The 144,179-nt window shown below is 45.3% G+C and overlaps 1 protein-coding gene across 1 annotated transcript; it reads right to left on the reverse strand.

Moving 5' to 3' along the window:
• Positions 1-38,385: 38,385 nt before the first annotated feature.
• MGAT3 (mannosyl (beta-1,4-)-glycoprotein beta-1,4-N-acetylglucosaminyltransferase) lies at positions 38,386-100,982 on the reverse strand. The gene is given in 3 exon segments (XM_029590186.1): positions 38,386-43,242; positions 43,244-43,510; positions 100,707-100,982. Coding segments are annotated over 3 exon segments (1,551 nt in total). The 5' UTR covers positions 100,751-100,982; the 3' UTR covers positions 38,386-42,002.
• Between the last annotated feature and the right edge of the window lie 43,197 nt (positions 100,983-144,179).

Consider the following 144,179-nt stretch of genomic DNA (forward strand, 5'->3'; position numbering starts at 1 on the left):
TTTGCTATGGTTTCCAGAGCATGTGTGTGAGCGAGAGTGAGTGAGCCAGTGAGCATGTGAGTGAAAGAACAAGCATGCCAGTGAGCATATGTGTGAGCAAGAGAACTATTTAAACCAGTGAGCATGTGTATTAGCATGAGTGAGCCAGAGTTTGTGAGCCAGTCAGCATGTGTGTGAGAGAGTTTGTGTAAGAATGAACATGCATGTTAGTATATGTGTATAAAATATATGAGAGAGAGGAGAAAGTTTGTGCATACCTCCTATCCCTGACTAATGCATGACAATCTCAGGTTGACTGGAGTCTAAACTTCCCAGGTATGGAGAACAGGGGATTTATTTTTTAGCCTTAGTTTTAATTATTTGGTGTTCTTTGATGAGTCTGCTGTTTTGAAATATTTTATTGATGTTTGGAAAATAAAAAAAAGGTATGTTTCCCGTCGATAGCAGGGCTGAATTAGCCATGCTGTCCTGGGATCTGTCAATCAGGTCCGGGAGGCGGAGCTTGATAAGCAGAGGTTAGTTTTTTGTTCCCTCTGCGGTTGTGCGTGTGTTCCCGCGCAGGAAGTAACAGATTTTCCTCAATCTGTTTCTTCCACTCTTGGGATCTCACGCAGAGCTATCTTTCTCCTCATGTCCAAATCAGGGTTTAAGTGGTGCCGCTGTGGCAAGGTGATGTCGGTCACGGACGGCCATGACCGATGTTACCGCTGCCTCGACGGCAACAACGATGTGGAAAACTGCAAATTTTGCGCCAGAATGTCGCCCAGGGCTAAAAAACAGCGAGCCTACCAACTGAAGGAGCTGTTGAGTACATCAGACCCATCAGAGGCCCATTCTTCACCAGGCCCAGTGAAGAAACCTCCACATTCAGTCACGAGGGCGGCCTCATGGGATACCTCTCGGCCAAGAGAAACAGGACATACTCAGGTACGGGGAAAGCAGGGCTCTGACTTACCCGACCGGAGTCAGTCGACTAGTCACTCGACTCCCAGCTGTGAGTCGACACGGGACAAATCGCCGCACCACAAGGCGCCAAGAAAGCATAGCCATGACAAAGCGAGTGCATCTGCGCGCAAGACCATGATGGCACCGTCAGACAGTAATAATGCAGCACCGGAACCTTCCACGCGCCACACGGCGCCGCACCCATCGGCACGCAAGACGGCACTGCACCCATCGGCGCGGAAGACGGCGCCGGAACCTTCGGCGATCATGGCAGCACCAGAACCATCGGCGCGCAAGACGGCGCCGGATCCGTCGACGCACAAGACACCGCCGGACCCATCAACGCGCAAATTGGTGCTGGACTCAGCGGCGCACAAGACGGCTTTGAAATTTTTATCGGCCAGTACTACGGCGCGCCGCAACCATCATCGGGGCACGTACGGATGATGGTCACAGTCAGGACAGGACGCAGACCAGAATTATATTCCTTATCCGGAAAATCTGTGCATGTTCCTCCAGTAACTAGCCTCACATCCACGGAGGAACACAAGAGACATCACAAGCGTAAACACCACTCCAGATCACACTCTACTTCCAGTGACTCTAGACACAGGACGTCGGATACCTCGACCAAGAGATCAAGACACACACACATACTCAAGCCGATTTCACAAAACGAGACCCTAAACATAAACGTAAGCACCAGATGCCTAGTCAGGTGATACCATCATGGCACAAGTCTATAGACGTTAGTCAGTCTACTTCTAGATCCTCATTGGCGTCGCATCATAAGACGAAACTCCAACAATCACCAATCTGCCTCACCTCATTGCAGGCATCCCCATCATCTACGAGCGCCTCGGAGGCACAGGACGACATATCCCGACCACTCGAGAAACTGGAGCCACAAAAGATGAGTAAACCTACCATGCCTCAGGCAACAAAAGATGCCTTTTGGCAGTAATCTCAGTCATTGGCTGGCTTTTACGAAACACTGGAAGCTTCGTTTACGTTAGGCAAATCAACTCCAGATTCAGTCTTCGAACCTACTACTACACCTCCGAGAGACTCAAAAGGTGAACCACCTTCCTCCCCGAGGGAGATAACCCCATGTCACTCACAGACACATCCGGACTCTCAGGAAGATTCTCACTCCCCTTCCAGATCACCATCCTCATCAACTGGTTTTCCATCGGACACACCGGAGGTGCCACAAGAACCATATTCCCCACCGGAGGACCTATCATATCCCAGATTTCTAGAGAAGATGGGCAATATCCTGCAATTGCAGATTCAAAAGGAACCTGACCCCAGGTCTGAAACCCTAGGACTGTTAAAAATCTTCGATGTTCCCGGGGAACCCACCACACTTCCTCCACATGATTTACTTCATCGACTGCTTCTAAAGTCTTGGGAAACACCCCAGTCATTACAAGCGGTTTCCAGGAAATCAGACATTAAATTCCGTATCAAGAAAGATGCACTATACGCACTCCCACAACTCCCGCACGATTCGGTGGTAGTGGAATCGGCGATGCAGCGGTTTAAGAAACCTAAGCTTCATGCAACCTACCCGCCAAACAAAGACTACAAATACCTGGATGAAGTGGGACGAAAAATTTACCAAAATGCAACACTAACCACAAGGATTATGCATCATCAGTTCTATATGGTGCAATACATGTATGAGTGCATCCAGGCAACAAAAATTTGTTGTTTGCTTCTATATTGTTAATATGTATTGTTATTATGTTCTCAGCTATCTGTCTCATTCTACCCTTTTTTCCAGCTTCCTATGCTTCCAAGTTTTAGCTTCCTTGTTGATTGTAACTTTGCTCCTTCTGTTAAATGAATATGGATTATTTATTATTCATTGTTAAAGTTCCTCCCTGTTTTATGTAAACCGATTTGATATGGTCATTACCATGAAGGTCGGTATAGAAAAATGTTAAATAAAAGGATTGCTCTCAACAACAGGAGATCAACCACCTCAGATCCTACATGACATGGAGAAATGCACCAGACATCTCCTTCGATCTGTATATGAGGGCATGGAGACCTCTTCCAGGGCATCAGCGACAGCCATAGCAGCACGTAGGACAGCGTGGCCACCCTCTAGTTCCATAAGGGAAGACGTCCACGACAAACTGGCCAATCTTCCATGCACAGGGGAGAACCTTTTTGGCACAAAGCTACAGGAAACAGTGGGTAAACTAAAAGATGAGGCGATAGCTGTGCAGTCCTTGCAATCACAACTGACTTATCAGTCATCCAAGCGATTCTATCCATATACTCGTAAATCATCGTATGGATGCAGACCTTATAGGTCGTATCAAGGGTACCGCCCTCAATCATATCCTACATATCAGAGACCGCAAACTCACCAACAGTCATAGGTACCTCGTAGAGGGAAACCGCGTCAGCAAGGTCAACAGCAAACTTCTGCGCCTAAGGCGACACAGTCTTTTTGAATTTAAAGCCACCATCACACCCCTCACTGCCGCCGGGGAGAATTCAATCATGCCTTCAGGTTTGGGAACAAATAACATCCGACCAGTGGGTATTGAATATTGTGAGTCAGGGGTGCCGTCTTCAATTTCGGACAAAACCAAAATTACCCCATTTGTCCACCACACGGAGTGTGAGGAATCAACCACAACTCGAACACGAGATCTCCAACTTATGCAAGGAGAAGGCCATCGCGCTCCTATCCCAGAATAGTCGAAACAAGGGTTTTTACTCCCCTTATTTCCTGATTCCCAAAAAGTCGGGGGGCCTATGACCCATTTTAGATCTTCGGGAACTGAACAAATTCCTGATCAAGGAAAAATTCAAGATGGTATCCTTGAAATCGATTCTGCCACTACTGCAAACCAACGACTGGATGTGTTCAATCGACCTGAAGGATGCATATACTCACATTCCAATCAACCCCTCCTCTTGGCGGTACCTATGCTTTCACTACAAGCACCAACATTACCAATACAGGGTACTCCCCTTTGGATTATCAGCTGCACCCAGAGTATTCACCAAGTGCATGGTAGTGGTGGTGGCTCATCTCAGACAACAGGGGATGACAATCTTCCCTTACCTAGACGATTGGCTAATTGTAGCCCCGACTCGGGAGCTGCTCCTGCATCAGCTCCACCAGATCCTTCAATGTCTACAGCAGTTGGGGTTAGTAGTCAATTTCCAAAAATCTCACCTACAACCAACACAACTACAATTCATAGGCGCCTATCTGAATACCAGACAATCCAGAGCCTATCTCCCAGTGGACAGACAAATACAATTGAAACAACTCCTACAGCGCTTGCAGGCAAAACAGACAACCTCCGCACGACAAGTGCTAGTGGTTTTGGGTCATATGGCAGTGGCCAATTTCCTGGTTCCAAATACCAAGTTACACATGAGACGCCTACAGTGGGGACTGAAGCGACAATGGAAGCAACACGTACAACCACTCACACAACCAATCGTTCTTACAACAGAAATGAAAAAGGACCACACTAACGAAGGGAGCATTGTTCCGTCCGCCCATCCACAATTCAGTCCTAACTACTGACGCATCACGGTTGGGGAGCACATCTACAGGTTTACGAGACACAGGGTCTCTGGACCTTGGCGGAACAGAATCTACAAATCAACTTGCTGGAACTCCGAGCAATCCGCAACGCTCTACAGGCCTTTCAAAAATTTCTGCAGGGCCGCAGAGTCATGATATACACACACAATCAAGTAGCAATGTTCTACATCAACAAACAAGGGGGATCGGGTTCTTGGCCCCTTTGCAAGGAAACATTAATCATCTTCCAACATGCACACCAGCATTGCATACACCTACAATGCACTTACCTACCGGGCATCGCAAATACAAGAGCGGACAAGTTAAGTCGCATCTTCCATCCCCACGAATGGTCCCTCAGTCCAGAAGTAGCACTCAGTGTCTTCAACAGATGGGGGATGCCATCAATCGATCTATTTGCGACGGAACTCAACAAACAAGTTCCAAGTTTCTGTTCCATAAGACCCAGCAAGATCCGAATGGCGCAGGATGCGTTCCTAATTCCGTGGTCGACGGGTCTTCTATATGCCTTTCCTCCCATACCTTTGATCACCAGGACAATTCAGAAATGCATAACGGACAGAGCTCAAATGATTCTTATTGCCCCGGCCTGGCCTCGACAACCATGGTACAGTTACCTTCACTTATCCAGCGACACACCAATCCGTCTTCCGAATCGACCAGATCTTCTACTCAGGAACACGGAACTCTTCTACACCCGTTGCACTCATCCCTCCACTTGACAGCGTGGAGGTTGACCAGCTGTTATTAATGGAACAAAACATATCTTAGCACGCACAACTCATACTATTGGAGTCTAGGAAACCCTCCACTAGGAAGAATTACAGTTACAAGTGGCAACGTTATTCTACTTGGTGCACATCCAATCACATATCACCACTGGATTGTCCACCTGAACAATTAATAGATTATCTACATACGCTATATGAAGAGAGATTAGCCACGTCTTCCATTCGTGTTCACCTCAGTGCCATTGCAGCCTACCATAGACCGTACAATGATGTCGCAATATCTGCTCATCCAATCCTCTCTCGTTTCATCAAAGGACTATTGCACCTTAGACCTCCCTTGGAATATCAACTCAGTCTTGGAACGACTGATGCTTCCCCCCTTTGAACCGATGGAGTCAGCACACATAAAATATCTGACATGGAAAGTGGTATTTCTAGTAGTAGTCACTTCGGCAAGACGAGTCAGTGAATTACAAGCACTGGTACACTATGAACCGTACTTACAGTTTTTTCATCAAAAGGTAGTGCTTAGGACGCATCCATCTTTCTTACCAAAGGTAATCTCTCAATTCCATCTTAACCAAAATATCGAACTACCGATATTTTTTCCAAAACACATGCCAATGAGCGTGAAAGACTACTTCACACCCTCGACTGTAAAAGGGCGTTAACATACTACAGAAATAGAACGAACTCCCCATCACGACCTTCTCAACTATTTGTTTCATTTGACCCTAAGGCACCGGGTCTACCAGTAACGAAACATACCATATCGAGCTAGATAGTCCAATGCTTCCAATTCTGCTACGACAAACAAGACTTACTTCTTTCGCAAAAACCCAAAGCTCATCAGGTTCGTGCCCTAACGACTTCGTGGGCGCACCTTAGGAATATACAACCAATAGACATCTGTAAGGCAGCTACATGGACATCTCTCCATACCTTCATGTCACATTACTGCCTTGACCAGCAAGCAACTACGGATACAAAGATAGGACAAGCAATCCTACAATCTGTACCATCTCATCCCAAGTGATTGCCACAATCTCTTATATCACGTTCCATTAACACGATAGATCCAAACGTGATCGGGAGCTTGCGACTCCCAGGACAGCATGGCTAATTCAGCCCTGCTATCGACGGGAAAAAACAAGCTTGCTTACCGTAAACGTTTCCGTAGATAGCAGGATGAATTAGCCATGCTGACCCACCCTCCTCCCTGGCAATCACAATCTTACACTCCTACCATCTACTGCTTAATCACAGACTGAGGAGAATCTGTTACTTCCTGCGCGGGAACACACGCGCAGCCGCAGAGGGAACAAAAAACTAACCTCTGCTTATCAAGCTCCACCTCCCGGACCTGATTGACAGATCCCAGGACAGCATGGCTAATTCATCTTGCTATCTACGGAAACAACGTTTACGGTAAGCAAACTTGTTTTTTTTAATCATTGGATGTTCTATTCATCAGCTGCTTTGTAATATTTATTCTTTTTATGAGTATGGTTTTACGATTATGATTGATGGTTTATATATCTTGATTTTATTTTTTTGATGTTTAATGAGGAATGGTGATGTTTTTGTTTTCCCATTGTTGCACTGCATATGGAGTCTGTCTTGTTACGTTTCAAATTCAGTTTTTTTCTGCATGGTTCTAGTTATAATTTATTATCACTTTATTCTGTATTTGGTGAGGATCTGTGTGTTCTGCACACCTGGCTTAGGTGAGGTATTCTGTTAGCATGAGTTTCTGTGTAGGGATCTATATAACAGCTTGGCTTGTTCTGTTTTCCTAATATCAGATGTATTGGTGTTTTAGGGCCTTGTGTAATATTTGCAGTGTTGCCGGGTTGTTACTATTTGAGTGCTGGCAGTTAATGCTGTTTTTGTAACGGAGATTTACTATATTGTAGTTCAGTTTACTTAAAGTCTTCTGAAGGCCGACATGCTTTACAATAATAGCAGTGCATGTAACTAATATACATGTTGTAAGTGATATTTTTACCTTAAAACACTGAATGTTCTTTTTCATGTAAAATTTATTACTATAAATGCATATTTTTAAATTATTTTTGGAAAGGGTGGGGCTAAGGTTGTGTGCAAGGATGTAAGGTTCACCTATGACACCTAATACCCTTGCACCAGCCCTGGCTCCACAAGGAAAAGCAGAATTCCACCTGGAGCTGTGCTACTTTGGGTTAGTGGCTCTCCCCAGTCTCGGCCAGAGCTTAATTTTCTCTTTTTATAAGCCTAGGGAATAGTACGTATCACTTCTGGTGTTGGTAGGCAGAGCACAGCCTGGGAACCATAAAAGCAGAGACTGTGTAGTCTGCAGTCAATGGGAACGCAGTAGAGTGGTGGGAGGGGTGCGGAGAAGTGGAGGGAAGCTACAGGCACAGGAAGGAAGGGGGTAAGCCAGGAGGAAGTGCCTCTGCAGTGTTGGGGAGGCTTCTGTATGAGGTGACTGTATTGAGCTCTGAGAGAAGCAGTGGTCTGTGGAACCAGTGAGTCTCCTAGAGAATGGGATTGGGAAAGGGAGGGGGCTGCTACAGAATGAGGAAGGGCTGGAAGCAAGCAAGAACTTTACACCATGATGCAACAGTGCTGGACTGGGGGCGCTCACTGTGTGAGTAAATAAGCAGCAACACAACAGTAGCATGTCAGAGAGCATATTTGTGTGTTTGTGGCAGAGAGATTGAGAGAGACACACAGCCTTACACACTTTGTCTGTGAGAGAGAGTGTGTGTGTGTGCGTGCGCGCGTGGGGGGTATCTTTCTCTCAGACAAAGACACACACACTCTGTGTGTGAGAGTATGTGTCTTTGTGTCAGTGTGTATGTGCTAATAAAATTTCTGCAATGGAGAAATTACTTACCTGATAATTTCGTTTTCCTTAGTGTAGACAGATGGACTCAGGACTAATGGGTATAGTGTACTCCTGATAGCAGTTGGAGATGGATCGGATTTCAATCTGACGTCAGCCCCTAGTACATATCCCCTGCAGGAAGTGTAGCTGTTCAGTATTCTCCTCGAAAAGCAATTGTGGATATATGCGTGGCTGAATAACTTGTATAACTTGATTAACTTTATAACTTGGTTAACTTGATTAACTTGAACTGGTTAAATTGGCTATAGCTGGAGACTGCCAGTGCCTCAATCAGGAAACATCGACACCTGGTAGGATAGGTGTCCTAATTGGAGGGAAAGCTTGGCTTACCCGTGAATATCTCGCTCTCGGTAATGTCGCCCGAGGATTCCATGAATGACGGCAGCCGTGGGTGGGATGCTGAGTCCATCTGTCTACACTAAGGAAAACGAAATTATCAGATAAGTAATTTATCCATTTCCTAGCATGTAGCAGATGGACTCAGGACCAATGGGATGTATAAAAGCTACTCCCGAACCAAGTGGGAGGCTGCCCGAGGCCCACTTAGTACTGCCCTTGCAAATGCTGTGTCTTCGCGCCTGAACATCCAGGCGGTAGAACCTGGAGAAGGTGTGGATGGAGGACCATGTCGCCGCTCGACATATCTCATCATCAAGAAAATGAAGCCCTCATCGCACCCAATAGACCAAATCCCGACCAAACTCCTTCTTACAATTCCTAGCATCATTGCCAAACCTTTGGCCGACATCATAAACTGTTCACTCACAAACGGAACAGTCCCAGACGCTTTGAAAACAGCCTCGCTGAAACCTTTACTAAAAAAACCCAACCTGGACCCATCTAATCCCACAAATTTTCGCCCTATCGCTAACCTACCTTTCATAGCCAAACTAATGGAAAAACTGGTCAACACTAGACTCACAGACTACCTCGAATCCCACGACATCCTATATCCATCGCAATTCGGTTTCAGGAAACGCAGAAATACAGAAACTCTCCTACTCTCATTAACTGACAACATCCTGTTGGGTCTCGACAAAGGTCAATCATACCTTCTAGCTCTGCTAGACATCTCGACAGCGTTCGACACAGTGAACCACACAATCCTCATCAACCGTCTGATGGAAATAGGTATCTCAGGTGCTCCACTCCTCTGGTTAAAATCCTTTCTAAGCGACAGATACTACAAAGTGAAAATAACCAACAAAGAGTCTCACCCTGTAGCTGCCAAACAAGGAGTTCCCCAGGGTTCCTCGCTTTCGCCGACCCTATTCAACATATATCTTCTCCCCCTATGCCAACTCCTCGATAACCTCAACCTCACATACTTCATCTATGCGGACAACGTGCAGATCCTAATCCCCATCAAGGAACCCGTCTCCGACACTCTAAACTACTGGAATAGCTGCCTCCACGCCAGCAACCTCCTTCTCACAAATCTCTGCCTCGTTCTCAATACCTCCAAAACCGAACTGCTAGTCATTTCCCCTAATGATAATAACATGCTAGCCATCAATAGTAACACACCCCTAGTAAATCAAGTGAGAGACCTTGGAGCCTTCCTAGACTCCAGAATGAACTTTAAAAAATTCATCAACACCACCACCAAAGAAGGCTTTTACAAACTACAGGTATTAAAACAGCTAAGACCTCTCCTTCACTTTCACGACTACCGTTCGGTCCTTCAAGCCATACTATTCTCAAAGATTGACTATTGTAATGCGCTGTTACTTGGTCTCCCGGCCTCTTCTACCAAACCTCTTCAAATGCTGCAAAACGCTGCAGCCAGGATCCTCACAAACTCCCGCCGCATGGACCACATCACCCCAATTCTAAAAATACTTCACTGGCTACCCATTCGCTACAGAATTCTCTTCAAGACACGTACTATTATCCACAAAACCTTATTTCAAGAATCCTCGCTCCAACTCACCATACCCCTCAAACCACACTCCTCGGCAAGACCCACCAGATCTGCATATAGAGATTCCCTCCAGGTTCCCCCCAAAAAATCCGTTCTTCACAACTCTATTGAAAAACGATCACTATCAATTGCGGGTCTGCATCACTGGAACTCCCTCCCGCCAGATCTCCGCCAGGAACATTGCCATTTCACGTTCAGAAAAAAATTAAAAACTTGGCTGTTCGCCCAAGCATACCCCTGAAAAAGCCTCAGGGTCACCCACACAGTCGCATACCCCACGGGTGCGTCCATTTCCGCAACTCATAGGAACTGTTTCTCGACTAATTGCACTATCTTATAACTTGTTTAATTCATATACACTATGTAAATTTTGTACATAATTCTTACATTGTAAGCACCCTCTCCTGCTTATGCCCTTCTCTCCAGTTAGAATTTGTCTTAACCTTTCTTTTCTCTAACAGCCTAGTTCCACTTTCCCTGTTATAATGTAACTTTTTGCTTTCTCTGTTAACTGGTTTCTCCCTAGTTTATTGTAAACCGGTACGATAAGACCTGGTCTTGAGCATCAGTATATTAAAAGAATTTAAATTACCTGCTATTAAGTTCACTTAGAAAATAGCCACTGTCATTAGCAATGGTAACATGGAATAGACTTAGTTTTTGGGTACTTGCCAGGTTCTTATGGCCTGGATTGGCCACTGTTGGAAACAGGATGCTCGGCTTGATGGACCCTTGGTCTGACCCAGTATGGCATTTTCTTATATTCTTAAGAGGACAGTAGTGGAAGCTTCACTGACCAGATTACTCGCCTTACAGGCTATAACACCGGTGCCCTAACAACAAATAAATACTGGACACTATTCCATCTATTTTATCATTCCCAAGAAAGAAGGGACATTCTGGCCCATCCTGGACCTCAAGTTGGTCAACCGCCACCTGAAGATTCCTCGCTTCCGCATGGAAACCCTACGCCCGTCATAAGGGTCATAAGGGCGATACAACCGGGGGAATTCCTTACATCCCTGGATGTGTCGGAAGCCTACCTGCACATTCTGGTCCATCAAGAGCATCAGCGTTTTCTACGCTTCACGATCCTGGACCATCACTACCATTCGGATTAGCCACAGCACCCTGGACGTTCACCAAAATCATGGTGGTAGTAGCAGCAACACTGAGGAAGGAAGGAATCCTCATACACTCCTATCTGGATGATTGGCTGATCAGGGCGAAATCCCCAGAGGAGAGTCACCAGGTGACCAACAGAGTCAAAACTCTTCTGCAGAGCCTCAGGTGGGTGGTCAACACAAACAAGAGCTGTTTGCAGCCCTCCCAATCCCTAGAATACCTGGGAGTTCGGTTCGACACCAAACAAGACAGGGTCATCCTGACACCGACAAGGAGATCAAAACTGATGACTCAGCTGCGAACCCTGTTGAGCGAGCTTTGGCCCACAGCATGGGACTACCTCCAAGTCCTCGGCTTCATGGCATCCACACTGGAAGTAGTGCCATGGGCAAGAGCTCACAGCGCTCTCTACTTTCATGATGGAGCCCGCTGTCCCAGAAGTATACCGTTCGTCTTCAGCTCCCGGACAGAGTTCGGACCCAACTACGATGGTGGCTACAAGAAGGCCATCTGAACCAGGGAGTGAGGCTGTCCTCACCGACTTGGATCCTACTCACCACGGACGCCAGCCTACGGGGATGGGGAGCACACTGTCAGGAGCTAACTGCCCAGGGGCAATGGAACAAAGAAGAGTCAGGATGGAACATCAATCGTCTAGAAGCACGGGCAGTCAGACTAGCCTGCCTACGGTTCGGTCACAGACTCCGAGACAAATCAGTCAAAGTTATGTCGAACAATGCCACAACAGTGGCCTACATCAACCGTCAGGGAGGAACCAGAAGCCAACAGGTGACCCTGGAAATAGACCCCCTAATGACATGGGCGGAAGCGAACCTTTGAGAGATCTCGGCCGTCCACATCGCAGGGAAAGACAACGTCGCTGCGGATTACCTCAGCAGAGAAAGTATAGACCCAGGAGAATGGAGACTGTCAACCACAGCATTCCAATTGATAGTAGGCCGTTGGGGAAACCAACCATGGACCTTTTGGCAAACTGGTCCAACATCCACGTGCCCAGCTTCTTCAGCCGCAGATGGGAACCTCAGTCCCAGGGAATTGATGCCCTGGTACAGAACTGGCCACAGGAAACTCTATTATACGCCTTCCTACCGTGGCCCCTATTGGGCGCAATCATCCACAAGATAGCACACCACAAGGGACCAGTACTTCTGATGGCCCCAGACTGGCCAAGAAGGCCATGGTATGCAGACATGCGAAGGCTACTGACAGGGAGTCCTCTTCCGCTACCGCCACACAGGGATCTGCTCCAACAAGGGCCGATCCTCCACGAGGACTCAGCTCCATTCTATCTTATGGCCTAGCCATTGAGATGACTCACCTGAGGAAGAGCGGATACTCGGGGGCAGTAATTGACACCCAGCTCCGAGCACGCAAGTTCTCCACATCCCTAACATACAGTCCAAAAAAAAATAGTCCAACATCAGATCCTTGATCACCTATACCCCCCTCAAGAACCAACCACGCCAGATCTGAACAACACACCTGTTTAAGACTCCTTCTCTGATTCATCAGTCTTCTTTAAACCATGCATAACTCGGACTTTTTGCACATCAACAAGGTCTATGTACCCACATATCACATTCTAGGCTACCCCTTTAATTATTCAAGATATTTATTCACGTTTTAAACATTCCCTATATTTATCCATGTCCTGTTGACGAGTTATTATTATTATTGTATATGTAATATCTAATTTATATTATTTATATTTATGTTATATGTTATATGCTACTCATATGTTAAGAAACGCTGTTTAATGTAACGCCCTATTGCGACAGTTTTGTTCTATGTAAACCGACCTGATTCGATACCTGTATTGAGAACGTCGGTATATAAAAATCCGAAATAAATAAATAAATAAATAAATACATAAGGATTTGGAGAGTATTCGAAGCCTGGTGTGAGGACTGCGACATCATCCCACGCTTAGTCAAAATTCCCGCGATTTTGGAATTCCTACAGAATGGTCTACTGAAGGGATTGTCTCTCAACTCCATCAAGGTACAGGTGGCCGCATTGTCATGCTACAGAACCAAGAGTGAGGACGGTAGCCTAGCCTCTCACCCGGATGTCTCCCGCTTCCTGAAGGGAGTCAAGCAGATCCGACCACCCCTAAAGTGGCCAGTGCCTCTATGGAACCTCAACCCGGTCCTAGACTTCTTAGCAGGAGCCTCCTTCAGACCTCTCCGCGGCCTGGCCTTCTGACTATCAACATTGAAAACAGTGTTCCTTGTGGCAGTCTGTTCGGCCCGTCGTATCTCCGAGCTACAAGCACTGTCCTGCCGGGAACCGTTCTTCAGACTCACCCCAGGAACCATCCAGTAACGCACGGTCATGTCCTTCCCATCGCCAGATGAGCATAAGGATTTGGAAGAATCTCGCCGCCTGCGCCACCTCAACGTCGGCAATATAGAACATGTGATTTCTTTTAAACCTACTTTTTGTGGTAAATGGTTACTGTTGGGGTTATTTTCTTGGGTGAGTGGTTTATCCACTGGTTCTAAAAGTTTGCTCAAATTGCAGTGCTTTTGGCTAAATACCGTGTTTTGTTATTTTGGCCGAAAGATTCTGCATCTCTCTTATTTATGGGGTATCAGTACATGCCTGACTGGATGCACTCAGAACGTTTAAATGTACTTTATACCTCCAGAAAAGTGGCTAAAGATTACCTTCAAGCCTGGGATCTTTTCTTTTTTCTTTTACAACCTCAACTGCAAGATAAATTGAGAAAGTTGCATTATTCTGTATTTTGCAAAGTTTAATGTTTTGGGGTCTATGCTTAGTTCTTTTTGTGACTGTGTGATTGTGGGCATGAATGGTCATTTTTGTGTTTGCTTTGTGTGGTTACCACAGTAACTTTGCATGTTCATGTAAAACTAATATATTATGGCTGGAAATATTTTTGTTGCATATTAATATTGTGTTTAAATCTTATGCTTATTTAGAGACAATACAGTATCTTGTGGTTATGTTCTACACACAGCATCATTTTAAATAAAGAATTAAAAAAAAAGAAAAGCTGGTTTTTCTTCATCTCTCCACTTTCCTGGAAAAAGCACTAATCCTCCACCCTGAGCAATCTGGTTTTCATAGAGGCTTCAGCATGGAATCAGCCTTAACTGCACTAATTGTTGCAGTCTCTACCGCTTCCCTCCTCTTAGGGCTCAAACCTGCCTACCTCCGCCTTAGGAATCACCGCACTCCACCCGCTCTGGACCCCGGGGGCTTCTCACACTCCACGCGGCGGCCGCCATTACGTGCCTGTTTCTCGTCAGTCTCGCGCGTGCTCGAGGACGCCCGTCTTGAGCGCTCAACTCCCGGAAGCCCGGCCCCGCCCGTGCTGCTGACGTCACGCCCAAGCCCCAATATAACCGGCGCTCAAACTCTCTCTCATCGCCTTGCAACGAGGTTCACAACTCCATAGTTGTTCTTAGTTGCGTTCCTGGTGATTTCCTCGTTTCCTGCTTTTGACTCCGGTTTGCCTCTGACTCCGCTTCAGCCTGCTCCCTGCCTCCGACTCCGGTTTGCCTCGGACTCCGCTTCTGCCTGCTGCCTGCCTCCGACTCCGGTTTGCCTCTGACTCTGCTTCAGCCTGCAGCCAGCCTCTGACCCCGACCTGCTTCCGCTTCAGCCTGCAGCCTGCTTCAGCCTCCGGTTTGCTACCGACTCCACTTCAGCCTACAGCTTGCTTCAGCTTCCGGTTTGCTACAGACTCCACTGCCGCCCGCTGCCCTGCCTTCAGCCGGCCCTCGGCCCTGTACAGCCAGTCCCCTGCTTCCCGGGTACCTTGGACTTCCTTTCCCCCTGTTTGCTCTGGTCCCAGTCTAAGCCTATCTCAGTCCCTGGACTTTTTGCCTGTATCTCCAAGTCCCGAGGTCCCAGTGCCCTACGGGCTCCTCCCGGGGGGCTCCTGGTTCCCGGGTGAACACCTCCTGCCTGTGGCTCCGCCCCCCGGCCTACCCTGTCACCCTAGGTAGGCCGGCCCAAGGGTCCACTATCTCGCCAGCAGTGTCCAACTGCAACACTAATGACAGAAATTAATCTAAACCTGGATAAAGGGAAAGCTGCTCTCATTGATTTTCTTGACATAAGCACAGCTTTCGACACAATAGATCATAAACTACTCTTAAAACGCCTTTCTGACATTGGTATACACAACTCTTCTCTAAACTGGTTCAAATCATTTCTTGAGAACAGAAGCTCCCAAGTAAACTGGAATACTACAGCTTCACAACCCCCACCATTTGTTTGTGGGGCTCTGCAGGGCTCATTCAATTCTTTCACCCACACTCTTTCATCTCTTTCGTTCCCCTTTGGCCATGTTAATTCAAAGCCTTGGCTTTAGTAGCTTCTTGTATGCCGACGACATTTACATTGTTGCTTGCCTTGACTTAAATTCCACTGATTCTCTGGGAAAATTCAATAACTGTCTCACAAAGGCTGCAAACTGGCTTACCTCCTCCAACTTTAAAGTTAACCTTGATAATCTGAAGCAATGTGGTTTATCAAAAAAACAAGTCTAGCAGACTTCCATTCCCAATGATGGCTGGCTCCCCAGTTCAATTGAAGGACATTGTTACCACCTTGGAAGTAGAGTTGGATGTTCACTTAAATCTTTCCTCATACATTTCCAGTCTTCTACAACGCTCATATTATTTCCCAAGACTTAATTGGTGTCTTAGACCTTTTCTAGATACAAATGACCTCAAAACCCTGACTCACTCCCTGATTCTTAGTCATCTTGACTACTGTAACACTTTGTACCATGACCTTCCCTCCTATCAAATCAGGAGACACTATTGCCAAATTAATCTAAAGAGCAAATAAATTTGATCATATTACACCTCTCTTATAAGACCTACACTAGTGGTTACCCATCTCAAACAGTATCTAATTCAAAATTGGATGTCTTACCTTCAAGGCTTTCTACTGGGGTATTCCATCATATCTTGCCAGTCTTCTAAAGCCTTATCAAGCAGATAAGGCTTTAGAAGAAAATCAGATAGGAAAGGTTTGTTTCCTGAGTGTTTTTCCAATCTGGCCTCTAGCCTTTGAAACTCATTCCCCTTTTTTCTACACATTGAAAAGGCTCTCGAGACTTTCCTGTTTTCATAAGTGTATGGTAATTAATCTCACCCTTAGCTATTATTTGTCAGCTATAATATTCTTTTATTTTAAGCTATATTTATTATTTCCAATTTGCTTTATGGTTTAACAGCTTTACTTTTTATTTTATACATCTATGTGTGCATTATTTTACTTGTATGCTTACTGCATCTTTTATTATACTTTGGCTTGAGAAAGGCTTGGGAACCAGCTTGGGAATCAGTGTCCTGAATGTGGCTAGGAATCCAAAAGTCAAAACACATAGGTAGGGTCTCTCAAACACATCTGGCCATGCTGCCTCCAACTAGAGCTATAAGACTGTCTTCCTTGCACTGTGCACTTTAAAAACGCTACACTGTGTGCATTTTACTTGCTCATTGCTTCTGTGAATTGCTGGTGTTCTCAGAGGCCTGCCTCCCCATGATGGTGATGTCAGAAGATTGCGACAATCAGTTAATTAAAAAGGCCACAGCAAAGGGCCTGCCCCTTCATTTTTGGATAATGTATTAGATAAATATCCTTTTTTTTTTTTTTGGTTCTTTCTGGCTGGAATTGTTTTTTGTTTTCCTACAGCTGTTCAAGAGGCTATTAGCTCTATCCTGGTGATTTGGCTTATGGGTAGATATGCTCAGTTCCCTCACCTAAGCCATAACCAGGTAAGGGTTAGCCATTCACCTTTATCTAACCTGATATCTTGTGAAGCTGTAGCTATGAGTGCTACTATTGTTTCCCTCTCAGATTTTTATATTAATGATTGTTCTGTTACAGCTAAGGCAGACGTAATTTTCGCTATGTTAGTCAAGTTGTTAGTGGCAGAGTCTTGGTGCTCTGCTGATGACATGTTATTGACCCAACTTTGCCCACCTGGATATATTTATTATTATCATCATGCCAGAATTGGCCGAAGGGGAGGTGGGATTGCCTTGATTTATTGTGCTAGTTTCCCTGTAAAATGCACTCTGCATAAGATGGGCCCAGATAGCGAAAGTTTAGTAGTGGGTTTGAGCAGTTGGGCTATTGGGTTCGTTTTTCAGTCCCCAGGGCAAGAAGGAATCCTGCTAAAGGGAGTTATTGATTTTTATTTCCTCTGCATTTATACTATCTGTGATTATTGTTGGTTGGGGAATTTAATGTGCTTCAGCCGGGCAAGTTAGGGAATTTTGGGGTTATATTTCTTCTGTTGGGTTTTCACAATTAATCGATCGTCTTACACATTGTGCAAGCCATATTCTTGGTTTACTGTTATTGCCTGCAGATTTAGCTTTTCAGAATTTTATATTTGATTTAACGATTGACATGGTTTTATGGTCTGATAACTTTTTAATGAGTTTTAAGTTTTCTGTGGATAAAATGCGTTCCTGTCCCCCTTCCATGGAGGCTGAGGCATTCTCAAGGTGAAACTGATGTGTTAAAATTTAGTGAAGAATGGGATGTCATTAAAGATAAGCTAGTAGCTCTTCAATGATGCTAGCCAACTCCCTATCTTCTGTTATAAATAAGATTGCCCCTTTTAAGACTCTGGCCCTTCCTTTAGTAAGGTCGGGTGTCCCTTGGTTAAATGCATCATTGGTAGGGAAAAAGAGAGCCATGTGGCAGGCTGAAAAGAAAGGGCAAAATCTACCAAATTTGTTTCTGTTAGATTGCTGTATAAATCAGAATTAGCGTAGCAAGAAATTGTATCATACTTCACATCTGAAGGCATCTCTCAATCACCCATTTTATTTATTTTTATTTAACAATTTTATATACCGACCTTCATAGTAGATTACCATATCGGATCGGTTTACAGTTTAACAAAGGGAAAAAACTAGAGTAACAAATTCACGTAAACGAAAGATAACCAAAGCAGGAATAAGTCAAAGTTACAATCAACAGGGGGCGAGAACTTGGAAGCTTGCAACAAGCTGGAAAGAAGAAAAGGCCAGTAAAGTAATTTTACCGTAGAGTGTACAAGTTACAAACTTAAGAACGGTGCTTTAATCTGAAGTTATTTAATCTGAAGTTATTTGCACGTTTTGAGATTGACTGAGACCGCAAGTCCACTGGGGATCCAGGAACAGGTTGATGATGATCTCTCTGCCCAATATTGTAGTTCTTAATTAGCTAAGATTTGTGAAACTATTGCTGTCACTTGCAGTAGTATCAACTGTGTTAATCTGGATTCTGGATCAGAATGAATTGGGGTTGTTTTCCCCCTGTTGCTTCAAATGAGATTGAGGCAGCTATGGTAAAACTAAAATCTTTTTTTTTTTATTTTGCACTCTTGACACATGCCCATGGTGGGTGCTGCATGACTTAGGTGATAAGCTTTCTGGGTGTTATTACAATTTTGGTGAATCTTTTTCTGTCAGGTGTGGCTCTTGAGCAGTTTTAAAAAGGAGATTGTTCGATTTATTTAAAAAAAAAATGCTAGACTTCTTATTAATGAATCATCCAGCTTTAGACTGATCTCAGTTCTTTCTTCTCTTGGTAAGATTCTAGAAAACGTTGTGCTGACTCAACCGGCGAGTTTTTTTCAAGATAACCACATTTTGAATATCCACCAGTGTAATTTTCATGGAAGTCACAGCATGGAGACGTAGCTGGTTTCCACTGCAAATTTTATTTTATGAGAGTTGGATCAGGGACGCTCCATTATTGTAGAGTTGCCTGATGTTTCATCAGCTTTTGCTGATGGAGAGGTTGCAGAGGTTGGCTGAAATAGGGATTGATGGCATGGTTGGGCATTGGCTTGCTTCTTTTTTGAATGGGTGGTACCAGCAAATGCAGGTGGGTCAGTGATCCTCTGCTTGGGTTCCCATAATTTCAGGTGTACCTTAAGGTTCGTCCCTGTTGGCTTTTTAATATTCATTTACACACCCTTGTGACAGATTCTTCTGGGAATCTTTTTTTAAAGTGTATGTGATTATCTACAGCTGCTGTTTCCTGTTGCTATGACTGAAGATGATACCTGTGTAAAAAATTCTAGTATTTTACACATTGTGAATCCAATGGGTGAGGGAGAATGGCCTCTTGCTGAACATTGCTAAAGCTGAAGTCTTACAGATTTCTCGGTCTCCTCCTACTGATCCTCCTTCCCACCCATCTCTGAATCTCTCAGGATTTAGAAGTTCGAATTGATTCAACTTTTACCTTTCAAGCACAACTGAAAGCAATAGCTAAGGCTGGATTTTTTAAGTTTAGGTAACCGCAGTGCCTCCAGTATATTTTGGACAAATGTGACTTTAGGTCTGTTTATTCAGGCCTTTGTTCTTACTACTTTCACTTACCACAGAAGACTGTTCTCTGCTGTGTGAGATTAAGCACAGCTGGAAGGCAGCAAATCTTCAACTAGCCTGCTGCCCCCTCAAATTTTTGCTCAGGCCTAGTGTGCCTATTGGCAAATCCAGGTCTGCATTGAGGTCCATATTCAGAAGCATTTAGAGCAGTGGTTCCCAACCCTGTCCTGGGCACCCCCAGCCAGTCGGGGGGATATCCTGAAAACCCGACTGGCTGGAGGGGGGTCCCTCCAGGACAGGATTGGGAACCACTGACTTAGACAGATAACTCGGAAGTTACCTGGCTAAATAAATATTTGAGCACTTAGCTATCTATATTTTAGCTGGCTAATGTTAGCCAGCTAAGTTAGGGGGTGTTCTGGGGGCATAACTTGGAGGAGCAGAGTTAGCTGGCTAATTCTGGTCCAGCGAAAGAGCTGTCCTAAAGTTAGCCATATTCAATAGTGCAGCTGCACTACTGAATATATCTCCAGAGTTAGCCAGGTAAGTTTATGCGGCTAACTTTGCTGTCCAGTGACTGAATATGGACCTCAGTGGACCTGGAGAAATGTGGTGCTTTGGTTTTCCATAACTGTCAATTTAGTACATTGCAAGGACAATAAATTTACTAGAACATTCTGAAAAATCAAAAGCTTTTTGGCTGGTGTTTCTCCCCTGCCACCTCCCTCCTTCACTCATTTGTGTAAGATGAGCCCTGTGTGTGAGGGAAGTTGCAGCATTGCAACAGGAAGGGAAGGTGGGCAGAGTAGAGAGGCCTTGTGACCTTACCTGCTGAAGTCTGTGCCTCTTACTCTGTTTTAATCATTTTGGCCTCTTATGTGAGAGAAATAGTTTCAGGGCACCTAGAGGCAAGTGCAACATGTTGCACGTCCCCTTGGCTACCAACACATAAAAAGCACTCAGTGTGCAAAAGGGTTGCAAAGTTGCTAAAATTACTTTTTAATAATTTGTATTACTATGGGCCACTTGAAAGCACGTTGAAGGTCCTTCCCCTTGAAAAGAAAATGTTAAGAGGCAAGGGAGGGACTCATAACAAGGTGCCACCCCCTTTAAGCTCCTACTCTGCATGTAACCCACAAGTAGGACTCGGTGAGAAGCACCACCTCCTAGAGCACAGGTAACTGCAGACTGCAACCCATCATCCGAGGATGAATCTTCTCTTCCAGCAGGGCGGTCTGAGAGGGGGGAGGAGGGTGGTAAAAGGGAGAAGCATGCACAACTCTCGGTAGTGAGACACGCTGGATGAAATCTGTGCAGTGGTGTTGGAGACAAAAGACAGACAACCCTTCTTAGCACTAGGAAATTTGGGGGCGAGGGGGCCCTTCTCTTGGAATGTACAGCAATTGTTTCTCCTTCTCTCTGTTTCCCACTGATTCCTGGAGGTACTGATCTATTGCTTACATGCACAGGTTTTGTTCCTGGAAATGTCTGATCTGTTGGACAATTAAATCCTTTATTCCTTGAGGCTGTTGTGGCTGTGTAAGCCCTTTAGTTTCCGCGTACTTCTTGGTAAAATAGTGAGGAATTTCACCTCCCTGGGAAGCATGGAAGGCTGGGGCCTCCACTGTGTTCTCTCTCCCTGCAGCGTCGGGGGTAAGAAGGAGCAGGGGGGAGGATAGTGGTGGAGGCCTGCGGGGGAGTTTTAGCAATTCCTCCAAACCCCCCCCCCCCCCCAAGTCACCTGTGCACCTTCACTGAAAACAAGCTTGAAAAAAAGGCCGATACTTTGGACTGGATAGGGCCCGTTAGATCATCACTGATGTCTAATCTCAGGGTGCAGCTGTTTTGTTAATGGCTTATTCCAGGGCAAGCTGAGGTTTCTTGCTCATTGCGGCAGCTGTCTGTGTGCCTTTGTTGTGCCAGGAGATGAAGGGTCAGCACCGTGGAGCCTCATACCATCGTCTGCTCACACCACATAGCCCTATTGCCAGAAGCCCCCGGGAGTCTAGTGCAGGCAGGATGCGGGTCACAGCTTACACATCATCTAACATTGTGAAACAGCTCATTTTCACATCTGGCTTTTCAAACAGCAAATCTGAGGTTTGGTCACTTAAGGGTGAGAAGATTGGTCTGGTATAGCATCGCACTGCCAAAACCTAAACCTGTGGCCAGGGACCTGATTTTATCCTGCCCTTCCCACTTTTGAAAACCCAGGTTGGGTTGGGCTCAAGGTCTTTTCCTTCCTCAATTGCCAGTTATCTCCCCCCCATCCTCTGCTCTACCATCTCCTCTCTCCCACACCAGCAGGAGAGCAGCACTTCATACCTGTGCCTGCCAGGCTAGCTTCAGGCTCCCAGGTTCAGCCATGCGGTGCCTCATCGTCTCATGGAGGCCAATATTCAGCGCTGAGCGACTCGGCTAGTTAACCAGATAAACATGCTCACCTATCTTAAAGTTAGCCGCATATGTTTATGTGGCTAACTTTAGGACAGCCCTACAGCACGACCAGAGTTAGCCGCATAAGTTAAGTGGCTAACTCTGACTTGTTGTTCGGCTACGATTTAGCTGCATATGGCTTTTAATAGTGCCGGTTAGGCATTTAGATGGATACATTTTCAATTATCTAATTGGCTTTTGAATATCGACCTCATGGGACTTACCAGAAGTGTGGAGGAGACTGAAAGCAACCAGCAGAGGTACCTGCATGTATGAAGGGTCACTCCCCACCCTCCTCCTCCTAGCTATGGCAGAGGGAAGAGCAAATCGGGTATCGGGAGAGAAGGGTAAATGAGGTCCAGCAATTGAGGGGTAGCCACTGGCACCCCAAAGTGTGGATATGTGGGGGAAGGAGGAGAGAAAAGTGTGCCAGCGTCATGTCAGAGAAAACAGGACGAGAAGATCTCAGACCTGCAAACTTTTGAGTTGTGGTTGCCCTGAGAGATTGCTGTGAACTATAATGTGTATCATAGAAACAGAAATGTGACAGCCTATTTAGTCTGCCCATCCATACCAACTGCTCAGCTTTATAATCCCAACCACTTCCTCAGAGATCCCCTGTGCTTCTCCCATGCTTGCTGGAAGTCAGATATTGTCCTCATCTCCACCACGTCCACAAGGTGGCTGGCTGTTCCATGCATCTACCACCCTCTCTGTAAAGAAATATTTCTTTAGATTACTCCTGGAATTACCCCCTTTAACCTCATCTCATGAACTTTCTCTGTTCCACGCTGCCCTTGCTCATTCTCACTATTTCTCTCCGCTACCACCACTTTTCCTCCTTCCTTGACCCAGATTTCTCTAGAAATCACAGCCCTGTGCCCCCTTACTCTACCCTCGCCTGAGTCCCTAGTCCTGGAATCACAGGGGCGGTTTCTCCCCACAATGCTGCCTGCAGTGTGCATACTCCAGGCTCACTCTTCCCTTCCCTGCAGGCTTACCAGAGCTGTAAACAGAGAGGCCTGCAGCGTTTTAGTGGCTCCCCCCAGACCCTGCAACAGATGCAAATTTCCTGAATCTCCAAGCACAGAACTATAAACAAAATCGCATCCCTGCTCATGGCACCTGCACTCATCAGATTTTTTAAAGTATGCACAGAAATTAAGTATGCAAAAATAAGGTGACATAAATCTTACCAACTGACAGCATCAAAACTGAGGGAAGGGGCTGTATTCACTAAAGGCTGATAAGGTAAAGCAGCTGGCTTTAATTTGTGTTGCAGCTAAGGAAATTGAGCTGCCTGTAATATTTAATGCTGAAAGCCTGTGTGTGTGTGCTGATATATCTATTTCTACATACACATATGTAGGTGCTGATATGACTCGAGTTAGTTTCTCTAAGCATGATTAAAAAAAAACACCACATGCCTATTTACATTTTTTCTCTATTACAATCAGACTTTTTTTCTTTTTATGACATATAAAATATTGTGGAGTGGAGAAGTCATCAAGTGGTTAAAGCAGTGGGCTGAGAACCAAGGATGCCAGGGTTCAAATCCTGCTTCTCCCAGTGACCTTGGGCAAATCACTTTACCTTCCATTGCCTCAGGTACAATTTAGGATTGTAAGCCCTCCGGGAAAGGGACTTACCTTCTGCCTGAACTGTGACTCACCTTGAGCTCACGTTCGGAACGGCAGAGTATTTAAATCCAAATCCATGTTGTAACCCAAATGATATAACAAACTGCTGATGTGCCTGGTTTCTCTCTAATTTCTTTTAATCCAGCTACCATACCATAAGGGACTATATGAATTTTTGTAGGACCACTACTCGTAGGGTCAAGGTATTTTACCAGACTCTCTTTACGGTTTCAGGTCCATTTTACTTTATATATATTTTTGTGAATTTTTAGTGATTTTTGCTTAGTAATTTTTCAGTATATTTTTCTTATTCACACTGATGAAAGCTCCCAATAGTTACATTTAAGATGAAAGTCAATGTACTAACAATGTAATGAACACAGTCACTTTTTCAATCCTATGAACATAATTTTAGCAGTGATACTCATCTGCGCAGCCCAACACGATCGCGTTTTGGACCCCCTACTCTCAAGGTCCTGCTTCAGGGGAAAAGATTTCCATGTTTGTTCCGTGACATTTCCAGGGCAATCATCACAAATGTATTTTTTCAAAAGCTGTCTTCATCCAAGAATGTAGGTGCGAGTCCCACTTGAACTCGCTTCTCTTTGAACCACAGCCCATCACTAGATGCCTTTTCAAGAGCTGAAAACGGAAGTTCCTCCCTCCAGGATCTACCCCGATAAATTGAAGCCAGTCTTCATTCAAGTCGGGTTAATCCCTAACTTCCTTCATCTTAAGTTTCTCAGTATAAGTTCTCCATCAAGTCGGGTCGATACATATTGCCTTCTTATTGGGTTCCTATCACATCGTTCTTTAACGCAAATGCGGAAGTGATGTCAGCTGTCAGATGAACGACCTCTGTCTTCAAACAGGTCGTATTTCTGTGACTACCTCCAAGGTTTCTAGTCCTCTATCACGTCCTCTTTGCGCAAACCCGGAAATAGTGTCCACACTCACTGATAAACAAACCTCTGTCTTCAATCAGGTCGTATTGCCTTGACTACCTTTAAAGGTTCCGGTCCTCCATCACGTCGCTCCTTGATTTTAAAAACGAAAAATAGTATTCCATCGCATCGGACTTTGCCGCTGTAAATGTATGTGATGTATAACAGATATACTGACCCCCCATGTAATCCACCCACTCATATATGAATGCCAAAAAACCTTATGTTGACTTTAAAAATGCAGGATTTACCCCGGTTCTCTAAGTACTTACACCGCCGTCATCATTACAGATTTTTTTTTTAAATTTTTTCTACCACACAAATCCCGGCCATCTTACTAGATAATCCCCCAGATGTATATAAACTGGAGGGATATATACCCAAATGATTACAGTATGTCAGGCTAAGTTTAAAGTAAAGAGAGCACACCATATATATTTTAAACAAACATCATAAAAAGTCTGAGGTTTTATTAAACTTCATAATCATTTCTTTCACCACTGAAAATAAAAGATCATAGAGGCTCTTTATTCTGTACAAAAATTAAGTTGGGTCCAAAATATATAACCCAATTTAGTGAATAGCAGCTGAATAATTACTCCCCAACTGCATACCAATTAGCATGTCTTCCTCTCATTGAAACTAAATTCTTCTCATGCCTTAAAATATGAGGGATTCTTTTGCATGAAAAGTGGCTTTTTTGTGAGCCTGATGACAAGATTTTGGCATCTTAACTCACTTCTGCATGCCTCAAAAAATGCTCATATCCTTTCAGGAATAGATGCCCCTCTGCATGGCAGCACACATTAAAGAGAATCCCAATATGCAGATTACATAGGAGTTCAGGGCTGCTATGTGTACAATCCCTGCCTCCCACCACACTATGTCTTACTCCACTACAGTAGCCAAGTTAAGTTGTCATCTCATCCAGGTCAACCTAAAGAGGCTGATCCAGTCTTTTTTTTTTTTTGTCACATTTCATGCATGGAGTTATAGGTCTGGTTGCTCCAAGAAAAATAAGACTACATCTCCCTACATGCAATGGGGCAAAAACAGGACTCTGCCTGTTCAGAATGACCTGGGTGAGGTGGCAACTCTAAAGCTAACACAGGAGAGGCAGAGCATGAAAAGTTTGTGGACAAGACCAGGCTCGAAGCTTAACACATTACATGGCCAGACCCTGGTAATTGGTTTTGTTTATTTTTCTTCTGTAGTTCATAATTCTCTCTTTGCACCACTTACAAATCATCCTGCCAGTAATGGATCTTACATCTTCAGAGAGGATTTTCACAGCTGCAGGACAAAGCGAGGGCACAACATAAGGAAGATGAGAAAGGTTGCTGGACAGGCGATGAGCAAAGCCTTTTTCATGTTCTTTATTTTATGTATTTTTAGTAGGGTTGTTGATTGGTTTTTTTTTATGTCTGATGTGAATCACTATGGGTGCAACTGCAGCTGAAGGAAATGGGGTATAAAAAATGTAACAACATTTATAAAGGGAGTCATCATCTACTCTGTATGTCAGGGTAACTTTCATCATACAGATAATAGAAGGACCAGGGGGCATTTTATGAAGTTAGCAAGTAGCACATTTAAGACTAATCAGAGAAAATTCTTTTTCACTCAATGCACAATAAAACTCTGGAATTTGTTGACAGAGGATGTGGTTAGTGTAGCTGGGTTTAAAAAAGGTTTGGATAAGTTCTTGGAGGAGAAGTCCATTAACTGCTATTAATCAAGTTTACTTAGGTAATAACCACTGCTATTAATTGCATCAGTAGCATGGGATCTTCTTGGTGTTTGGGTAATTGCCAGGTTCTTGTGGCCTGGCTTTGGCCTCTGTTGGAAACAGGATGCTGGGCTTGATGGACCCTTGCTCTGACCCAGCAGGGCAATTTCTTATGTTCTTACGCACATAGCTGTGGTGTCTTTGAAAATACCAAAAACAGTTTTGCTGAAAAATATTGTTTCACAAAAAAAGCTTTTTACACATTCTAACAGTTGTAAAAAAAACAAACAAACCAAAAAAACAAGAGATTCCTGCTTGTGTCATGGCTGTTAAGACTGTGAAAACATGGCTGATACGGGCAGCAGCGATGCTGCTAGCAAGACTGCAGCGGTTCGTAGGCACAAAGTCCGGGGGCTCGCCCACTCCTCAGACCCTGGCAAAGAGAGAGGCGATGTGGGCTGAAGGCTCCCTCGCCTAAGACCCAACAGGCAGCCGTAGTCAGCCTGGGCACCCTCTCCTCCCCAAAAGGACCCCGGAGTCCTACATGGGCCCAAGGACCCCTTGCAGGATTTTTCACGTGGCAGCCTTTTAGTATGGAAAAGTGGCCCTGCGGTAGGAAGTGGAAGGATTTACTGGGACTTCAAATCAGCCCCACAGTGCACTCTGCTCACACTGACGGAGGGAATCAAAATACGAAACAACGCATTTCTTTTCTTAAAGTCTTTTTAATACTATGCTTTTCTTAATTATTAATTTTCATCTTCTTTTTATAACATCCCTTTAAGGGTGAAATAAAATACAATCATTTACAAAGAAAATGATTTCATAATTTACATTTCATGATTATCAATTAAAAAAAACCACAAAATCTTTACTTTTTAAGTTACTTTTTTTTTTTTTTTTTTTTTTAAAGGGAGGAAGAGTTGCTCCCATCTTTATATTCGGAAGAAGGATCTAAACTTTGGAGAGATGCCTGTCTAATGTAAGAGGGTTTTTAAATTTGGTTTGTAATTTACATCACTAAGTATTCTGAGCATTGTAGTCCTATTTTTCCCCACTTTGACCAACTTAAGATTGAGCCAAAGAGGATGTTGTACATGAGCTCTTGCCAGCTCACCAGCTGTCAAATACCACTCTACCCCCATCTACTGCAAAGGAGGGAAAGAATAAGACATCCTAAAATGGGCTGCGAGCCAAACATCAAAATGAGTTGGACACCAGTGGTGGACCCCTAGTTCGTGCACAGACCCCACCGCACCCATTTAAAGGTTTGACAAATACTGATTTACCTACATGTCCGTACTGCTATTCTGGGGCATGGAGTCTTACTACCCCCCCCCCCCCCCCGAGTAGGACTACAAATCCCAGAATGCATCTGATTTAGAGATTTAAAAAAAAAAAAAAGAAAAACTATGACTAGCCCAAAAATCACATGGTGGATTGGCACCAGTGTAACCCCTGTTCCTCCTTTATTTGTATCTCTTTTATTAAATTAAGAAAACCAACAAGAACTTTTGCCGAAAACTGCACTCTCTCAGCAAATACAGGTATTGCATTTCAGCGAGCCCTCTCTCGCTGTCCCGTCTCTTTAGCACTTGAGATCTCCGTTCCAGGAGGGTTCACATCAGGTGCCAGGCCTTCCCCACCAGCCCTCCCTGTCTGAGAGCGGTCCCACCACTCCTCTGCACCCTCCACCAAGCCACAGCACCCCAGCTCTGACAAAACAGCATTGCCAGCAGCCTCTTGACTCCCCCTTTGGTGCTTTGCCCGAGGCTGAGATCCAGTCATCCCACCACTCCAGAGCCAACAGATCCCAAGAGTACAAAGCTTCTTTCACAGGCCTGAAGTTACCCCCCAGGTACAGCCAGGGAGGAAGACGAAAACCTGCTTTCACCGCGCTTTCTTCAGACAGCCCATGAGGCAGGGTGGATATGACTGCAGAAAGGTCACAGTGCTTTCTGCCACCCTCCATGTCAGGAAACAAGAGGACATTCACCCAGAGCTGAAATCTAAACAACTGAGCTCATTCCAGGTTTTTTTATATCTGGTCTCAGACTGAAAGAGTCCAGATGCTTGCCCACCGCTGCCCTTAGAACATGAGACAGCACCGTGCAAGGGGACCAAAACGGCCCAAGAAGAGGAACGTGAGGGGCTAAAAATAATGAGCATGCGTTCCAAAATGCAGCAGGACCTAAGGAAAGCGAAAATAATGCTCAACTACAAACAACAAAAAACAAATGTGTTCTTACTGGCCTTCCATGACCTGAAACAGAGCTGGCGCTGCTCCGATTTCCCCATGCCTGGTCTTTGAATCTCAGTGCATTGTGGTAGTTGTAGTCTTACCTATGACAATGCTACAGGTAACCAAAATGCAGCAGGACAGGGTTAAAACTGGGTCACTTAAGACACTGCAAACTCTGCACCCCTTTGGGGGATGTACATTACACTGTACACATATGTTTTCAAACCAAAATATCTATCAACTGGAACTTTAGTTGACTGGCCCGGCAACTGCAGTGCGGTAGTGAAATAGCAGGGGAAGGGAGAAATTAGGACATCAGAGGCGGCAGCTGCCACCTCTCCTGTTGCTTTTGCTGAAGGCTCCCCTCTGACAGGTATGATGGCAGCTGGCAGGGCTGATATCAGATGCTTCTGCATAACAAGCATGAAACAAAAAAAATATATATATATCTTTGTGCAGAAACACACACAAATCCAAAACAAAATAAACAGAATCCAGGCCAAGCAGATGACAGCGCTGGGCCCTGCCCACGTAGGGGGACCATTCCCGGCACAGGTCGGCCGCTCCTCAGGCAAGTGAGGGGATGCTGCAGCAGCACTCGGTTAAGGGGGATGGGCGGAGGCCCAGTCATAGTACTTTCAGAACAGTGACACCTAGTGGCTGGATTTAGGGTTCATGATTTCAGGTAAGGGGGGAGGGGTAGCCCTGGTGCATGAACCCTGGCTGAGGCAATGACCGATCTAACCTAAGTTGGGAGAGGATGTACAACAGGAGAAAATAATCCCCCGGTTAGTTGCAAATGAAGACTCCTGCCAACGGATTCCAACCCTGGTTCAAATTTCAGCTGCTGGCACAAAGGAGCAGGAGGACCTAGCTGTGCCCTCCCCTCCCTGCACCCCCCCCCCCCCCAAAAAAAAAATCCAATGAAATAATCAATAGAATGAAAAACCTAAACTAAAGAGTGTGGCTGGTTGACTGTTTTCTGTAATTTTACAATACCCAATTATGCTCCTTTATCTACTCCCAGTGCGACCCAGTAACTTGCACTTTCCCCTTCTCAGCGTTCCCTATCAGGGCCAGGATGGACAGCAATGCAGGGATGAGGAGAAGGGCATAGCAAGACGTTTTGAAGAGGCAGCCATCCCTGACATAATCTATCAAGGCCTTTTATTTGGCACAGCAGGAACATGGTTTATCTGCTAAGCCCTGACCCTTCCCCCCTCCCTCGCTGATAGAACAGGGAAAAAAAAAAAAATCCTGCCACAGTCTCCCATCCCAATGCTCACAAACAAAACCAAGATGGCTGCCCCTCCTCTGCCTGAAAGAACATGGAAGGGTTGTGTAAAGAGAGACAGAGATGGGCAAGGCTGCTTTGGTTTTACTGCTTAGAATTAAAATGAAATTCAGTGGAATCATAAAACCCTGCACAAACAACAACAAAAAAACCAGACCTGAAATCAACAAAATGGCCACAAGGTGTCACAAGTGCTACAGGGCAGAAAAACACTCATCAGCAGAGCCCAGGCTCTCAGGCAGTATTCATCCGTTCTCCAGCTGCAGGGCACCGCCACCAGTGGCACAGGGGAAAGATACTGAAATCCAAACCTAGCACCTCCACCCCAATCCCCTCTCCTAGCCCTGGAAGCCATACTTCAGATGTTACTGGTCCTTTGATTACAGAGGTTAGAACCTCTTTCAGTTCTGTCACCGTATTTAATGGAGCAAGATCCTGGGAACCAGTGCTGGCACAGCTCAAGTCTTGCCCTCAAGGAAACCTTAAACCCAATTATCCTGCACTACAACACTGTCATCAATGCTCAAGGTTGCTCCAAGTAACAATTCCTCCAGACCTGACCGACAACTGCCATATAACATTAAGTGGTGCTGCTTCTGAAAGGGCCAGTGGCTAGTGCTGTCTGGATTCCTCTGGGGAGGGTACATCCGTGGATGGTTCTGGACCTGGGCGTGTCTACAGTCACTGGGAAGCCTGCGGATTTTAAAGCCACGCTGCCGAGCAGGAGGCCATGTGTGCTGCTGCAGAGAACTGCTGTTACAGGCTACAAGCGGCAGGAGGCACAGGTGGAAAATAAAGTCATGAATGATGCCGTATCTTAAGTTGGATGATCAGCTGGCTCCATAATTTTATTTTTCGTAGGGGGTTGATGCAGTCCTGTTTTTCTAAGGGATGTCAGGTAACTGCATGCCTTTGGTGGAATAAAACCAGGACTGGAGTTCCTGGTCTTTGGGAAAAATAAATAAAAACAGGGCCATTGTCAGCCCAAGCTCTGTTTTGAGCCTCCCTCTTCCTGGACAGGACGCACAGCTCCTGCACAAGGTTCAGCCAGTACAGCAGGTGCGTGACGTTAAGGTGCCAAGGGAAGAGGCTTTTATGGTTTTTGGTTTTAAGTGGTTCCAAGGTTCAGACAGGGTTGCCAAAAAGCTCCATATTGTCAGGGGACAGAATAAGCTTGGCCTGGTTTTGCCCCATTGTATGTAAAACGTTTAGTTCCAATTTCTCTAAAGAATAATAATAATAATAATGCAGGCCTACAAGACCATGGCTAGAAAGGACAGAGTAAAACCCAGCACTGGCTCAGCCTTTCCCTTTCGGCAGAGAGCTTGTTGGCAACCCTAGGTTGAAGGTGCCACATTCAATTATCTTTTCTAACTTTAAACTACAACTCCATGCGGCTGTAAAAGTCTGCACAAAAGGACCCCTTCTCCTTGCCTCCAGCTGAGCATCACGCAGGTAATTTGGCTTTCTTTTGAGATTCAAATCACCGTTACTTAAAGTTTTAATAGGTTTTTGCCAATGCCCAGCCGATTTCAGTGCTTTTAAAGAACAGCAGTGAATGGATACCCCGGCCCTGCATCTCACATACCCACCCTGTAAGCTGGGCTCCAGGAACTGTGCATTAGTTTGCAAACGAAAAAGGCAACAAAATATGCTGGGTTGTTTCATTTCGCTTGCAAATCAAATGAGCACCAAAAAAAAAAAAAAAAAAAACACCAGCCAAAATTCAGATATTTTTGTTTCGAGAAATAGCATGCACTACTACTTCCAGAAAGAAACAAAACGGAGAAAAAAAAAAAAGATTGTTAAGAAAGTCGCCCAACAAACTTCAGCCAGAACTCCCCCAAAACCAAAGGTTTCGGCCTGCACACCCCTTCCCTTAGCCAGTGCCGGATGCCTGGAGACATCTCTGCCAACGGGCTGGCACAAATGCCAGCTCTGTGCAAACAGCCGTCTGATCTGCCTCTCCTCCCAGCTGCACTGGGACCAGCAGATCCAAGAGGTGACATGGGAAGCAGATCTAGTATTGGGGGCGCTCAGCCAGCCCCCCCAGCATGGGTGCCTGTGGCTCTAATTGGAAACAAATTCCTCCGGCTCAGACAAGATGGCAGAGCGAGAAAAAGCTTGTGTGCGTGTGAGAGACACAAAATGTGAACAAAATAAAAGGGGGTTTTTTTAGGGGGCTTTCACCCCCCCCCCCTCCCCCAGAAACTGCTCTACATCCCCCCCCTCTGCTGCTCACTTCTTTTCCCACCAAGCGGAAACCTGTAGCTATTACCTGTAGCTACCATGCGCTGTGTGGTACAGACTTACAAAGGGGGCTGGACCCTGCACCGAGGGAGCGACGAGAAAAGGAACGGGCGAGGGGGTGCAAGCCATGCAGAGCAAACGATATGTTAATACCATCTCTTCTCTAAAGCCTTTTTCAGAGGTTTTGAGCAGTGCCCAGGAAAAGGCACCTCCCTCTGTCCTACCCGTTTTCCCAAGGCCAGGGTGGGCACGCGCAGGGCTCTGCCACCACTGAAAGAGCCTTTTGTTCCAGCAGGTGCTCATCGCCTGCCACTCCTCCCTCGGCTCTCCTTTCCTGCTCAGTGTTCAGTTTCCGTTTGCAGGCTCTCTCCTCCTTTACTCAAAGGCATTTGACTTTTAATTCTCTTAACGCAGAGCAGTTGAGTTCTGAGCAGCGGGGCCTATCACTCGGGTTTAACTGTACCGGAAGCAGCTCGGGCGGTAGCTGAACACGCGTATGGTAAATGCTAAAACTTCAGTCCCTGAACAAATGTCTCAAGTCAAAAAGGCAGAGCCCAGTCCATGTAGCCTAATCATATTTGGATTGCAATCTATAACAACATTTTATCCTTCTATTAAAATTGGGGTAAAAATAAAGCTCCCAACAGACAGGCTATTTCTTCCGTTTTTATGGCTAGCCCAATGGCCTATGTTACACTTCTGGCTTGCACTCCTGCCCTTAAGGCTTGATGGGAGTGCGTGTCGGGCTCAAGACAAATGAATCCTAGCATCTGGGTCTCATCAGAGACTCATCAAGGGGCACAGGGAAAGCATGCTCACAGAAGAGGTTACTGATAGAAACCGAGCACTCATAAGAATCCCCCTAATATAAAGGGAGGTAAATCCCACTTCTGGGTCCAGCTGGCACCAGAACATCAAGTGATTTTCCCCAACGGCACCAGATTCCAGTGATCATCAGAAATGCTCATCAGGGGCTTTTTTTTTTTTTTCTAAATCAAAGCATTAAACCTACTTCACTTTCCACCCTGATGTGGATCATTTTTCAGCACCTTGGAGGCATGGAAGGTTTTTCTATTGGTCTGTAAGCCTTCCTCTTCCTTACAGCTAGGCCAATGTAATAAGATGTACGTGCAACATGTGTGCAAAACTTCAACATGCCTTCTTTACCACATGGTAAAAAAAAAAACCCCAAGCACACACACAAACCTTCTCTTGGTGCAGTAAGTGTGCTGATGCAAAAATGTGTACAGTGCAGACAAAACATGATTTGTGCACATAAACACTGAAAGGACACACTAGACGGACAGAAAGGTTAAAGTGCTCCTCTTTGGGGCGGACACGCATTAGCAGAGTTGTCACTGCTGTGCAGAAAGCATTCTATGTGCAATGGAACAAAGGTTCGGAAGCGCCGCGGTTCTGGGAACAGCGTTGGGCCTTCCTCAGGACTGCTGTGCAACCCCAGTTATTGGTGGCTTTGTAGCCTGGGTGATTTCCTGCTTCCACTGACCGAGTAGGGACCAGTCCAAATGGGCCCAGCCCTTTACTGGTCAGGATATTTCACCCCCGCCGCGGGCTGTGTTCCCTGCTAGTTAATTGATTGGTGACATTTGCTTTATTCCATGGTTGCTCCACGGTGCTGCCGGTCTCCAGCAGCCCTGGAGCGCTGTACCAAATTTTTGGATTCTGCGATTCCTGACTTTGTTCTTAACTCGGACTGTTCACCATAAAAATGTACAGTGAAGAATAAAAATAACCTTATTCAGCATCTATCTTTGGGGCAGGCATATGCCAGCAGTGAGCCTCGGGGATCTCTTTCCCGGGTGCCAGTCAATGTTTTAGCCAAGGCATCCCTGACACAGGCACTTGAGTAGCACAACTGTTACCATCGTGCAGCACTCACTTCTTGCTTCTCTGGTTTGCTGCATGTGGCCTCCCGCTGTCCTGCCACGGTCATGCAACTCTTGCCTGGCCAACAGTTCAGCTGGCACCTGTTCTTCCAGGTCTTTCACAAATTCGGGGAAGCATGAGGTAACAATAATGGACAGTAGTGCATACAGTAAGTGCTGCATAATGGTTATAGCTATGTTATTATAAGTCACAAAGAGCTTATGTAACAAAAGATGGTCGCACGTACAATACTGTGGCTCTGAAACGGGGATCCTGGAGCAAAGGGTCTCTAAGTTTAGAAATGAAACTCCTGGGCCAAGGTAGAGTAAAGTTAGCTCATATTGCAGGGGAGCTGTTAAGTCTCTAGGGCTGTGCCAGCATGATCCTGGACTTGGGCATGCCAGGTATAGTGCTTCACTCTGGACCCAGCAGACCCGAGTCCAGGATCCCCAGACCCGGGAACGGGACCACACTGGCACAGCACCATAGCCTAAAACTAGCCCCAGGAATGTGAGCTAATTTTCTGCCACCTCAGACCAGGAATTACATTTCCAGTATTAAAAAAAAAAAAAAAAAAAGAAGCAAAACTTGGGAAAGGCTTTTATATTAATCCTGCCCTGGGGATTAATAGCTAATGCCTTAATTAAAAGTGGATTTGCATGCAAGTGCTCTTAAGGCGTACGCATTTTTATATGCATATTCATTATGTGCAAAATTCGTTAAATGCAAAGTCAAGTTTGGACTGAAAAACATGCACACAGCATAGCATACCTTATTACATCGGCCTGAGTGAGATAACACTATCACAGGCAGGGGGGGAGGGGGGGTGTCACAGGACACCAATTACCCGATGGGTCCATGCTAACTACTGCGTCAAAAAATACAAGAACAAACGAACCAGCTGCCATTCCAGGCTGGTGGAAGGTGACCTGTTCAGGCTCTGAAATATACAGTGTCCGAAGCTTCCTTTTATATAACCAGAGCCTGACTGATTCAGAGAATATCATGGTATTGAAACCACTGACCTAGTGCCCTCTCTAGCTCAAGACGCATTGGGCTTCCAGTACAGCAGGGGAGGATCGGGCAGATCATTAACATCTAACCTAATAATCCCAAACGTGATTAAAGCACTGGGGAGTGAGGAAATCACCATCGCTGGAGGAGTTTGGCAGCAGATCAGACAAGCATCTGCCTGGGAGGATTTGGCTCTGAAAAAGTGTCACTGGCTTCTGAGAAATCAACGAATACAATTTAAAATCACTTTGCTGGTACACAAGATGTCAAGAATTGACTCTCTCCTATGGATTAACCGACAGTACATATTTATAATCCCACATGTGCTCTGCGATTACAACAGAGAGGTCTCCTTGAGGTGCCACCTATGCGCTCTGACCTTTTGGTGGATGTACGAGAGAGAGGACCTGTTCGGTGGCTGGCTCCTTTTTCGAGCAGTCTCTGTCAGTGAAATTGCAACTTGTGGAATTCACAAAGATTTTTAAGGAGCTTTAAAAAAAGACTTATTCCAGTAAGATTTTATTGTCTGATTTTGGTTGTGGTTCACAGAGCTTAGCAAGTTTTAATATGGAATTTGTTTGCCTTACAGAACGTGGAAGATGTACTAGGGCAAATTGACAAACTAAAGAGTAGCAAATCACCTGGACCAGATGGTATACATTCAAAAGTGCTAAAGATCTGAAAAATGAAACTGCGGACCTGTAAACTATCAATAACATAGTCTATGGTACCTGAAGACTGGAGGGTTGCCAATGTAATGCCAATTTTTAAAAAGGGATCAAGGGATGAACCACGAAAACTACAGACCAGTGAGTCTGACTTCTGTACCAGGCAAAATGGTAGAAACTACCATAGAACAAAACTGCTGAGCCTACAGATAGTCATAGTTTAATGAGACAAAGCCAACATGGATTTAGCTAAAGGGAAAACTTGCCTCCAATTTTGCTACATTTTTTGAGGGTGTCAATAAACATGTGGATAAAGGTGAGACATGATATAGTGTATCTGGATTTCCAGAAAGCATTGACAAAGTCCCTCATGAGAGACTTGTTAGGAAATTAAAACGTCATGGGATACAGGGCAATATTCTGTTGTGGATTGCCAACTGGTTAAAAGATAGAAAACAGAGAGTAGGGCTAAATGGTAAATTTTTCCAATGGAGAAAAATGAATAGTGGAGTGCCCCAGGGATCTGTTCTGGAACCACTGCTTTTTAATATAGTTATAAATGACCTGGAAATGGGAACAAGTGAGGTGATCAAATTTTCCGATAACACAAAATCACAGTTGCTAAATCGCAAGAGGATTATGAGAAATTGCAAGAGGACCTTGCAAAACTGGGAGACTGGACATGCAAATGGAAAATTCAATTTAAAGTGGACAAGTGCAGTGATGCACTTAGGGAAGAGCAACCCAAATTATAGCTGCACAATGCAAGGTTATACATTAGGAATCACCATTCAGGAAAAGGATCTAGGCATCTTCGTTGATAATACATTGAAATCTTCTGCTCAGTGTGCAGCAGCAGCCAAGAAAGCAAATAAAATACCAGAGATTGTAAGGAAAGGAATGAAGAAAAAAATTGAGAATATCATAATGCCTCTCTATCACTATTCTTAAGAACATGCCATACTGGGTCAGTCCAAGGGTCCATCAAGCCCAGCATCCTGTTTCCAACAGAGGCCAAACCAGGCCATAAGAACCTGGCAATTACCCAAACACTAAATCTGTCCCATGTTACTGTTGCTAGTAATAGCAGTGGCTATTTTCTAAGACAACTTGATTAATAGCAGGTAATGGACTTCTCCTCCAAGAACTTATCCAATCCTTTTTTAAATCTAGCTACACTAACTGCACTAACCACATCCTCTGGCAACAAATTCCACAGTTTAATTGTGCAATTTAATTGTGCGTCGAGTGAAAAAGAACTTTCTCCGATTAGTTTTAAATGTGCGCCATGCTAACTTCATGGAGTGCCCCCTAGTCTTTCTACTATCCGAAAGAGTAACCGATTCACATCTACCCGTTCTAGACCTCTCATGATTTTAAACACCGCTATCATATCCCCCCTCAGCTGTCTCTTCTCCAAGCTGAACAGCCCTACCCTCTTCAGCCTTTCCTCATAGGGGAGCTGTTCCATCCCCTTTATCATTTTGGTCGCCCTTCTCTGTACCATCTCCATCGCAATTATATCTTTTTTGAGATGCAGCGACCAGAACTGTACACAATATTCAAGGTACGGTCTCACCATGGAGCGATACAGAGGCATTATGACATTTTTCGTTTTATTCACCATTTTCTTCCTAATAATTCCCAACATTCTGTTTGCTTCTTTGACTGCCGCAGCACACTGAACCAACGATTTCAATGTGTTATCCACTATGACACCTAGATCTCTTTCTTGGGTTGTAGCTCCAAACTTGGAACCTAACACTGCGTAACTATAGCATGGGTTATTTTTCCCTATATGCATCACCTTGCACTTATCCACATTAAATTTCATCTGCCATTTGGATGCCTAATTTTCCAATGTCACAAGGTCATCCTGCAATTTATCACAATCTGCTTGTGATTTAACGACTCTGAATAATTTTGTATCATCTGTAAATTTGATTACCTTACTTGTCGTATTTCTTTCCAGATCATTTATAAATATATTGAAAAGCACCGGTCCAAGTACAGATCCCTGAGGCACTCCACTGCCCACACCCTTCCACTGAGAAAATTGTCCATTTAATCCTACTCTCTGTTTCCTGCCTTTTAGCCAGTTTGTAATCCATGAAAGGACATTGCCACCTATCCCATGACTTTTTACTTTTCCTAGAAGCCTCTCCTGAGGGACTTTGATAAACGCCTTCTGAAAATCCAAATACACTATATCTACCGGTTCACCTTTAACTACATGTTTATTAACCTCTTCAAAATGTAAAGCAGATTTGTGAGGCAATTAAAATGATGCAAAATATATAACTCTAACTGGCTTACAAAGCAAACCTATATAATTAAAAGCAAACAGATCAAACTTTCTTACAAAATAAAACACTCATTAAGAACATGCCATACTAGGTCCTGCCAGGTATTTGTGACCTGGATTGGCCACTGTTGGAAACAGGATGCTGGTCTTGATGGACCCTTAGTCTGACCCAGTATGGTATGTTCTTATGTTCTTAATGAGTGTTTTATTTTGTAAGAAAGCTTGATCTGTTGGCTTTTAATTATATATGGTTGCTTCATAAGCCAGTTAGAGCTCATATTTTGCATCATTTAAATGTCCAAGCAGGTACAGGGGAGCCTGCCTGGCGGCAGGAGGGGTAGCCTTGATTAACTCTTGACGAGACTCCCAAATGCTCTAGTTCTAGGAAGAAGAAGAAAAGAATAATCAAAATCTTTTTCTCTTCCATGCCTTTAAGGCTTATTTCATGAAGCAAACAAATTTAAGTCATAAAATCTTTTTTTTTTTTTTTTTTAAATCCTAATAGAAGGATAGGCATGAGAGAAAAATAAGGCTGCAACGTAGCCACACCCTCATTATCTGAACCTTTCCACTATTTTTTCATGTGATAAATATCACAACAGTCCCAGCAGTTAGAAATACTCCCTCTCTCTCAAAACCGTGTCTAAGTTCAGGCGGAAAGGAGCATCAGTCAGCAATCAGGCAAAGAGATGCAACAGCCAAGCTGGATGCTGGCGCTGTCGTCAGGTTTTGTGCCTGAACTTGCACAAAGATTTGAGAGAAAAAGTGTTTTTCAACAGCGCTGCTGGGACGCTTTTGAAACTTCTCACATAAAAGAATGGTTCATCTGGCTTGTGACGGGGGACAAAGGCTTAATGGGTGCGGAGTCAATTTCTCAGAGGTTATGTTTCTTTTGGGTTTTTCCTTCAATGAAGATTAATGATCAATAAAATGTTTTATTTTTTTGTGAAGTGAATGGGTTGTTTGGAAATTTAGTGTATTTGGGGACCTTCGTTTTTAGTTTTTAATTTTTTTTTGGGGGGGGGGGGGGAATTTAACAGTGTTTATTACAAACCCCCAGCCCCCACCCCCAAATTATATTTACTCAGAAAAATGAAGGGTAATTTGTTTCCCACAAATTTGTCCCGTTTTTGTCTTTGTTGAAACAAACACTGTTAAATTACCAGGCAAAATAAAATCAAAAGCTGGAAACAAGCTCCCTAAATAGATTTAATAGTCTTCACCCATTTTTTTTTTATTCCATGATGCAGACGAGGAGGGATACTCCAGTGTTCCTTGGAAAAGACACGATGGCCGCTGAAGGTGATGATTATAATGATTTCCCTCACTCGCTCTAGTCCTCCATCGCTCACCAGGCGCTTTCCCGGTACCAACACACACATGCGCAAATGAAGAATCTCATCTGTCCCCCATCTTTTTTTTGTACAAAGTCATTCCCTGTCTTCGACGTGGAAAAGATGGGGGCAAGAGTCTGGGGGCATGATTTGTGTTTTGGGGTTGTGGTTTTATTTTTAAATAAAGTGCAGCGTGCTACTTGCTAGCTCTCTGCAGAAAGATATGGGGGGGGGGGGGGGGGAATAAAAATAAAAATCTCGGCTCTTGTGTACCACTATCTGAAATGCCACCCGACTCCCCGGCCACAAATGTGAAGAGACACCAAAGCCCATCCCCCATCCCGGCATTCCAAGCCATGCGCAGGCCCATCCAGGCTCCCTCTCAGTCTCTTTCCTAGTGCCCGTGGGATCAGAGATGAGCTGCCTTACTGTTTTATTTTTATTCTCTTTTTCAGCTGGTGGTTTGAGAAGGGCAAGTGAGATTTCACTCTCTCTCTCTGTCATCCCTTTCCTCCCTGGGAGGAAACAAGTTGACCAAAAACAGCTTCCCTGCCCTACCCTCACGCAGAAGCGACCCAGGAAAGGGGAGAAAGGGGGGGATAGAGGTGGGCTGAGGCCAAAGCGGCCAGATCCATGGTCTAAATCGCTGGCGAATGCGCTACAGTGTAAGACTAGCAAGGGGGCCTACGGTTCGCTTCCTTCGAGGGGAGACTGATCTGCTGTGCGTTGTCCCGTTAACGTTTGTTTTCTCTCCTGATCGCGGTCCCCGGCTTGTCCCATCTCCTCAGCACTCCTTGGCCCTCTGTGCTGGGTCACTGGCCAGAAAGGTCAGCGAGCCTCCCCCGACCCTGCCACACCTCAGCGCCCAAACGAGAACCCCAGCCTTGAGCACAGTAAAGATGGAGGCGGCAGCGCCAGCCACATGGGAAAGCTCAGGAACAAACAAGGAGATTGGGGTGGGGGGGGGGGAGGGCTTAGTCAAGGTCATGGATGAGGTCCTCAGCTAACGGGAAGGACAAGATGGCAACTGCAGCCCAGCAACCTGGCCGTACAGGTGATGTGCCGTGAAACCTAAGCCACCCTTCTACCCCAGTAAGAGGGTAACCATTTGCTGCAGTTCAGTTCCTTCCCTTCTCCGTTACCCAGGCCCACAACGTACAAAAAACTGTTACACCAGCAGGGCAAGGGGCACACAGTACACCATATACCACCCCCCCCCCCCCCCAATACAGGGCACCAAAATCAATCTGCCTTATCAGCACCCACCCGAGTGGTACCTTTGGGTGGTTTGTCTGTAACAAAATGAGAGACCATAGAACCACAGCTCTGTCATTCTACAGAACAAAGGTTGCTGGGGTCAAAGGAAGGCCAGCTCCTTTTTTTGCTTCTCGTTGTTGTTTTGGAGCGAGAGTTATCACATGGCACAGAAGAGAGTTTCCCTATGATTATTACAGAACTATTGGCTTGGCACCCATCGGGCACCGCTCCTCTCTCGCGCCCCCCCCCCCCCCCCGGCCCGCGGAGAAAGGCCTTCTCGCAGATCCGGCCCAAGAATTTACAGCAGCCATCTCATAAAGCAAGGCTCCCGGGGGGGCAAGCTGAGCCTTACCTGCAGCCTGGCAGGGTTTACAAATCCAGTCAGTCAGAGGAACGCTAGAGCGCGGCCACTCTCCGCTGGCGGCGGTCTGCCCAGCTGGCACGGACCGGGCAAGTATTGGACATCTGCAAGCAATCAGAACCTGTGCTGGGGGGGGGGGGGTCCTATCAGCGCTATGCAAGAGGAAAATACTGGCTTCAAAAACACGCCGTCAAAAAGCCATTCGCTTCCAGTCTTACGCAAACGGCTGCATCTAGAGATCAGTAGATACTGGTACTGGTGATGCGTATGGGTCCGTGTAAATCCCACCACCTTCAGCAGGGCATAGGATGGGCGGCAGCAGCAGCACAATCTTCCCAGATCCTTGGGCATTTCACAGTTCACTCGCACATCCCGGTGCCCTGTGTCTCCGGCAGCGGCAGCGGCAGGGCTTCTCTACCCACGCCCGCCACCAGCCGCCACCTCGGACTGGCTGTGGGGGCTTTGCTTTATGCTGTGTGGGTTACTCAAGACCTTCACCAAGTAAAATGCACAGATGCTCGTTCAGCAGCGGGAGGGGGGAGGGGGATATATGGATTGCCCAGGCATAGGGCCCATCACTTCCCAACAAATCACTTCACCTCCCACGTTGCTGGAACGAGCAAAGGGTAAAAATAAAATAAAATGACTGATGGAAGGGTGAGGGAGGGGACATCCAGAGGTTGCATGGACACAGTTCTGATTTTCTTATTCACAACTCTCCTCAAGGTGCATTCTCTCTCTCTCTCCCCCTCTCTCTACAGGAAAGTGGTTTTACGATTGGAGGAGATCTAGGTCCTTTGAGAGTCCATTCCCCTGCCGAGTGCAAGGTTCCAGTTTCTTGTCATATTTTCTTAACACTTAGAACAAGCATTTGTGCCCTGCCATTCACCTCATTAAAGTGACTGAGAAAGGTGTTGGTCCTCCCCCCAACCCCACCCCCCAACTCCCTTCATACCAAAATGTGCCTCTTCGGGAGAATGGGGGTAACTGATGCCTTGTTCCTGTGCCTTCTCTCTCTGCTGTCCTGTTCCATTTGGTCAGATTAACCCCACCCACAACAAAACCCTCCAAGACACACACCACCTTCTTTCATCGTCATCCCCCTCCCTCCTTCTTAGTATAGGGGTTCTCCAGGAGATAGCGAAACCTCTGGTTGTACTTCAGCAGATATTTGGGGGCGTACATGTGCTCCTTGGGGTTGGCAGGTGGATACTGCTGAGTATTCCCATCAAACCAGCCCCCTGTCCGGATAAGTTCACGAATGTAGTTCAGGTCCCGCTTGTCCTCGTAATCGCCCCAGCGCGGGAAGTCTCCGTTCTGGGCAGAGACGAGTTTGAAGTAGATACCTTCGGGCGTGAAGCACCAGGAGCAGTGCCAGCCCGCAAAGTGCAAGGGGCTCCCCAGCGACCACTGCACCAGGATGTGCCCGGTGTGGTTCTCGTACTGGCGGAAGTTGGGCATGGTGTAGTACTCGCGGCGCCGCAGGCGGATGCCGTCCATGCCATACACCATCCGCAGCATGCCCACCGTGCAGCCCGACACCACCTCCAGGGTCCCTGGCTGCTTCCAGAAGAAGCCATAGAGCGACTTGCGCATGTGGAAGGCAAATGGCTCCGTCCAGCCATCGTACAGCTTCAGGAATAGGATGCCGTCCCGTGCCGGGATCTCATCGGCGTCGTTGATGATGAAGATGTCGTCTTCGCGCAGGTTGAGCAGGCGGCCCATGCCATCCCGGGTGAGGAAGGTGCGGAGGTAGTCATCGGCGATCCAGCCATCCTGCCGGCCTCCCTCAGGGAAGTGGTCCAGGAAAACATAGACAATCTTGTGACGGATGTAGTCATAGGAGCCATTGTGTAGCATCTCGCGCAATTTCAGGGGCCGCGGGTCACCATAGGCCGTGAAGTTGGATTCACAAATGACAAAGACGTCCACTACGCTGCCCAGCTCATGGAAGCGGACATCCAGCAGGTCAAACTCGTGGTTGATATTGATGGCATTGATGATGCGGCGTGGCACCTCCCGTGGCACCAGCCGGTCCTTTGTGGGCAGGTTGGAATACTGAACCACGGTGGGCACACCACAGCTGGGCCCGTGCCAGCCAGGAAGGCACACGCATTCCACCCACTTCCTCCTCTTTGGTGCCCCCATGTGCAAGGGTTTCCTGCCCAGATGGCGCCCAGAGGCATGCTCCTGCCTCTCTTCGGCATAGCCCGTTGGCACTTTCTCAAGCATCTTGGTGCCTTGCTTGAAACACATCCCGCCAGCTTTGGTTTGGACAAAATATTCAGCACTGTCCTCCTTAAGGAAGAAATCCACCTTGTGCAGTTCGGTGGATCTGCTGGGGGGGCAGCGGCTGTAGGAGCGGGGAGTGTGAATAAAGGGGTGTACGGAGGACCTCGGGTGCCGGCTCTGGAATAGCACTGAGCTGTGGCGTCACCGGTGCAGTGTCCCAGAAGAAGCTGGCCATCAGGTTGGGGCTCAGTGCGGCTAGCTCGCGGGGAAACGTGACATAGGAGAGGGCCTTGAGGAAGTGCAGGAAGGAGATGAGACAGAGGCCCGCCATACACAGCACCAAAAACAGCTTATGCCGTCGCATCTTCATCCTAGACAAAAAGAAAAATAAAGAATTAGATTTCCAGTCCATTTTACTTTATTTAAATTCAACCATTCCCCTCCCCATTAACAAATGCCTCTGTGCGCTACTGCGATTAGTTCAATCTAGACTTTACTCCTTTGTGGGTGAACCCCTAAAGGTTCAGGTCATGTGAGTCAGGTAACCCAGGGCCCAGCGTTGCCACCTCTCTCAAGTCAAGCCGAAAAGGCTAACCCAGGCCTGGGTTTGTGGCAGTGCCAGCGTGGTGTTGTAGTCCTGATTTCCTTCAGGAAAAAAGGTGGACTACATTTCCATGCATGCCAGGGGGCAAAAACCTTTCCTAGATCAGTCTATTTGGGGTGACTTGGGGATGACATGGCTTTTCAAAAAAAAAAATTAGTTCACTCATTCCCCTCCTCTCCCATCTCTGAACCGCTCTGGGATTTGTAGTTCTGCTTGTCCTAGTAAGCAGGCAGAGGTACAAAAACCAGGATGTTGGTGGGATGGGATGAGACCCCCTCCCCCATCTTCTAGGCTCTGCCCCCTTTGCCAGTATCTGCTGCTCCCTGACACCTCAGGATGGGAGGCCGTGGCTTAATTTTCTGCACTCCAACGAGGTTCTACTGCTTGCGCCCTGAGAGACTGGGCCCGGAGAAAGAGCGGTGGAGGGACCCAGCATGTGTAGGAGGGAAAGGCCTGGGTAAGCAGAATCTTTGGTGAAAGAAGGCAGGGGGCAAGGGCAAGCCCCCCCCCCCACCCATGAAAGTAACATTTCTGGCACTTTAGGCTGCTGACTCACGTTGACACCAGTCATTAAATATGCCCTCAAAAGAAATTAATTACTGCTGCGTGTGGAACGGGCCAGTCTGTGCTGTCATATAGGGCACTTCTGGTAAGTACTTTTGATTTACTATATTTTAAAGTTATCATTAGCTAATAATTTTATTGCCTGGTACTGAGAGTCAGCTTTTGGGGTGTGCAACTGCACCAGGTGCCATGCTAAAATGGGGCATTGCTACCTCCCTGTCCCCTGCACCCTTCATAATGATGTTCCAAAATGAAAGCAACACAACTAAACAAAAGAAACCGTGGTACAACGAAAAGCTAATAGGCCGATACAGTACATGTAACCCCGCGTTTGGACGCGCGCTGTCGACGCGCTAGCTTTACCTCTTATTCAGTAAGGGGTAATAGCACGTCGAAAACGTGCGTCCAACCCCCCCCCCCCCCCCCGAAACTAATAGCACCCCGCAACATGGCCCTATTAGTCATTCCCGCGCGATTCAGAAAGTAAAATGTGGAGCCAAGCCGCACATTTTACTTTCAGAAATTAGCGCCTACCCAAAAAGTAAGCAATAATTTCTGCCGGCACCGGGAAAGTGCACAGAAAAGCAGAAAAAAATGCTTTTCTGGGCACCCTCAGACTTAATATCATGGTGATATTAAGTCGGGGGTCCCAAAAGATAAAAATAATTAAAAAAAAAAATGTAAAATTGGCTCGTGGGTTGAAAACCGGACGCTCAATTTTGCCGGCGTCCAATTTCCGAACCCGTGGCTGTCAGCAGGTTTGAGAACAGACGCCAGCAAAATTGAGCGTCGGCTGTCAAACTCGCTGACAGCCACCACTCCTGTCAAAAAAAAGAGGCGTTAGGGACGCGCTAGTGTCCCTAACGCCTCTTTTTACCGAGGGCCCTAATTTGAATAATTTTTTTTTCTGAATCGCGCGCACAGGAGAGAGTGGCCTGTGCGCGCTGGGAAAGCAGGCGCTGGGAGAGCGGGTGCTCGCCCGCTCTCCCACGATTTTTACTGTATCGGCCTGTAAGACATGCCAAACAGACCCTGAGGAAATCTGAAAAGCAATGGAGGAAATGCTCGAGAAAAATACAAATCCCTGTTAACAAAATACTGTGAACTAATCAATAAAGCAAAAAAAGAATATTACACAAAACAGATTCATGGTGTAATATTTAAATTCTAAATACTCTTTGAAACAGTGAAAACCTAATCAATGATCCATCTTAAATAACTACAGCTTTACAAAGAACTCATGCAATGAATATGCTAAATTGTTGTTAAACAAAATCAATACACTTAAATCACAATTCTCCACCTGCCTACCAACAAAACAACTGGATGAAAAATTTGATCAAGTGAAATGGAACTCGTTCAACCCAGTATCTAAACTTGAAATAAACCAAATCACCACTAAAATGAAACCCGTGATCCACCCACTGGACCCTATCTCGGCAAGTACCCTAAAAAAAGTAAACTGTGTAACAACCCCGATATTCACAACCATAATAAACCGTTCGCTAACAGAAGGATTGGTCCCTGACAGGGCAAAACAAGCTGGGATTAAACCAATTCTAAAAAATAAAACCAGCAGAAATCGATGCTTGGGACAGTTATCGACCAATATCCAACCTGCCACTCATCGTGAAAGCCCTAGAAAAAAAACAGTGTTATCTCAAGTAAAGAACCACCTAGAAGACAACACTCAACGCACAATTAAGCTCTGGAATTTGTTGCCAGAGGATGTGGTTTGTGCAATTGGTGTAGCTGGGTTCAAAAAAGGTTTGGATAAGTTCTTGGAGGAGAAGTCCATTACCTGCTATTAATCAAGTTGACTTAGAAAATAGCCACTGCTATTACTAGCAACAGTAACATGGGATAGACTTAGTTTTTGGGTACTTGCCAGGTACTTGTGACTTGGATTGGCCACTGTTGGAAACAGGATGCTGGGCTTGATGGACCCTTGGTCTGACCCAGTATGGCATGTTCTTATGTTACAATATACTATACCCAAACCAATTTGGATTCGGGGGAGGGAAAATCGCTCAACAAAAACCCTACTAATTTCTTTTAACTGATCTTGTTCTACAAGCCTTTGACAACAATGAATCATATATCCTAGTACTAATAGATTTAACAGCAGCATTCGACAAAGTTGACCATACCCAACTATGCCACCAACTGAGAGAAATTGGAAATGTCAACAAATGGTTTTCTTCCTTCCTAAAACATAGGACATCCCAAGTCAAACTAGGTAATCAAATTTCAGACACCTTCCCAATCAATACAGGCGTCCCCCAAGGCTCAGCACTCTCGGCCACTCTATTCAACATCTACCTGCTGCTATATGCGCACTACTAGCAAATCTAGGAATCAACGTCTTCCTATATGCAGACAGCATACAATTCTACATCCCTTTCAACAAAACATTTGAAAAAACTGCAGTGGTCCCTGTCAACATATATGAAAGCCACACAACAAAAACTTTATCGACTGGAACTAAACCCCCCCAAAAAAAACGGAAATTGTTTGGCCAAGGAGAGATAACATGATAGTCAAACCACAACCCTAAACCTAGGAATAATCAATATTACGCCATCAGATGAAGTATGAGACCTAAGAATTCAGATTCACTAAGAAAAAGCATATAAGTAAATTAATCAAAACTGGATACTCCAAGTTGAGAATACTACATCAACTAAAACCTGTTAACAATACAAGATGTCCACACTGTAGTACAAACTTATATTTTCAAACTTAGACTACTGCAGCTCACTTTTACTAGGCCTCCCCTCAAGTCTACTAAAACCACTACAGTTACTTCAAAAATCATCCGCATGATGTACGTATGTCGGACAAGGAAATCCGAACACATCACTCCCTCACTGATTGCTATGCACTGGCTTCCTGTACAATCCAGAATTCATTATAAAGTGTTATGCCTAATCTCCAATATCATCAACAATATTGATCTATGCTTAGTAGGATACCTCAACCCTACACACCAAAGAGAGACCTAAGATCACAAAACAAAGAACTTCTAATGGTACCCTCCACTCGGAACACACACCTAACGCACATAACAGACCAAATGTTTTCAATAGCAGACCCCAAGCTGTGGAACTCACTTCCAGAGCCACAACAGCAGATAACAGAAAGAAAATTTCAAGTGGGAACTGAAAACATGGCTCTTCAGAAGGGCTTACGATTTAACATAAAAGCCAATATGCTAATAATTGCAACGACCGTACCAGAGATAGTGACAGACAAGCAAGCAATATATAATGAATATATAAAGAGTATTGCTAGTAGAATTAGAATTTGTATTTATTGTTGTGTTGACCTACAAAAGCATGATTATTAGCTAAATTATATAGGAGTTTCTTTGATATCCTATAATATGTATGACTATGAACTAGAACAGCGGTTCTCAACCAGTGCGTCGCGACACACCAGTGTGTTGCCAAGAACACGCAGGTGTGTCGTCACACTTCCCGGTCCCCCGCTGACCCAGCTGCTCCCCCCCCCTACCCAAGTGAAATAGGACCTCCATCTGGGCTTAAAATGCTGATAGCCCGGGCGGAACGTGGCAGGACAGCTGGAGTCAGCGGCACCGGCATGCTCTCTTCTTCCTGCACCCCAGAAAAGGTAGTGGTGAGCAGCAGGTGCGTGCGTGGGAAGAAGAGACCATGCTAGTGCGGGTAGCATTGGTCCAAAGAAAAGAAGAGAGGTGCAGCCTGAAGGATGAGCAGCGCAGCTCGGAGTAAAATGAGGAACAACTTCAACCTTTGCGGCCGATGTGACTCCTTTCTCCGCGAGGGCTGAAAATGAAGAAGGTGCTGCTGCCTTTAGGATTGGGAGGATGCTGCTGCCACTAGTTCGGGGGAGGGGGGGAGAGTGAGTGAATGAGAAAGCATGTGTGTTTGAGATCCTGTGTGTGTGTGAGAGAGCATGTATGTGAATGATTGAGAGCCTGTATATGTTAAAGAGAGTATGTGTGTGATTGTCAGCTGGTTTAGGTGAGGGAGCATGTGAGTATGTGATTGAGAGCCTGTGTGTAAATGAGAGAAAGAGAGAGCATGTGTGTCTGTGTGTGACTGAGAGCTGGTTTAAGTGAGGGAGCATGTATGTGATTGAGAGCCTGTATGTAAATGAAAGAGAGCATATGTTTGTAAGCATGTGAATGAGAGAAAAAGACAGCATGTATGTGTGTAAGCATGAAAAGACAGACAGCATGTGTGTGAATGTGTAATTAAGAGCCTATATAAGTGAGAGAGAAAAAGCATGTACATATGTGAATGATTGAGAGCCAGTGTGAGAGAAAGAGGAGAAAGCAGGAATTTTGAATTAGCAGGAAGAGGGATAGTTTGCTTGCAAACTATCCCTTGCAAAACAATCTCAGGGCACCTGGATATCAAACTTTCCCAGGTATGCAGAGCAAAACATTTTTTGTATCCTTATTATTTTTCATTACTGGGTCTTTGTGTCTGCTATTTTGAAATATTTTATTGGTATGTAGAAGTTTTTTATATGGGTTTTTAATTATTGGATATTCCATTCATCAGCTGTTTTGAAATTTTTTTTTTTTTAATTTTTTATTTATCAGATTTTCAAATTATATAACAAGCATACACTTGCTTAGAAATATTCAGTACAGAAAAGCAATTGTAACGAGGTATATATAAGTTCTATTCCATCTCAATACTGTACTAATACAGAAATAAAAGAAACATGGGGGAGAGGCCTGAAATTAAGAGCGTTCTATTACCATAAGAAAAAAAAAAGAATAGGAAACAATGGTAGCGAAAGGAGATACAGCACATATTACTCAATACCAAGCCTATATGGGACACTTCAGGTGTGAGAGTCTAGAAATACCCTTAGTTGAGGAGGATCAAAACACACAAAATTCTGATCTTGAAATCTAATACAGCACTTACAAGGGTAGCGCAATTGAAACCACTGTACTGCTTCTGGGTGCATATTAAGGAAACGTTTCCTCCTAGTTGGGGTACTTTTCGTAAGATCTGGATAACACCAGACCTTCTGCCCAAAAAATTGAGTTTGCCTAATATGAAAAATGTCTAAATATATTATTTTCTGTCCATCAGAAATGGGAAGGATACTAAAAGAGGTCTCCTTCTCATCACTGTAATCTCCTGCGACGTCTCCAGTAATTCTGTAACATCTAGAGGTAATGCAGATTCCTCTACAGCTTCACTATTTTCCTCTGCTTGCGGTAGATCTTTACACTTTGGTTGCAACTGGTTTGGCAGCACCTGGGATTTTAAATATCTGAGATACATACATTCTGAAAAGTTCCTTTGGGGAAATTGTTCTCATCACAGGAAAATTCAAAAACCTCAGATTGTGCGCCCTTCCATCTTCTTAGTGTTGGGTACTTGCCAGGTTCTTGCGGCCTGGATTGGCCACTGTTGGAAACAGGATGCTAGGCTTGATGGACCCTTGGTCTGACCCAGCATGGCAAGTTCTTATGTTCTAAGTTATTATTCTCAAGCCTTTTATTATAGATCATTTCTCCTTGCAACAAATTAGTTTGCACTTTTTCAACTTCTATCATTCGAGCTTCCAATGCCTCAATTTTAACATTCTATCGGGGAAATCCCATTAACATTTGATAGGACTTGATTTTTAACTTCCAGAGTCACTTTGTGAGAGCAATAATAGAAGTTTCCAAGGATTTTAACGCTGCCAAATTGTAGTTAAGGATATCTCTGACGGAGTTTGTAAGAGAACTCCTAAACCAGGCATTTCTTGACTATCACCACCTCCTCCCGTTATAGTGTCTGTCCCATTCACAATGCCTGGAGATCCCAAAGAGTCTATCAGGCACAGTCCCCCCTCCTTTTTTCTCCCGATGGGACTGTACCTGGATGTCGGCTTCACTCACAGTTAACTCCTGAAATGCCTCGGCTTCACTTCCCCGGATATCTTCCGGAGGGACCGAGGTCACCAGCTGCTCCTCGGCTCCTTCTCGGCGTGGAGGGACAGGCCTGCTTGGAAAACCGGGGCTCAGCGAAACATCAAGGGTCAGAGGTGATGGTGCATGCCCCGCAACCGTCTCCTCCCCGACCAGCGAAAAAGCTCCCGATACAAGGCTGGATGGTCTGTAACAGAGAGGAGCTAATCCCTGCTCCCCTCACTCTCGCCTCTCTTTTAGTGTGTGGCATTTTCCATCTGAAAATTGGTAAGTAGGAAATCTGTACGGGAGCCTTCCGATAACGTGTCTCCTCAGGTGGTCATCTTGAAAGGCTCTCTCCCTCGTTTCAAAATAATCTGTTCTTTTTGTTAGTATGGATTTTCTGTTATTGATTTTATATTTCTTGATTTGTTTTATAAGGACTGGTGATGTTTCTCTTTTTCCTTTGTTGCACTGCATACAGAGACTCTGGCTTGTTGTGGTTTCCAATTCAGTTTTTGTCTGCATGCTTCTAGTTATGCGTTTTGGTCTCTTTATTCTTTGTTAGGTGAGGGTCAGCACGTGATTCAGGTGAGGTTTTCTGCTGGTGTGTATTTTCTGTGTAGGGCTCTATAGCAGCCTGACTTGTTCCATTTTCCTAATAGGAGGTGTATTGGTGTCTTAAGGCCTGGTGTAATGTTTCAGTGTTGCCTTTTCTTAGGTAAGGTGGTTACTGTTAAGTGCTGGAAATCGGTGCTGTTTTGGTGTGGGATGTTTACTATTTATGCAATTTCTGTTCAGACAGAATACGTAACTTTTCCTTGTGTCATTCTTAACAATAAAAATAATACTGGACCTTTATTTTTTATTTTCGCTGTGAATTGTAATGAGCAGTGTGTCACACATGTGAGCGTGGTCTGTCAGGTATGTCACGATGGGAAAAAGGTTGAGAACCACTGGTCTAGAATATGTAATTGCTGTGATGTTGAATTAGTAGATGAATGTTGACACAAAGTATATGATCAGAGACCATGAATACTGTTACTATAAACTGTTATGATCTTCTTTTGGAACAACGGTATCTAAAACAGCTAAATAAAATAAAAAAAATAAAATAAAGACTCAAGAACACTGTGCAGGAGGAAGGAGGCTTCTGTCTGTGGTGGAAGAGGAAGTATCAGCCTGCAGGGAGGAAACAAGAAAACGAGGGGTAAGCTGTTGGGTAAGTGTGGTGAAACAGGGGTTTTGCATGCTCTGTGGTTTGTTGTTCTGCCTCATGATTGTTTTCTCCGGAGCGCTCATTCCTTCCCTCTGTGCCGGCCTGCAGGTGCTGTTTGACCTCCGCACTGCAGTTCAGAAGCTTTGGATGCAGACTGACTGAGAAGGCTTGAACAGCATGCACAACCCGGCATTTCTGAGGAAGCTGTAAGATTTACATCCTGAAGTGCCCCGGCCAACAATCTATTACCAGTCAGAAGGCCATTGGTGATAGAGTTATTGTTAGGACTGTGTGCACTGATCGGCCCTGCAGACAGAGAACTAGTCCTGAAGGTTCTGGAACTCTCCAGTCTGGGCTGGGAGTGCAGAGGGAGCAGATCTCTCTGCTGAGGCCCTGGTCACCTCCTTTTCCCTGACCTCCCCAGGCACTCGGTAAGTAGTGGAAAGCGTTGATTAGTGATCCCGGTATTGTGTGTATTTGGTTTGCGAGTGCATTTTATAAGAACTGTGGGACCCTTGGGTTATGTGGGGTCCCAGTGTCTCTAGAATCCACCAGGGGATAGCCTGGGGGTGGGGAACTTGCCAAGAGGCAAGTAGGTTACCAGATGCAGGCGGACCTGGGTAGTGCTTGGCAGAATCCTCTAAGTGCCCACAGGATTAACCCTGAAGTGGGTTTAGGGATAGCGCTGAGTTGCTACCCAACAGCAAGAAAGTGGGGAGAGAGAGACAAGGATGCTAGGGAGAGAGGGGGGGGGGATGCTGGGCACCATGGGTTAAGGGATACTGATGCTTGGCAGCGGGAAGGGTAGTTCAGGGGGGGGGGGGGGGGGAGAGATGTGCCTTAGCCACTGCTGATGGAGGGAGTGCTGTGCCAGAACCTCTTTCAGGGGGGAGGGAGCTATAAATTTCAGTTTTTGCACAGAGTATCGGTTAGCCTAGACCCAGTCCCTGCTGGAACTGTATCAGGCTCAGAACAAAATGGAGATTCACCAAGTTCTGTGAAAATTCCAGAACGTTCTCAAGTGTAGAATGTTCCATAACAATAGGGTGGTTTCACAAAAAAAAGAAATTAAGTCATCTTTTGAACTTTGAAACATTTTCAGAAAACACCATTGTTTTGGGTTGGGTTTTTTTCCCTAGGGCTGTCCTACAGAAATAAATCTGTAAATTGGGGGTATAAAAAGATTTAGCTACAAGCAAAGTAACCACACTAGCCTGCCTTGTTGCCTTGTCCTCTACATCCATGGGAAACCCTCATCTCCTCAGTGCGCACTGGATGCATTACATCCTCCAGAGACAGGCTCTGGAGAGGAGCGGCTAGTACCACCAGTTGAGCTCTTTGCCTCATGAGAGGAAAGGGGAAAAAAAAGTAGCTGGGAGAAATCTACTAAATTCTTTATACCAAAGTGGGCTAAAAAACCCAATGAAACTTAATGAAAGCTGTTTGTTTGTTTTGCTGAATCTCCCTAAAATACCAGATAGGAAATGGGGAGGGCAGGAGGGAGTGGGCGGAGAAGAGAGGTAGTCATTTATTTATTTATTTAAGAATTTTTTATATACCGGGGCACGTTAAAAACATCACCCCGGTTCACATTGTAACGTAACGTAGCAACAGGCTTTACAATAATTTAGAATAGATAAGCATAGATAACCATTATTTACCTTTACTATAGATTAGAATAGATAAACATTATGACAACTGTTCAACTTGGGATAGGTGGTTTATCAGGTGTTATGTGATAAACTAATAAGGAGAGTAGAAGAGAAAAGGTGATTGGAATATGGGCGGGTAAGGGGAGGTAATTCTTAGGAGGGTAGAAGAAAAATAGGTTCTTTATTCACAAAGTGACAGGTAAGAGGGCGGATATGGAGGGGTAGGAGGAGGATGGGGCTGTTGAAATGGGAAGAGGAGGAGGGGGGGTCATGGTTGTTAAGTTCAGTAGAGGCGTGTCAGTCGGGAGGGGCGTGAGGGTCGGGTATGTAGATTTGGGCGTGGTTGGTTAGTCAGGGTACGCTAGTTTGAAGAGCCAGGTTTTCAGATTCTGTTTGAATTTTTTATGGCAGGGTTCCTGGCGTAGATGGGGTGGCATTTTGTTCCAGTGGGACGTGCCTGCTATAATGAATGATCTTTCTCTGATCGTGGCATGTTTGATGGCTTTGGGGGAGGGTGTCAGGAGTTTGGCTTGGTGCTGTTTTCTAGTTGGTCTGGTTGTGTTGTGGATGTGGAGATGTTCAGGGAACCAGTGCATGTTATGGTTGTGAATGGCTTTGTGTATGAGGGTGAGGGATTTATAGATTATCCTGGAGTTTACTGGGAGCCAGTGTAGGGATTGAAGAACTGGGGTGATGTGTTCGTGACGGTGAGTATTTGTGAGAATGCGGGCGGCAGCATTCTGTAGGAGCTGTAACGGTTGAAGGGTATTTTTTGGGAGGCCTAGTAGGATAGCGTTGCAGTAGTCCAGTTTGGATAGGATCATGGCCTGCAGTACTGTTCGGAAGTCAGAAGTGTGTAAGAGTGGTTTGATTCTCTTCAAGGTGTGGAGTTTGAAGAATCCGCTCTTTATGGTGTTAGAAATGAATTTTTTGAGGTTAAAGTGGTTGTCTATCCATATGCCTAGACTGCGGACGAATTGGGTGGGGGGGGGGGGGCAGCCTGGTGGCGAGGGGGAAGAAAGGCTGAGTGTGGGAATGCTGGGGGGAGAGAGGATGAGTAGTTCGGTTTTGTTGGTGTTGAGTGCCAGAAAGTTGTCAGTGAGTAATTTGTTTATGTCAGACAAAGCAGATTTCCAAGTCTTCATTGCGTTAGTGATAGAGTCTGTTATAGGTATGAGTATCTGTACGTCGTCTGCATATATGAAGTGCTGGATGCCCAGTTTGGAGAGCAGTATGCAGAGGGGTATGAGGTATATATATATATTTTGATACACATCTCCCGGCATTATGGTATTTATGGATTATTTTTGCATTCATCTTACAAACACAAAGCAAAAAGTGTCTATCCAGATGAACCTTCGAGTCCTTTCTATGGAGTTTGATATTTATCATGGTAACATTTTTCATGTCATTACATTTTAACAATTCAAATACAATCTAATTGGATAATAAAGCATGCTAACTGGACAAATACACTTACAACTAAAAATAATGAGGAAATATCTGCATAAACCATCTACATTTTTGTGACTGAATGGGAACACAAACACTAGATTAAAAAAAAATATGAGCCTCCCCCTTTCTATTTTTTTTACCTATATTTTTATTAATACCTCCGACAGGATACCACTGCAGTGAAAAGTACATTAAACCTGCAATGAAAAAGACCTCCAACTCTCTGCTGAGAGAACAAATTCCGTCGATCCAGTCAGGAATGTGTGTGGCAATGGCTAAGGCCTCTTCCATCAACTCCCTTCCTGCCCTACCTGGGGTAGGGGAAATTACCCCATGGCCTCTTTTTGGCTAAGATCTAGGTGTAAATATCAGAGGTACAAGATGAGGTTGGTCCCTCCTTGACCTTTTGACTGAGGTCAGTAGGGGTGGGCGCACCCACCAGTCGTGGATACCAATCCATTTGGGTTCTCAAGATATCCTAATGAATATGCATGAGGGACATTAGCATGCACACTCAACTGTATGTAAATTTCTGCAGTGCATATTCAGTAGGGATATCCTGAAAACCTGAGCAGATTGAGGTCTACGACTGCTGGAGGTTGCCAACATCTGGAAATCTAGAACATGTATGTTTCAAGGGAGGACACCAGTTAACCCCATGGCACCCAGCTCCATTGGGGACAAGATACTAGGAAGATTAAATCACCTAAAATAAATAAATAAATAAATAAATAAAATGTGACCAGGTATGGATTTATGCAGAAGATGGGAATTTATTTATTTATTTTTGCTACAGGTGCAGTGCTAATCCCTGCGATGTGCAGACCACCCAACCTGTGCTGAGACAGGACAAGGTGTGGCTTCTCTCTCCTGTCCCCCCCCACAGAAGAAAAAGCAAGATCCATGGCCTCCATCTCTAAATGATAAAATAACTAAAACTTGTTCTTTTCTGTTTCAAAGATTTGGAGCAGAGGTGAGGAGAGTTAAAAAAAAATAAATAAATAAAAAAAGATAATCAGAGCCAGTCTTGTCCCTGACCAAGTCTCCCCGGCCACATGTGCCTACCTGCTCTGCTCAAAAACTGCAAGGTGGTGGGCTCTGTAAAACTCTCCCCCACATTTCACACGAATAAGGATGCCCGTGCACCATTTAGCAGGGACTTTCCTCTTGCTGAGAAATGAGTAAACATGTTTTGAGTTTTCCAGTGCAGGAAACCCAGTGGTCCCCACACCCCCTCTCTTCTCTATAAACGGCTGGCTGCAGCACTCTCAGAACGGGCAGGGAGGGGGTCGGTGCTCTCACACAGCACTGTTTCTGGCTGGCCACAACAGGGCAATAAAAACATAACGGGGTAGTGGTAGGAGATTGCTCCTTTAGCCCCCCCCCCCCCCTTTTGCTGGGGTAGCTCACATGGGTCTATGGAAACTGCTGGAGCAAGTGGGAAACCTAAGCCAAGACCACCTTGGATCAGCAAAATCTCGGCAGGATGTCTGTGGGATGGGTGTCCCCCTGCAGCGATGGCTGAGTGTAAAGGATGGCGACAGGGATGATGATGCCCAACACTAAATGCAAGATTTTTATTTTGGGGGGGGGGGAGGGGGGGAAGAGAGGGAGTGGGCGACACCTGGGTTTCTCCCCCCCCCCCCCCCCCGTTGCATGCATGGAACTGTACTTTTGATTTTTCTATGAAAAGCAGAACTAAGTTGCCATTGCAAGCAACGGGGGGGCAAAACCAGGATCAGCCTAAGAACATAAGAAGTGCCATGCTGGATAAGACCAAGGATCCATGGAGCCCAGCATCCTGCCCCCGGTAGTGGCCAATCCAGATCACCAGGAATTACCTAGCAGATCCATTCCTTGTTGCTCACTCCCCAGGATAAACCATAGTTTTTAACAACTTTTCTTTCAGGATCTTGGCCAACCCTTTTTTTTTTGGTGGCAGCTATGTGCCTTGTGCACTCCCTCCGCAAACAAATTCCACAGCTTGAGTGTATAGGGAGGGAAAAATGACTTCCTCCGATTTGTTTTGTATCTGCTGCCCGCTAGCTTCATGGAATGTCCCCTAGGCCTAGTACTATTTGAAAGAGTAAATAACTGCACCCTGTTTATCTGTTCCACTCCACGCATGATTTTATAAACCTCAGGGCAGATATTCAAAACCACTTAGATAACTGAAAAGTTATTATCTAAATGGCTTAGCCGCTATTTGTGATGATTTATCCAGCTATAATTTAGCCAGATAGGTTGGGGTTGTTCCTGGAGCAGGCAACAGGCATTCTGGAGAGGAGCAGGAGTTAGCCGGTTATAGGTTAACTGGCTGACTCTGATATTTGGAGTTAGCCGGTTTACCTAACCGGCTGACTCTGGTTGCACTGCAGGCAGGTCTAAAAGTTAGATGAATATACCTATCCGGCTAACTAGTCGCTCAGCAGCTGAATATTGACCCTCTCATGTCTACCACATTCCTTCTCAGTCCCCTGTTTTCCAAGCTAAAAATCGAATCTGTTTAGCCTTTCTCCATAAAGTTGCTGTTCCAATCCCTTTATTTTGTCACCCTCTTCTGCACCTTTTCTAGTTTTGCTATGTCTTTCTTGAGATGGGGCGACCAGAACTGCCCAACAATATTCAAGGTGTGGTCACACCATGGCCCACAATAGAGGCAATATAATATTTTCTGTTTTATGCTCCATTCCTTTTCCTATCATTCTACTTGCTTTATTGACTGCTGCCATGCACTAAGCCAAGGATTTTAAAGTGTTGTCCACAAGGACTCTTTGCTCCTTTTTCTGGGTGATAACTCACAATACAAAACCTAACAGTGAGTACGTGTAGTTGGAATTATTTTTCTCTGATTTGCATCACCTTGCACTTGTCCCCATTAAATTCCATCTGCCACTGAGATGGCCAGTCTCCTAGTCTCACAAGGTTCCTCTGAGGTTCCTCGCAATCCGCTGCTGTTTTAACAATTTGGAATATTTTTGTGTCATCCTGCAAAGTTGATCGCCTCACACGGTCTCTTTTCCAGATCATTTATGAATAAGTTAAAACAATTCTAGTCCCAGTGCATATTCCCGGGGCACTCTACTAGTTCCCTTTTTCTATTAGGAAAACTGACTGACTATTTAAGTCCTACCCTTGAAGGTTTGCCATCTTTATCCAGGCACTAATCCACAGTGACACATCGCCTCCTGTTCCATGACTTGCCCATTTCCCCGAGGAGTCTCTCACGGGGAGTCAAATGTCTTCTGAAAGTCCAAAATATACTATTATCAACAGCTCACTTTTGTCTACATGCTGATTCACACCTTAAAAGAATTCTAATAGATGACATGGAAACAAAAATCCAACACATAAAATTAAAATATATATATATATATATAAAAAGGTAATACCTTTGTATTGGCCTAACTTAAACCACCACACTATTGTTTAATAGATTAGCAAAGCACGACCTCCCTCGTCTAAATCCATGCTGGCCCTTCTCCATTAAACTGAGTTTATCCACACTGTGTCTTCAGGTTGCCCTAAGATGAGGCAGCAACCCAGCTTGAGATCCACATGAAGCTTTCTCCCCCTCCCCTCCCTGACCTGTACTTAACTGTGTAGGGGGAGGCCCAGGAAGAGAAAACACCCCTCTCTCCTGCACCTTGGTCACCTCATTATTTTATTGTGCATTCACGCACAGGTGTGATGGTTTTCACATCTTAAAAAAAATTAAAATGGCCATCAAGCAATCTGTTTTCAGAACGTTGTAACACTGTAACTACGGCAGAAAAGGACCAGTCTGCCCAGCAAGTTTCTTATGGTAGTAACTGCCTCTCCGTGCCGGTTACACCCCCCAAGCCTGATATAGCAAGGGCAGCAATATTAACAATCCAAACCCAGCAGCTGTCAAACCCAAGACAAAATTACTGCCGGCAACATTTTTACAGGGCGAGCGGCCTTCTGGGTAATCCAGGCAAAGCTGCTTGAACGTGCTTTGCTTTGGGATTCAGCCGCAGCAGCACTCCCTGTGCTTTTCTTCCCCTAATGCCTGCGCATCGTAAAAGCCGGGGCCCAGCCTTGGCTGTCGTCTGGATCCAATTCCCCCTTTTGTCCCCGCCCCTCTCCCGCTGCTGTGGAAGCAGAGAGAGAGAGAAAGAGAGAGAGAGAGAGAGTGATGTTGCAGTTGCATCAAAATCATGAAAGCTAGGCAAGGTCACAGCTCATGGGCTACCCGGCTGTGCTTTCAAATTTGGCAGAGTGTGTGGGACTGCTGCTCTGAAACAGAAAAGATAATTAGATAACGCAAATAAAATGAACCTGTTCCTTGTTTGCATTGCTTCATTGCATTCCTGCATTAGACCTTGGATTGATTTTGTTCCATATTTGATTTCTAAGCGCGTTACATTTTTACTTCTTATGGCCATGCATGACCCCTGTGTTTGAGAGGAGTTGTTTTTTTTAATTAATTATTTTCCCTCCTACAGTTGTTTATTGATACAGTAGTGTGTCAGAGGTGATTCCTGCAGGAGGCTCTGCCCTCTGGCTGCCCTTCCCGATTTCCTGTTTTCCATGGGTCAAGTGGGGGCGCCCCTCGCAGGCAGCTCTCAGGAGGAGCGGCACAACTCCCCCTCCCGCTGAGATGCATAATGGTAGGAGTGACGGCGGCGGCAGCAGCAGCACAGGAGCTTTCAGAAAATGTAACCACTAGTACAGTAGCTGCGCTCAGGAACTAAATAAAAAAAAACTCAGAAAGAAAAAGGAGGAGGCTTAACGATCTGGTCTGTGTTCACTACCAAAGACAATACAGAAAAGAATTAAATTTTGCTATTTTTTGTGGCTTCAGATTGCTCCTTCCAGATCTATGCTCTCCCCCTTCTCCAAAACTGCGACCTCTACAGTTTTGAGAGACAGCAAAAAAAGTGAAGAGCCCCAGAATTTCTCAAGTGTCCTCTCAGTCATTCAGACACCGATATCTTTTCACCCAACGTGGAGTACACGGCACCCGCCATCCCAGCAAGCACTTACAACAAAACAGCCCCATGCAATCAAAGGGTCTACAGTGGCTTTATTCAATCAAAGCACCAAGATACATCGCGCAGCTTACAGGTCGCCGTATGGAATCAGCAGGTCGGGCACCGTAAAACCAGCACAGTGGCGGGGTGGCCGTCCCGCACGGCTCTGCCATGCCAGAACATGACCGCTCGATTCTGCTGTGCCCGGCTTATCCATCGACGATTGTTCTTCACTAGTGTCTTGTAAGTTTATACCAAAAAAAAAAATCTCACACAAGCCCCCTTGGCCATGGCAAGCTCCACCTAACAGGCCGATACAGAAAGGCGCGTTCAACCCAATGCACAGCATTAGAACAGTTGAACGCTCATTAGGCGAGCGTAAACCTTACTCCCAATGCAGCAAGGAGTTTTACACTCGCAAAATGTGCGTTCTGAAGTGGGAGTATTGCTTAGCGCCCCCGCATGGCAATCCCATGCAAATTAAGGCATTAAGCAGTGCTCCGTCATGCAGAGGGGAGCACCCTAACCCAGATTTTCAGATCGATACTCTAAGGCCGCGGTAGAAACAGTGCGGCAGTGTCAGGCGCACCCTCGTTCCCCGCACGCACAGTTCTCTTCACCTAGCGCTCGATACTCTCTTCAAATTGCATGCAAATCATGCTGCGTCTGCGAAGCCTTAGGCAAGCGTTAGGCCCGCGCAACCCATTTTACTGTATAGAGCGCATATACAGTATCCTGGGTTCGCGGGCCTAACGCTTCACGGCCGCGCTGGTACCTGTCATTTCAAATGTCATTTCAAATGACATTTGAAATGACAGGTACCAGGAAGTGGACAGTTATGTTCCCCGATGCTCGGCAAACTTTCCCCCAGCCCCCGCTCACCTGCCCTGGCCCCGTCCGGTCTCCGGTGCAGCCCCAGTCCTGTCCCCTCCTCCCGAAGCAAAAAAAAAAACAAACCCGAAAAAGTAGCAAGGCTCGGGCCTGCTACAGTAGTCCCTTCTCCTCTCCTCCCGATTTCGGCGCTCAAGGCGGCCGGGTGGGCGTGCATTCATCCAGGCAGAGGGAGCCGGCGGCGAAAGCGGCCTCCGGCTCCCTCTGCCTGGATGAATGCACGGCCCCCGCCGGCAGTGAATGAATGCCCGTGCGATTTCGGCACTCAAGGCAGTCACATGCCGTGACGTCAAGCGTCGTGACATCACGCCTTGAGTGCCGAAATCGCACGGGCATTCATTCACTGCCGGCGGGGGCCATGCATTCATCCAGGCAGAGGGAGCCGGAGGCCGCTTTCGCCGCCGGCTCCCTCTGCCTGGATGAATGCACGCCCACCCGGCCGCGGCCTGGATCGAACACGCGTCCACCCACCCGCCGGCTCCCACCGCCGCCTGGATCCAACGCGCGCCCACCCGCTCGCCGGCTCCCACCGCCGCCTGGATCCAACGCGCGCCCACCCGCTCGCCGGCTCCCGCCGCCTGGATGAACGGGCGCCCATCCGCCCGCCGGCTCCCGCCGGGGGGATTCGGAAAGTGACAGGTATTTATACATATATATAAACAACTTACGCTGCAATGTTGTTTACACTTTACTCCCTTTGGTTTTACCCTCATTTTTTACACTTTATTCCCGTTTTAATTTTCGAACACCACACTAACACCACACTAACACCAAGTAGAGGGTAGGCGGTAAACTAACAGTTTAAGGACGCGGTTACAAAGGAGATAATCTGAGCGCGCGTCACAGTATCGGAGGGGAATAGCTAATTCCTTCATTATACAGCTAATTTGTTCATTTACATATCATATACATGCTGGGTGCGGAAAGGGTTGTGTGTCTGTTTTAAGAAGCGCTAAGGGCGCGTGAAACTGGAGACTGTATCGCTGGATCGCCTTACGCGTCCCAATTGTGCGCTCCCAGCACGTTACAGACGGGAAATCTTCAACCGCACATTACAGTATCGACCTGTTTCTTAGCACTGGAAATTTAATTCTCTGCACTGTTTTCCCACCCCCCCCCCCCCCCCCCCCCCCCCCCCGGCCCAATGCACCTTTTAGAGTCTACATGCTTTTTTAAACTCCTAATGCATTTGCATAGGATTAAACCTGAGCGTTAAAACTGTGCAATGAAAACCAATGCAGTTTTCTCAACGCTCAGGTTATTGCATCGGCCCGCAGCCCATGTGTGCTGTTAGCTGACCTGTGCACAGAACAAAATTCCACATCGCAGGTCTCAAACAGCAGGTGTGCAAGAGCTATGTTCGGTTCACTTTCTTATTCCTTCCCCAGTCTCGCTAGGCAGCCCAACGGGTTCACACTTGCTCGGTTTCTCAAGTTTCTACAGGCACGCGCGCCTTTGCGCCCAACGGAGAGAGTCGGCGCTTGCATTCCGCAGACACGGCCAGTGCCCTCTCCATAAAACAGCCCAGAGGCAGGCAAGAGCCGGGGCTGCGAGAGAGCGAGGAGACTGCAGGGACACAGGCTCGTGTTCCCATCTGCAGATTTATTTATTTATTTATTTATTATTAACAGCAGCGAGGAACCACGCTTTACATCCTACAGCAGAAATATTTGCCTAAGTTAGTCATTTTTTCTGTCACAGTGAAAAGTCCACATTTTGCTGGATTTATTTATTTTCACCTCAGAACTGTTTACACTGGAAAGGGAGGAAATCTTAGCTCAAGGGTTAACCGAATGCTCTTCTATTATTACTGGGTGCCTGGGATAAAGTGACATGGACCAAGCAAACTGTCGGGCCGATACAGTAAAGTTCGCGGGAGAGCGCCCGCTCAGGCCAGTGTCCTGTGCGCGCGATTCAGTAAACTAAAATATTTAAATTAGGGCCCGCAGTAAAAAGAGGCGCTAGGGACACTAGCGCGTCCCTAGCGCCTCTTTTTCGACAGGAGCAGCGGCTGTCAGCGGGTTTGACAGCAGACGCTCAATTTTGACGGCGTCGGTTCTCAAACCCACTGACAGCCACGGGTTCGGAAACAGGACGCCGGCAAAATTGAGCCGCGGGCTGCTTTTAATTTTTTTTTTTTTTTTTTTAAACTTATGGGGCCTCCGACTTAATATCGCCATAGGCCGATACAGTACAGTGCGCTCCGGCGTAGCACACTGTTAACCCGCGTTTGACGCACTAGCTTTACCCCTTATTCAGTAAGGGGTAATAGCGCGTCGAAAACGAGCGTCCAACCCCCCCGAGACTAATAGCGCCCGCAACTTGCAAATGCATGTTGATGGCCCTATTAGGTATTCCCGTACGATACAGCAAATAAAATGTGCAGCCAAGCCGCACATTTTACTTTAAGAAATTAGCACCTACCCAAAAGGTAGGCGTTAATTTCTGCGCCGGGGAAGTGCACAGAAAAGCAGTAAAAACTGCTTTTCTGTGCACCCTCCGACTTAATATCATGGCGATATTAAGTTGGAGGCCCCAAAAGTTAAAAAAAAAAAGTAAAAAATTAAAAATCGGCCTGCGGCTTGAAAACCGGACGCTCTATTTTGCTGGCGTCCGGTTTCCGAACCCGTGGCTGTCAGCGGGCTCGAGAACTGACGCCGGCAAAATTGAGCATCTGCTGTCAAACTGGCTGACAGCCGCCGCTTTTGTCCAAAAAGCAGCGCTAGGGACGCACTAGTGTCCCTAGCGCCTCTTTTTACCGCGGGCCCTAATTTAAATATTTTGTTTTAGTGAATCGCGCGCACAGGAGAGTGGCCTGTGTGCTCGCCCGCTCTCTTTACTGTATCGGCCTGACAGCTAGCTGGCTTCCTTCCCACCCCTCAGGCTGCTGGAGCTCAGATTTTCACATTCCTGCTGTCATTAATCATTTCCAGTGAGAGGAGCACAGGTCTACGCAGGCAGGAGGAAACCTGAAGAAGGAACCCTGAACTCCTGGGGACCGGCCACGTGAAAAGACCTACCGGGGATGGCAATTTGCAGCAAGGTCAGCGGACAGCTCTCTAGCTCACAGGGCAGGGGGGTGGGGCCAGGAGGAGGACACTCAGGCAGTGGCCGAGACAATATGCCGCCCCCATTCCTCCTGCCTCTCACTTCATTTAATGAACAACTCCATTAGATGTGTTGCCTCTCTCAGCCTTGGATGGTCTTTTTTTTCTTTTCAAGGCTGTTTTTTGCTGGGATTATGACTGGACAATTTAGAATCAACAACATAAATCAAAGAATACAGAAACGGAATAGATTGTAGTCAACCCGGTGACAGCAAAGGACCGAACAAACGAAACAGCTGCGGATTCCGGGGAGGAACATGGAAAAGGGAAGCGGGAAGGGCGAGCTACCGTCATACAAACAAAACCGCACGCTTATATAGAGAACAGGGGTGGGGTAACGACAATTACTTTGTATGTTATACAAGAATGTCTGTATATAAAAGTTAAAAATAAATAAATAAATGACATTTCAAAAAGGGTGACCGAATCTCACAAAAATAAGTCTATTCTCAAATAGCCTTGTGTATCTTTTAACTTTGAATGTGAGCAGTCACTCTACATCCCTTTCACTTCTCTCTGCATAGGCAATGCAGAAATGTTACCCCGTTTCTTCATTTCCATCCTCTAGCTAGCCATTAGGGATCCCCTGAGTTTGTCTTATTACCATTCTGGTCTTTACCACCTCTTCTGAAAGGCCATTCCCATGGATCCGCCACTTTGCCCCTGAGTCTTCCCTCTTGCAGCCTCACGCCTTGACCCTTTATTTCTACAGCTTCCTTTCCACACATATTTGATTCTTCAAGTATTTAAAAATCTGAATCATATCTCCCCGACTCTTACTCTTTTCCAGGGTGTGTGTATATATATATAAGGTCCTCAAGTCCTATCTCAAGTGACGTTTGGTGCAGGCTTCTCACTGTTTTGGTTGCCCGCTCTCTCATACTACAATGCTGATCTGACGCGACCACATTGTGACGCTTGCTGCAAGCAACCGTTTCCTGCACCGAGAGGCTTGGGCAAGTCCTGTGCTCCAGGGAGCTTCCTGTTCTCAGAATAGCACTAGGGAACGCCACAGCAAAGCCAGGCTTCATCCCTGGAGAGCGGGGGGGGGGGGGGGCAGGGGCCAGCAACAGCCAACTACCCCCACCTCCATCAGCATATACACATGCAGGTAACACCCCACAACGAGCCTGTGACTGACAGCTAGACGTCTGCAGCTGGAAGACAAAAAGGACCACCTAAGCAACCGGTCAAACACGGTGGCCAGAAGGCAAGCCCGCACCTGCTGGCGGACTCCGAAACAGGGAGACAGAAAAGTGCTTTTTTTTTTCCCTCTCCTGGATTTTAGCTCATGCACCCAAATTCCAGAATTCACGGGTTACAAAAAAAAACAAAACAAAAACTGTATGCGATGCCGGAACTGACCTTGCTACACTTCGCTGCTACCGCTGCTACCTGCACTGAAGGTGACCTGCTGGAGAAACACAATGTAAAGTGGTTGTATTTTTGCTACTGGGTTGAAAACCATAGATATTAAGAGTACCGAAAACTTATAAAGTGTCAATACAGATGTGTCTGTACTAGATGTGGCAAATATTTGTACTGAATTAATATTTCATACCAAATGGCAAATTAAGGATTGTTCGGGCCACACAGTCATCACACATCGGCGACAAGCCCATGGCCAGAGGGCTGGAGCCACGTTCTATGATGCCCATGGGGCCAAGGACAGTCACTGCACTGCAATGGATGGACTAAAGGGGACAAGGAGAGGGATAAAAAAAAAAAAAACCAGAGAAAAGTTCCAGAGGTAATCGCAGGTGAAGGTTCCTGCCACCGTAGCCCAGAAGGAGCATCTGGGAGGCACTTTATGTCCGGGATGGCATAGAATCTAACAGGATAAAGATCCTGCAGGAAACTAAATGTATAGTCAGATCTTTATGGGTAGAAATCCCTTGTGTGTTGGGGAAGACTATAGTGATAGGGGTATACTACCGCCACCTGGCCAAGATGGTGAGACGGACAGTGAAATGCTAAGAGAAATTAGGGAAGCTCACCAAATTGGTAGTGCAGTAATAATGGGAGATTTCAATTACCCCAATATTGACTGGGTAAATGTATCATCGGGACACGCTAGAGAGATAATGTTCCTGGATGGAATAAATGATAGCTTTATGGAGCAATTGGTTCAGGAACCAACGAGAGGGAGCAATTTTAGATTAATTCTCAGTGGAGAACAGGATTTGGTGAGAGAGGTAATGGTGGTGGGGCCGTTTAGCAATAGTGATAATAATATGTTCAAATTTGAATTGACAGGAAGGGGGACAGTAAGTAAATCTAAGGCTCTAGTGCTAAACTTTCATAAAATGAGAAAAATAGGAAAAAAAAACCTGAAAGGAGCAGCTACAAAGGTAAAAGGTATGCAAGAGGCTTGGACATTGTTAAAAAATACCATGCTAGCAGCACAGTCCAGATGTATTCCACACATTAAGAAAGGTGGAAGAAAGGCAAAACAATTACCGGAATGATTAAAGGGTGAGGTGAAAAAGGCTATTTTAACCAAAAGATCTTCATTCAAAAATTGGAAGAAGGATCCAACAGAAGAAAATAGGATAAAGCATAAGCGCTGGCAAGTTAAATGTAAGACATTGATAAGACAGGCTAAGAGAGAATCTGAAAAGAAGTTGGTCGTATAGTCAAAAATTCAAAGTAAAACTTTAAAAAATATATCTGAAGCAGAAAGCCTGCGAGGGAGTCAGCTGGACCGTTAAAAGGGAACTTAGAGAAGATAAGGCCATCGCAGAAAGATTAAATGATTTCTTTGCTTCGGTGTTTACTGAAGAGGATGTTGGGGAGATACCCATTCTGGAGAAGGTTTTCATGGGTAATGATTCAGATGAACTGACCAAATCATGGTGAACCTAGAAGATGTGGTAGGCCTGACTGACAAACTGAAGAATAGTAAATCACCTGGACCGGATGGTATACACCCCAGGGTTCTGAAGGAACTCAAAAATGAAATTTCAGTTCTATTAGTTAAAATTTGTAACCTATCATTAAAATCATCCATTGTACCTGAAGACTGGAGGGTGGCTAATGTAACCCCAATATTTAAAAAGGGCTCCAGGGGTGATCCGGGTAACTATAGACCGGTTAGCCTGACTTCAGTGCCAGGAAAAATAGTGGAAAGTGTTCTAAAGATCAAAATCACAGAACATATAGAAAGACACGGTTTAATGGAACAAAGTCAGCATGGCTTTACCCAAGGGAAGTCTTGCCTCACAAATCTGCTTCACTTTTTTGAAGGAGTTAATAAACATGTGGATAAAGGTGAACCGGTAGATATAGTATACTTGGATTTTCAGAAGGCGTTTGACAAAGTTCCTCATGAGAGGCTTTTAGGAAAAGTAAAAAGTCATGGGATAGGTGGCAATGTCCTTTCGTGGATTGCAAACTGGTTAAAAGACAGGAAACAGAGAGTAGGATTAAATGGACAATTTTCTCAGTGGAATAGGGTATTCAGTGGAGTGCCTCAAGGATCTATACTAGGACCCGTGCTTTTCAATATATTTATAAATGATCTGGAAAGGAATTCAATGAGTGAGGTAATCAAATTGTTCAGAGTAGTTAAATCACAAGCAGATTGTGATAAATTGCAGGAGGACCTTGTGAGACCTAGTGAGAGAGGTAATGGTGGTGGGGCCGTTTAGCAATAGTGATAATAATATGTTCAAATTTGAATTGACAGGAAGGGGGACAGTAAGTAAATCTAAGGCTCTAGTGCTAAACTTTCATAAAATGAGAAAAATAGGAAAAAAAAACCTGAAAGGAGCAGCAATAAAGGTAAAAGGTATGCAAGAGGCTTGGACATTGTTAAAAAATACCATGCTAGCAGCACAGTCCAGATGTATTCCACACATTAAGAAAGGTAGAAGAAAGGCAAAACAATTACCGGAATGATTAAAGGGTGAGGTGAAAAAGGCTATTTTAACCAAAAGATCTTCATTCAAAAATTGGAAGAAGGATCCAACAGAAGAAAATAGGATAAAGCATAAGCGCTGGCAAGTTAAATGTAAGACATTGATAAGACAGGCTAAGAGAGAATCTGAAAAGAAGTTGGTCGTATAGTCAAAAATTCAAAGTAAAACTTTAAAAAATATATCTGAAGCAGAAAGCCTGCGAGGGAGTCAGCTGGACCGTTAAAAGGGAACTTAGAGAAGATAAGGCCATCGCAGAAAGATTAAATGATTTCTTTGCTTCGGTGTTTACTGAAGAGGATGTTGGGGAGATACCCATTCTGGAGAAGGTTTTCATGGGTAATGATTCAGATGAACTGACCAAATCATGGTGAACCTAGAAGATGTGGTAGGCCTGACTGACAAACTGAAGAATAGTAAATCACCTGGACCGGATGGTATACACCCCAGGGTTCTGAAGGAACTCAAAAATGAAATTTCAGTTCTATTAGTTAAAATTTGTAACCTATCATTAAAATCATCCATTGTACCTGAAGACTGGAGGGTGGCTAATGTAACCCCAATATTTAAAAAGGGCTCCAGGGGTGATCCGGGTAACTATAGACCGGTTAGCCTGACTTCAGTGCCAGGAAAAATAGTGGAAAGTGTTCTAAAGATCAAAATCACAGAACATATAGAAAGACACGGTTTAATGGAACAAAGTCAGCATGGCTTTACCCAAGGGAAATCCGAATGAAATGTATTCGATGGGGGGGGGAAGGCTGATGTGCACGGAGCAGGAGAGGGACCTTGGGGTGATAGTATCTAATGATAGTATCTAATGATATGAAGTCTGCGAAACAATGCGACAAGGCGATAGCAAAAGCCAGAAGAATGCTGGGCTGCATAGAGAGAGGAATATCGAGTAAGAAAAGGGAAGTGATTATTCCCCTGTACAGGTCCTTGGTGAGGCCTCACCTGGAGTACTGTGTTCAGTTCTGGAGACCATATCTTCAAAAAGACAAATACAAGATGGAAGCGGTACAGAGAAGGGCGACCAGGAAGGTGGAGGATCTTCATCGGATGACGTACGAGGAGAGATTGAAGAATCTAAATATGTACACGCTGGAGGAGAGGAGGAGCAGAGGTGATATGATACAGACTTTCAGATACTTGAAAGGTTTTAATGATCCAAAGACAACGACAAACCTTTTCCGTAGGAAGAAAATCAGCAGAACCAGGGGTCACGATTTGAAGCTCCAGGGAGGAAGATTCAGAACCAATGTCAGGAAGTATTTTCTTCACAGAGAGGGTGGTGGATGCCTGGAATGCCCTTCCGGAGGAAGTGGTGAAGACCAGAACTGTGAGGGACTTCAAAGGGGCGTGGGATAAACACTGTGGATCCATAAAGTCAAGAGACCGCCAATGTAGAGTGGGTGGCTCACCAGAAAGATGGCTACTGCCCGGAGACAATACCCTTATTAAATAAACATACAGATGCTTACTGTGACTCCAACATCGCTCTAAGCTTCAACGGCAAGAGGAAATGTGGAAAAAAGGATTTGCTATCACAAAGAGGGGAGTAGCTGGCTTGTTACGGCGGTTACTACCCCAAACCAAATAAGCCTAATACTTCACTTTCCAAGCATATACAGCATAGTTCTCTGCTTCAACGGCAGGGGAGAAGTAAAGAGGGTTCGCATTCACAAAGCGGGGAGTAGCTGGCTTATTACGGCGGTTACTACCCCAAACCAAATGTGCCTGATACTTCGCTTTCGATGCATATCCAGCATGGCTCTCTGCTTCATGGCATGGGAGAGGCTGATACATCAAGCATTTCCAGCATAGCTCTCTGCTTCAACAGCAGGGGAATAAGAAAAGCTGAGGCTTCACGCATATCCAGAATAGCTTCAACTGCAGGGGAGAAGAAAAAAAAAAAAAGGATTCGCACTCACAAAGCAGGGAGTAGCTGGCTTGTTACGGCGGTTACTACCCTAAACCAAAAGGGCCTGATACTTCACTTTCAATGCATAACCAGCATGGCTCTCCGCTTCAACGGCAGGAGAGAAGAAAAACAACCAATAGGGGCTGTATGACATAGTCTGGGTAAAGGGAATAAACATGGGTGTAGCTTGCTTATTGCAGCAGTTACTACCCCTAATACCCCTAACTAATCAAGCTAGGTATTTCACTTGGATGCAGCTCCATCACTGCTCTCTACATTAATGGTGGGGGTGGAAGGGAAATAGAACCAAGAGTTAAGAGAAAATGATAAGTATGAGAGAAAAAAAATGTGTGAAGCTTGCTGGGCAGACTGGATGGGCCGTTTGGTCTTCTTCTGCCGTCATTTCTATGTTTCTATGTTTCTATGAAAATTGGGCATCCAAATGACAGATGAAATTTAAGGTGGATAAGTGCAAGGTGATGCATATAGGGAAATATAACCCATGCTGTAGTTATGACGTTAGGTTCCATATTAGGAGCTACTGCCCAGGAAAAAGATCTAGGCATCCTAGTGGATAATACTTTGAAATTGTCGGTTCAGTGTGCTGCAGCAGTCAAAAAAGAAAACAGAATGTTGGGAATTATTAGAAAGGGAATGGTGAATAAAACGGAAAATGTCATAATGCCTCTGTATTGCTCCATGTTGAGACCGCACCTTGAATACTGTGTACAATTCTGGTCGCCGCATCTCAAGAAAGATATAGTTGCAACGGAGAAGGTACAGAGAAGGGCAACCAGAATGATAAAGGGGATGGAACTGATCCCTTATGAGGAAAGACTAAAAAGAGGTTAGAGCTATTTAGCTTGGAGCAGAGACGGCTGAGGGGGGATATGATAGAGGTGTTTAAAATCATGAGAGGTCTAGAACGGGTAGATGTGATTTGGTTATTTATTCTTTCGGATAATACAAAGACTAGGGGGCACTCCATGAAGTTAGCATGGGGCACATTTAAAACTAATCAAAGTTCATTTTCACTCGACGCACAATTAAACTCTGGAATTTGTTGCCAGAGGATGTGGTTAGTGCAGTTAGTGTAGCTGAGTTTAAAAAAGGATTGGATAAGTTCTTGGAGGAGAAGTCCATTACCTGCTATTAATAGAGTTGACTTAGAAAATAGCCACTGCTATTACTAGCATCAGTAGCATGGGATAGACTTAGTTTTTGGGTACTTGCCAGGTTCTTATGGCCTGGATTGGCCTCTGTTGGAAACAGGATGCTGGGCTTGATGGACCCTTGGTCTGACCCAGTATGGCAATTTCTTATGTTCTTAAGCTAGATCCTGCCAAGTCAGAAGGATTAAAAGGAGAAGGAAGAAAACTGCTGAGGCAAAATAAAGGATTATTCATCTGTTGCATGCCTCTTTTATGTGGAGGATCCCTCTTTAAACATAAAAGAAAAGGGAGAAATTCATTATAGATTCTTTTTATTATGATTCTTTTTAAGTGTCCCTTTGGATCTAGGTCTCCAACAGAGAAATAGGCAGCAACCTTCTCTCTTGTACCAGCCACCACCACCTCTACCTCCCCATACAATAGTAGTGGAGGGATGTCTGAGAAGCATGTTTTTCTGGCAGTATGGTAATCAGCATGGCAGACAGTTGTCAAAAAGTATGTAAATGGCTTCCCTTTATTTATTTATTTATTTATTTTAAGAAGTGCTGCCTTAACCTGGCCACTCCAGTAAGGGGTTAGCATATAATGTATGGAGCTAGGGGACAGAATGATACAACACAGGGATAAAAAGGACAGGGACACCCCTTCCCCCATTAAAAAAATAAAAAGCTGTCAGGCCCAGCAGGATGTTTCCTTTAGTTGACAAGGGAGATGTAATCCACCCGCGCCAGGCACCTTGTGCCATAACCACTGTGGTATAGGGAGAAGGATGGAGTATCCACGAGGAGGTACACATTACACGCCATATAGAACATTTTATTAGATATTGCATCTTTCACAAAGCAGCAGAGACTGTGCAAGAGAATTGTGCTAACTAGGTAACAGGTGGAAAGGGGACTTGTCTCCCAACCAGTACGCTTCACTAATCTCACTACCACCACATCAGTCATTACATCTCACCCAGAAATGCCACTTACTGCATTACTGGGAAAACTGAATGCAGAAATTCCAGTGCATTGTAAAAACACTCTCTCTCTCTTCCTCGACAGCCTGCGTCTCCACACCCCACCTCCCCCCTGGCCTGATTTAGGAAGGGATAGGGTCCCTGCACAACAAGAAGCCCCCTTGACAAAGCTGTGTTAACCTCACCGCGGCAGGGCTTCACGATGTCTAAAACTAGTTGGTCCCACCCTTTAACATCTGCCCAGCACCAGTGTCAGAAAATGCCTGAACCAATCATATCACCTTGGCCTGACCCCTGAACCTGCTGTACCGATTCAACTTCCATATACCAAGCCTTGAAACAGTTCCTTTCCATCAGTCCCGCACACACACACACAAAACAAAACACCTGAGAGAAGTGATTTTGTTGCAACTTGAGAGCAACTTGCCAGGAAGGCAGAGTCAGGCATGTCCAGGCCTAGGGCGATGGATTGCATTACATACCGAGATCAATGTGCTGCGCTGCCTCGAAGTGTAACCTGTAACTGTCCAAGTAAAATAGCTTGGAGGAAGATGACTACAGAAAGTATTTTGCTGTTGGGATGGTGGGATCCCGGAGTGGGGACTGGTGTGGTGGTAAGAAAAAGGGTTTTGATAAATGTACACATATACACCCACCCACACACTGCAGTTCCTCTGCCCCTGCTCCAAGGGGTAAATGCCAGCAACATCAGAAAATATTTCTTCACGGAGAAGGAGGTGGATGCACGGGACAGTCTTTCTAGTGCAAGGGCTGGAGGCAAAAACAGTAGCAGAATCTAAGAAAGTCTGGGATAAGCACAGAGGATCTCTGGCTGCCAGAAAGTAAAAGGAGAAAGCCGAAGGTCATCTGGGGTCTATGGCATTATAACAAGAAGCAGTTTGAGTGGGCTGGGTGGGCCATACGGTCATTATCTGCCACAAATCGGTGGAGTTTTCGGGATATCAACTAATGAATATGCATGAGAGAAACTGGCATGCACATCACTCTCATGCATATTCATTATGTAATAGTTTGTAAATGCCAGCCAGTTTGTCCTCCTTCCCCCTCACCGCTGGAGCCTCAAACCATGACCTCTTCCTTGAGTCTCAGCTTACAGGATTTTTGGTGCAGCCCCTTCACCATTTTGGTGGCCTTTCTCTGGACCATCTCCACTGTCTAAAAGAGGTCTCATTAGCTACCTTTGCAGAGCAAATATCAGCTCCATTTTGCTAATGTTATGCACTTTCTTTTGCATTTTAGAATCCCTCTGTCACCCTCACTACAAGCTACGTTGGGATCATCAAATATGATCACTCCTAGGTCTCGCTCCTGACTGGTGCACAACAGTATCTCATCCTTCATCATCATACTGCTCCTTTGGATTTCTACTTCCTAAAGTGTATGGCACTGCAATGTTTGCATTGAATTTTGACTACAAATCACCTGACACCTCCTCAAGCTCTCTTAGATTACTTCTCATTCCGTCTACTCTTTCAGGAGTATCCACTCTGTTGCACATCTTTTATGTCGTCTGCCAAAGAGACAAACCTTTTCCCTTTAACCACTCTGCAATACCACTCAGTTATTGAGCAGAATCAGCCCCAGGACAGATCCCCGAGGTACTGCACTAATCACCCGTTTCCCCAGAGAAAATTCCATTTATAACAGCCCTCTGCAGTCTAATCGCTCAACCAGTTTCTAATCAATGTGATCACCTTAGGGTCCACCCGAAAACTGCACAATTTATTTATAAGCACGGACTCAAAATGCTAAACTTCAAGTATACCACATCCAGTGCATATCCCTGATCCTATTCTCTTTTCACCTAACTGGAGAAATTGATCAGCTTTGTTTGACAGGATCCCACTTTGGTAAAAAAAACAAAAACATACTGCCATTGATCCCACATCCCACAGGATTCAAAGGTACTTCACTCTCCTTTCCTTCAGTCAATTGTCCAAGAGTTACCAACCTCTTTCTATTATTGCTTTTATAAAAAGACAGCAGCAGTCATTTTCCAGTCCTCTGGAACCGCTTCTATCTCCAAAGGCCAACTGAGCAGATCCTTTAGCCAAAACCTTTCCAAACTGTGGTAATATCCTAGGATAGATCTCATCCTACCCCACTGCCTAGTCCACTTTCCGTTTTACCAGTTCCGTGCTAGCCCTCTTGTAAATGGAGAGCCATCTATGGCACTGCCATGTGTACCTCCGCCAGCTATCTGTGGCACTTCCCAAGGATTTGTTCAGACCAACTTTTTTTCCCCCTTCTCGCCCTCCACACACTCCTCCTTTTCTCCTCTCAGTCTTGCATGCCCTGCATTCACTAACATACCCGAAAAAGGTTTAGCCGCCATGATTACCGGTTTAGCTATTTTATCTGCTCGTGCCTTTCCTGCCTGATTTCCTTCTTTGCTTCGCTCAGCTTTCTCAAACATCCTTCCCTAGCCTCCTCTTTCCGAGATCTCCTGTACCTTTTGAATGTTACTCTTTTTGCCTTTACCTTTATAGTCAAAGATTTGAAAAATACACTGGTTCTCTCTCTCTTTTTTTTTTTCCCTCTTACTTTTCTAAAACATTTGCTGTCCTTACCTTTTGGGTTAGCCAGCTGTTCTTCTACCTCACAATTTTTCCTCATCCTGCCAGTGCCGTCTTCGGGTACTCTTCCCATCTAGAGAAGTGGTGCAGAATCCTACTCTGGGCTGTAGGAGCGGAGGCACATATGGCTCAGGCCATATGGGCCACAGAATAGCTACAGCTAGGGAAGCGGCTGCCTCATCCGCTTCTGGGGACTGCGAGGGAGCCCACCACAGCTTCAGCCCATGCTGACAGGAAGGAAGCAGTGATGGTCCAAAAGCAATAGCAGCGGCTTCAGAAGGCGAGAGGTTTACAGGCTGGAGGGGAGGGGCAGGGGAAGAAGTCAGTGAAGGGGCATCAGGTGAAGCTGGTGGAGGGGAGAGAGAGAGCAAAGTGGTGGATACGGCCTGGGGAGGAGGGCCTCACTATCTTATGTTGTGCTATTATAATACTTCTGGGAGAATTCTGCAACCAAATATTTAAAAAAAACTTTGATATCTATGAGAAACAATTTGGTTCTGAAATGCAGTTTAATTTCTTCAAAGACTGGTTTATGACGAATAAAGATGCAGACTTTTTAAATATTTTCCACAGTAGTTATAGTTTTTTTAGAACAGAATTTCCCCAGTTGTACTTATCTTAAGAAAAGTATTTTTTTTTTAAACTTTTTATTTCTAGATCAGACAAACAAGGTTTACTAGTCCAGTGATAAAACAAATATGATGATTTGTTAATACAAAACAAAATTAAACAAACTTTATGCTGGTGCCGTCAGTATTATAATTATCCAAATAATAAAACCAGAACTTTCCCCACACAGAATCATACGGCCCACTTTTCCTTTTGACAGTGTGCCAGTTTCATGATACTCGAAAAGCTGCTTCCTCCAATTCTCCAAAGACGGCGTCCCTTTCCAAAAGTGAGCAATCGTGAGGGTAACATCTGATTTGCTAACAATCATTGTTTACCTCCCCCCAATGAAAGCATCTTCCAGGATGCCGGTCAGGCCACCTCTGGGAAAGCAGGAATATCAAAAGCAGCAACACGTGACATTTCCTCAAACAACCACCACCCAAACATCTTGCACGATGGGGCAAGTCCACCACATGGGCACATGGGATCCCCAACCTCTGCATCCCCTCCAGCTCTTAGCATTGTAGCCAGGGTCTGTGTTCAGAAAAAGAGTAGGGGGGGGGGGGGGGGGGAAGTAAGGCCGGCATAAAAGCCTGACCATTAGGCCAACCCTTTTCTGACATATAGAAATATTAAAGGCCTCCACCCATAATAACCCCCATCCACACGAATCAACAGGTTAGTACTCCATTTATGTATTAAGTTAACGTACCCAAGACTTGTTCCCCACTAACTCCAGAAGACCCCTTTATACCATAGAAACAGGCTTAAATTTGGATGTAGGGTCTCCTATACAAAGACAATGCCACTATGCTGAACTGCTGGGGAACCCAACCAGTATCTTCAATTTAGTCAAGGAGTCGGAAAGCAGAACGTGGGTACTGGCAGACACGTAATGCTGCTGCTGTAGTTAAGGATGTCAGCTTATCCGCCAGCCATACTCGCTAGCCAATTTAGGTCCCAATCCAAAAGGAATGTCCAACAAGAAATGTACAGAAGACGCAGGGTTGCAGCATATCAAGGAAAGGGGAGGCAGCTTCTCCTCCCCCAAACCCTACCCGCCCTCGCACTTGACGCCAGATGGGATATAACCAAACTGGGCCTACAAGTCGCCCTGATCATCGGACGCGATGATGTGAGAGCCACTCCTTACCGACCACAAATGCTCTTTCAATAGCTAACTATCCAAAGGAACTCCAGCAGTCTGACCAATCTCGCAGAGGCACCAGGCGGGCAGCCCAAAAATAAAGCGGAAGGTTTGGTACAGTCATGCCTCCCTTATGACTGGGCAAGCACAGAACACCGAGCTTGATCTAGCAGGGCTTACTTCACCTAAATGAAACCATTTAGTTCCCCGAATATCTGCCTTGGAATGCCACATGGAACAAGATGAAATAAATACAAAATTCGTTTTTGAAAACATTGATCCCCCAGCCCAAGCCACAGGCAGTTTCTTACAGGGTACTCAAGCCAGGCTTAAGCTTAGTAATGATTGAGTTCTAGTTCCTGCTAAATAAATCTGCCCTCTTCTTAGGGATAACGACCTCTCAATATTTTAGCTTGGTAACTTGCAAGTTGAATCTGGACAGACAAGGGGGAAATAACCGAGAGAGGTCCTATGGGAAAGATTTCAGACTTATTTACTTTATACTCTGAGCCCATTCTATACTGGTCCAGAATATCCAAATATGAGAAACTGAGCTATGAGTGTTAGACATGAATAGCAATCCGCATACAGTGAGATCTTATGAGTGCGCCCCCCAATACTGAAACCTGAAAACCCACTAGACTGTCAGCCAGGGGTCCAATTACTTCATCAAATAGGAAACGTGAGAGAGGAAACCCTGTCGGGTACCCCACAAAAGAGGAAGCAAAGAGTTAGCTGTTGACAATTACTCTTGCCTTAGGCTCAGAATAATGAACATCCATCCAAGCCAGAAAAGCAGGGTGGGGAATATAAAAGGCCACAAAACCTTGTTAAAGGCATTCTCTGTGTCCAAGGCCAAGATCAAACTTGGGACCTAAAAGGTGTCAGCTCAATCAATGATGTTAAGCCTCCTAGTACTGGTAATAGAATTCCTTCCTGTTTACAATTTCACCTGCCTCGAAACCTCATCATACTCTGTCTATGACACCTCCTCGACAGCAGAGGTCTCCTCGGAGCTCTGTCCCATGCTATCCCTATCAGCAGTTCACAGCTCAAACTCAGCCTGTGGTGCAGCCTCCTAGCCACCAGAAGTCCTGAGCAAACCTTGTCTCTAGCCTTGCCAAGCTCCTCCTCCATGCCTGCTCCACCCCAAGCCTCAGCCCTACATAATCCAGCCTTGCCAAACCCTCCTTGCTTTGCATCAAGTCACCCTTGGCTCCTTGCCCTAGCCACTTTTGCCTTGTGGCCTAAGGGCCTTCCTGTTCCTTGCCTTGTGGCCTAAGGGCCTTCCTGTTCCTTGCCTTGTGGCCTATCTAGGCCTTTCCATTGTCTTCCCCTTCGGGGCCTTTATGTTCCATGTTCCGTGTTGTCCTTGTCTCGCCCTGTTCTGTCTTAGTCTAGCTCCTGTTTCAGTCCTGGCTTGCACTCAAGCCTCAGTATCAGCCCTTACCTGCACTCTGTTCCTGACCAAGCCTTGCTCCAGCCTTACCAGCCTGTCCAAGCCTTACTTCAGACTCACCATGATGTACTGCCTCTGCAGAGACCTGCTAGATCCCAAAACTCAAGGGCTCAACCTATGGGGAAGGGGACTGGTTAGGCGGAAGACCGGCCCTAGCCTTGTCCTGTGCCACTCCAAGGGTGGTGTTCCCCACATCCAGCCAGGACCCAAGCCATAAAACACTGCCTTTGACAAAACCAAATTGGTCCTGATACTCCAAACAAGGAAGAACAGATTCCATCCTCACCTGCAGAACCTTTGCCAGAATCTTAATGTCTGGGTTGAGCCAAGAGATTGGGCCTATACGCCCCACATTAACATAGGAACATAAGAAATTGCCATGCTGGGTCAGACCAAGGGTCCATCAAGCCCAGCATCCTGTTTCCAACAGTGGCCAATCCAGGCCATAAGAACTTGGCAAGTACCCAAACACTAAGAAGATCCCATGCTACTGATGCAATTAATAGCAGTGGCTACTCCCTAAGTAAACTTGATTAATAGCCATTAATGGACTTCTCCTCCAAGAACTTATCCAGACCTTTTTTGAACCCAGCTACACCAACTGCACTAACCACATCCTCTGGCAACAAATTCCAGAGCTTTATTGTGCGTTGAGTGAAAAAGAATTTTCTCCAATTAGTCTTAAAGGTGCTACTTGCTAACTTCATGGAATGCCCCCTAGTCCTATTATTTGAAAGTGTAAATAACCGATTCACATCTACTCATTCAAGACCTCTCATGATTTTAAACACCTCTATCATATCCCCCCTTAGCCGTCTCTTCTCCAAGCTGAACAGCCCTAACCTCATTAGCCTTTCCTCATAGGGGAGCTGTTCCATCCCCTTTATCATTTTGGCTGCCCTTCTCTGTACCTTATCCATCGCAATTATATCTTTTTTGAGATGCGGCGACCAGAACTGTACCCAGTATTCAAGGTGCGGTCTCACCATGGGGCGATACAGAGGCATTATGACATTTTCCGTTTTATTAATCATTCCCTTCCTAATAATTCCTAACATTCTGTTTGCTTTTTTGACTGCTGCAGCACACTGAGCCGACGATTTAAAAGTATTATCCATTATGATGCCTAGATCTTTTTCCTGGGTGGTAGCTCCTAATATGGAACCTAATATTGTGTAACTTCTTCATGGGTTATTTTTTCCCTATATGCAACACCTTGCACTTGTCCACATTAAATTTCATCTGCCATTTGGATGCCCAATCTTCCAGTCTTGCAAAGAGTTATCTTTTTTAGGAAGTACAATAATAATATTTGCATCTAGGGAAGCCTTCCGGTACATGTGAGATCGAGAGAGGACGAGGGGGACTGTTCCTGTGAGTCGCTGAACCCGCCTCCCAAACCCTGACGTCATTGCCAGCTGACGGGGCTGTGCTATTTAAAGACCAGCACAGCCGCCGGCGCGCCGAAGCCGCACGCCAAAGGGGCGCACCCCTGGAAGGAAATTTGTGGAGAGCTCCTTATGGGGAAGAAAAGGAAGATAAAACCTGTAACATCTACCCCAGCCTCCAAGGAGATGAAAGGCCCTATGGATAGTCATCTGATCCGCAGGGGGAGCCAACTAACTGGAGAGATTGCCCAGGATTTATCCTTCTCTTCTGGGATGAGCGCAAGTCCCGTCCAGGACCAAAAAGCCGTCAAGGATCATAGTAATATGGTGGTAAGTGTTTTCAATACCACCAATGTTACTGAAGTGCCAAATTCAGCAGAGGGAGGAACCAGAGTACTGGAACCTGATCCTTCTGCTGGAATAGTGGAAGGGGAAGCTGAATTGGCAGACCCTGATAACATCTCATTGGCAGATGTATGGAAGGCCGTAATGAAAATGGAAAAGAGACTCTCTCAATCCATGACCCAGTCCACTGATTTTGCTGCTGAGATTAAAGGAAAGATTGACGACCATGGGAAGAGAATAGAACAGTTGGAATCTGTAGACAAGATGATGAGTAATCAAATTACCTCTTTACAAACTAGTGGGACCGCATTTATTAAAGACTCTTTAATGATTTATAGAAACATTGAAATGTTGTAAAATAATTTTCGTAGTAGAAATTTAAGATTCTTAAATTTTCCATACACTAGACTATTGTCTGCGCAAGAGCTGTTTAAAAAATACGTTAAAGAGGTGCTGGGTATAAGTAGTGAATTATTGATATCAAATATTTACTATATCCCCAATTATAAGAGGGACGGGAAAGTAAATGAGAGTGGGATGGAGGAAATAATTGATAGAAGTCCCAATTTGACATCTTTTTTAGAAGCTTCTGGGGATGATATAACAACTAGAGCAACGTTAATAGTGGTTTTCGGATTAGAGATTGAAAAGAATCTTGTTCTACAGAAATATTTTAAGAATAAAAATTTCTTATTCTGTGGTAAAACTGTTCAAGTATTTCCAGATGTCTCAAGATCGACCCAGGTGAGGAGAAAGCAGTTTTTGGCAATGCGAGGAAGAGTTCTAGCCATTGGGGCTACATTCTTCCTCAAATTCCCATGCAAATGTATTACCTATCAAAAAAACAAATTTGTTTTTCTTCAACCTGATCACCTGGAGGTATTTCTTTTAGATAAAAGGGGGACTTGGGGTTCATGAGCAGCCTACATGACGGTTAATTTAATTTGGTCAAAAAGAGGATCCACCTATTGGTCTAGATTTAGACATATTTTCTTTTAAATATTTCTTAGAGAGGCTTCCCAGAAAAAGTGGACTATTTAGTTGGGATAATATGTGAATTTATTTCCTGTAATGTATTTTCCTTTGTTTTTTTTTAATTTGGATATGTATCCCATGATTTCTTTCATTGTAAATGTTATAGAAATTTAATAAACTATAAATAAAAAGAAAAAAAATAATAATATTTGCATCTAGCAAGTGCCCCTTACTTTTTTGGCCTGTAAGATGATTAAACAAATTAGATAAGTAAAGAAGAGAGTAAGAGCAAAAAGTGCTTGCATGATTCCATGCAATAATCATCTGGCCTTGGAAAATTGCCAGAAGAGAGAGAGGCATGGTAGCGTGCTACAATTCCTGGCCACCAATTGGAGCCTCTAACCAGTGTCTTTGCTCTGCCGTTAACACCAGAAGCTGAACAGAGGATTAAAAAAAAGCCTCAAACACTTCCTTATCATAGGGGTGTATAAAACCTCATAAAAGCTGCCAAAAGCCTCAGAGATCTCAGATGGATTGCAGCAGCCACCACCAGAAGGCCGTCTAATCTTACGGACAAAGGCCTTTTGCCGCTTTCTTTGAATCAGCTGAGCTAGGAGTTTACCTGACTTGTGGCCGTGCACATAACATTGTCACTTTAAAAATAAAACACAAAGACCTCTCTATCCCCTCCACCTGAAGAGGTTTAAGCTCTTCTCTAGCAAAACATAGTGCAGCGTAGATCCTCTTGCACCCTGTAGCTTTGTGTTTGCCCTCCAGGTCTCTCACCCTCGCTTCCAGGTCCTGTTGCTTTTGTTTTGAAGATCTGCTAACATGGCCTAGCATAACAACTCGCCCCTGCATCACAACCTTGAAGGTTTCACATAGAAGAACTGGAGAATAATCAGACATAAGATAATGATATTGAAAAAAAAAAAAAATCAGTCACAGCTTTATCCACCATATCCTTGTCTGCCCAAAAGGGAAACATCGAGTCTCCAGGACCCCTGAGGAGAGACGACCTTCAGTGGGAGAACAACGAGATGAGATGGAATGGGATGGAGATCTGCTGGACAGAATATCACTAGAATAAATCTTAGACAACAGGGGGAAAGAACGCAAAAATAAAATCAACTCTACTATAGGACTGGAATCTTGCAGAAAAACCATGTAAAGACTCTACTCAACGGATTTTACACTCTCCAGACATCTTGTAGATGAAAAAGTGAGAGAGAAATTGTGCGAGACCCTTGTTACTATTATTATATGCGTGAGATTGTCCAGAAGACCTGTCCACAGCGGAATCAATGCAAGAGTTCCAATCCCTGTACCCCAACACCATAGATGACATGGACACTTCCTCCGAGAGATTCTGCACGTTATCAAAAAAAAAAAAAAAGTCTGTCCCACATTAGGGCCATAGATATTGCACAACACAAAAGTCTCAGAAAAATAAATGGGTGCCCCTGAAGTCCAGGACACTGATCTTTGGGTGACCCCCCCCTCTCTGCCACAACTCATACTATATCATACTGTCCGATCACTTGGACTCAAAGAACCTACCCCGACAGAGGTCCCCCATGTTCTTTCCCACCTCGATATACATATAGGCACATTATCTCCAATCTCAATGCTTCCATCTCTCTTTTTCATTTGTCTCACCTTTGCTTCTCTTGCCTGAACTCTATCCCCTCAACCTTCCTCAGAGTTTCTCGCTCTTTGCTTCCCCATCCTTTTCTCTCTCATCTCCACTACTACTTATTTCTATATGCCAGACATATACTGCAACTGCACTTCCTCCATCTCCATTTCTTTCCTGCCTCCCTCATTCTATTTTTCTCTCCTCCTCCTCCCTTCATGTCGTTCTCTCTCTCAACCTGTACTTCATAGGCGCTGCAGCTGCTGGCAGCCAGGATACAGGGATGGGGGCAGAGGCTCCACATTCACAAGCAGAAGATGCTGTACCTGGAGTGAAGGCTCCTCTCCCCGGCCAAAGAACCCGGCAGTCTCTCCCAGACTGTGGAGTCTGGAGGAAGTCTGTGTGCGTCTCTGGCTGGAGTCTCGCTCTCAGGCTAGGCTGTTTGGTGGCATTCTCACTCAGGTTAGAGCGTCCAAGGGCAGTCTCTTTCCAACCGAAAGGGGAATCATAACCAGGATCCACCAGCCTTCTTCAATAAAACGCTGTTTGTTTGTTTGTTTTTTTTAAAGCAGAAAGACAGACTGGTGTTCTGCCTCCGGAAATGCGGCTCCTGCCCCCTCCCTACCCTGCCATATCCCAGCTGCTGGAAGTGGGGGCAGGCTAGCGGAGAACACCACGTGTCGCTGGCGCAAGGCAGAGCGAGAACTACACCAGCACCTCCCTTCAAGTGGTGCCGCCCAACAGCCTGCTCGGAGCTTATGACACTGAGCAACGGGGACCATTGCCCAGGCTATGGATTGGCATGGGGCGGTGGGCGCCTGCTCTGCCACCACAGATTCTGTGCCAGTGTTGAGAAATCTCGCTTAACAGGACTTTTGTAAAGTAGGCACTACAGCAACATGTCCATTGCCCATACTGGTTCTAGAAAACCTGGACACACTGAAGGTTGTGGCACCTTTTATTGGACCAATAAGAAATCACCATTTCCAAAGTGGGCTCAAATTTACCAGGAAAAACCAGGCCTGCTTTTATTTGCATGCCTGGCATGAGCTGATTTCAACCTTCCTGACGGCACCGCAGTACCTACATCTGTGGGCAACGCCACAACAGGATGCCACATGTGTAGGGTTTTGACACACGTCCTAGGTATGACGTGAGGCACGGGGCAAAAAATCCAAGTGCCTTTAGCGCCCCAGAACTACCCTGAAATTAAGGCACACCCTTTTTGTTTTGATACAATGCACTGGGGGATTTAAAATAGCCCAGGCAGTTTTGCTTCTAAAATTACAAAATTTTGTTTTTACCTTTTGGTCAACTCAATGAGGGCCAAGCGCATTTTGACCTGAACTGTCACTGCTGGAGCTCCTTTCCCCGTCTGTCGGGTATCTCGCGGTCTCTGACAGCTGCATTGCGAGTGGCTGGCTGAGAAAGCAAAGGTGCTGGAGTTTTCTCCACCATTCTGGCAAATGAAACGGACTGAAACAGCTTCACACTTTATAAATAGAGATCAGACACATGCAACGTTCCACTTTCAAAAGCTAACCATGTGTCTTCTATATAAATGCAGGCATTAATCACCCTTCAAGTTTGCATTGGGGTTTTTTTGGATGAACTAGTGAGAATGACACATGACGAGTGCCAGGTCTGGTAGCGCAAGCTTGTTTGGCGATGGGTCACTCGGTTCCTAGAAATGAGGAGGAAAAGTATCAACCCGCAAACTACAAATCGAAACAAAACCAGTGGGTACCCTAGGGGTGCTTCCAGGGTGACCAGATAGCTTCACGTCACTTGGGACAAGGCTGAACCATTCTGTGTACAATTCTGGTCGCTGCATCTCAAAAAAAAAAAGATATAGTTGCGATGGAGAAAGTACAGAAAAGGGCAACCAAAATGATAAAGAGGATGGAACAGCTCCCCTATGAGGAAAGGCTGAAGAGGTTAGGGCTGTTCAGCTTGGAGAAGAGACGGCTGAGGGGGGATATGATAGAGGTCTTTAAGATCATGAGAGGTCTTGAACAAGTAGATGTGAATCGGTTATTTACACTTTCGAATAATAGGAGGACTAGGGGGCATTTGATGAAGTTAACAAGTAGCACATTTAAGACTAATAAGAGAAAATTCTTTTTCACTCAACTCACAATTAAGCTCTGGAATTTGTTGCCAGAGGATGTGGTTAGTGCAGTTAGTGTAGCTGGGTTCAAAAAAGGTTTGGATAAGTTCTTGGAGGAGAAGTCCATTAACTGCTATTAATCAAGTTTACTTAGGGAATAGCCACTGCTATTAATTGCATCAGTAGCATGGGATCTTCTTAGTTTTTGGGTAATTGCCAGGTTCTTGTGGCCTGGTTTGGCCTCTGTTGGAAACAGGATGCTGGGCTTGATGGACCCTTGGTCTGACCCAGCATGGCAATTTCTTATGGTTTTACTTGCATTAGCTCAGCCGGTCCCATGAGAACGCAGAACCATCTTGCTATTCTTATTCCTCTTTCAAAAGCTTCACAAAACATCTTCTCTAAACCATTTCTTCTATCCTTCAACCAGGGCACAGGAATCCACATCCAAACACTGGTTTAAAACTCCCATCCCATGTGAGTTTGACACACTCCTGAGAAGAGAGCCTTAACGCCTTTTAACCTTGCAAAGTTTCAAAAGGGACATTTCTCAAGTTTCTGCTGTGATGAGCCCCCAGCTTTTCCACTGCTTTTCTTTTCGACCATTCCACCTTTGCTCTTTCCTTACCAGAAGGGCCCTGCTATTAGGTGAGCAGCAAAGCCCAGAAACAGAACAGGCAGAGTAGCCAAACGAGGGTTCATTGGCCACTGAACTCGGCCACTGCAGGCCAAGCAAGAAAAGGGGAGGGCAGAACAGAATTAGGCTGTAAATATAGCAGGAAGCAAATGCAGAAAACACAAGTGAAAATAGCAACACAGAATACTACTCCACTATGTCGTAGACAAGAGTGCTGTTTGGCAATTCAATGCCCTTTATAGCTGGGGGGGGGGAAGCAAGTTTGCTTATTGTAAACGGTGTTTCCGTAGATAGCAGGATGAATTAGCCATGCTGTCATGGGAACTGTCCATCAGGGCCCAGGAGGCGGAGCTTTGCTCTGTGCGGCTGCGCGTTCCTTCCTGCGCAGAAAAACAGACTCTCCTCAGTCTCAGGTCTATCCTGTAAAGTGCGGCCGCGTTTACCCTGCTCCTAAGCCGCGTTCTACTCACTTTCCGGCCGCGTTATCCCTTCCTGCGATCCCGAATCCCCTTTAACCTACTCCTACCGCGTCCTAAAATCCCCGACCAACCCCTTCCGCACGCGGCATGTATATTGCATGCAAACGAGCGAATTAGCTATTCCCTAGCATCCCGTAACCCGTGCCACGACTATCGCTATCTTTCCCTGCAGTTTTGTCGCGCGTTTAACCTGCTAACTTACCGCCTACCCTTACCCCTGCGGTAGAGGCAGGGGTAAGGGTAGGCGGCAAGCTTTCCCCCAGCCCCCGCTCACCTGCCCCGGCCGCGATCATGGGTGCCGGTCTCCGGGGCAGCCCCAGTCCTCTCCCCTCCTCCCGAAGCAAACAAAAAAAAAAAAAAAAGCGAAAAAAACGTTGCAGCCCCCTCCGATGTCCCGAGGGGGCTGCAAAAAGTAAGTCGCTTCCCCGCTTCGTACTGCCAGCCCCTTCTTCCCTCCTCCCGGAGCAAGGCTGCTTTTCACGCCCTGCTTCGGGAGGAGGGAAGAAGAGACACTGACAGTGTGAAGCGGCGAAGCAACTTACTTTTTGCAGCCCCCATCGGACCTCTCCTGCCTCCCGCTGCGCGACTTACTTTTTTTTGCAGCCATCAGCAGGAACGGATCGTGGCTCCCCTGCCTCCCGGCGAAGATGGATGCCTGCACGGGGGAAAGCGGCCGCTGTGCGTGCAATTGGCCGCTCAAGACGTGACGTCACATGCCGTGACGCCAAACGTCGTAACGTCACGTCTTGAGCGGCCAATTGCACGCACAGGGGCCGCTTTCCCCCGTGCAGGCATCCATCTTCGCCGGGAGGCAGGGGAGCCACGATCCGTTCCTGCTGATGGCTGCAAAAAAAAAGTAAGTCGCGCAGCGGGAGGCAGGAGAGGTCCGATGGGGGCTGCAAAAAGTAAGTTGCTTCGCCGCTTCACACTGTCAGTGTCTCTTCTTCCCTCCTCCCGAAGCAGGGCGCGAAAAGCAGCCTTGCTCCGGGAGGAGGGAAGAAGAAACACTGACAGTGTGAAGTGGTGAAGCAACTTACTTTTTGGAGGCGTCCATCTTCGCGAGCAGCTGGAGGCAGGAGAGGTCGTCCGATGTCCGGAGGGGGGTGCAAAAAGTAAGTCGCTTCGCCGCGTCTCCCCTCCTCCCGGAGCAAGGCTGCTTTTCGCGCCCTGCTTCGGGAGGAGGGGAGGGGGACTGGCAGTCCCGACTTCCTGGTATCTGTCATTTCAAATGACATTTGAAATGACAGATACCAGCGTGTCCGTGAAGCGTTAGGCCCGCACACCCAGGATACTGTATAGGCGCTCTATCCAGTAAAATGGGTTGCGCGGGCCTAACGCTTCACGGATCCTTCTTAGACGCGGTTTACATTTGCATGAAATTATAGTTCAGGATCGAGCGGTAGGTGAGCTGCACTGTGCGTGCGGCAACCGCGGATGCGCCGGGCACTAACGCAGCTCTTCCTACCGCTCGGTACTGGATAGACCTGTCTGTTATGTAGCAGTTGGTGACTTGCTGACTATCCAGGGAGGTGGGTGGGTCAGCATGACTAATTCATCCTGCTATCTACGGAAACACCGTTTACGGTAAAGCAAACTTGCTTTTTCCCCGTTGATAGCAGGGCTGAATTAGCCATGCTGTCATGGGATAGGACTCCCAAGTACAGCAGTGCATAGGAAGACTCTCTTTTGTCCCATGGTCTTCCCTGTAAACTGTTAGATCTATTTTTTATTTTTTTTTGCATGATGTAAAGCGTGGATAGTCAGGTGTAGATTAGGAAGATATAGTCTGTAAAACCATCTTCCTGAGGTTAGCATCTTGTGTTGCTTGTTAATCTAGACAGTAGTGGGACGTGAAGGTACGCAATGAAGACCACGTCGCCGCTTTGCAAATGTCTATTGGTGGTACTTGTGGCAAGGTGAGCCAGTGAGGCGGACATTGCTCGGACCTGATGCGCCTTTGGGTGAGAAGGTAAGCTGACTTTTGCTTTTAGTGACAAAATTGAATGCATTGGGCAATCCAGCTAGAGATAGTCCGTTTGGCTACTGGGAGCCCCGGCGCGTTCGGATTGAAGGAGACGAATTGCGATACACGGGTGTCTGACTGTGTGCGGTGCTTGTAATACGCCAATGCCCTTTTGCAGTCCAACATGTGTAACAAACATTCTCTATCGTTCTGATGTGGCTTGGGAAAGAACATTGGTAATTCAATGGATTGATTCAAATGGAATTGCGTGATTACCTTCGGTAGGAAGGAGGGATGAGTCCGCAATACGACCTTGTTATGGAAGAATTGCAGATATGGAGAGTAGTGTACCAACGCCTGTAGTTCACTCACTCTGCGGGCTGACGTCAGCGCGATTAGAAATACCACCTTCCACGTCAGGTATTTGATATGAGCTTCCTCCATTGGTTCAAACGGTGCTAGCATTAATTGTTCCAGCACCAAGTTGACATTCCACGGAACCGGCGGTTTGGCAATGGGAGGTCTGAGATGCATGAGGCCTTTCAGAAACCTTGAGATAAACGGATGAGCCGAAATGGGATGTCCGTTGTACAATCTGTGGTAGGCTGTTATGGTACGGAGGTGTACTCTGATTGACGAGGTGGCGAGGCCCGCCTGATACAAGGTGTGTAGGTAATCCAATAATTTTTCCGGTGAGCAATCTAAGGGAGGCACTTCCCTCGGCTCAGGCGTCTGCAATGTCGACGCATGGCTGACGCTCTTCAGCACAAGAGCATGCGCATCTCCTCCGCCATGTGTTGTTACCAATTTTGCTCCTTGGCCTTGCCACGGTGAGTTGCGCCGATCCCGGCTTGGACTTGGGGCACAATGGCCGACTTCCCGGCCTCCAGTCCTGGAGGTGGAAGGTTCCACAGACGCTGCTCGTCTTACCGGAGCTGTCCGGTGGTGATCCGGTCCAGGTAAAGAGTGGGCCTTCGAAGGAGTAGGCCCCCCCGACTCCTCACCTCGTAGCGATTGGAGCTTCAGGGCCCTCTGCCAGCAAGCCCGCTGCGACATCCTGCCACAGTGCTTGCATGCGGCCTGTTGATGGTCCGGTCCCAGACACCTGTAGCACCGATCATGTCCATCGGTTATGGATATGATCTTGCCACAGCTGCAGGGCTTAAATCCAGAGGGCCTCTGCTCCTGTCTTTTGGACATTTTTAGTTTTCTTTCCGTCTCTTCACGAGAGTTGCTGAGGAGAACTCTAGCTCCGTGCGCAGAAAAACAGAGTCTGAGGAGAGTCTGTTTTTCTGCGCGGGAAGGCACGCGCAGCCACACAGAGCAAAGCTCTGTATCTACCACAAAGCTCCGCCTCCTGGGCCCTAATGGATAGTTCCCATGACAGCATGGCTAATTCAGCCCTGCTATCAACGGGAAAACATCTCACCCAGCAATGCAAAAAAAAAAAAAATCAGAGGCAGAGTAAAAGCTCAATCCCCTGCTTTAAATTCAGGGTGTGCAGCTATTAATCATTAAAACATATAACCTGTTTCTGGGTCAGATGTAACAAGCAGAATCAAGAAGTCTTCACAGACACACAGGATAGGAAAACAAGAGTATGACTCTGTAAATGGACACAAAAGGAAAAGATGCAAAGAGATCAAAGGTCTGCCGTATTAAGAATTTCTCTGCCCACACACATACAAACGTGGTGAGAACCTTTAGTGTGCGTACCTGGGCACAGAACATGGCGCCACCAGTTTGAGAATGCCATGGCATGCTAAAGCCACCTACCAGGAAGGTGCCTCAGCATACTGTGAGCACATTTCGCAAAAGAGAAACTACCCAGACCTTGCCATTTCTGCATGAGAAATTAGGCACCTAAATATCAAAATTCAATTACACATGTGTAGTTTATATTTGGACATTTTTATATACCACTAGTTCTGCACAAGGTGATTCACTACAATTTACAGCAAGACAAGCATAATAAACAAAATCATCATACACATAACATACATAATAAAAGCAAAACAATTATGAATTAATACTTAAATGCTTCTTCAAAAAAAAAAAGAAAAAAAAAAGTCTTCAATTTTTTGCAAAAAAGGACTTCAAGCCCTTTTCAAGGTGTGATTCAGAGGGGGGAGCATTCCATAGAGTGGGGGCTGCATGGAAAAAGGCTCTAAGGCGAGTGGCTTGTAATCTGTAGCCACACACTGGTGGTATTATCAACAAATTATCTGACCGCAATCTCAATATTTTCCTGGGCGTATATATTCTCAGTTTGTCAGCAAGAGGGCAGAGATCATCCGAATTCAAAAGTTTAAAAATAATTGTTGGCAATTTAAATTGCATTTGCCACTTAACTGGCCCACCAATGTAATTGGCCCTGTGCAGGGTTAATATGTTCAGTGCGGCCTAGACCTGTTAAGATCTGTGCTGCAGCATGCTGAACTAAGTGTAGAAGTTTAGTATTAACTAAGGCTATTACAATAATCCACTTAGTTAAAAAGCAAAACTTGCAGCACTGCCCGAAAAAAAAAAAAAAAAAAAGAGATCAGGGGCATTAACATTTTCAGTTTATAAAATGCCTTCTTAACCCCTCATCTAATAGCGAGTTTAAATGATAGGTGGGAACAGAGTATAATACTCAAATTACTTATAACCTGCAGGTCCAAATGTAATTGCCCCCTGAAAAGAATACAAGTCTGGATGGACCATGTGGGTGTCTTATCTGCCATCATTTATTGCTTGACATAACTTAACAATAAAACACAAATGAAAATCATAAAAGGATCTGTCCGATTGCTGAGAAGTTTTGGTTGGCTGTGTTTACTGAGATTTTTAAGGCTGTAGGCATGGAGTTTGCCTCCTCTCCTGAACTTGCACTGCCCGGCTACTGGGGCCCTATTTCAGTGGCTGAGAAGATGAAAGAGCTCGTGTCCCAAAACGTTGCTTGCAGCAAGATTTACTATTGCCCAAGTTTGGAAGCAGGCGCCTGGCTCTGGATAGCCGGCGGTTTCATCTTTTTTAAACTGCTTGAATCGAAAAACTGATGCACTCTCTCAAGGGGTCACTCAAAGCATACAGTGACATCTGGGATAAATTTGGGGATTTCTACTCTTTACCACATTAATGAGACATCATCATTTTGACAGATTTATTTCGATTACTCATTGTAAAGAGGCAACAGTTTGTAAACTGATCTATGTATGTCAAATTTCCTTCTGCATGTCAATCTTGCATGCCATTTACCCTGTGAAATATTTCTGGTTATGTAACACAACGTCTGTCCCATTAAGAAAAGGAGTTTAAAAAAAAAATGGAGGTCGATATTCAAAATATAAAACAAAGAGAAGAATCCCAATACAAACTTGTATAATTATATTTTTAATTAATTATGCAAATTTTCAAACAACATTTACACACATTTAATTAATCGAATACATTCATATTTCTATACAAAAGTTAATACAACCTCTAATCACCATTATCGCTGAGCATTGTAAAATACCCTAAAACAAACACACATTCATACAAATATCATACTGACAACATCTCTAAAAATCTTCCCACCAAGTACTGTCTAAACTGAAGGATAATGGGTATTTTACATTCTCGGCTCCCTCACATCTCAGGCCCTTCCCCCAGGCTAAAAATGCCCAAGGGGAATCGCAAATTGCATTATGGGCATAACGCATGATATCGCACAGCTTAACACATGCGAAAACGCCATAACGTGATTTGATAAATGACCCTGTAAGATAGCTGGGTATATTCAGCGGCTCCTGGATGTCTATTACTTTACAGCTAAGACGCCATCAGAAAATGCAGCCAAAAGATCCCAGTCATCAAGACCAACTCGCCCTCGGGGATTTAAAAAAAAAAAAAAAAAAAAAAAAGGGGGAGACTAAATCTAGTGGCTGAGCAGAAACCAGGTGGTTAAATTTAGCTGCACATTTTTCTAAACTAAGGTTTGCCGACAACGGCTGCTTCCAGTTGCAATCCAGATTAAACGGGTAACCAAAAAGCAGCTCTCATTTCAGCCAATCACAAATCGTTCCCCCTATTGCCAGCTGCTCACCAACTGGTCGCTGTTTCTGCTCACTGAAGCGTCACGTGCTGGCACAGCACCATAAAATAGCGGTTTCTGTTTCTTTTTCCTTTTATTTTATAGCGTGTTTGATTCCCTCCCCTCCCCCCCAAGCACATATGGTTAGGGGCGTAAAAGTTACTGTCTAAAAATAGCTAACAAACTTTCCTCGGTTACACCAACAAATCAAAAGTAATTGGCTGCAGAGACTTCAAAGTAACTTCTGCTTCTGCTGACCTTCATGTGGAAGCATTTTGCTTCCAAAACACGTGAAAAAAAAAAAATCAAAGTAGTATTGGATTTCTAAAAACATGTTTTTCTTTAAAGCCGGTGGGCTAACTCTGCCTTTCAGAAATGCTGTTGCCTTTAGAGACAGGAATTTTTCTTCAACTTCCAGAACTTTTTCAAGTCAACAGAGTTTCCTCCAACTAGCATGCAGATTCATTCTGGAGGAAAAGTTAGCAGCTTTTTCAGCTCTCGCATGCTCATGGCGGAGTCTGTAAACAAACCGGCCAGCGGGAGCACAGGGCAGCTGGAAAAAAGAAAAAAAAAATGTTTCCAGCATTACAAAAAAAAAAAAAGTTTGTGGACTCTTTTCCTCTCCTTTTAAAAGGAAAAACAAGCAAGTTCTCCCAAACTCCCTCCTTAGGAAGGGAAAAAAACCTCACAGCTCAAAAATGTTATTGCTTTGCTGCTGCTGCCGATCATCACCTTGGAAAGGCATCAACATCCCCCTTACACCTTGGGATCAAACGGGGGGGCCGGCACAGAAAACTGAAAGATGCAGTGAAACTGAAAAAGCTGCTGGTGCAAATCCCAACCCCAGCAGCACTACAAAGTTGGGGGGGGGGGGGGGGGAATGCCTAATGACCAGTTCATGCCTGTCTGTTCAAAATCAGTAACAGTCTACAGGTGGAAGGCCAAGGATCTGTTTACAAAGCCTAGGCCGGGGAGAGGGAGTACAAATCTGTGGCACGCAGCACCACAGGAAGACTTCCCAGGAAATGGGGGACTCCCTCCTGGAGCACCCCTAAGGCTGCTATGTCCCAGAACAAACTGAAGTGACAATAGGGTGTGGGACCAGCAACTTAGGGGGCCAATAAGCATGACAACCTTAGCGCTGGTTTTAACCCACATTTTAGAGAGCATCTTTCCACAGAAACTTAACCCTTGTATTTAATCAGGGGTTTTTTTTGCTGGGAAGAAACACGCGCTACCACATGGGTTAAAACCTGTGCCTGGATTAGCACGTGTAAATGCAAATTTCATGTACATGGAGCTGATTTAGCTATCACCGCCCGGCAATGCAGGAGGCGCGCTAAAGGAATGGCTGCTTTGTTCGGAGCAGGAGTTAAACTTCACTGCGGGAATTCAGCTGCTGATCGGAAGCTCGGTACAGACTGAAGTCTGTGTGCCAAGGCTAACAGTTTCACCACTACTGGCCTCGCAAGGACACGTCAGGGCCAAGGCTGGTTGGACTTTAGAAAGAGTGAAAGAACCGCAGGCTGAGGAGTTTCAAGCTCACCATTTCTGTGGACCTCGCTTATCAACCCACAAGAGCATCGCCCGGAACAGTGCTGCGATAACCCAGATCCGCAAAGAGCATGAAATCAGCCTCCAGTTCCCTAACAAGAATGAGGAGAACCAGGACAAGCTCACCATCACAGGCAGAGCAGCCCACTGTTGAACATGATTGGAGGCACTGAAATCAAAACAAATTACAGAGCCTCCAACAGGAAAAGGAAAAAAAAAAAAAAACAGATCACAAAGGGTTATGACTGACCAGCCTTTATTTAAATATCCAGAGACAAGCAGGTAATGTGGATATGGGGAAAACTCATGGGTCAAAAAAAAAGCTAGGGAAGAAAGTCCCACCAGTAATCCAAATGGCAGATGAAATTTAATGTGGATAAGTGCAAGGTGATGCATATAGGGAAAAAAAACCCTTGCTGTAGTTACATGATGTTAGATCTAGGCATCATAGTGGATAATACACTGAAATCGTCGGCTCAGTGTGCTGCAGCAGTCAAAAAAGCAAACCGAATGTTGGGAATTATTAGGAAGGGAATGGTTAATAAAACGGAAAATGTCATAATGCCTCTATAATCACTCCATGGTGAGACCGCACCTTGAATACTGTGTACAGTTCTGGTCGCCGCATCTCAAAAAAAATATATAGTTGCAATGGAGAAGGTACAGAGAAGGGCAACCAAAATGATAAAGGGGATGGAACAGCTCCCCTACGAGGAAAGGCTGAAGAGGTTAGGGCTGCAGCTTGGAGAAGAGACGGCTGAAGGGGGATATGATAGTGGTCTTTAGTCACAATGTTGGAGGCACTGTAATTTGGTTTCATATCACAAATAGGATATGGAGAAGAAGCACGAAGACCCGAGTTTTGCAGTTCAAAAACACAGACTTTGATGAAATGGGGAAGTACCTGGAGGAAGAACTGGAAGGCTGGGAGAACAAGAGAGATGTGGAACAACAATGGACCAAACTAAAAGGAGCAATTACCAAGGCAACTAACCTATATGTTAGAAAAGTAAAGAAAAGCAAAAGAAAAATGAAACCTGGTTCTCAAAGGAGGTGGCTGATAAAATAAAAGCTAAAAGAACAGCATTCAAGAAATATAAAGGATCCCAAAGGGAGGAGCACAAGGAAGAATATATGGTACAACTGAGGGAGACAAAGAAAGTAATCAAGACAGCAAAAGGTCAAGCGGAAGAAAGGATTGCAAAAACATTTTTCATATACAGAGAAAGGAGAAACGTTTAAAGTGGTATAGTGAAATTGAAAGGTGAAAAGGATCAATGTGTGGAGACAGACGAAGAAATGGCAGAAATATTAAACAAATATTTCAGTTCGGTGTTCACTAAAGAGGACCCTGGAGAAGGACCGTCGCTAGTTAACAAGAAACTGGAGGGAAGTGGAGTAGATGTAACTCCGTTTACAGAAGAGAATGTATGGGAAGAGCTGGGGAAACTGAAAGTGGACAAAGCCATGGGGCCTGATGAGGTTCATCCCAGGATACTGAGGGAGCTCAGAGATGTGCTGGCAGGTCCGCTGTGTGACCTGTTCAATAGATCCCTAGAAATGGGAGTGGTGCCGAGTGATTGGAGAAGAGCGGTGGTGGTCCCGCTTCACAAGAGTGGGAGCAGAGAGAAGGCTGGAAACTACAGGCCGGTTAGCCTCACCTTGGTGGTGGGAAAAGTAATGGAGTTGCTGCTGAAAGAAAGAATAGTGAATCATCTACAGTCAGAAGAATTGCTGGACCAGAGGCAGCATGGATTCACCAAGGGAAGGTCCTGTCAGACAAATCTGATTGACTTTTTTGATTGGGTGACTAGGGAATTAGATCGAGGAAGAGCACTCAATGTCATCTTCTTGGATTTCAGCAAAGCTTTTGATACGGTCCTGCACAGGAGGCTTGTGAATAAAATGAGAAGCTTAGGAGTGAGTGCCGAGGTGGTGGCCTGGATTGCAATCTGGTTGATGGACAGAAGACAATGTGTGATGGTAAATGGAACTTACTCTGAAGAGAGAGCGGTGTTAAGCGGAGTGCCACAAGGATCGGTGTTGGGACCGGTCCTGTTCAATATCTTTGTGAGTGACATTGCGGATGGGATAGGAGGTAAGGTTTGTCTTTTTGCGGATGATACTAAAATCTGCAACAGAGTGGACACGCCAGAAGGAGTGGAGAGAATGAGATGGGATTTAAGGAAGCTGGAAGAGTGGTCGAAGATATGGCAGCTGATATTCAATGCCAAGAAGTGCAGAGTCATGCATATGGGATGTGGAAATCCAAAAGAAATGTATTTGATGGGGGGTGAAGCGCAGTTGTGCATGGAGCAGGAGAGTGGCTTTGGGGTGAGTGTCTAACGATCTAAAGTCGGCAAAACCATGTGACAAAAGCGATAGCTAAAGCCAGAAGAATGCTGGACTGCATAGAGAGAGGAATATCTAGTAAGAGAAAGGAAGCGATGATCCCCTTGTACAGAGCCTTGGTGATTCCTCACCTGGAGTACTGTGTTCAGTTCTGGAGACCGCATCTCCAAAGGAACAGAGACAGGATGGAGGCGGTCCAGAGAAGGGCGACCAAAATGGTGGATGGTCTACATAAAATGACTTATGAGGAGAGATTGAAGATCCTAAATATGTACACCTTGGAGGAGAGGAGGCACAGGGGTGATATGATACAGACTTTCAGATACTTGAAAGGTTTTAATGATCCATGGTCAGCAACAAACCTTTTACGTTGAAAAAAAAAAAAAAAAATCAGTAGAACTAGGGGGTCATGATTTGAAACTCCAGGGAGGAAGACTCAGAACCAATGTCAGGCAGTATTTCTTCACGGAGAGGGTGGTGGATTCCTGCAATGCCCTTCCGGAGGAAGTGGTGAAGACTAAAACTGTGAAGGATTTCAAAGGGGCATTGGATAAACAATGTGGATCCATCAAGGCTAGAGGATGGGAATGAAGAGAAGAGCCATGGGAGTGGCTTACTGGAACGGAGGCTACTACCTGGTGATTACTACCCTTACTCGATAAGCCTTCACACGGTTAATGCAACTCCAACATTGCTCTCTGCTTCAACGGCAAGGGGAAATATGGAAAAGAGGATTTGCATTCAGACAACAACCAACAAGGAATGAACGTCACAATCTGGGTAAACAAATAAGCATGGGGGTAGCTTGCTTATTACGGTGCTTACTACCCTAAACCAATTAAGCCTGATACTTCCCTTTGAATACATATACAGCACTGCTCTTTGCTTCAACGACAGGGATAAATGTGGAAGAGAGGATTTACATTCAGACAACATCCAAAAAGGCATTGATCTGTGTAGTCTGGGTAACCAAGCATCTGGGTAACTTGCTTGATGTGGTGATTACTACCCTGAACCATTAAGCCTTGTGCTCACCTTTGATGCAACTCCAACATTACTCTCTGCATCAATGACAGGGGATGGCAGGAAATTTGAATCAAACAGTTACCAACAAGGGCCCTGAACTTGGTGGTTGGTGAAACAGATAAGTTTGGGAAAATAAATGTGGGAGCTTGCTGGGCAGTTTAGATGGGCAGATTGGTCTTTTTCTGCCGTCATTTCTATGTTTTAAAATCATGAGAGGTCTTAAGCGAGTAGATGTGAATCGGTTATTTCGGATAATAGAAGGACTAGGGGGCACTCCATGAAGTTAGCAAGTAGCACATTTTAAGTCTAAATCAAAGAAAATTATTTTTTCTTTTCACTCAATGCACAATAAAGCTCTGGAATTTGTTGCAGAGGATGTGGTTAGTGCAGTTAGTGTAGCTGGGTTCAAAAAAGGTTTGGATAAGTTCTTGGAAGAGAAGTCCATTAACTGCTATTAATCAAGTTGACTTAGGGAATGGCCTCTGCTATTACTGGCATCAATGGCATGGGATCTTCTTAGTGTTTGGGTATTTGCCAGGTACCTGTAGCCTGGATTGGCCATTGTTGGAAACAGGATGCTGGATTTGATGGACACTTAGTCTGACCCAGCATGGCAATTTCTTATGTTCTTATGTCATTCTCCTCCTCAGTCCCAGCTCATTTCTACTCTCTTCCCTCCTGCTCCATCCCCCCCCAACACAGACTCTTACTCCATCACCACTACTCTTTCAATCCCCACCCTTCTCTCTCATTTTCCTAATCTCCTCTCCCCATCCCCTCCTTACTCCTCCTGCACACTTAATTCTTCTCCTGCATGGAGATACATCCCCTTACTTAGCCTGTTCTGCTCCCCATTTCCCACTGACCTTTCCGTCTCTGCTCCCCATTCCCTCTGTCCCCAGCAGGTTCCTTCTCACCTCGCACCTTACCAAGCTGCCCTCCTCTGAAGGTTTGGTTCACCCATCCCGTCACCGATTCCCACTCATCCTCAGGATGTTAGGCTTCCCTTCCTCAGCAGGCTCAGCTCACCTCTCAATTTATGATTTCTCCATCCTTCACAGGCTTGGATCATTCCCTGAGCTCAGGCACTTTTTTTTCTGGAAATGTCCCTAATCTCCCCACCCTCTGCAGCATTTTCCCAGCACTCACAGCTTCCAGGCCAGAGCCAGTCCCAGGCCTGCAGAGTCCACATAAGACATTGTACAGTCTGCATGACCTGAGCCCTAGCCAGCTTCAGGACCACAGCTGCATGTGGCAATTCCTGCCCTTAATTTGGAAACCCCAGAGTTACATAACAGCGGAAGGCTTTATTTATTTTTGTGAGCAAGAGGAACAATGATCACCTCAATTCCCCCTCAGCTCAAGCACTGACTGCAGCCCCTCTCAATACTGAAGCTGCCAATGTTTAAGAGAGATTTTGAGCCTAAGATATCACATGCCACCACAATCTCATCCCCCTTCCCCATCCTTCCCATAAGATATCTTATTTACTCTGGTGACTGCAGGGCTGGTAGAGAAGTGCAGAGACCACGTGCCCCATACTTGACCCTGTCCAGTTAGCACAGAAATCTTCACCAAAAACTTTCAAAGAAATGATTTTCAAACCTTTGTGTCTGTAGCTGGACTCTATCCTCTGTCTCTGTTTGCTCTTGTCTCTCTCTTAATTTCCTCTCTGCCTCCTCATTCCTTTTCTTTTTAAAAACACTCATTTTCTGGTATTTCTCTTGTTTCTTTTAACATTTGTTCTTTTTCTTCCACTTATCTCTCTCTCTTTCTAGCCACCAGCTGGTCTTATCACTTCTCATAACTTGGACATGCCAAACCATCTGCCCGGTATCTCCAACCGACCCCGCCCACCCCCCTTCCACAGACACGAAAGCTTCTTTATTCAGCGCATCAAAAACAGGTCCCAGCAGCTTTATTCAAAACAAACGTACATGAAATGCAAATGTAAAACGTCACAACAACATAACATGGCCTAACACTTCAAACCCCCCCCCCCCCCCCCCACCGAGGGTGGGAACAGACCTCCTGCAATTTCAATCTTCCTAGCTAATCCCTCCACCAGCAAGGCAGTTGCCCAGCAGCATCGCGCTCCGTGCAGTTTGCCTCATAAGAGATTGCCATGCTGGGTCAGACCAAGGGTCCATCAAGCCCAGCATCCTGTTTCCAACAGAGGCCAAAACCAGGCAACAAGAACCTGGCAATTACCCAAACACCTCCACCTCACATTTTACGGCCTTCCTCAGACTACCCCCCCCCCCCCCCCCCAAAATCGCTGCCTGAGTAAACACTAGAATCTTGTCATTGATAACTTCCAAGACCCCCACCTTCTTTCGGGGGCCTGGGCCCCTATAGTGCCCGTGCCTGCAATCGGCCCAGGCACCCCCCCTCTCCCCAATGGCGCCCGAGCATAACTGTTCAAGTTGCACCCCCCCCCCCCCTTGTTCCGGCGAGATGCTGCCTGCGCTGCCATGACAACACCCTCCTTCTCTGCTCCCCGCCTGTGGTTCCCCCTTGCCTCAGACTATCGGGTGAGGTGGGTGGGGCTTCTGCAGGTTTGCTCAGCACCAAAATGGTGCCGCCTAGCCCTTCCTGCTCTAATTCTACGTCTCCAGAGACCCCCCCCCCCCCTTATTTTGTCCTATTTCCTAGGATCCCTGCCCCTACTTACCACCCCCCTACCAAACAGCTCTGGGAGCAGGACGTACCAGTATTACAGCACAGACTAAGGAGGTGGCGTTGCGACAGCCCGCATGAAAATGTCGGCAAAATACGTGCACGAGAGACATCAATTTTCAAATCCGACGCGAGTACCTTCGCTTTCGAAATTATCCCACCAAAAACCGCCGCCCACAATCACGCCTGCTAAGCTGCACGTGGGAAGTCCGAGGAGATTCAAAAACATAGAAACATAGAAATGACGGCAGAAGAAGACCAAACGGCCCATCCAGTCTGCCCAGCAAGCCTCACACATTTTTTCTCTCATACTTATCTGTTTCTCTTAGCTCTTTGGTTCTATTTCCCTTCCACCCCCACCATTGATGTAGAGAGCAGTGATGGAGCTGCATCCAAGTGAAATATCAAGCTTGATTAGTTAGGGGTAGTAGGGGAAGTAACCGCCGCAATAAGCAAGCTACACCCATGCTTATTTGTTTTACCCAGACTATGTTATTCAGCCCTTATTGGTTGTTTTTCTTCTCCCCTGCCGTTGAAGCAGAGAGCTATGCTGGATATGCGTGAAGTATCAGTTTTCTTCTCCCCTGCCGTTGAAGCAGAGAGCTATGCTGGATATGCGTGAAGTATCAGTTTTTCTTCTCTCCTGCCGTTGAAGCAGGGAGCTATGCTGGATATGCGTGAAGTATCAGTTTTTCTTCTCCCCTGCCGTTGAAGTAGAGAGCTATGCTGGATATGCGTGAAGTATCAGTTTTTCTTCTCTCCTGCCGTTGAAGCAGAGAGCCATGCTGGATATGCATTGAAAGTGAAGTATCAGGCACATTTGGTTTGGGGTAGTAACCGCAGTAACAAGCCAGCTACTCCCCGCTTTGTGATTGCGAATCCTTTTTTCTTCTCCCCTGCTGTTGAAGCTATGCTGGACATGCACCCAAAATCCAAACCCCAGGCTCGCCACTGGCAATGCCTGCACCCTGACTTGGGTAAAGGTGCCCCCGCGAGTCACGTGTGCATACGTTCACCCGCACATCAGGTGGGGGGCGTGGTAATGTTATAACAAGCCACTTCCCCAGCTAAACTCAGGGGACTGCCTTTCAAAGTTACCCTCCGTATGTGCAATTCATTTCAAACTTTTACAATTCTCCCTGCAAGAACTGACAGGCGACATGACTCTTCTCAGTGCTATCTCCTGCGCTTGTTGGGAGGGGGAGATGGGGGGGGGCAAAGATCTTTCTGCTTTGTGTAACCCCTCTGCTGCTCCCACTCCCAGCACCCTAGAGCCAACACTGCAAAGGGGGCCGTGTGGGAGCTGGAGCCGGCTGTGGCCCAAGGGTAGCAAGAGTGGCAGAGTGCCCAGAGAGGCAGTGGGGATAGTGGAGCCAGCCTGCCGAGAGATGCTCCGCATGTCACTGCTGTACCAAGCCCTGGTCCAGCTTAAAAACGAGAATCCTGTACCAGACGCTGCTAAAAACGTCCTGGATAAGAGCCAGCATGAGCTGGAAAATAACTCCGCCCCCCCCCCCCCCACACCCTTCCTTGACGGAATACCCACTGCTCAGCCGAGCACAGTGAAGAATGCAGGAGGGGGCAGAGGGGAAGGCCACGCACAATACAAATGCATTCCTCTGGTTCTTCAGGGCCCTGGCCTGCGGAGGTGGGGAGCCACTGGAGCCTTCTGCAGTCGGCTTTCTAAATGCCAGCAACGTCTGTAACCCCCCCCCCCACGGAATTCCTGCCGGCCACCTATAAACATAAACAGCTTTCACCGCTGGCATTGAGGAAACCCTGCACCCGTACCTGCTCCTGTAGGCTGTGTTAAGGGACCGGGGTGCCTATGAAGGATGGAGTCCAAAGGGAAAAAAAACCAACAATACTCTGGTACAGGCAGGGTTAATCGCAGGTGTAAGCAAGCGACCCGTGAAACCGAAAGTAGGGTACATCTGCTCGTAACCTTAAGTCACAGCACTGGTTTAAGGTAACCGCAGAACAATTCACCCCATCTTAAAAACAGTTTTGCAGAGAGAGGGTAAACTCTCTGCCTTTTTTTTTGGCTAAGATCTTAGTGGGATGGTCTCACACTCTTTCTCTGCCAAACACTTGGTCCCCTAGGGACATACGGCGCCCAGCTCAGCCCACCCACCAGCGTCTAAAACAGCATCGGCCCTCCGAGTCGTCACCGAACTCACCTTAAATCGTTCCCATCATAGGGTGTGTGCATTTCCAAATACATACTAACGCAGTAAAAGAGCAAATGTTCATCCAGTCTGCCCAGCAATCTTCTTATGATAGCAACTGCCGCTCTGTGCAGAGTACTCCCATGTTCCTGTTAAGGGTAGTAAACTGCTGCTCCGTTCAGGTTACCCCCAAGCCTTATGTTAAGCGGGTAGGAATATTTACAGACAAAACCAAGCAAGTGTCAAACCCATAACAAAATTACTGCTAGCAACATTTTTACAGGGTGAGCAGCCTACAATGCTGCTCGAATGTGCTTCGCCTGCACGCAGTCAGCGCCATACAGCGTGTCAGCACAAGTCCGATACGGCTCAATGAGAAAAGGAAAAAAAAAAAAAAGAATTTCACTAATGTAATGGCCTGCCAGGTACCAGCAGGGGAATGGTGTGATAAAAATGGCATGCGTGCTTTTGCAAGCATGGCAGGGACTTGCCCTCGTATTGAGATGCCGTGGAAGAGAAGAGTTCCGCACATGTGCAGAAACTTCCAGAATCTAAATGTTTATTTAAAATATTTATATTCTCCTTATACTGACTAAAGAACATGCTAAGCGGATTACAGTAAAATATAATTATAAAACAAAGGTTACAATAAAACAGTGCAAAGCATGCATATTCAGCAGTAAAACAGAACAATTTTAACTGGCTATTATTAGCAGTCAATCAGTTATCCCAGAAAAGGCTTCTGGAAAAAGGAAGGCCTTAAAATCCATCTGGTAGGCTGTTCCGAAGGGTCGGCCCTATAATTGATATTGCGCGATTACGAGTTTCTTGGGAGGTGAGCAGTCGTCACACGTGGGACTTACAAAAGATGGCGATCCCCAGATCGTAAAACTCGAGGAGATAATCTTTGAATAAAATAGACAAATAACCCGGTGCAGCCTGTTGAATAGATTTATAAACTAAAACAAATTTTACATTTTATCCCATGTAGGGGTGGGAGCCAATGTAGCTTTTGCAAGAGAGGGGTTATATGCCCTCTTCTTGGGGAGTATTAGTTAATCCATCAGGCAGCCAAATTCTGCATTAATCGGAGTGCCCTAAAACCACATTTTTGGGAGGCCCATGTATAGAGAATGACAGTAATCAATCGTAGTTAATGGGAAGGCTTGCACAATTGTTCAAAATTCAGTCCGACTGAGCACACTTCTCAAATATCACAATAATTTAAATTTAAAATAACCCCCAGACAGAACAGACTTTAAATGGAATGCATAATTCCGACCTGCGTCCATGTGAAAGGCCAAGTTACAAACATGGTCAGTACATTCTATATAGTTCCCATTAAAAGAGACACAAGAAGAAGTGGCAGGTCTAGTCTTCCCCTGAGAACAAGAGCACCTACGGGTAGATGAGCAATTCCTTTTCATGCTGAATTTGATGCTTTGCTTCCCATTCTGAAAGGTTATGTTACACGGCGCAGTGCTCGGTGTTTTGGGAGCCGACTGGTAAAGCTTGCACGGAGAAACTCGCAAAAGATAAAAAGAAGACAGGCAGCATCAGGAAAATGTGTGTCCGAAAAGGAGAGTGGAAATGAAAGGGTCACAAAAGACCAGTTATGTTCTTAGCAAAGAAAGCGTGTGCACTGCAAAGCTGTTTCCGGATGGCAAATGTCTTTAAATTAAAAAAAAAAAAAAAAAAAGAGAATGCTTAAAACAGCAGATGACATGACAAGTTTTTCTAACATCAGTTTATCTTTAACACCAAGCGAGAAACTGAAATGGCAGATAACAGTGAACTGCAATAACATGCTGGTAGGAGGGTTTTTGACCCAGAAGTTTCCTTCTCTTCCACCACTGCCAGGAACCCTTATTCCCTCCCAGCTTATTTTAGACCAGTCATGGCAGAGACGGTCCTCCGCTGGGAGATAATTAGCATTAGGTATCATGGCCCACCAAGTGGAGGCTTTTGACTTCAACAGCCTTTCTAGCCAGCTAACTGTTGTCCCCCCTGCTCTGTCCTCATTCCTTGCCTGAGAAGTGATTGTTCGCACACTCGTGCGTCAGAACCTTCCAGATTCGAACTGTGCAAAGACTTCTAGAAGTTACACACGGAAGATTTTGCAAAGAGACTCAGCTGGCGGCATGTGAAGCTTTTTTATTTTTCTTCTTTTGCAGTTTCCTCGTCTGTTTATCACCCAAGATCGTGGCTGCTACTGGAAATGCAGGATTCCAGCACAGGACAACCCAAGCTAGACCCACCAGGCTGAAGAACATGGCTCAGCCATTTGTGAAGGAGATTGATCTTGCAGAAGGACACCTACGTCAAGTAGCCTAAGATAGGATCTTCTTCACCTCAAGAGATTTTTTTGTCTGTACCATTCCCCCCTGCATTCAAGCCGTTCTGCATCACAATCGTCTCAGAAGGAATCTGAAGACACTAACAGCGGCAGAAGCTCCCAAAGGGCCAACTAATTATCAGAAGAAACAGGCAGGGACCAAGAACAGGAAACCAGGATCCAGTAACTACCCTTTAAACATGAAGTTAAGAGGAATCAATGCAGATCAAGATGGAAACCATGAAGACACCTGTATGAAAAAACAACAGTGGTAGGCAGCAAGCCGCACGCACAGACAGGGCAACTCATGTTCTTACACAAGCGAGGAGAGAGAGAGAGGTAACCTTACAACTGGTGCCCCATCTCTCTCTCAACATGGACTTCAGGAGAGCTTTGAGAGGAAGACTAAGCTGCGGGGTAATTGCAGACCATGCTTTTCGGACAGTGAGATCCATATTGCAACACACTACCTTTCCCCCACCTGGTCAAGCCTGATCCAGACACTGGAGGTTTGATTTGGTGGAAAGAGAACAGGCTTGAAGCGTTGGAAGAAGAGACTTGTTAAACTGAACCTGAAGCTGGCATTGTGGAGCCTGAGGAAGCTATTCACTGAGGGATAGGTCCTTCTGCTCAAGAACAAGGGTCTCTTCTTGAGACAGTACACCAGGCAGGCATAGCCTCCAGCAGCAGTAGAGACTAGGGCAGTCTTTTCGTCACCTGGGTCTCCCAAGGTGCACCATACATTTCTGTAAAAGGAGCACCTGAAACGGGAAAGGGAGTGCCCAATCTTGCCACTAAGCTTCAGGGTTTCTTTGCCACTGCATCAGAATCACCCCAAGGAGCAACAAGAAGGATCATGCAGGGTACCTCATGCCTGAACAAGGCTGGGCTGAGACAAGTGAAAGCCCTCACTGCTCTACAGAAAAAAAGTGCCCACCCTTAGTCTAAGCACGAGGGCTAATGGTGGTGGCAATAGTGCTGAATCTTTGGGTGAAGATAAAATCCCTGGTGCAGCTATAGGCCAAAGTGATGATGTTCATGAACCCTCTGCAGCAGTGGATAAACCATAGAAGTTAACAAAAAAAATTAAGATTATCTACTAAGTGGACCCCTGAAGACAGAAAGGAGATGATATACTGCTATTTTTATGCCAGAAGTCCCATGTTTACATCTCTGGGATACACAAGGAAAGCCCGCTAAAACACGGAAGGAAGAGCAATTTAATCAAAGGCAAAGTTGCAAAAAGCAATGGATACAAATCTTAGCTCTTTATTTGGCCAGATCATATCACAGAAATACTTAAGTGATGAAGCTGAAAAAAAAAAAGATAGCCGAAAAGGAAGGAAATGTAGAGAGGAATCCCAAAAGAGAAAAGAACACAAAAGTACCAAAAACAGTACAAAATAGGCTGGAAAGAAGAGGAATAAGGAAATAAAATGAGGCACCCAAACAAATAAAGACCATCGGAGCAGGGGTCCCCAAACATCCGGAGGAGGGGGGGGGGGTGTGCCCGTAGTGGGACAGGCCAGGAAGCAGGAAACTGGAGACTGAAGAGCTGGCAATTGAACTCCTGGTTTACATGGAGAGGGGTAGGTATGCTGGGCTCTTGGGAAGGGAAAGACTACCGAAAGTAAATTTAACTCCAGACGTTAGAAGCATGATAAGGGAAATGAATAGGGCCATTTATTGATATGACTGATATAAATCGCATACAATATTGCACAGCGTAAATCATCACTGAGAGAATCTTGCCAACAAGTACACAAGGCCAAGAGGAAGATAAACCTTGCCCCCCCTGGAAAAAATGGATTGAAGACAAAATTAAATCACTGCATGCAGTGTTATCCTTGCTAGATCATACTGAGGAAAATCCAAAACATAAAGCTAAGATATACTGTGTTAACAGAAGAAGATGATCCTAAATTTATATTGTTTAATAATATAATTGAAAATAACAGTGGAAGTGCAGAAGCTGTGAAGTTATGAAGAAAAGAGAAAGGAGAAGCACCAAAATAAAAAACATTTGTTGAGAACCTAAAGTTCTATACGGAGTTGGGGAAAAACATTACTGTAGTTAAACCACCACCAACAAAAGAAGAGCGAGCAGTTTTGGAGAAAATTGTACGAAAATCCTGTAGAGCTTAACAGAAAAGCAGAATGGTTTGCCCAGCATACAGGAGAGTATAGAACAGGCAAACATCAAAACCATGGAACGACCTGAAGTTACAATGAATGAGCTGGAAGCCAAGTTAAAAACGAGCCCCAAACTGGAAGGGCCCTGACCCTGGAGTGCCCAACTTTTGGCCCAAATATTCGACCCCTCTCCATCAAGATCTGGTTAACTGCAAAAATCAACTGATCAGAAAGTCAGCATTAAATCCAAATGGTTAACAGGAAGCTTTCTTGCCAGAGGGAGAGCCAAATAATGTCCCCAAAAACTTATCGGCCAAAAATCTGCTTGCCTACAATCTATAAACTGTTCACAATAATCGATGCAGATATAGACTATAATCAACATCGATTCTAATGAAACCTTGGCAATAGAAGAGAAACATATGGAACTGAAGATGAGCTGATGAAGAATAAAGCAGTCAAAACCTTAGTATAGCATAGATCGATTATAAGAAAGCCTTCGATAGCATCCCTTGAAATATAGAAAGTGAATCCTGTATTGATAGAGTGCATCAAGTTCCCCATGGCAGCCTACATTCCACCTGAACTAAGAGGATGGACAATATTTCATCTCTAATATTAAGGTCCAGCGAAGAATATTTCAAGGCAATTCCCTGTCACCGCTTTTGTTTTGTCTGGCATTAAACCCGCTGAATGCTCTCATTAATTCCTTGGGTTATGGAATTAATCTTAATCCTAGAGTGATCAGTCCCCTACTGAAGAGATCTGATGATCTGAAACTCTACAGTTCTTGTGATGCTCATTTAGCAGAATAACTGTGTGGTGAAGAGTTTCCCAGATGACATCTGGCTTGGACAAATGTGCTAAGGCACTTTCCTTAAAGGAAAATTAAGCAAAACTGAAATCACCTCCTTGACGTGAAGATTGCAATATAAAGGAATTGGAGCAGGAAAGTGTGTACAAATATTTAAGAATAGAGGAAGGTGGGAAATTCAGCATAAAATATTGTGAGAAAAGATCAGTTAAGAGTTTTATAACAGTGAAGCTGATATTGAAGAGTACCTTAACACAAAATAAGATACACGCTATTAACCAGCTTGCAATTCCTGCATTGTCATACAGTTCTGGAACTGTAGAGTGGCCTCAAATATCTTGAAGAACTGGATGTAAAAATAAGAAAGCTCCTCCACAGGTAATTTCTAAGAACCAGTGCATGCCGATATTGTGCATCCCTAGGGCTGAGGGTGGCATGGGTCTTACTAAAATTCACACCTACAGAGCTACCATAATAGGCCTTCAGGCATACTTATTAGCATTTGGGTCCATTGATGCTATAATAGTGCAGAAGTAGAAAAGCGAGCAACTATCCTCCATCTCAGTCCTTAAGCTAGGACAATCATGCCGGAGAATAGATGGAATGACTGAAAATCCATCAGTATACAAAAGGTAAAGAAGCTACAAAATTAGCAAGACAAGAGAAGAAACTCTATAAAGTACCAGATCAGCAAACAAGGAATGATAATTGGCAGAAGCATAAGGTAGAGTAGAAAGCACAGAGAGCTGTATCAGCAACCCCACAGGGATTAAGATTTGACACAGCAATGGCTGAGAAGTGGCGAATTCAGACCTATGGATAACAGATGGGTAATTGCAGCACAGGATAGTGGACTGTGAGTATAGAAAAGACTGGTAAAACCGATAAATGCAGATTCTGTAGAACAGAACTGGAGACGGTTGCACATCTCATCAAAAGGCCTGCATACAGAGAGGCACAACAAGGCAACACAGTTGTGTAAACATTATAACATCGACATACCAAACAAAGGGCCAGATTTATTAAGGCTTTTCTCCCATTTTTGTGTCTATGGGAAAAATCCTTAGTGAATCAGGTACAAACATTGGAAGCACAAGCCAAATAGAACAGAAAAGAACAACGAAGTTGTGATGACCTGGGATATTCCTATTCCCAGAGACAGGAAGAACAATGCACGAAAACCAGATATTGTGGTGAAGAACCAAGAACAACATTGCTGATAGAGGAGTCTGTATCCAGCGAATTCAGTAGATCGTACGGAGCAAGCAAAAATCTTTGAGTACCATGAAATGCCATCAGAGTCTAAGAAAATGTGGCAGAAAAATACAGAAATAGTCCCAAATCATATTGGGTGCCACCGATCTGGTTTTAAGATAATTTTCAAGCGCCTCTTGATAGGATGCTGTTAAGATTACACCTTAGGATCTCTAGAAAGAGGCTCTCTTTGGCACAGTGCGAGTACTAAGAAGGGCATCAGCAGCAAGTGTGAGAGACTGAGATCGTCCCCCAGCATGCCATGACTTACGGATGAGGTTCAATCCTGTCAAGGTATCTGCAAAACAAACCCATTTGGAGAAAACTTCCCCTACAAGTGGGCACGCTCTTGGTACTACAGGGAGATGGAACTGTTCATGAAGCAAGTCAGACGGCAACATATCAACAAGCTGATTTGCACAAAGGGCATCGTGAAACCAGCAAGCAAGCCGCCAAGGAGCCACCTGCACAGTGGTGTGGCAGAACACTGATAAATGAGTTTCATTATTCCATCTAGTCCTGCAATTTTAATGTCATGTAATTCTGTAGGTTTTCGTTTTATGAATGCTGAACACATGATTCGCCCTGAACATCACTTTTTGGAAGTAGTGGAATACAAGCCTACTAAATAAACATGGCATCAAGGAAACCGAAAAAAAGAGCACGAAGACATTGTATGCATGGCCTTCGCATGAACAGTTACCGCCTAAGATGTTGCACAGCAGATGATACAGAGGCTGGTGGCATATTACTGCGCGGAGACTAACAGACTTGGAGGCAGACAAGATCACTTACTTCTTTTGGTCTTGTCCTTTCACAAATGGCTTATTCCATAGCCTGGACACCAAAGTCAGAAACGGTAGCCCACAGAAGCATGTAACCCACCGAGTCTACGTTCTACACACACACACACACACACACACACACACACACAAGTGGGGAGCCACCCAAGATGCTCGGAGGCTCGTCCGCTCCCAGGACATTCCTCTCTTTACCAGGAACCTCCTCATGCTCCAGAGCCTGCCTCAAACCGATACCAAGCTGGCTTGTGCCTTAACTACACCACCAATGGGGCCCGAGGAGAAACGATGAAGACTGAACATTTCCTCAACAACTGTATAATTTATTCAGGATGTAAATGCTTTCTGTAAATTGCCATACAGAACAGTTATTTGACTTGGCTTTCTGTAACAGTAAATGTAACAGACGCTGTGATATTGATTGCTTTTGTGCTATCCTTTCTATTTTTAGAAGAGAAGGCGACTTATGAGTTCACCATGTCTGTTTGTCCCCTTAACTTTTAGCATCCAATCCACTTTTTCCAGTGCATATCAGGAGGTTAAAAGAGATTCTAACAGGCGTAAATTCTCTTTTCTTTTTTTTTTTTAATCATCACGTACGTGTAGATGCATAAGCATCCTGAAAAGTAGGCTCCATTGCTTCTGGGTGGAACTACTCACTTATAAATAAAGTATATATATTCTGATTATAAAAACAAACCAAATATAACTAAACTGTTTTGCAGGAGGAAATGAGGTGGGAGTAGCTGGCATGGGATTTTGCTAATGTGACTAACACGCTCATCACAGAACTCATCAGGAGAAACAGGAGACTGATTCAGATCCAAGACAGTTTTTTGGCTTGCCCATTTGTTCGTGTGGTGCCAAAGTACTATATAAAGAGGGGTAACAGGGGACACTCCTACCAGCACAACAGACGTCAAGTGTCTGATTTTAAGAATTAAGCAACAAAAAAAAAAAAACAACCCTAAAAAAGTGCAAAACGTCTTTAAAGCTGGTGATCTCTTGGCCTAGTGCTTTACTGACTTGCAACTGTTGGAAAGGACATAATATCCACAGGAAAAGAAATCTGCAAGTGAATGCTTGCATACAGAAAGTACTTGTGGGCCCTTTGCCCCATGGGGCTACTTTTTTCTTTTTATAAAAAGCTTACAATGCAAAGTCTAGAAAATCACCTTGACCGAAGAAACAAGAGAGGCATATCTGAAAGGGGAAAAAGCAAGACTTATACCCACAAAAGGGCCAATGTAAAAAAGCCAGGCATTAAGATGATGTGCGGAGTTTCAGTGCACGGTTTCTTAATGCTGGCGCAAAAAATCAATTTAACTCATGATGCACTAAGCAAGTGGAATGCTAATGCACAGGGAGTTACAAATGCACATACAAACCCAAATTACAATGTGCGCTCAGCACACGAATAACAGTTTAACTCAAGTGGCTGGGGGACTCTCTTGGTCAAGATTTACATCCACAAAAAACATCTTGTGCATGCAAAAAAATATATACTTTTATATGCACAAAACCTGCATTAAGCCAGCACATCTCTCTGTATTGGAAGGCAATAGCTAATGTCTTCATTGGTATGGGATTTGCATGAGAGGGTGCTAAGCAGGCCACGCAGTTTTGCACACACAAAAACTCTTTTGCCGTATGGCGAGTACAGTTTGCACACAAAAAAAAAAAAAAATGCACAAGCAACAGAGGGTAAATCAGTGAGGTCTCCTGAGCACAGCTTACTACAATCAGGCCCAAAGAGAGGAACTGATACAGGCAATCTCACACAACCGATAAAGCCTGATATTCACAAAAACGATCTAGGCACCTAGAACTCACCAACAGAGAGCTTCCTCCTGCTAAACACCTCAATTTAGGTGCTTTAAAAGTGGGCAGAGCCAGGTCTGGGGAGTGAAGTTAGTTGCTGATGGGCATCTAACGTTAGGGGAATCAATGGAGAACCTACGTTTAGGAACGTAACTAGGGTCAGATGTACTACACGTTTTCCCCCACATACCCAGAGTATGGGGTGGAGGGGAGAAGTCCTCTCTTAAATCTAGTCCTAAGGCACCTAAATTTTGCTAGCAAGCGTCCTCTAAAATCATTCTCACAGTCTCTAACTGAAGTGCAGCAGTAGGAGAGTATGGTGGATTAAGGAACTATTTTTAAAGAAAAATGTATAATTCCAAGCACAGGACACCAAATTTGTCCATCTTTAGCATAAAGCACCAAACCAACATACACAGGAAATATCTATATCAAAGGGGAGAGCTAAGGAAGAACATTATTTAAAAAAGGCAGATGTGCACTCATAGGGGCATATGACAACTGCCAAGTGCCAAAAATTGGTTAGAAAGTATCAGCTGACAAAACAGTGCCTCTGAACTGTCATTGCATGTCCATGCAACCAAGATCCTTTGTGTAGTGTCAAAAACCAGAAACAAAATATACACTAAGCAACTGGGATAGCACTGGTACAGCAGGATGCAGCGGAACGAGAAGGTCTGTAGAATCTCAGCAAACAGGTACTGTGTACCCACACCACTCTGCTCACATACACGGATAACAAAGGCGGCCGACTAGGCCTCCCCTCTCTCTCTCTCTCTCTCTCTCCCCCTCCCCTTCAGTTCCATCAGTTTAGTGTTTCCATCACTAAATCCTGTTGCTTACCATCTCTTCAACTTACATCGTAGTCAGCCTTGCTTCCTTTCATCTCCATAGCCTTGCTCAGATTCTTGATCTTGGATGGGCTTCCTCTCTCATCACCCCCTCACTCTCCTGGTTTCCTATTTGCCGCCCCCCTCCCCTCGTGACCCCAGGTCACACAAGGAATATTCTTCACCAATAAGCATGGCACAGCATCTCCCTGCCTCTAATCTCCCATTTCTTTCTTTCCCCACCACTCCCCCCCCCCCCCCCCCCCCCCCCAAGAAGCTCCTTGTGTTTCTTTTGGCTTCCATTCAGTCAGAACCCAACTAAGGCAAAGGTGCCACAAGCATTTTATTTCTCCTCACCTCCTACCTATCCCAGCCATCGCAGTGACAGTACTCTAAGAGACATGGATTGAGGTTCCCTCCGGAACCCGGCACAAGGGCACTCTCGAGCCAGTCGGCAACAGGTCTCACTGCCGCGTGATAGCTAGGTCTCCTTCCCTCCCTCCAACAGGCTGCAAAGCACCACCTCCACAGCATTCCCAGCCTATGCCGATCCAATGAACAGGAGCCAAGTCCGGGACTCAGACATGGGATCTTCTACATGGTACTGCCGCTGAGCCATCAAATCAGGGATATCCTGTTCTCTCTGTACATGCCACTCCCTTGACAACTTTTCCAGCTCCCCTCTGCATGCTCAGGTTAACAGCAAGCACAAAAACTTTATTAGCCAGCCTGAGTGAGCACGTGAACAGCAGCAGAAGTGTGTGTCAGAGAGAAACTGTGTGGTTGAAAGATACCACTCTGCCAATCTACACCAATCTTTGGGAGACCAAACGTTCTCAGCTCTACGGGCACCACAGCACAGCAATAGCTTCATCTTATACAACATGGAGACTTTTCATTGTGAATCTAGTAATCTTCACATAGGAGCTGACCACACTGCCTCTCATACAGTTCCCAGTGGCTCCACAGATCTCCAGAGGAAAAGGCCTTCTGGATTCTGCCTCTCTCTCATTGTGTACTGAGCCAAGACCCAAGAGTTGCTGCAGTCAGCAAGAGAGAAAAGCAGGCACAGAGGATAGGATGCAGGGTGGGAACAGGGGACAGACACACAGGGGCGACCACAGACAAAAGGGTTAGGTGAGACAGCATGTCGAGATACAGATATGGAGGAGGGCATGGGAGGGGACATGCACAGGAGGAGGGAAGAGACAGAAGAGGCACAAGGCACTGTGAAAGGGGGGGGGGAGGGAGGGACATGGAAAGAAAAAAAAAAAAAAGGAGGGAGACAAGAAGGGTGGGCCACAGACAGAACAGCAACACATGAGATGGGAGCACAGAGAGGGGAGAAAGGATGGGCATATTGAGCGACGAGTGGCAGATGAAAGGCTGGAAAGAGTTAAAGGAAAGGGGAAGATGGCCATCTGGGGGAGAAAAGGTGAGAGAGAAAAGGGAAAGATGGCTGAGTGGGCGATACTGGACAAGGAGAACTGGGGTGAGGTGATGGAAGAATAACATAAGAAGGACGGGCTGAAAGGTAAGAAAATAAATGAGAAGAGTGAAGTGAGGACAATCAGTGCCCCCTGTCAAGCTTCTTGGCTAGCAGAGTGTGTCATAGTGGCACACCACACCCAACCTTCATAGACCATCAGCACAAAGCGTACACCCTGAATGAACCATTTTGTACCTGTGCACTGACCTTGTTATAGAACAAAAAAGGTACAAGAGCAGATACAGGACTTTATTTACAGGTTGGGCAATGCTTCTCAACCCAGTTGTTGGGAGCATCCTAGCCACTCTGTTGTACAGACCAGCTATCTATAATGAATATGCATGAGATACATTTGCATACACTGGCTCTAAGAATCGGGTTGTGGTATGCAATGAATTGTTTGCATATTATTTACAGAGAGCCTCGACACCAGTTTAGCTAGGGTGCTCTCAAGGACTAGGTTGACGTCTTATGATGTCTCCCTCATGCCACTGGACATTATCAAGGCACAACACCTCTATGGCAGCCTCAGTGAGTCACAGGCTCATCATCAATGGAAGACACACGAGCAGATGTCACAGACTGGAAAAATAGAACCTTGCTTACTAGGATTCACAGAAATGTCTGGAGAAACCTCAGACTGCAAAACACTTCACCACAAGCAGCTGGAAAACGAGAGGAATGCTGGGAGGTACAAAGTGCCCAGGGCCAAGGCTTGCCCCATCTCTTGCCTCAGTTTTTTTTCTCCAGTCTTCTTCCATTTCAACCCCTAACCCTCTCTCCCACTCATCCTGCATACCTGCCTGGCCTCGGCAGTTCCAGATCTTCCTTCACGCCCTGAGGAAAAAACGTTTACACTGCCACGTCATCGCCTGCAGGGGTTCCCTCCAAGGGAAGGGGGAAGCAGGATCAGGCTCAGCACATTACTCCTAAACTCTAAGAGTGCTTGTGCGAATGAAGAAACATTTCAAAGTGTGGAAGTTGCAGAAAAAATTGGCCAGTGTTCCTGGAGTCACCTGGACCTCACTGGAAAGGAATTGTTTCTCATAGTTACCCAGCTGGTTGGGTTGAAAAGAAATCAGTGGTCCAATGTGCTCCACCTTCTGACTGTCTAACCATGCTCTCTCTAAACCTAAATTTGTTCCAGCCATTGAGAGACAAATCCTTTAGCTTTAGTTACTGAAATAGGAATTCTTTATGTGGCACCTCCTTGGTCCGGACTATGAATTACTCCCTATGCTTGGGGCAGGGAGTACCACATGAGAAATTATATTCACTAATATGATTTATCTTCGGGTTTGTAGCCTGAGTGTGGGCTGAGACAGGATCCCGGTCACCCTGATACCACAATTCTGAGCCTTTCCCCACACAACCTCTCACTTGTGGCACCACAGACCAGATAAAATCACCACACTAGAGTAAAACAGTAATTAACCCCTTTAGTAGTATTGTGCAAGTAGACAGTAAATCCAATCAGAACATTAAATGGGAAAAGTACAATACTGAAGTATAATTTAAATTTGCAGTTTTATTTTATATCAAGCAATTCAAAAATAACTGATATGGATAGTAAGAAAAATAATAATAAGGAACACTAATCGAGAAAGGTGGTGATGGGGGAAACAGTGAAGTACCCAACTTTCAAAAACTGTCTTTACCTCTGAGTACTCAAATAAGGGGGGGGGGAGGAAGAGAGACAGATCCACCCCAATGTCACCAGTTAGTAAAGGATGTACCCTGTCCCAAACACAAAATTGGGGGGGGGGGGGGAATAAAACAATCAAGAAATTGAAGACAGTGGAGCTGACTAGATGACAAACCAAATAGATGAGTACTGCAGTGTGTGGAACGTCTCTCTCTCCTGGGGAGCTTCCCAAAATGGTTTACTAGGTAGTAAACAGAAAACAGGCCTGGTTTCAGTCTCTTACAAAAAGACCACAGTCCATCAGATTCTCTTTCCCTGCCCTATTTCGTGTGGCTGTGGCAAGGGTTTATGCTTGACTTCAGCTGAAAAACTGAAGCAGTTAAGAAGAGATACTGAGTTTGTGACAAAAAGCAAGGAAATAAACCTTCTCCCCACTCTGCTAAGATACTTTCTCTGTACAAAGTTTAGATTACTTAACTCAAGTCTCTTAGAAGGGTGATCCAGCCATGTGCTCCTGGGCCTGGATATCTCTGGAAAGGAAGTCTTAGCTCCTGGGTCCTCTATCCCTTGTTGGGATTTTATATATAGTTCAGCTCTCTCTTGTTTCCTCAGAGCGCAAACTTCTCTCCCTCTTGATAATTAATTCTTCAGAAGAACTTATTGCAGAGCTGCCAAATGCACTCCTTTCTTCCTGCCTCCAACTCCAGGCCGCCCCTGCCCTGCATACTCAGAGCCAGCCAAATTATGCCTTTTCTACCTTAAATGATCTCTCTGCATTCCTTTATCTTCTTCCTCTGATGACTATGTAATGCTGTTCTCTGTGCAAGCTAAATAGTACAGCCCTTTTCCCAACTTGTTAATACTGTGAGTGCTGGATGCTGGTTCTTGCAGAGCATTTGTCATTCACAGGAGAGCACACAGTGGTTTTGATGTATTTTTATATTCCTTCACTTTGGCTGCAGCAGCTTGCAATCTTCGCAAGGTTAAAAAAACCCTTTTTGGTAGGTCTAAATCACATCACTCAGATCCAGACACAGCTCAGTCCAACACATGATAAGCTTGTGGGGGCAGGAACCTGGTTTATAGAGACTGTTTACTCTATTGGATATGGTGGGCAGGTGGCTTCAACTCAGATAGGCCAAGTTAAGCCAACCCAAACTTGGTTTTGCCCTGTTAAACTTGTAGTCTTGCTGTTCTTAGAAAAACTAGAACAGATGTCATGACTGTCCCCTCTATGACCTGGAGCCATTTGGTTGAGGGACAGAGGGGACAGTTGAAGGAATGACACCCTCTGATCCTGGTAACCCCTAGGCAGGTTACTTCGAAATATGCTGCAGTCAGGACTTCAACAGCAGCATTCAGGGGAGATAATACGAAACATCCCTGCAGTTGATGAAGAACCATGGAGAAGAACAGTAGGAAAAATCACACCCACCAGTCAGCAGGCAGAGACTCGATTTCTCCAGGGAAAGCCAAAAGCAGCACAAAAGACAGGAAGGATAAAACCAGCCAAGAATCAAGGGAAGTCCAAGTGGAAAAGGCCATCTCCTCCTCCGCCCTTCTCCCCACCGCCCCCAACAGTGGTTCCACAAACATAACTGCAGAATTCAAATACGTGAGGTGCAAACCCCTAAAGTGGGAGACTCTGCTACTGCTGACAAGTTACAAGGGCCAATTTTATTACCTTGCCAGGGTTGCGGGAACTGTTCCCCCCCCTATTGGACTCTGAAGGACGGACATTCAAACAGAGCACGGAGGCTCTGTTCCTCTGCCTCCTGTCATTCCCCTCGGGAAGAGGGACTGGAGGTTACAAGGCGGAGGAAAGAAGTGAGAGAGATTCCTTGCACTCCCATCCAGACACGCCAACAGTTTATTTCTTAAGCCGATTTCGGAAGATTTCTAAGTCAAGGAAATGAACACCCTTGACCGTAGTTTTGTTTGCAAAGATGGAAACCCCCGCAGAACCACGTTCACCACAAGAGAGCAGATGGCGCCGGCTGCTTCAACCCGGGTCATGCAGGGCAACTGCAAAAGAGCTAGTAACAGCGATTAGAGAAGCAGGAAGGAGAAGAACTAGCAACCTCCAGCAGGACAGATAAACCAACTACCAGAATTTGATTTTGAATAAAACAAGTACAAATATAAATAAATAAAAGCCTGCAACGGCAGTTTGTTCAGAAAACATCTTTTGTCCCATAGATTTGATTTCTTGCAACTTTTTAGCACAGGGAAAATGAGGTGGACTTTTTAAAGTAATTCTCTCCTACATCCTCACCCCCCCCCCCCCCCCAAAAAAAAAACAAAAAAAAAAAAACCCAACCTTAAACAATAGTCCTGTGTATACAGATTTAGCACCAAAAGGATAGGTCGTCCTCCCTGTGTAACACATCCCTGCAATGATGCAAGATTGTCAGCGCACAGCAGTACCACCTCTGTTGCCAGCCTTACACCCCTTGGACACCAGGGTCTCAGCTGAAAAAAGCAGAACTAAAAAACCCCCACACATACAAAATACGTAGGGGGGACACTGTCATTTGGAATAAATATGAATTTATCCAGCACCCTTCCTTCAAGCAGAATTTTGTCAGCTTTTGCGTGTATAATCATTTAGAAATGCACACATATAACCTGGGCTAGCAGTACAACAGTCACATCTGTGCGGCCTGACAGCTATCCGAGAGGAGAAAAAAAAAATAGAATGCTTCCCTGTAAATCAAGGAAGCCCGTAATATAATCCACAGGTTTTTCTCTCTCTCCGCCATAACTGGTGTTCAAGAACCGAAAAGGTTCAATAAACTTTTCCCCACAGCTACAGAACGGGACAAAAGGACAATTCAGTGGCTCTCAACCTTTCACGATTACTGTACCCCTTTCAAGTATTTGAGATGCTTTCTATTCCCCCAGGGTCACAATAATTCTAAATTTACAGCACTACTATGTTTACATTTCAATATGATATTTGGGCCTGTTGTTCAACTGGTATTTAATTGTCAGATAAACATACCACACATACACTGTTGAATTTGAACTGAATCCAACAGAAGTGACATTGGAGCAGTGGCAGCTAGCAGGAAGCTGGAGGATACATTTCTTGTGGCGCTTTATTGTTTCTTTCCGACAAACTGGCACCAGTCTGAAGCTCAGGGGAGGAATGGAGGGAGCTGCGGCAGAGGGAGGGAGCGTCAGACAGCCCAAGTGTTCACTGCAGGGAGGTGGCTAGACGAATATTACAAGTGGATACTGCCTTGCCCACCTCACTTCTCCCCCAGCACACAAAAAATGTGCCAAAAATAGAATATGGTTTATTTCAGGCATATATCCTGCAGGCTAAAAACACAGCAGAGTCTAGCAGTGCTATCTATCAGTAGTTAGACAGGGAGGGTCTTGTAAAATTGCCTGCTCAATATGTGGGTAAAAATACAGTGGATGAGCAAATTTTTCTCCACATAAGAGAGAGGCATTCTGGAGGGGGGGGGGGGGGGGGGGGGGGGGGGGGGGGGGGGGGGGGGGGGGGGGGGAGTTCAGGTAGGGTTTGGACTGGCATGCGTAACTTTTTGTTTTAAAAAAAGTATTGCACCTAAATTCCACCGGGAAAACTGCCCACACACACACACACTGGCGTGACACGTACGCGGAAACGTTAGACGTGCAAAGTGGAAATATAGATGAGCCTGCAGCTCGGTCTGTCCGGGAGGCTGCAAGTACAGTAAACACTAGACGTGCCAGTGCAAACGCAGGCACACACGCAGCCGGGTCCGTCTGGCGGGTTAAGGCCCTGCTTTTGTCAACTGGATCAGTGCAGCGGGCTGGTGGTGGGCTTAGGATGGATGGATGCTCACCAGTAGTGGTTGCTAGGAGGGGGGGGAAGGGGAGGGGGGGTGCCGGGGAGAACTAAGCAGGGGATCCTGCAAGCTCATCTTACCCAGGAAGACAGAGTACGAAGAAGGCAAAAAAAAAAAAAAAAATTATATATATATATATATATATATATATTCTTGAATAAGAAGCAAGATCTTACACACAGTCACACCCTCCGGCCAGCAGCTGGCACAGGAATAGCCGGGCAAACTAAATGAACCAGTTGGGTCCTCTTCTGGATGATCCAGTCTTAGCTTTACCTCCCTCCCCCTACTGCCCGAATGGCCATATAGAACGCTACATTTCTTATTGGAAATCACAACTATAAATCCAGAGAGCTAAATAAGAGACCCGAGAAGCTGATGTAGGGGTGAGCGAAGTTCCATCCATGCTCCTCTGCACCTGGGACACTGCTTCCTGACTAGGCTGAAGCCCCAGCCTTGGATTTCGCGCCCCCCCAATGTCATCTAGGGACACCTTGAAATGTCAGCCCAATGCCAATGGCAGATTGCACTTGAAGGGGCAAAGCCAAGTTGGGGGTAGGGGGGTGGGAGTGCAGGAGTGTTCACCTTCATGGGTGACAGAGTAGCCACATACAGTATTTCTGGGGTTGTCCATTTTGATTTTAAGGCCGAGCCAGAAGAACTGATTTTAGGAGCAGTTTTTGGAAGCAACTAGGTGGGTTACAGATATTATAGCCTTTATGCACGAGTCAGGGAGGTGGATGGATTTACTGGGGATCCAGTGAGAAGTCTCACCTTGCTTTGTGAGGTTAAAAAATAAGGAGCAGGATTTAATAGACAATATTGTAAGAAATTCCCTTCTTTTTCTCGTGGCCCGCTGGAGAGAGAGAGAGGGGCAGGGGTTAAGCAAATAAGAGACTATAAAGTTTGCTGTAATGTATTTTATACCTTTTGGATGATACATTGTATTATATTGTTTAATTTTCTGTTGTGTTTTATGAATTGCATTGACTGCTCAGCCTCTTGGTGCAGGGGAGGGAGAGATTGAGGAAACATTTTGGAGATCTGGGGTTTGATTATTTAGTGGTTTATATTGATTAAATTGTATTCTCTTTCTTTGTATATTCTTAGGTATACGATTATGTATTGAGTGTATTTTATTATGTAAATTATGCATTGTTTTGCTCTCACCCACACTACCTGGTTCTTTGATAGTCCAGGAAGGCAGGATATAAACTCCAGATTAGATTAGGCATGGCAGTGGGGTAGCACCAGGACCGCATCAGCCTGACCCTCATGACATGGAGCTGGCACAGAAAAATATACAAATAATAACATACAAAGCACATTTATCTGAGTTATGAAGTAGTAACGGATGTGGCCTGTTACAGACTAAGTCCATAGTCTACTGCAGGTCTTGAGCACTTTCATTACACAGACGCCTCTCCATTTTGGGACCATTAATTTGTGAGGCACTTCACTTCTTCTCTGAATAATCCAAGACGCGTTATAGCTCTCATGCATTTTACTGACTGCGGAATAGATCCGCTTCCCATTCTGCCATCTCCCAACACTTTAAAACAGGATTTCCTAATCTGTTCTGGGGATCACACAGAGCATTAAGAATGAATACACATGTGAGAAATTTGCATTCGCTGGGGACCCGATATTTGCGGACGTCTCTCAGGCATATTCACTGTGGATCTCCCGACTGGCTGTGGAGACCCCAGGATGTGTTCAGGGTAGGCCTATTTTAACAGCAACAGAAATACTCAAAATCCCATAATACCACAGCAACAACATATTACAATAAAAACCAAATGCATTAAACAGCAATAGAAACAAAAAAATATACAATTAACACAAAAACCGAAAACAGACAGGGACTAATCATGACAAAATCTGTAAGAGATCATTTTAACCTCATATGAGCTACTAAAGGCAGGAGCAGAAATGAAAGACAAAAAAAATATATATATTTTTTTATATTATGCGTCTGTGCCCATGACATGAATGTTTGACCAATGACTCATTTTTTGTTGATAAATATTTCTTCAAATTTCAAACTGTCCGAAGCACTTTCTGGGGATCTTTCAATGCCTCTATAACCGCAGATGATTGAACAGACCGGACGGCTTTGAATTGTACAACGCACGTCGCCAGGCTTGCTGATGCGGTTCCTATATATATAGATTGATCTAAGTTTGTTGAGTTGGTGATGAGCGTCATTTTGAATTAATACATTGGCGGATTCCTTTTGTTTTTGCTGATATTACGCACGCAGGATCGATTTTTGCTCTTTGTTTTTTTGTTGTTTTGTAAGAAGAATGAGCCATTTTGGAGTTCAACCCGACCTAAGCAGGGAACAGTATCTGCACTGCACTCCCCGCCCCGTCTAGCTTGGGCAGCAACAACAAAGACTGCTACTGATTGATAGGGACTGTGAAACATTTGTAGGAAATAAGAGGAGGTGGTTTCACAACCCTGGAAAAGTACACACCTCCATGCATACCAGAGCAACCAGATCTCTGACCTCCTGCTGGCACACCTGCCATGGGTACAGTGCCTGCGACTTCCAATAATCCACAGAAAGCTATAAGCCGCTCACCCACTATTTAGAAACCCACAAAAACCCATCCCATCCCTAGCACAGCCTGGCATACCAAAAATTATTTGACATGCCACTGAGCAACCCTCTTCAGCTTCCCACCCCAAATGCTAACATGATAAAGCAGCCTTGCTAGCAGAAAGAGTTGGCAGATAAAACAAATTCGTAAGAGATTCTCACTGGGGGAGGACGGGTGGCTTGCTGTTTTTAATTTTTACCTCATCCCTGAAGAGATAATCTGTTTAGTTTATGCAAGCTTCTCCCCCAGCAGCTTCCACCATCTCGAGACACAGTGAGACTCCAGGGGCTGCTGGACTGCTCATCATCAAAGCCCCCCCAAGCAGGCACCACACTGTCTCGTGGATAACAGAGGGGACTCAAGGAAAGGAAATTAAAAACAAAGGAGGGGGCAGGTATAAAAGGTGGAGTAGCAGCCTAGTGGTTAGAACAGCAGGCTTTCAAGAAGGGAGACCAGGATTCAAATCCCACTGCCGCTCTTTGTGACCTTGGGCAAGTCACTTTACCCTCCACTGCCTCAGGTACAAACAGATCATGAGCTCTCTGGGGACAGGGAAATAATTATAGTGCCTGAATGTAATCTGCTTTGAAGTGCCAAAAAGCGGAATATAAAAATCAGATAAATAAATATTACCAAAGAAAAGATTAAATTATAATTACCTTTCCTTGAGTCCTGCTAAACCAGTCCAGAGACCACCTAGAGGGGTGGTCTAGCAGGAAGAAATAAAATAGATTAGGATTTAAAAAAAAAATATATAAGAGATTCAAGGATAAAACCAAACCAGGAAGCAAAAGAGTCAAGACACAGGCCAGACTGTTGTCAGTGTAGTTGCTTTAAGCCAGGGATCCTTCTGAGTTGCAGTTAGCAGCCATGCTCAAAGGGCAGGCTTTGTATTTAAAGGGAGAAAAAGCCTGGTGGCCCCAAACAATACTCATAGGGAAAGCTTATTCTCAGGTTCCCAAATCTCAAGCTTCAGTGTAGATTTCGGATCGTTCCCAAATGGATGAGGTCCCAGAATGGATGGTTTTCTGTTGGCTGTAGTGTAGCAGCCTATGTTTTAGTGCTATACCACCTTGAGCAGCATTCCATCCTCTTTTTGTGCTAGTGAAGTAGACATATTACATGAAAGATCTTTATTACAATTTTAAAAAAAGCTCAGTAATTTACGCAAGGATCCTGGCTATTCGTCTAGGGGCAGTACTACCATCTATTATCTCTTCATACCAGGCGGGATTTGTCAGCGGTAGGAATGCAGGAGCTCATGTTCTACGACTGGTGGCTGCCCTCGAGACGTCGCACCATCTTCAGATCCCCGCCATGGCGGTGGGATTTGACTCAGAGAAAGCTTTCGACCGTGTGTCATGGGCATATATGTTCTCCGTCATGATACGCTTTGGTTTCCCGGAACATCTTGTAAAGGCAATCTCTATTCTATACAAAAATCCTAAGTCATTCATAGTGGCAAATGATTCTATATCAGCGGAAATACCAATAGAAAGAGGAGTTCACCAAGGGTATCCGTTGTCTCCTATTCTATATATTCTTTCTTTGGACCCGTTGCTTCGGAAATTAGCTCCCTCTCCAGCAATCCAGGGTCAAAAAGTAGAAGGGGAAAGTTTTACAGTAGCGGCTTTTGCGGACGATATGTTGGTGTACCTGACAAACCCCATGCCTGCTCTACCACATGTTCTGAAGTTACAACAAGACTTTGGCAGATTTGCGGGATTAAAGATAAATGTGGAGAAGTCCAAAGCCCTGGATGTCTCTGGAAGCCTACAAAGTACATGGCCAGGTACCTTCCCTCTAAAATGGGTAGTTACATCACTAAAATACCTGGGAATTCAAATTCCAGCGCAAACCAAAGACATCTATTCTCTAAATGTTACTCCTTTGCAACAAAAATTAATTAAAAAACTACACACTTGACAAAATCTCCCACTATCCCTATCTGGGGAAATTTTACTCCTCAAAATGATGGAAATCTCTAAATGGCTATATTTATTTAGCATGCTGCCTATTTGGCTGAGAAAGAAGGACGTGGATGATATCAACAAGGCGGTCAGCAAATACTTGTGGAGCGGGAAGCGAGCAAGGATACCTCTACATGTTCTTATGAGACCAAAGCGAGACGGGGGGACTAAATTGTCCTAACTTACGAGCCTACAACTACGTCAGCCTCATGCGACATATAAAAGACTGGATCTTCACAGCAGAAGGATGTTCACCTATTAAATACATCACTCACTGGGTTGCCCCTCCCCCTTTCGCCGAGTGCAGTCCTGCAAAGTCCCAACAAGCTGCTCCCAAGACATCTCACATCTTAGTGTGATTATTCATCCACTACGTTTAGCTTGGAAACAGCTATGCAATCTCATCCAAGTAGTGCCGGAGACTACTATTTGCCAACCAATTACAGGGAACCCAACGTTTCTGCCAGGTTTTTCACAAGCGCTGTTTACCCGCTGGTCGAACCTAGGGTTAAAAAAACGGTCATACAAGTGTTTGATTTGACAGTCAATCCAGCACATATTCACAGCTTTCAAGGCCTACAAGAACGGTATCACATACCTAAAGTTGACTTTACGGCTACTTACAACTAAGAAATTATATCACTGAGCAACTACAAGTTTCTCCCTCCTTTCAACTGCTTTCTCTTTTACAAGGACCCGATGGCAAACGTTCTAGATGCTCACAGTTTTACAAGGCGATCATGCAATTGTCTCATCCACCAACTTTCGCAGTTATCCATAAAAAATGGAATCAGTGGTTACCCAGAAAAATTTCAGAGAAGGATCTTAGCTCTTGCTTCCAAATAATATCTAATGTTACTGAGAATGTGGCTTTGAGGGATAAACAATTCAAGTTCTATTACCAGGCCTATCATTCCCAATACACAGCATTTCAAATGGGCATTATACCAGAGGGACTATGTACCCGCTGCTCAGCAGAAAAGCCCGATTTTTACCATAGCTTTTGGTTATGCACAGCAGTGGAAAACTTCTGGCAATATCTCCAAACAATTTCAGCTCAACTGTGGGACATTACCATACCATTGGACCCACTGATATGACTGTTCGGAATAGTGGAGACCGACCAGGATCTTATGGATACATTTCAATTTCAATTCTTCCGCAAACTCACTCTTATAGCAATAGACACTATACTGGCACAATGGTTAGTACCAAATCCCCAATTTCAGGCGATCTGGAAAGCTAAATTCCATCAACTACTCCAAAGAGAACAGCTAACTGCATACCAGAAGTCTGCTAAACATCAAACAATGACATCCAGCATCTGGTCAGACTACCTGAAACTATTGCCGAAGGAAGTTGAACCATTTCTTCATTGACTGGTAGCTACTGCGGCTCGTAAGTATATATGTGGACTTATTTTATGAACCCTTGGATGACACTATGCTTAGTGTTTCAGTTGTGCTTAGATTATGCCTTATGCAGATTGGTTTACGTTTCTGGCTGGTTAGATGTTGACTTGCTCTGAGCTAGGAACTCCCAGTTACCAACTACTAGACCCTTTAATGGGTATCCAACATTGCTAGAACCCTTGAGGGTTATATATATATTTTTAGTGAGAGGTGGTTGTTCACTCCATGCACATATTCCATAAATATTCCATAAATGCTGGAACTCTAGGAGTTCATTCTACAATGTCCAGATCTGAATAGTAAAATTAAAAAAAAAAAAATAGGGGTATGGGGGGCTTAGATAACAGAGAGGGGAAGGACAATGGGAAGTAGGGTATAAGTGACACGAGGGCAGGTTCTCCTAAGGTTATAGGCATTCTCTGAACCTATTGCACTACGGATATATTAAGAGGTCTTAAGGGATTTCTGGGCAGAGGAGGGTCAGCCGATATCATGAAAACATTGGAAAACCCAACAGCACTGTGTCATGTACTGAAAGGGAACGACGAATCCTTCCCTATTGTGTTCCTGCTTTGTTTGTTGTGTTCTCATTTCATACTGTTACCATGCTCATGTGTTCATGGCCAATGGACTGTACACGATAGTAGTATTCTTCTTAGTATCCTTTTCTTATTTTTCATGTTATTATTACTATTCTTATTAACAATGTTGGTTTGACTGAAAAATATGTGACCTGTGGCCAAATTTTATATCAAATGTTAGACATACATGGTTAATGTACTATTTAACATTGCTGTTAATAAACATACTTAAACAAAAAAAAAAAAAGAAGCTCAGTGAGTCAGTGGTAGCCCTGTGCATCTGAGCTCAATTCCCAGCTGCAGTCTTTTACTCTACTGGCCGGTCACGAGGACTCAGCGCTCACAGCCCCTGGTGGAGAGAGAATCTCAGTTGCTGCACAATGGAGACACCTAGCGGCCAAATTTGGGGCCCTTGATTGCAAGGTTCTGAAAGGAGTCCTGGTGCATGGCCACCTGGCCCAGGATTGTGACTGTGAGAACTGGGCGGATTGGGGGGGGGGGGAAGGGGGGGGTTTGGGGTTGATAAAAGAACTGGGGAAATCCCCAGGTAGCTGCAAATGAAGGCTCACAGTGCTGTAGCCTAAGAGACCAGCTCAGATTGAAATGGAAATCCAAATGACAGGCCAAAGGAAAATAAAAAAAAGGGAATGATGTAAATAAAATACATGTCAATATTTGGTGAAAGCATAAATGAATATCTGACAAAAATATGATTGGCACAGTAATGCATCAGCTAGATCAGGCAGCAAAGGGAGGGGCTACACACAGTAGTCTATTTAAAACACAGCTAACCCTTCAAAGTCAAAATTAAGAGAAAAGATTATTTTAGAAAGACACCAATGTATGCAAAATGGTACAGGAGCCCCTTTCTGCTTTTCCTATTGAAGGCTTATGCTGAGGCCTTTGTATATGCGTCGCACATACGCCTAGCATGTCTGTCCTACGGCACAGTTATGCTTCTTGTTTTGGGCTTCCTGTCTTTTTGGGCCATCCTGGAGCAGCCTTTCATCCTGGCTTCTGCAATGTGGATTTTTTTTTTTTTGGACACTGCTGATCCACCTGCATACCCAGATACACGTTGGGGGGGGGGGGGGGGGGGGGCAAAAATGTACAATCAAGTTCTGAGCACGCTCTTCACTGCCCTTTCCCCACTCAGCAACCAGTAGGGCTGTCATCTCCCCGGCAAGACGCAGAACTGTCCCTCCCTCCTTCCTTCCTTCCAGCCAGCGAGAGCAGATCCAAGATGTGTCTTATCAGGGGTCAGATCCAAGTAGAGTGAGCATAGCTCCGAGCTTATTATTCTCTTCCCCTCTCTGGTAGGACTGACGACAATGCTGATTCCTGGAGAATCTCGCGGCAGGATCCTAGGTATACGCTACACCAAAGTTTATTCTAAAACTAGTGGGATGGACCTTCTAACCGACTTCCCGGCTGCCAAGCAATGGGTTTCTCAGCCAGCAAACTGTTATTGGAAGGGTGACCGGAAGAGACTGGAGGAATGAAACAAGAAGGGGGGGGGGGGGGGGGGCGCGTGGAGAGCAAGTGTTGAGGGTTTCCAATCTGCTTCATGAAGAGTGATAGCCTGAGGCAGACAGAAATTGTAAAGACTCTATATAAAACTTTTTTTTTTACTACTAACAAGAAAAGGAGTGGAGATTCTGTCCTTAACATTATAAAAAAAAAAAAAGGCTTTTTAGCAGGTCTAAGAACTAATGGTCTAATTACACAGGTATGATTCTGATTTTCTGTATAATAGCAGGTTAGGGCAGAGCCGGTCATTATAAACGTGGTCTCATCAAATGAGACCCATCTGTTTTCATTGGAGGTCATCGCTAGAAAAAAAAAATTATCCCACCTTATAAAGAGCAGAGAATCATAGCACCCTTTTATATATAAAAGGTCTCGTGAGATTAAAAAAAAAAAAAAAGAAACCAATGATTACTGCACTCTTAATAGATTTTGCCGCTTTTCGCAGCAAACTGCGATCTCACCTTCGCCTTTAAAGTCCGGAAACGAGGGGCTTTCCACTTGTAATGTGATGAGATAACGCCTTTACTCTCGATCCATATAAAATGAAAAGTTCTGTTGTAATCCGCATTGATCATGTATTATAGGATACTAAATAAAGTAAAAAAAAAAAAAAAAAAAAGTTTCCAAAGCACACTCAGCTGAGGGAGGGAGTAACCGCACAGAACAGCCAGCAAACCAGTTATAAAGTTAAAGGGGTGAGGCACTACCTCTGGAATATTAAGGATTTCGTCCTTTCTCTGGCAGGTGACGGCGGCAGGTCAGCGGTCCTGTCCCAGGGTGCAGGAAGGATTCCCTCCCTTTGCAGTTTCCAGGCTCAACGATCTCCAAAGCACTGAAGTGGCGTTAAAAAAATGCCCCCATAAAACGTCCAAAAAAGCGTAAATGTTAACATACCAAAAATATATATATATATATATATGTAATACCAATACTGCTCTTCCCCTTCCCAAGTCGTGTGCGGCACAGGGCAGAATCGGGAGCTCAAGCGCGCATTAGAGCAGAACGGATTTAAAAAAAACAAAAACCCCAACCACTAAACCCCCAGCAAAGAAGAAACTCGGGCGCCACAGGAAAGCGAAAAATAACTTCGCGAGATGCAGTATCCCAGCCGAGGAGCCCGAGCAGACCGCGCCTCGGGGTTTTGCAGGTTGGTGGGAGCAGAGCTCGGATACCGCCCCGGGATGCCCGCAGCGAGGGAAATTTATTTATTTATTTATTTATTTAAGCACGGCCTCGCGTTGCCCTTAGCACAGGACTTGCGCCACCTCCGCTCTGCTGGATTTGGTGGGAGCGCGTTTGGGTTACGGGGGGAAATCATCACTGAACCAGAGGCTCCTGCCAGCCCCGCCCCTGCCCCCTTGAAAGCGCATCACAGGCTTCCGCACTGAAAAACAAATCCAGGAAAAGTGGCTCTCCCACCCTTCCTCCCTTATATATATATATATATTTTTTAAAAGGTTCAGTCATTAAAGAGGTCAGGCAGCCTCCTGCCCACGGCCAGTCTAGTGACGACTTGCTGGGCTCAGCACGAGTCCGCGCCGGTTCACCGATCGAGCGAGTGCGGCCGCTGCTGGTTTTGCTCTTTTGCCGTGCAGATCCCTCAGGAAGGTCCGGCTTCCAAACGCGAAAGAAAACGTGCCCATATATATATATATATATATTATTTTTTTTCTTCTCTTATTTTGGAGCGCCCGGCCTGCCTCTGTAGAGGGGTCATGGCACCGTTTTTCCTGTGCTGCACACCGGCTGCATGGCTGAAGGATGTCTGTCCAAAATAGACCAGGCTGCGAACTACATTTCCCATCCCGCCTCGGCCGCAGCGCTCATCATCGAGCCCGTTCGGCCATCTGCTCCTGACCTGCTAACTCCCGTCCTGTCAAAACCGAAAATAGTAACAGACACGTTCCTTCCCACCCTTCAGACAAGACAAGGGACTGGGCCGCTGCACCTGCTCAGTGCACCACATACCTAATAAAACAGGGGGGGGGGGGGGGTTCTCAAGCCACTGCTGGGGATAACCACAGTGAATAGGCATGAGATAGATTTACATACAATGGAGGCTGTGCCTGCAACTCTATTTCATGCCTATTCACGGTGGCTATTTGATTGCTATTTTCTTACTCATCTTTCCATAAAAAAAAAAAAAGTCCAGAAAACCTGACTGGCTAGGTATGTCCCAAGGACTGGATGGAGATAAGTAAGGAATGGCATAGACAAGTGAATAGCTTCCAATGTCTTCCATACGGAATCAGCTTCCTTCGGGTTGTTGCCGTGGTTTGCATTGGATTTTCTTTTCCTTTATTTAAAGGGACTTGTTAGTTTGCACTAGGGCGGACTTGCCCGTTGTTCAGGGTAAAAGAAAATGCCAGCTTGTGGACGTTCATCCTATGTCAGACAACCCACAATTGGTCAGTTATTTGCATGCAGGGGCAGAGGGGATATAAATAGAGCCTGTAGAACCAAAGCTGGCTCTGCTCCTTGAGCTGGAAAGGTTCCTGCTTGAACCCAAGACAGCCAGCTACAAAGAGTAGCTCTGCCAATCAGCTCTTCCTGCATATATAGACTAGGTAGTAAGAGGGATTTGTTTTTCTCTTGACATGGGACGTTTAAGGCTGCAGGTTTGGTTAGGGTCCAGTTTCTGTCCCCGGCACATTAACATCCCCCACCTTCTAAGTAATCTGCTTTTGAAGTGCTGAAAAGCAGAATATAAATAAATAAAAATAAGTCTCTCAGCCAAGAAGGGACAAGCTTGGGGTAATGGCTCAGACCCAAGCTAGGATGAACATACCCAAAAAAGGGCCAGAAGCAGTTAAAAGTTGCTTTCCCCGAAGTAACAGTTGGTATTCTCGCCCACAGGTGTAAGCAGGTATAATTACTACTTGTACTTAATTTGGACTCACTTAAGAATGATATAATTATCTCACTGTGGTTTTCTCTTGGAACAAACTGAAAAAAAGACAGCCTACTGCTAGTATATTATGCACTAGAGGGGAAAAATGGAAAATAAATTACTGCATTACTTATCTAGCACCATCAGCATACACAGCCCTGTCAGACTCCCAATCTAGCTACAGAAATGATGATAGCCAGAAAAGGAGGAGACAAGCAATCACTTTAAGGCAGGCTTGGGGATGTAAAACTCTAATTCCATTTCATCCTGCTACACCAGTCCAGATGAATCCAAAAAACTGGGCTATGTCCCCCTACCCGCAGACAAAGGCAGAGCACACAGATTTCTCCTATAAGGTATTCACCACTAGGTGGAGGAGGTGCAGCTCAGGGAGAAACCAGTATTCTCTGCCTCCAGCAGATGGTAGGACACTGGTAGCGCAGCAGGATTTCAGTGACAAAATGGTGCAGCAAGGGCCACACTCCTGGTCTGGCCAGGAGAGCGAGCCCACTAGATGGAGGATCCCACTCTCAAATGAGACTTGGTTGAGCCAGCTGGGGAGGGGAAGGGCCTCTGTTCCCTGACTTAGAGGATCTACAGGATTATCCTAAGCAGCCATGGATTCTGCCAGCTGTTCTTCCCTGAAAGTCCCCTCAAATAGATGGTTGTTATTCACTTTTTCACAGAGGCGAGATCCCAGCCTTTCATTTTTTCTTTTGGTCAAGTGGTCTCCTTTCTCCAGTTTGAGGATTCTGAGGAAGAGGATATCCCTGTTTGGGATCTCTTTACTAAGGTAGTTTGCAAGTCCTCCAAAGCTTTCTCTCTATACTGCGAGATAGAAGAAATGATGCTGGTGGAGTGGGAGACTCCCGAGAGTGGCTTCAGGAGGGTAAAGAATCTTCTAAAGTTGTATCTCCTTCCACCTGAAGCGGTATGCTTGTTCTAAATCCCTCAGGGGGATACCTTTGTTACTGCAGTGACCAGATGTGTAGCTATCCCAGGAGAGGGTAGTCCTCCTCTTAAAGAGCCTCAGGATAGAAGGATTATGATCCCATTAGAATGTGTGTTTACTTCTTGGCCTTAGCAGTATGAATCTCTCTCTTGATGGCATGATGCTATGTATGTTCCTCTCTGGGCTTTAAGGCACTGAAGATTTTATTGGTTTCGCAACTAGGCTATGGATTCTTGGTCAAAGTCTTGGTTAGGGAAGCCCCCCTTTAAGGGGAAGCTTCTGTTTGTCAGGCTCTGGAGTAGCTAGACATGAACCTGGGAGATCAGAGATGGCAGAGGCAGCTTAGATCAATGCTCAGTCCCTTTATCGACCTAACAGAGGTCAGGGTTAGTTTTGAGACTCTAGAGCCCACAGTCTAGGTAAACATTCATTCCTACTCCTTTTGGGGAGCAAAAGGCGTCAATCCTTTAGAAGCTCCAGTAAGTCACCATTTGACACTGTGGTTGCCTCAGGAGTTGGTCATGCATTTCGAGGATCCCTGACTAGTCCAAGCACTGGTTCGGCCAATAGGAGGTTACTTACAACTTTATCTCCAAGACTGAATCTAAATAATCTCAGATGAAGGAGCATTAGTCATGATCCATCGCAGTTATGGCTTGGAGCTTCTCACTCTGTGGACAGATGCCTACCTGCTATTTCCATGATCTTCAATACCCAAAGAGCAATCCCAAGACATGATGTTAGAAGTTCGGTTTTGCAAGAGGTTGCTCCTGCTCCCCAGACAGAAAGGGATCTGTCAGTAGTCAGTTTACTTTTTCTGTTATTAAGAAAGATGATGCTTCTGTCCCATTCTCAATCTGAAAGGGGTGAACATCAATCTCTGGGTCTCTCGTTGTGGGATGGCTGCTTTTCATTCAGTACTTTTGCCGGGCAGGCAAGGAGAGTGTTGTGGATCTGCTGCTGGATACTCCTGTAAAGGGAAGAGTTAGCAATCTGTTGTGGATCTGCTGCTTGATACTCCTGTAAAGGGAGGAGTTAGCAATCTGTTATGGGATCAGCTGCTGGAGTTGGCAATCTGATAGGATCCTGCTGCTGGACACTCCCAAAAGGTGAGGAGCCAGCAATCTGTTATAATACTACTAGCGGTTAGCAATCTGTTGCAGGATCTGTGATGCTGATGGGAGGAGGGAGCAGATGCGAATAGCAGTCTGATAGAATTCCCTCCCCTAGGGGAGGAATAGCAATCTGTAGTGAACTGCCTCCTATAGGTCTGCTAAGGAATGGCAATGTTAATGTAGACTGCAGAGTTGGCAATCTGAACCAGCTGAGTTCTAGAGATGGTGCTCAGCTGGACAGAAAGTAAATAGGTGAATCCTTGGGCCGATGGCAGATGACTGCGCCCCCAGGAGGGAGTCCCGAGCGGGACCACTGGCTAGGCTTGAGTATGGAGACAGACACAGATAGTTCTTTATTAGATAAGCAGTATAACCACCAGAGGAGGCAGTAGTGAGCTGATGTGCCCGGCGGAGCTGAAGTCCCTCAGATACTGGAACTGCGAGTCCCAGGTTGCTGAGCTGCAAAGAGACTGTAGATAGTGAATAGACAGGATATGCAATTATACATAGCCAGTACAAGATGATATCTCACATAAGGTCTTGGGATAGCTCAGTAGCTGGAAAGGGTTAGGCCCTCGAGGAGCGAGTATCTGGTTCCAGGGAAGCTCTGAGAGAGCGGTAGTCACTCACACTAAACTGTATCTGGAATAGCTTCTAGTCAATAGAGAATCTTCAGAGTGTTCAGGAACATAGGCCCTCGAGGAGCGAGTGCCGGTTCCTATATACCATCTGAAATAGTAACTCACAATGTCTGTATATGCAATAGCCTCTGGACAAGGAGAATCTTTAGAGTATTCAGGAACATAGGCCCTCGAGGAGCAAGTACCGGTTCCTTTCTGTAATCTGAAATAGAGAAAGAGAATGAGGCCCCTGAGGAGCGGGTACCCCTGGTAGGTCCGCAGAGGCAAAGTTGCAAGAGTGAAGCGGGTCCGAAGGAATCCCGCAAACAATCTTTTGGGGTGCAAGGTAGTCTTTGGACAGCCGGAGCTAGTCCAATCAGAGTCCTTGCTAACTCAATCTGTTAGCAAAAGTAAAGACCTTTTATGTTGGAAGCGGATGATGTCAATACAGGGGGATGCCCCTGAGGTTCGCGCCCTTGCTGGTACATATTTCGGAGCGCGCGCCCTACATCATCAGGAACATGGCGGATCTGCAGCGTCGAGCTGGCCTGGGGACGCCGGGGAGAAGCGGCATGGAGGCACCACGGTATCAAGCCGTCCATCAGGCACGGAGGGAGTCGCCACACAGGTAGAGAGAGTGGAGCGAGGGTGAAAGCAGGCATGAACGCAACAGAGAGTTCCTGTCTGCTCTGTTTTTCTTTATTTTTTTGACTGCAAATGGGGGGCTTGCTTCACATGGATTTAATGGAAGCTTGCTAGAATGCTGTTTGACAATTTTTCGGCTGTCACAGGTAGTGTGGCACTGAAGGCGCAGACATGCTAGTGCAGTTGAGGCCAGAAGGGAGACTTCTCTATTTTTTGTTTTGTTTTTTTTCCTTTGGATGCTATTCAGCCGATCTCTCTGCAGAATCAAGAGGAAAAATAGCCAAGTTGTGCTGCCTGCACCAGGTCGACCTCAGAATGCCAGGGTATGTGGATCTCCTGAGGCGTCAGTTTACCCTTCTCCTGTGGCTCCCACTCTGTGGGGACTTCCATTGCAGGGTCCGATCATGGTGGCCATTCACTCTCCATTTTTTTCTTGCAGCTTGCGGAAAAGAGGGTACTCTTCTTCTGGGATATTTACCTTTCTAAAGGCCTGTAACAATTCATCCTCTTTGGTTTATATTTGGGTTTGGTGCCTCTTTGATTGGTCAGCTCCCTCTGGTACATGAATATCCCTTGCATTTATCCTTTCTGTAGAGAGGCCTAGAGAAGGGTTGTGGACTTGCATCCTTCTGAAGGTTCGTCATGGCTATTTCTGTTATAGGGATCAGAACTGTGTTAGTTACAGCTCTCTGGTCATGTCCATATTTTTGGGGAGTAAAGAAGTTGAGGCTTCCCTCTAGATCTTTTGGTTCCTCTTTTAATACCTCAAGGCATTGGTGGTGCGCCTCTCAGGCAGGTTTCTCTTTGAGAACTCGCCTTGGTAACTATTGTTTTTTTTATGCATAATTTGTTTATTCACAACGCCAAACACAATAAATCCAGTTTGACATATGATACATATTGGACTTTGTTTCATACCATATGAATTGTTAACAAGATTGTGAATTTTTAATTCACGCCCACCCACCCACGCCGAGAGGCTAGCAGGTAGACTGATATAAAAGAAATTTAACAGTCCAGTTGGTTAAGTATCAATCTGCGAGGCTCGTGGTATGTGCATTAGGTAAGAGATCCACCCAGATAATAAACTTCTTCTGGCTAGGAAGGAGATATGCTTGGTGACTAAAGTTTCCATGGTCACAAGGTTAAGAATGGAGGATTGCCAATGAGCAAGAGACGGACTTTGTTTGCCGCCAAGTTCGCAGGATGGCATTGATTGCTAAAAGGAAGACTTTCAAAAGCCAAAGTTTGTTGTGCATAGTTCCTTTGAAAGTGGATGGGAATTTGCCAAAGGGCGCTTCGGCGGGGTATAGGGGATAGAAAGATCTAGTACCTTACTGACGAACTGGAATACTTTTTTCCAAAATGTTTGAAGAAGAGCATAATCCCAAAGCGAGTGCCCCAGGTTTGCAACTTCCTTCTTGCATTTTACGCAAATATCAGTGTCAGTAACCTTGGCAAAGTATGCTTGGCATTGCGAGAAATACATCCGATAAAAGACTTTAAGCCTGGTTTCTCTAAGCATCATGTTGCTCATGATCTGTGGTGTGTGCTTGAAGGAAGATATATAGGCATCAAGTGGAAAAGGAGCAATGTAATTCCTGTAGCCATTTAGACCAAGCCTTTTCCACAGACCAACCTTTGTAAGTTCATTCGAGGGACTTGTAATAGAAAGAGACTGAGTGGTGCTGGGGGGTCATCCACATTGAACCAGTCCAGCAGGAGATGCCATTTTGGGTTTTGTAGATCTGTGATATTGAGAGACTGAATACAGTGTCAGACCTGATAATGGTAAAAAAAGATCATTGGGAGATAAACCATATTGAGTACAAATGTTCGAAAAAGTTAGTAAAGAACCTTCTGAGTTAAACAATTAAGAAATACACCTTAATCCTTTGGTTTCCCAACTTTGAAAGATAGAGGGACCCATTCCCATGGAAAAGCCTCCATTACGTTGAATGGGGAGAAAGGGGGATGTGTTGTGTGATAGTGCTGCCTTGGATAGTACCCAGTGCCAGGTTCTCAGACGTGGAATTAAGAAAATCCCCGATTTTTATGTGAGATGATGTATATGAATACGGGGCTTGAAGTGCATATCGCAGGGATAAAGTAGAAACTAGTTGGGCCTCCAAATGGATGTCTGAAAAGTGGGATGTTTTCAAAAGCCAGTCTCCTATGTGCCTCAAGTTAATGGCATGATTATATATACGCATGTCTGGTAAACCGAGGCCCCCTTCAGAGAGTGGCTTCATAAGGACTTGTAAGGCTAGCCTAGGTTTCTTCTCCCGCCACAAAAAAACATAGTACCATTTTGTGGAATTTTTTTTAGTGAGGCAGAACGTAAAGTGATGGGTAATACCCCCAAAACATATAGCCATCTGGGTAGGATAGTCATTTTGAGCAGGTGTATATGGCCTGTGAGAGATAATGGGAGATGCATCCAGGCGGTAATCGACAGTTCTGTCTTCTCCTGTAATTTGGAGATGTTTTACAAATCAGAAATGTTTTGCGTGAGCCACACCCCCATATATTTGATTCTCTTCCCTAACCATTTCAAAGGAAACTAGTCTCCCCACAATGACTCTCCATCGGTGCCCACCATCATTGCTTCAGATTTATGTAAGTTTAGTTTGAAGCCTGCCAAAGGTCTGTATTCTGCTATCACTGCCAGTGCCCCAGATAAGGAACTTTTGGGTTAACCACATGTAACAGCAGGTCATCTGCAAAAGCGGCGATTGTGAAATAAGATGTGCCTATTTTTATCCCTTCAATGTTTTTAGCATCACTCAGTGTTCGCAAGAGAGGGTCTAAGGAAAGGACAAAAAGTAAAAGGGGAGAGCGGGCAGCCTTGCCGCGTTCTCTGCACTGAAGTGAAATCTTTAGAGAACTCCCCATTCACCAAGATCGTCACCTGTGGGCTGGAATACAGAGTAGTTAGAAAAGAGACAAATGGGCCATGGAAGCCATATCCATGAAGAGTTTCAAATAAAAAGGCCCAACTAACCCAGCCAAATGTCTTTTCGCCATCAAAGCTGACCAGTAATGAGTTAAGCTTCGGTTGGTGGGCAAGGTCTAGTGAGGCTAGCACCCGTCTGACATTTGTGACTGCTTGACGTCCTTTAACAAAACCCACTTGAGCTGGAGAGATTAATTTGAAAAGAAATGAAGACAAGTGGTCTGCCATGATTTCGGCTAGAAGTTTGATATCACAGTTTATAAGAGATATGGGTCTATAGGAGCCTGGCAATTTGGGGTCTCAACCCGGTTTGGGAAGAACTACAATAGTGACTTTGTGGGCCTCCCAGTCTGTGAAGTCAGGATCGGATAGGGCCTCAAATAACTACTTTAGTGAGGGACATATTTGGTCTGACAGGATTTTATAAAATTCATTAGACAGACCATCTGGCCCGGGAGATTTGCCCAACACAGTAGATTTAATTGCCATAGCAAACTCAGTCAAGCTGATGGGGGCATTTAAACGATGTAAGTTTTGTTCAGACACTTGGGGGAGATTTGCCCTGGCTAGGTATTCCTGTATATCAGTACGATTGAAAGGGTCAGCTGAGTAAAGGTCCTGGTAATATTTACAAAAAATATCTCCTATGTCCTTAGTAGAAGTCTTGATCTGCCCTCCCGCATCTTTTAAAGCTTAGAATATGGGACCTGCCTTCCCAGGACTTAACCAGATTCGCTAGTAATTTCCCCGCTTTGTTGCCATATCTAAAAAGAATTTTATATTTATAACAGAGGAGGCTTTTTTGTTGAATGAGATCATGGAAAGCACTTGAATCGCATAAAACTGGGTGCGGGTCTCCGTGGAGGGACTCTGACAGTATCCTTTTTTGGCACATCCCAGTTGTTTTTCAAAACAAAATATAGCAGGAGCTAATTCTCTCTTACGTCTAGCCGAGAAAGCAATGACCTCTCCTCACAGTACTACTTTAGCAGTGTCCCAGTGCAAGACTGGTTCTGCTTGGTGCTCCTGATTAAAATAAGCAAATTCCTTCCATTTCTCCCGCAAACAGTCCTGAAATTTACCATCACAATACAGGTAAGCTGGGAATTTCCACCTTCCATTGCCCTGAGAGGGAGTGAGCCCTCCGAAATCCACCCATACAGGTGCATGATCGGAAATTGCAAGTGTGCCTATCTCAGAGCCAATCACTTTGGCAAAGTAGATCTGACTCACCAATAGCTAGTCTAGGCAAGATTTTGACCCATGCACTCTGGAGATATGAGTGTAGTCTTCTTCTAGGGGGTGTTGGACTCTCCACATGTAGATATGGGAGGCCACATGAATTGTCTGACCAGGAAGTAGATCTAGGAGGTTGCCTATCCCTAGAAGGATCATAAACTGTATTAAAGTCCCCTCCCCTAGTATGATGGGCAAGTGAGAGTGAGAAAAAAAAGCACATTAAAAATGGAGTTAAAGTTTGAGAGTATTAGGAGGGGGCGAACACATTCTCTAGAAAAATTATTTTACCATGTAATGTGACATCCAGAAAGATGTACCTCTCCTCAGGGTCCACCAGGGAACAGAGAATAAGAACAGAGATTCTTATGAAAGAGGATGGCTGCTCCTGCTTTCCTAGAATTGGAGGAAGCTGAAAACACTTGTCCAACAGACTGCGTTTGTAATTTACAATGTTCCGCCTATGAGAGTTTAGTCTCCTCCTGGAGAATGGCAATATCACTTTTATGTCGGCACATGGCTTGCAAGATTTTATATCTTTTTGTGACTGAGCCTATACCACAAATATTCCAGGTACAGCACCGTAATCTTGTCATATGAACGCATGTGGACAGGACTTATACCATGTTGACCTAATCCTAGTATATTGTGGGTGAGGAGTCCCCCCAGCCTAGACCCTACCCCTTGGGAAAAACTAGGAACAATGAAATAAGCAGGAGTAACCTCATCAGGATATCCCACATGTTCCACAGCAAAGACAAAGAGAAAAATATGAAACGTGCATTAACCCAACAGTTCCGAAATGTCCATTGATAAATCAGCAAAAAAAACCCCAGAAAACATCTCATAGTGGATTCATGTTAAAGTGCTGGAGATAAAAAGGTTCTCCATGCCACCCCAATGGCAACCACCAGGAGCCTAAGGCTCCAAAATTTAGGTCATTAGAGCTGTGAGGTTCCCCCTCCTCTCATCTTAGCTGAAAGTAACATCGCAAAGAGGCGTGAGCTTGCAAAAATACAAAAAAAAAAAAGATAAAGCATTGCGTTTACCAAGCAAAGGAAGAAATGAAAAAGTGATAAAATGACGGAGAGAAACAAAAGTTGATAAGCTCATTGTGGGTCACTCTTCGAAAGATCTTAGAAGTTTCAGCCAACTTTTAAAACCCTGAATGAAAGAATTAGCAAGAGTTTGCTTCAGTAAAGAAAGGTGTTTGCCCATTATGGAAGATCTTAAGCTTTGCTGGATACAGCGGGGTAGAGTGAATCCTCCTCTTCCCGAGCTGAGAGCATATCGGGGCAAAGGCCTTTCTACCCGCAGCTACGGAGGCAGAGTAATCTTGGAAGAGGAAGATCTTCTTCTCTCCCTCACAGTGTAAGTCGGAAGAGCGCCGGTAAGCCCGGAGTATTTGCGCTTTATGTGCGAAGTTGAGGCCCTTAAAGATTGTTGCTGGAGGTACAATTTCATCGGCGTTATTGGCTCAAGGGCCTCTAAGCACTTGATATCATTCGCACACAGTCAACCAGAGCTCAGTCTTCTTGGATGGAGACTCTGGACATTCAGCTAGGGTCTTGTCATTTTTACTTTTGTTTCCTGAAGCATTACAGACTGGTTGTGTTTGCTAGCGAGGACTCTGCATATGGGGCTGGCCTTCTCAAGGCAGCCCTTGCTTCCTCCCTCTCTGATTGATGGTGCTTTGGTACATCTCGCCTGTATGGATTCATCTGGACTGGTGTAGCCAGAGTAAAACAGTGGGAGACATTTTTACCTATTAATTTGCTTTCCATGAATCCTGCTATACAAGTCCCTCCCAGGAAGCTGGGCCATTCATGCTGAATTCTGGCATGTCTCTTTGTATATGTATGTAGGTGTGTGTGTCTGTATATATATATATAATTTCCGGAAGTAGGTAACCTTTCAGTTTGTGGTTTTCCCATCCTGTCCTTTCTATCTCCTGTTACTTTCCTGTCTTCCTCAGTTTAGACAGGACTCAATATTTCAGAGGATTTATTCTCCACAGGTTCGAAGTTTCTTCTTGTTGCTCCAGACGTGTGACCATTGCTGCTGTTCATCAGAATGATTAGTCTGTTTCAGTGCTTTTGCCAAGGGAATACTGGGTTCTCCCTGGGCTCTAACACCTATGGGAAGTGGTGATGACCTTTTCAGATGACAGCTGTTCGAGCTGCCTGCGTCTGCTGGGTAAGGGGACATAACCTACCTGTATGTGTGCACCTGGACCGGGGTAGCAGGATTCATGGAAAGAAAACCGGCGGGTAAAGATTTCTCTTTCGTAAGGATGCTTGCAGGATTTCAATATAAACCAAAATATGCAAACGACTCCTACAGATTACAGTAGGGATGGAAAAATATTTCAAACACTGGGCCACCAGCCAAAATATTTTTAGGAGTGAGGAAAACTTTTTTTTTTGCTCTTTCTTTCTAGTTTCTTACTCCCCCTGCCTCTATCTATTCTCTTTTCCTTTCCTCTAGCCAGCCTTTGTCCCTCTTCCTACCCAGTCCTCCCTCCAGTCTGTCTTTCTCCTCTGCCTAATAATTGCCCTTCCCACTGCCAGCCAACCTTATGGACCTGCCTCTCGCCCATGCTGCAGGAGGCTGTTACCCCAGGCCACTGCTCTTCCACTTGGCCTTCGCTCCTTTCCTCAGCCCTGAAGCAGCTGCAGTGAGGGTGTGCCTCTGCTTGGCCGGGGGTTGATATTTAGGGGTCTAGTATATTTCCCACACCTGGATTACAGCCATGGTGGGCAAAGAAACCCTCTCAAAGAGTTGTAGAGCAGAGATTCTCAATCTCATCCGAGGGAGCACCCCACCCAACCTGCTTTTCAAGACTTCTCCAATGAATATTCATGTGATTTTTGCATGCATGAGCCCACTCTTAGCCTTAGTGTGCAAATCTCTCTCATGCCTATTCATTATGGATGTCTAGAAAACAAGATGGGTGGGGGAGCTCCTGAGAATAAGATAGAGCACCAATGCCCCAGAGGACAGCTTGGAAGCCAAGATCAATGCTATGGAGGGCTGCAGCCCAATAACGCTGATCTAGCGGGGGGGGGGGGGGGAACAAATACTGGTAGGTGAACTATCTTAGAAATGCAAAGCAAGTGAGGGCTTGGGATAGTTATAGGGCAGAAGAGGGAGTGAGGGAAGGCAGGATTTGTGTCCTACAGTGACCACTTCATTCACACTCTGGCTTGATGGCTTTTCAGGTGCAACCTGTTCTGGGCCAGCAGGGGATCACTAGAGAGCGATACCTGGAACTCCCCAGCTCATGCAATGCGCTCAGCGGGCCCTGCATGCAGAACGTGAACCCAGGATGCACATCCAGATCTCTCCAAGACAGCAGACAGCACCATTACTACCTCCAACAACCAATGGTATCTGCTAAGCAGACTCCTGTTACAGGGCTTTCCTGAGAACATAAGCTACAACTCTCATGCAAAGAAAGGGATTGGGTGTGGATTTTGTTAAGGCTTCCAACACCGTATCCCATGAAAGATGGATTTTGAAATTACAAAAGATGGGATACATGGATAACCTGAGAGTAGGTGTGAAACTGGCAGGAGAGATGGCTCAGTGGGTCCTAATTGATGGCTCATGGCCTTAAATAAACCAATAAATGTGCTAGGACCAATTCTGTCTGTGTAATTACCTACCATTTGTATGCTGGTTACTCCGTTAATCATGCTGACAATCAGCTAGTCGCTGTGCCATCTGTTGATGAATTCGTGGGCCGTTGGCTGACCTCATGATTACTCACCCAAACCGAGACCATGGGTTAGATATTTATAGAGAAACTAAAGGTTAAAAATTTTACCCACGTACTCATTGCCCTGGGGGTCTGGGCAGCAAATGGCCCACTCACTAAAGCTGTATGATGCATTGCAGTTTCTTGCAGTATTGTTTCTATGATTTCTTTTGCTTGTTGCATTTGCTTGATCTAAACCATCTTTGTTTGAACTTGTTTCAAGGAAGGTGGTACAAAAGTATAACAAAGTGGAAGAATGTGCTCCAGATGCCCCATACTACGTCACAACAGAGCACGCAGAAGGAAAAAAAAAAAGAGCACAAGCTGCAGCAAGCAAAATCAAGCACACGCAAAGCAAAAGGAGTCTGTGCAAACGAACCAAAAATACAGGGTTTGAAAGACTGTGTGTTAGGGAGCCTGGGCAGGGTGAGCGGCTGGGACGCACACCTTCTGGACCACGAGTACATGGCCAAAACTGCCTTTTTTTTTTTTTTATTTGCTTTCATTTCTGACAGGCCCTTTCAGCTAGCATTATTTAATATTCTTTTTCCATCAATGAGCCGAAAGTAGAAATAAAAAAAAAAGTCTTGTCATTTTTGCAAATGCCACCAAACTATGTCACGTCGTAAAATGAGCAAGTTAAGGCGTGCTAGGCATTCACTGAAGGACTTCAGCTTGTTCAGGCAGAGCTGCACAGAGACTGATGAGATTTAATTTGTACACAAGTGTAGGATAATGCATTTGGGGGCGCACGAACAGGGCAGGCGTAATCTACTTGCTAACAGTAACCAAGAAAAAGAGCAGTTAATAACAAAAAAACGGGCAACCTGTGCCCAAACCCCAGGCGGCAGCAAGCAAAGCTGGGTGCCAGTTGGCATGTACTAAAATGGAGGTACCGAAGCAAGGAAGGAGGCTACCATTAGACCCCCCGTATAAGGCATTCGTCAGATGGGAGTCAGGCGTCCATCCTTGGAAAGGAAATGGTAAAATTACATAAGAACATAAGAACATGCCATACTGGGTCAGACCAAGGGTCCATCAAGCCCAGCATCCTGTTTCCAACAGAGGCCAATCCAGGCCATAAGAACCTGGCAAATACCCAAACACTAAGTCTATTCCATGTTACTGTTGCTAGTAATAGCAGTGATTATTTTCTAAGTCAACTTAATTAATAGCAGGTAATGGACTTCTCCTCCAAGAACTTATCCAGTCCTTTTTTAAACACAGCTACACTAACTGCACTAACCACATCTTCTGGCAACAAATTCCAGAGTTTAATTGTGCGTTGAGTAAAAAAGAACTTTCTCCGATTAGTTTTAAATGTGCCCCATGCTAACTTCATGGAGTGCCCCCTAGTCTTTATATTATCTGTGAGACTAAATAACCGATTCACATCTACCCGTTCTAGACCTCTCATGATTTTAAACACCTCTATCATATCCCCCCTCAGTCGTCTCTTCTCCAAGCTGAAAAGTCCTAACCTCTTTAGTCTTTCCTCATAGGGGAGTTGTTCCATTCCCCTTATTTTGGTAGCCCTTCTCTATACCTTCTCCATCGCAATTATATCTTTTTTGAGATGCGGCGACCAGAATTGTACACAGTATTCAAGGTGCGGTCTCACCATGGAGCGATACAGAGGCATTATGACATTTTCCGTTTTATTCACCATTCCCTTTCTAATAATTCCCAACATTCTGTTTGCTTTTTTGACTGCCGCAGCACACTGAACCGACGATTTCAATGTGTTATCCACTATGACACCTAGATCTCTTTCTTGGGTTGTAGCACCTAATATGGAACCCAACATTGTGTAATTATAGCATGGGTTATTTTTCCCTATATGCATCACCTTGCACTTATCCACATTAAATTTCATCTACCATTTGGATGCCCAATTTTCCAATCTCACAAGATCTTCCTGCAATTTATCACAATCTGCTTGTGATTTAACTACTCTGAACAATTTTGTGTCATCTGCAAATTTGATTATCTCACTCGTCGTATTTCTTTCCAGATCATTTATAAATATATTGAAAAGTACGGGTCCCAATACAGATCCCTGAGGCACTCCACTGTCCACTCCCTTCCACTGAGAAAATTGCCCATTTAATCCTACTCTCTGTTTCCTGTCTTTTAGCCAGTTTGCAATCCACAAAAGGACATCGCCACCTATCCCATGACTTTTTACTTTTCCTAGAAGCCTCTCATGAGGAACTTTGTCAAAAGCCTTCTGAAAATCCAAGTATACTATATCTACCGGTTCACCATTATCCACATGTTTATTAACTCCTTCAAAAAAGTGAAGCAGATTTGTGAGGCAAGACTTGCCCTGGGTAAAGCCCTGCTGACTTTGTTCCATTTAACCATGTCTTTCTATATGTTCTCTGATTTTGATGTTTAGAACACTTTCCACTATTTTTCCTGGCACTGAAGTCAGGCTAACCGGTCTGTAGTTTCCCGGATCGCCCCTGGAGCCCCTCTTAAATATTGGGGTTACATTTGCTATCCTCCAGTCTTCAGGTACAATGGATGATTTTAATGATAAGTTACAAATTTTTCCTAATAGGTCTGAAATTTCATTTTTTAGTTCCTTCAGAACTCTGGGGTGTATACCATCAGGTCCAGGTGATTTACTACTCTTCAGTTTGTCAATCAGGCCTACCACATCTTCTAGGTTCACCGTGATTTGATTCAGTCCATCTTAAAACTGCACTGCAGGTACTGAGCAAGCCTCTTTGCCTCCACCTTCCCTCCTCAACAAATCGTCGTCAGGCCCACTGCCCGTGGTTTGAGAATCACTGCCTTATAGGATGCTTTCTCCCACCCCCCCCCCCAACCTTATTTTGTTTGTTGTTTCTGGAGTAAAAATGTTGGCTGTAGGATTCCTTGACATTTTTACACTACGTAATTAAATCTCCTTTCCAGTGACGTCTTTCTGATGTGAAGTTTGAAACCTCTTTCAGAGGATGTGAGGGCCCCACCTCTCTTGGCTGTTCCCTTCTCTCTACCTTTTCTAACATTCGCTTTGCGTGCGTGTATGTGGGGGGGTTTTTGGGTTTTTTTTGCCGGGGGGGGCGGAATGTAGAATGGGCAGAATGTACTACAGAGAAGAAAAAGAAAGAAGAGAGAACTTGAAGTTTGAGAACCACGGCGATAAGGCTGCGGTTTTGATATCCAGTCCTTGAGAATCCCACCCCCTCCCCCTGCTGTTCAGGCTTTACCCCCCTGCCCACTGCCGGTTGTTCTCGGAACCGGGCTCATGGGCTTAGTCTGCATCCCTCGCCGTCTGTGGCTTAGGGCAGGGAGAGCCACCGGTGGTGCTGAGGCTCAGGGGAATTGGGAGTTTGCCACCTCCAGCGGAAGAGACTCCTTGCTCAGAGGGCGGGCGGGGGAAAAACTTATGGAACATGTTGCTAAAGGGCGCCGGCCTGGCTGAAAACACCAAATACTTTCAAAACCAAACCAGACACGGGTGTTTACACATGAAAAAGAGAAGGGTGACAGGATTAGATTTTAGGGGGGAAAAGTGCTAGAAGCCACCTTTAGGGCTGGAAAGAAATCAAATTACGGCCGTGCAGCAAAAGCCCTGGAGCTGAAATTCTGAGTACAAAGGAAGAGAGGGATCGGGGGGGGGGGGGGGGTGGATTGCATCTGATGATCTTAAGGGGGCCCGAACAGGAGGATAAAGCCAGAAAGATGCTTGGCTTGCATAGGGAGAGGATATTGCCCCTGTATAGGTCCCCGCTGCGATCTCACTTGGAATGCTGCGTACAGTGCATACAAACAGGATGACCTCAGTCCACAGGGTGGCTACTAAAATGGCCAGTGGTTTTTGTGCTAAAGCATACGGGGAGAGACTTAAAGATCTAATCCTGTATACCTAGAGGAAAGGCAAGAGAGGGGAGAGTTGATAGAAACATTCAAATATCTCAAGGTTTCCAGGCACAGGAAGTGAGCCCTTTTCAATAGAAAGGAGGTATGAGGTCAAAAGGGGGTAGGGCTCAGGAGAAATCTTAGGAAATATTTCTTTACAGAGAGGATGGTGGGTGCATGGAACAGCCTCTTAGTGGAAGTGGTGGAGACAAAACCAGTGCCTGAATTCGAGAAAGCATGGGATAAATACAGGGGATCTCCAAGGAAGTGATGAGGATTACAATGCTAAATTAATGGGGCAGATGGGCAGACTGGATGGGCCATAAGATCTTTCTCTGCCATCATGTTTCTATGTTAAGTTGGGTACAGCTGCACA

The sequence above is a fragment of the Rhinatrema bivittatum genome, chromosome 2 (assembly GCF_901001135.1).
Source record: "Rhinatrema bivittatum chromosome 2, aRhiBiv1.1, whole genome shotgun sequence".
NCBI classification, from domain to species: Eukaryota; Metazoa; Chordata; class Amphibia; order Gymnophiona; family Rhinatrematidae; genus Rhinatrema; species Rhinatrema bivittatum.